The sequence below is a fragment of the Diadema setosum genome, chromosome 4, assembly GCF_964275005.1.
Source record: "Diadema setosum chromosome 4, eeDiaSeto1, whole genome shotgun sequence".
In the NCBI taxonomy this organism is placed as follows: Eukaryota; Metazoa; Echinodermata; class Echinoidea; order Diadematoida; family Diadematidae; genus Diadema; species Diadema setosum.
The window spans coordinates 5,280,796-5,402,691 of record NC_092688.1 but is presented as its reverse complement, the minus strand read 5'-3'; the positions used below and the strand labels follow the sequence as shown (position 1 = coordinate 5,402,691).

The window sequence follows — 121,896 nt, the reverse complement described above, 5'->3', positions numbered from 1 at the left end:
GACATGGTCTGTAGTGTATGTTTGGCAGTGACAATGCGATCGGATGCATAAACTTTGACCTCATCTTGCAAAACAAACACAACCCAGCAAACGACGCGTCAGATTCAGCAGAACAGGTCCTTTGGTAGACGATACGCACATGGCTTCCTACCTTGGTGTGGATTCTGATCTTGCACTTTCCCCCTTTCTGACTCCCCTCTCTCTACATATAACTGGAGGTGATGTCCACGCCTCCCTTAACCCGTTGAGGACGAGCCCCAAGCATGCTCTGACAAGCGTCTACGGGAAATGTGTGTTGCAGCAAAATTAAACCGTCCTCAACAGGTTAATATCAAGACTTTTTATTGCAGCTTGTTGCAAAAGAGAAAAAAAGCAAAAGACAACGCATGTAGTCTTTTATCGTATTACTTCTTCGCCAAAATACTCATGTGTGGAACACTACGCTAAAATGATGAGAGCTGTTGGTCCAATGTCTGTCCCTCTCTAGAAATGGATGACTTTGTCTGCCATCATGATGCATCTCCACCTGCTCACACCTGCCTCCACATATGACCCTTTGCCGCTGAACTGGAAATTGTAGACCATCCATCCTCACTCAACAATACCATAAGACTATTGCTGTGCCTGTCAAATCTGAATTTGAACTGGCTTTTACAAGCACATAACATACAACTTAATGATTTAAGTTTGTGTTCTACTTAAGAATTATTCCACTTAATACATGTCTGGCTGTTTCTTCTTCCATTCCTCCACTAATGTTTTGACCTTTTGTCCTTCAAAGAAAGAAAAAAAAAAAAGGTCAGATGACGCTGGGTTCAGAGCACACAAATCACATGACGTACAAATGAGACTGGTTTCCCTACGTAAGGCAAGAATGGTGTCAGAGAGAGTCTGAGAAAGTTCTCTCGAGTCTGTCCGCTATGGCTGGACGCTTCAAGACTGTCCGTATGTGGGAGAGCAGTGCCTTCTCTTTCACTCCGATGGACAAAAGCTGCAAAGAAAAGAGAGAAAGGAGGAAGAAGAATGACATGTAGCGATAAACTGAATACAGAGTGAAAAACACATGTTTTCATTTTCGCATTGCTTCACTGTTTAATCCTTCTGTTCTGGTACTGTTTTCATCGTAAGTACTTCCAAATCATTTGATCTGAATGATGGAATGCTTGAATTCTTGTGCATATCTGAACAACATGAACTAGCAGACATCAGTTCATTGCATTCAATAGTCTTGTAGGATGGCCCTTGCCCTTTTGTGCAAGCATGTTGGTTACATTGAGATGAGTAATGTGAGTGACATGACTGGCATTGTGCCGGTCAAACTCACCCGTCCACAGCGACTGACCCCCAGGATCCTCTTGCTGTCAGCGTCCGGCATACAGCTGAAGACAGTGAGGTGGGAGGCCCGTGAGCCACAGAGGAAGGTCCCAGTTTCCATGTCACAGACTTTGACCCTCCCCAGCTTGGTGAGAATGTACACCAGCCCCTGGGCGGAGCTCACCTGGTGGGCGTGGACAGAGGGGAGATACCGGTTTCAATTCAAACTTCACACTCTTGTATTTCACTCCAATCTCAAGGAAGAAATTCAAACTAAACACATTACATTTTTACATCCTCTCTAGAGCACTGTGAAAGGAATTCATGGACTAAATTCCCTCTTCTCATTCCTCCTGAAAATCATACATTGTAATAACCTTCACTGTGTTACGTAACCAATGTTAATGTTAATACGGAAGCTTCTAGAAACCAAAATCACAACATCTTCTTTATTCCCCCTCTTACTCCCTGGTAAAAGAAACAGGAGTAGAGGATGTAAAAGACCTATGTCACTTTTGTCATTCACTCTCAAAATCAGTCTTACTGTATTACAACTAATGGTAGACATGAATGAATATCTACTTAACATCTATACATATTATCCTCCCCTCTATTCAACTTTTTGTTTTGGGCTACCTGATGTATGCATCTGTCTAGATACCTTAAAGATCCATCCATTGATTAATCTATCTATCCACCCACCCAAACATCTAACATCAACCCTATAATTCTATTTTTCCCATTTGCGGCTCAAGGATGGGTGACGATCTGAAAATACCGAAGCGAGGGCTAGTGACTTGTTAGTGCCTCTAGTGGATTACCATTCCTTTGCCTTTTTACTCTGGTGACCCAATCAGGCCACTCAAATCATTGAATCTGAAATGTTGGTGGCATGAAAAAGAAGTGTAGTGGTGCTAAATAAAAGGAAACATAGCAATTAATCTATTTTGAATCTTAGCTGCCTGATTGGGCCACCAGAAGATATTCTTTTTGAAAGTTTGGTGGCCAGACATCAATTTTTGGTGGCAGGTCACAGCTAATGTTGAGCCCTATTTTATTATACCGAGGATTTTCTTTGAGAGAACAGAAATGGAAAGTGCCTCCCCACCTGCACATTGACAGGGAAATCGTATCTCTCCTCCTCGTCAAAGTTGACCTGCTCCGAGTGGTTTGTCAGGGCACAGTTCCCGTCTATGTGCGGTCCCAGCTCTATGATGTGGATCTGATAAGCCGTGACACAAAGAACATGAATCATGATTTCATCTAACTACCAAGGAAAGATCGTGATCATTACAACAACCTTCTCACCATGCATACACACATAAAGGGGGGAAAACTGTAAAATACTTGAAAGTGGAATTTTCTCTTTCACAAATGCAGGCACAAAGTAAAGTCAACCTTGATATATGTGGCTGTTCCCATACGATGTAGAGCTCTGCAAGTAGTGATTGAATTTTCTATTCAACCAGAGTCTTCACAAAGATTTGTGAGATCATACATTTGCATATACAACACACATAAGGGTTAAGCAAGAGTTTTTGAGGTATACTGTAAACGTCAATATTTTCGCGCGATTAATTTTTCGCGCTGAGCGGCTCGAAAACGTATTCGCGGGTTCTTAAATTCGCGCTCCGCAGCAGGTTACTTTTACTGTAGTACACATTCACTGCTTTCATCCAAAGCCTCTGCTACATAGCTTGCTATGCCAGCGTACGACAAGCGACGTAGCGAGCGGCTCGACTGCGAGTACAAGCACTCAAATACGTAGTACAGCTGTGACTGTAGTACCGTAGTTACGGGGGAATGTAGCATCGGTGCGTGCGGTGCGTGCGACAATACTGCTAGTGCTATGTTGCTACGCTACTTTATTGCTAGGCCGGTACGCATGGCCACAGAGCTAGAGAGCACATGTGTACTGCATGTACTCGTAGACGTTTACAAAAATAATGAATCTTGGCACGTTTCAGATTTTTAACTTACCGATACTAGTGTAGATGCTCCACTGCCTCCAGCTCATTTCCAAAGATTGGAGATGTAATATTTCCAAAGTTTATCCAAAAACATCCACACCGAACATTTTTACGGCAGCTGCTCAGAGTCAAAGCTAGGTAAATACATTGTATTCCATATTAATTGCTGCATTCCAAGCTCATCAAGCAGTTGAAGTTGATTCCAGGTTACAGTACAAACATGCTGAGTGAACACTAACAACAGCAGTAACGTTATTCAACATCTGATCTGGTTCGTAGTTGGAACGTAACTTTCCATTCTGAACATGTTGCAACGGCAATATCAATGGACAACTCTTAACAATCACGGGATGCGTCCTCAGAAAAAAAGAAAACAAGTAGGCCTACATCCGAAGTCAAAAACAACAGGCAAATTAGAACTGAAAGTCACGAAGAAGTTGGGGAGATGTCTACTCGTCATCCCATTCGCCTGTTTCGGCGTCACTGTCAGCACATGGAGGTACGGGACCTGCACGAGCATCGTACACCGCCTGCACGATTCCAGTTTTCCTGAACCCCTCCTTGATGATCTCTGCCTCGCTTGACACGATCGCTTGGGTGCGGATAAGCCACTGGGCGTGTACAGGCTTGATGGTGGCCGTGCGTAAATCCAATCGAGACGCGATGTCAGCCGCTCCAAGCCCTTGCTCTACCATTGCTGCCACTTTTTCGGCAAACCACATCTGGAATTGCGTGCGCATCACCTGTTTGTACTTGGCATTCACAGTAGCATCGAGAGGCTGCATTTCATCCGTGCATGTAGGTGGAACGAACACGCACAGACCACCTGCTTCCGTGATTGCTCTCCTGACGTCATCAGTACGATGGGCAGCAAACACATCGAAGATGAGAAGTGGAGGAGCGATGGTGTTCAGCCTCTCCTGAGTGCGCCGAACATATGGAACAATGATCCGCTCGATGTAGCGCACCATGGTGTCGCTTGTACTCCAGTGACTGACGCTATGCCAGATGTCCCAATCTCGAGGAAAGTTGATGTTTGGATGACATCTCTCAGTGGTCCCCTGATAGATAATCTGAGGAGGCAACAGCTCGCCACTCATGGTGCATGCAAGAAGGGCAGTGTACTGCCTCTTGTCATCCACTCCCTTGATCTCCACTTGCGTTTCCCCACGATGATTCATTGTCCAGCTCCCAGATGGAATTACTTCCACGGCAGTCTGATCCCAGTTCAAGATCAGTTCGTCTGGGATGTTGTACTTCCGGACACGCCTGCCAATCCGCCGCTGAAACTTCCCCCGCAAAGCCTCAAGGTCATCAGGGAGTTTCCGAGCTGCTTTTGTGCCTTTCCGCTTCGTGAAGTTCATGCGCTGTAGCAAAGAGCGTGCCCAAGTCTTCTCGATGACTAGGTGTCCCCCAAATTCTGACAGAATTGGAGGGGTCTCATTTTTCAACAGTCCCTTCGTTGCCGCTACCACCAGAGGGGTTGATACAGGTCCTCCACTCTCGCGCAAAGCCCTGATGAATTTTTGGACCTTCAAATCCATCTCCTTTCCAAGCATGAGAGGTCTGCCGCGGTGCTGACGGGCAAGTTCGTCGATCGGTCCAGGGATAGCTTCGTCCAGCTTTCCGAGGTAGGCCTTCTTCATCCCTCTCACCGTACTCTCGTTGACAGGGCGTCCGAGTTCCTTGGTGAAATTTCTTGCCGCCGCAACAACGCCATTTTCAGCTGCGTATCTGCCAATCTTCGCACGAAGCTGGCTGGAGTAGACTCCATACGGACCACGCTTGGGTTTCACTTTGCCGCCACTAGTAGAACTAGCGGCAGACAACGTAGACCCAAGCGTTTGGTCCGATGAATCTTCTTCCACTTTCTTCAAAATCTCCTCATTTGCTGATCGGATGGATGCTGGATCAAGTCCATCCTCTTGCAAGATCTTGTTGGCAGGCTTTGGAAAAAGCTGAAGATTATCTGTCTTCGATACTGGCTTAAAATAACGAAGCATTTTCGCTAAGATTGAATTGCCAACGGAAGGAAATCCCGGGAAAAATTCAAACACTCTTAGGAATCTAGTGCATGCGCGTTGCATACATAGACCGCATACCGTACCGCATACCGGTACGCCTAGCATGACACACAACGATTTCATCACATATACTTACCACATACACACGCATACAATCCAATCGGAATGCACGGTATGTAGGTACGCGCTCACTACAGTACGTCTTGAAATGCACGACGTCGTCCACATACCACAGCTTGGGGGGGGGGGGGCATGCAATGGGAGCAACATTTTTTTTTTTTTTGCGCCAATGGGATCGGAGGATCGCGGCCGGATATTCAGCAAGCATTACCGAGCGTCGCTCTCTACGCTACGCTACACACACGTACACGCACAATACTTACAACATGTTCGAGGACACACACCACACACACACACATGCATGCTACAGTACACATCAATCTATCGTCTCTTCGCACAGTAGCGTAAACATGCCTGTACATTGTACTACGCAGCAGTATCATCGATGAAGCGCACACAATCATCCCGTTCAAAATGTGCATAGAAAATTGTGAAGATATATTCGCGCGTTTTTGAATTCGCGCTAGCTGAACGTAGCGCGAAATCCGCGAAAATTAATGTACCGCGAAAATTTCCACGTTTACAGTAAGTATATTTTTGTGAAAAATTAATTCTTGGTATAAACACTGTATTTCAATAATTCAAATTCGTAAAGGAAAAAGGAGTGGGAAGAATTAATAGTTAGATAATCAAACAAATAATCACACATTCCAGAAGATTTCCTTTCCTCTTTACCTTATATACCATATTATTAGATTTTCCCTTCGTACTTTAAATTCTATTCCTTTAACAGGGCTTGGCAGGCCTAACTTCAAAAGATTGAGGACCTTGGGGTGCAGTTGCATGGCACAAAGTATCAGCTTTACATTTCAAAACATAGAAGTCCCTTGATGTGGAATTTAGTTTACAGACACAAATATATCTAGAAGAAATCAAAGCCAGTCACAAAAAGGACTCAGAGAATGAGGCATTTTCTTTTCTTTTCTGTTTTTTTTTTTAAGAGAGGCTTTAGACAGAATCTGACAACAATATAATGTCTCTAATTTCAGCATGCTCTTAAACATTCCTTCAGATAAAGAATGAGAGCTAGAAGTGAGAAAGACTCGAGCCCACATTCTTCTGGTGTTTGCCTCCACTCAAGCTGCACCTGCTCTCAGCTGGTGTCTGTCTACATACATTTTGGTAAAAGGAAAAATGGGAAAACAAGTGTGTGAGGTATGCACCAGGCATAGTACCCTTTCTCTACCATGTCAACACAGGTACTTTCACCCTCAAAATTCTCCTTATTACTCCCTCTGTCTCCTCTTCTGTCTCCTTTTTCTATCTCTTTTTTCTCTCTCTCATTTTTTTTTCACACTTTCTCCTCCCACTCATGCCCATGCCATCTCTCTCTTTGTTTTCTCCTACATTCACTCCTTCCCTCTCTCTCTTCTTCCGCTCTCTTCTTTCCTCTACCATTCTTTCATGCAATATATCTCTACATCTGTCTCTCTGTCTGTTTGTCTGTCTCTCTCTCTCACCCTTTCCTACTTTCTCTCCATCCTACCTTTCCCTGCTGGCCTGCCTGTCGATTGACAAGGATGAGGACGGAATTGTTGAGCTTGTTGTCGCTGCGCTGGTAGGAGGCGAAGCTGACAGCCTGCGCATCTATACACTGGCTGCGGTCGATGGTGGCTGAGTAGATCTGGACCACACCTGAAACCGATCTGGAATCTCCATCCTGTCGAGACATCCAAAAACAACATGAATGTAGGAAAGATCCACAGAAGGGCCACTCCCACTGGGAATTGTCATGACTTTAAAAACTGCATATATTTTGCGAGTCTAAATTTTCGCAAATCAGGAATTCCCGACGATTTCGCGAATGGATAAATTCGTGATCGTGGAGTCTTGTACTGAACAGAGAAATATACATGCGTACGTCACATCCACATCGGGATCAGAGTCAATATTTACGTGTGTCTTTAATTTCGCGAATAGCACCTGACTCGCGAAATTCGCAAAAATAAAAACCTCGCGAAACATTCGGCATATACAGTATTACCTTGTTTTCTCTTTTTATTTTATCACTAGCATGAACGTTGAATAAAAGCAAAATATTGCTATTTATATTGCTTGTTTTACTTAATACACATTTTATTGATTTAGATAAAAACAGCACATATTGCTCTCTCTTATAAGCAGGGAGGTAGGAAGAGATTCCCACCTCCCTGATATAAGTATACTTTTGCCCTTTTAAAAGTGATGAAACTTCTCTGATACAGGTCCCGTGTATGGGACAGGTGAAGTGAAAGTATATCTTTCAATCTTGGGTGAAGTGAACAGCCTCTTAGCTGACAAAAATTTATGAGGAAAGCCATCAGAGCTCAGGGTGGAACTTAAACCCTTATCTTTGAATATTTTACTAGCAGTAAATCACCAAGAGCAAAGACAGCCACGCTACACTTGAACAAGAGAGCAGTTCCATGGGATCTGACTACATGTGCACTACAGTGTATGAGCTGTGAATTCCTATTGATAAATGCTGAAACAGGCTTTCATATTGCATTACTTTAATACTGAGTATTCAAATCAAACAAAGGAAAAGAATTTGTATAAAACATGGAAGAAGGGCCCAGGACATTTAGAAACACAATAATGAATACTTACAAAAATAATGAGAAATTAGTTACATTACACACATCTTTTTAATGTGAACAGGGGTGTTTGACTGTATTGACCTTTTTGCACACTTCGACACTGTCCATTCATTGCTGATTTTTTCATCTTTTTTTTCTTTTTAATAACTGATGACTTTTGATTTATGTTTGCGTAGTTATTATAGGATGGCACAGTAGCAGCATGGCTCTTCAGAGAGGACACGGGAGATTTATTGCCTCATTTTGTTTGTTTTGGACAAAAAAACAAGCCTAAGGGAAGTAAAAGATCTGATGATGGATATCATGTGATCCCTGGAAATCCAGAGTCACCTATTAGAGCATTATATCTCCTGTGTGTACTTCCTAATGGCAAGAGATGAGAAGAATGCATGAACTTCGATCAGAACTGATGGAGCGTACTCAGGGATATTATGAATAAATTACAACACATACCTCTTTCACAACTCTCAATTTGGAGTCATTTTTCTAACCTTATCAATAGATCAATAGATGTATATGCATTGTAAATGTATATGATTTGCTTAATTAATCCTCCCCAGCCCCACGCCCCAAGCCCCCCCCCCCCCCCTCCACACACACAAAGAAAAGGGGGGGGGGTAAAGAAATTTTAGTCTATATCATAGGATTAAGCGATTCTTGAAATGAATTCTGGGGGGAGGGGGTGCATGCAAATCACTGCTTATTGCAAGCATACTGTGAATCTGTACAGGACAAATGGACAAATGACCCACTCTCATGCATTATGAACCACTCATTATTACACCATCTTATTTTGCAGGACAACATTGATTTGACACCATTGTTGTCAAGCTACTAATTAGCCACAGTCCCACAAGGTATAATCCATGTATGTTAACTGTTCATATAGCATCCTTCTTGAGCTACGGGATACAGAGAGGAAAGTTCTTTCTTGTGCTATCAACTTGGACGTGCACGAGGAAAATGGATGACCTCAAAGATGTTTTTTTTTTTTTTTTGGGGGGGGGGGGGGGGGTTTTGTCTTCCAAGCCAGGAAGCCAAACCTATCCCCTGGCATTGTTGTAACAGCTGGCCGTCATTCCGGGCACACCTGGTCGCCTAATGTAAAATCCTTCATTATCTTGTCATGCCATTTATTGCTGGATTGCCAGATAAAAACTAGGTAATTCTGCATACTTGCCATGACATACAGGGTTCATGGTCTGGTAATTTCTCATTTTGTCTGGTATTGATCCATAGTGTGATGATGCGGAAATATCTAATATTTTGGTATTCTTCACGATACAATAAACAAAGAGTTCATGAGCTGGTCTTCACTGCACCAGAACAGAAGACAGAATGACAGATGTATTTGGAAGGACCAGTGGTAAAGAAGGGTTCAAGACTGATTTGAAGGGATCACCTGCTAATAGTCTATTCTTTCTCTCTTTTCTTTCTTTCAGTAGGTCAATTAGTCATTTTTGACAGTGTCAAAGCAGACTGCATGCCCACTGACTTCTTTCAAACCGTCAAGGCTGTTCTGATGTACTGCATTTATGGAATAATCCCTGTTCATATTCACAGCAGTCCTTTAGCATGAATTACAGTGTGTCAGAGAAAAAACAAGTCCCCCAACCCCCCCCCCCCCCCATCACTGCACTTGCATACGTATTTGTAATGGGCGCGCAAATAACAGTAATTAGAGTCATCTGTGATAATGATCAAAATATGTCCTTTGCTGCCAATGTGAGCTCTGTGAATCCACTGAAAAAATATAGCTACAGCTATAGCTAATACCTCTAAGAACTCATCCATGAAGTATAACTACATGCCAATAGCTTGTTTAATACGACCATGTCCCTAAAATGTTGTAAACAAGATTGTGGATCTGTTAGGACACACAAGGTCATACCTCATTGGAAATTTGTCCATAGTGTCTTTTTCACTGCAAAAAATTTTAAAATCTGGGTCGCAAACAGGGTCGCCTCTTTTTGATTCAGCATTCAAACAGTAACAAAAAAAGAGTGAAACTTTTGGGTCATGACTATTTGCAAAGAGCTGACACCCCCTCCCCATGATTTGAATGGTATGCTTACAAGGCTATGTCTCAAGACCAATTCAATTGGTTCACCACAGCTTGGTAGAAATTGCAAGGAGCAACACACACAGAATATTGTGGGATATGAAATTTCAATTTCTTTTTTTGCTGTCAATGTTGTCTCTGCACAACTCTTCTTTTTTCAACAACAAAAAAAAAAATCAAAAGAATTTGTTTGATTTGGATCGCAACCCAAACCTCATTTAAAAATGCCTCATTTCTGTTCTCACTCTAACAATTTTGAAATTTGGGTCAAGATCAGAATCACGACCTGAAAACACATTATTCTGAGTGCAATGAGAATGGCACTAGGACCTATAACCTGAGTACTACAAATACAAACAAACAAACAAACAAAAAAACAAAGTAGAAAAAAGAATCACAAGACCAGCAAAGTGCAAAGTGATGTAGGGATGTCAGTGTATGGTCTTACTCACCTGTGCAGATAATTTGGTTGTTTGTTTGTTTTTTTAATGGAACTTTTGCACCATTCAATTAAAAAGTACAGGACAAGTACTGGGCCCTGTTTTATCAAAAGATAAAATCGATTTCAAATTTCCTTACCGCACAGGCTGCCATAGACTTCCAGTTGAAATCAACTTTATAATCAATTTCAACTCTTCATATAATAAGACCCTGATACATCAGTGCGAGCATTTATAACATATCATGATACACCAACATCTCAATGCTGATATTGCTCCAATCATCAATGCTTGCGGTGCTGGTATTCTTTTTTACCCAGTCTGAGAATATTTGTTTGTTTGTTTGTTTTTTCTATTTCAAAGATATTTGGTTGGAATATTACAGTTTTCAAGCTTTTCTCTAAAGGTTTTTTTCTTTCTTTTTTCAAGGCATGCCTACTTAATAGAAATCTTATTTCCTTTGTTTTTAAAGATGAAGAATGCAAACATATCATGTGAGCACCCATACTGAGACCTTACACCATCTAAGTACCTTTACTGACACCCAAACAGAGCTTTCTGACTAAGCTGAGACTAATGACAAAGAAGTCTTCTTTAATATTCATGAGAAATGCAGAATGATGAACAACTTCTACTCTTGAGGGAAAGAAGCCTTATCAGTATCACTGCACCCTACCCTCCTCCCCTTCCCTATCCTTACTGGCTGCCATTAAAAAAATAAAAAAAAAAAATGCAGAGATGAGACTATCGGGGTGCATTCATCCACCTCCACCACTCTTCCTGATGTTACAGCCAAGTATCACAAGTCTCGACATGCTGGAATAGTGCAAGTCCTTCAATTGTTAATTACATTTCCCCCAGCGACAATATCAAGTGCCCTCATTGATAATGCCTCATCCGTGAGACAATCAGTTTTGCCGTTTCAAAGTAAACATGGCATGGCCCATTCCTAGTAGGAGCTATCTATTTATAGGCATTTGCTGGTTGCTGAACTGCCTGTTTGTCCGAATCATTGTAAAGGGACAGCACACAGCAACCATTGCATGGGGACAATTTCAAGAGCTGGAATTATCTATTTGGAGTCCTGTAAAATTATGGCAGGGTATTAAAATGTGGTGAACCTAAAAGAAACAGCAATAACATGGGTAAGAGGGGACGGTAACTGTAATTGTGTTTAATGATATGCAGAATAATGTTGACCCAGGCAGAATCACACTACGCCACCAGTGGCTACATCTAATTTTAACAGTGACAGTACAAGGAGATAACACTGTCCCTACATTCATACCCACACCCACACATGACCACATTCACACTGTTATACACAAGTCTATTATCGCCAAGGCTCCCTTACATTCACTCCTACCAAGATTATCATGGTGGCACTAAGAGCAAATCCCAAACCACCCATGTACTTAGGGTAGGTTCCAATGCATAGCCAATCACCAAATTTTATTTAACCCGCTGAGGATGAACACTATGAAATGCCACTAGCACCCTATGTAGCAGTGTTAAAATGGTAGTAGATGAGATAATGCAGGTTGACTTTCACAACACCACTAACAAAAATGAGCCACAAGTAGCTGCACAATAATCACATAAAATCTGCATGTTCAGGCTCCTCTCTTTGGGCCTCATTTCACAGAGAATTTATAGCCATTGCAATTACCATGTCAACAACCAAAATGTTTCACAGCTGAGCGGTTTTAGCCTTGCTGTTGCCATGGTATTAGCAACTATTTCATGCTGTTATTGATGTGCGGGGGCTTATGAAACAGGGGCCTCATATAAGAAATCACATTAAAACTGGAAGAGTAAGTATTGTTTAAATTGTATCATAATGCAGCATTATATACCGCCAACGTTGTCAGTGGCAGAGGCATCATACTATAGACAGCTTGTGTGTGGGTATGGTTTGGGGAGGGGTGGGGCTAAGTTTGGGGTTGAATTCATGCTTCTACAATGAAGCATCTTACATTTTAACCTCAATGCCACGTTCTCAGAAGAAAACAGCACAAAAACAAATGAAACGAGGCACGATGAGGCATTGTTCCTATATCTTTAAGTCAAAAGGATGATTACGAGTATTTTGGGAGGGGTCATCCTGTCAAACACAAAAATAACCCGATAAGGAAAATCTGCTAACACCTTCATTAAATTTCTTTATAGAAAAAAAAAAAAATAACCACCTCTGCAATAACTAGTCTCTTACACTTACAAATGAATACATCTATGTTAGCGCTGTTGTGCACAAGTAGAGTTGATTCAATTGATGTTGTGTAGTCACTGCTACTTGTCATGATCCAGTAAACATGAGTGTTTATGAAATTTGAAGTCATTCCCTTTAACCCATTCTGGAATCTTGAATAAGTTCAGGTTCAAGAATACAAACCTCATAGTCGCGGTAGAGCCCCAGCACGGCAAACCAGCGGAAGGAGGGGTCAGCCTTGTAGCCCACAATTTGGCAGAAGTTCAGCCGGGCATGTCTGGGAACGCCTTCATGGGACAGGAGAAGCCTGCGAGACAAAAGGGCACGGAAGAAAAAATGACAAAAGATAGGCACAATTAGACAAAAAATTATGAAGTGAGGTTGAGAGCTTATTAGTTCTTTATCATTGTATGTGCAAGTAATATCGAACGTAGGTGGGTTCTGTATGTATAATACCTGCATGATTTTGTATGTGTGTGTCTATCTGTAATGCAGTTGCATCAAGTGAATTTGAATTTTAAGTGGTCGCATTGATGTTCTGAATGCCTGGACCCTTGGAACATCATATGCTTGCAGAAGTTGAGGAAATTGGTTCAATGCTGAAATCTAAAGCTGAAGCTGAAATCTTCTCTTTCACAGCATTCCCTACAAAGACCAGTAATCCCCTCCCTCCCCCTCCCTTATCCCCCCCCCCCCCATCCCGTTCCCAAGGCAAACACGAAGGTCATATCACATTTGCCAGCCATTATTACCAAGGTCAATTGATGCAGTATGGGCCAAGTTATATTCTCAGAAACCACCTTTCACTAAAATGCTGAATACAAGCAGACTGAAGAGCGAACATGATTTTTTTTTTTCTAAATCTACCCCCCCCCCCCCATTAATTTATGGCATTTCAGTCTCATCCACCTGACCTTGGCCTTGGCTGGTCTACATCACACTCCTCTCCCACAGGAGAGTATTCTCTGTTGCATATTGAATGCACTACCACTATGTTCTGAATAGCATGAGCAGGTGGTTGTACGTACAATACCATCATGGCTATGTAGCGGTGTTACACATTATCTGAATGTAACATAAACCAAGGCTTGCCGTGCCATGGTCATACCGACTGATTATACAGGGCAGTTCAGTTATGACCACAACCAAGGTCCAAATGAAAAAAACAACCAAATAAACTACAAAAAATAAAATATGCATTGATACAGTCAGGTCTACCTATAGCTGACCCCTGTCTATAGTGGCAACCTGCCATAGACGGCCACTAAAAAATCTTGGTCTGTTGTGGTTAAATAAAGAGATGATTAATTTTTGGCAGTAACATGGATCATAATCAAGATCTATAATTTTTTAAAGGATGCATACCATATTTCCATGTCATTGGTGAAGCCCTTTACCAGGCCTCAACAGAATTTCACACACTCCAAGCACATCTAGTGACAAATGAACAATTCCTTGAAGTTCAAAAAGTTACTTGTTTACATACGAAATAATAAGTCTACAAATGACATGATCCCAATATTGCCATGAAAATGACCAAAAAAAAAATCTGGGTTACAATGAGGAAAACAGATTCTACTTTCAAATAGAGCTACAAAACACACACTTTTGAACTAATGTTATTAGATGTCAATAATATCATTATCATTATTACTATCATCAATATTATCGTCATCATTACTTATATTATCACCACTACCATTATCTTCATCATTTTGACTGCTTAATCATTGGCTGATTAGCAACAAATCAGGCCAAAAAAAAAAAATTGTTGCATTGGCGTAACCCGCCCGACCCTAAAAATTCCGCCGACCCCATGTTTTTTATTATTTTTTTTTGCTATCGATATCAAATATCTTGTTGATTGCGATCGCGATCGCACAAACCCGGAAGTGGAAACGGCTCTGGGGATATCGGATGTACGAGGGAGAGATCTAGCGCCTCGCATAAGCCTTCCTTGATCAGTACGTCATCTGTTTCCAACACGGACACATACTCTAACAAGATTTATTCAGTGTATACGTAGCATTCAGACTGCGATGTATTGTGCACAGTTTTGCCATAGGTTTCTTGTGTGGAGAACTTACACGAATCTGTATATGTGGGACTGTAATAGAGATCGCCGTGTGCGATGAAAAGATCGTACATATGGGTCAATTTGCATCTATCTTATCTAAGTCAAAATAGTAAAATATGAAGTGAAAACATTCAGGATAGGGATTTCAACATCTTTAAATTCTGTGAAGGGGTATAATTTCAGTAATATCGGCCTCATAAATGATTTGTAGAATAGATGAACACAGCACATTCGGTGCAGCAGTTGTAACTGTTTACTGAGCTGAGCACGAGTTTTACACGTAAAATGCAGGTAGAAAAAAAAAAAAAAAAAAAAAATCCGCCCGACCGACCCCATTTGAAAATCTCATGTTACGCCAATGCAACAATTTTTTTTTTTTGGCCTCAGGTACTGCACTAAACATTTGATTCAAACATGTTCTGTAAATCTCTAAGGTCTAGGGAAATGCTATACGTCAAAGAGAAGAGACAGGGATTGGTTGAAAATGACCTATCATGTATGTACACTCTCGTCAACAAGTCTTCAAGTTCTGTAACAAACAATTTCCTTTGTAAATGATGCAGACGCATGAAGAGATATCCCGAAATAGAGCATAGTCCCACATTATTACGGCATTGCAAACACAGTTTCTGCTTAGTGCATACTCGCCAACTCTACCGCATTTGGCGGTAAGACTACCGCTTTTGAAAGATTTCATTAGCATTCAAGCTAGCGCTGCTCGCATAGGCATCCTGGATTCTACCACTTTCTCAAATGAAAATGTTGGTAAGTGTGTCAGTGTTATAGCTATCGCATTAGTCTCTCTTTCCATCGAGATCAAGCGGCTTCGGTTCAGCTGGGTCTTGAATAACCGACAAACATGATAACTTTGTGATGTATACAGCTGTGCCACTCCCACCTGGCATTATACAGAGTCCATTAAGTAATTAGCAAATTGCACTCACATTGTATACAACATGTAGAGGTACAATTGTATAAAGCAAATGATAATATTTAGTCTTTTCGAGTCTGTTTATGGTTATCGGAGGTGTGAGAAGAGGGAGGTGTATACTCACTAGTATGTGTATATACTGTACATATAGGCCTACTGCATACAAAATATCATGCACTGCATATGAATACATGGGATATTGTGTAAATTATGTATGAATTCATATACCGGTAAGTAGGCCTGCTTGCTAGATGCCATTCGCATGTTTACAAGTAAGTGTGCAAGCTTATTTAGATATTACAGTGTATATCATTATTCAATTTTCTATTTTTTCTTCTTTTACATGCTTTTTTTCTACATGTGAGCCTCTGCATGATCTAAAATAAACCCAGCTTCAATATCATTTAATGTCACTGAGACACTTGATCCTGAGCATGTATTGACTCAGCATACAGGATATGTGTGTCCATTTCCGATGATTTCACTTTCACTATACAATGATATCCCCATAAATATTGGTCTCAGGGAAGCAAGCAAAACATGAAATATTCTGGGCTGCCTTATATCTTGTTGTTATACTTCCTTTTTGCTGAAAGGACAGTTAATAACAACTCAGAATTCATATCATTCCATAAGATATTCCATTGATACTCAATTTGATACTACAGATGACCACACACAACTTAATCCCTGTAACTTGATAATGGCCTATCAACCATTTTAAGCTTGTTGAAAAAGTAACTCTTCAGTCCATAAACTGCCCCAAGCCACCATGTACACGTCATGCAAGTATGGATAATGTGTGAGTGTGTGTGTTTCACTGCCTGGATTATATCACTTCTATATATCACACCACTCTGCAATTTAATCTTCACTAAATATGGGATACATCTGGCTACACCCAAGCATAAAATTGTGTAATATTATTTCTCCCTTCTGTGACTAAACAGGTTGACACTGAAAGAAACCTTGAAGCGCTAGAAGGGTTTCAAGAAACCTTTGAGTGCTAAAAGGGCCTTTACGAGGCTCCCGAAGCAAATTAATGATGAATGAAAGCACTCCCTATCTTGCCTGGATATGCCCTAAACCAAGAGAACCAATTTCCCCCTGGAATGGATATGGCCGAATGGAAACAGGTACACTTGTCGATGCTTTCAACCTAGATGGAGCTTTAAATAAACAAGAAACTACCTGACTATCATTCATCCTTCTTGATTGGATGATACTTGAGTTGACACTTGATCTCTGACAGAAATTTCCAAACCTCATAGTCAAGTGTAAAACCTGTTTATTCATCGAAAGGTCTGTAATTACTGGAATAATTGCAAGTTGTGCCATAATAATGGCAGCAGCAAAGAAACAGCCAATCAGCTTTAAAAATTTAAGCTGTTACCTTGGTATTAGAATAGCAATGATAAACACCTTATAATAATTGCTATACGTACTTTTACAATGTAAAACACAAGCTCCACTAAAAATAATTGGTCAGACACTGCTTTGAAAACTTGTCGTGCCATTCCAATGCCCAAAGCAATCTTGAGTGGTTGAGGGGTTCTTGGCATGCGGAAAGAGAAATGATCACTCCGGACAGGACACCCCTGGGACGCGTGTTTACGACTGAATCTGGTTCACTGACCAAGCATGCAGGGAGAATGCCTGATATGACAGGGAAGCCAGTCTATTTAGCACACACAGACACATAGGCACACAAAGACAAAAAAAATGATTGTATATTCACATAAGCACAAAAATACACAGAAATACGCACACCGTTGAACATAAACACATACATACACCTACTCACACACACACACACACACACACACACACACACACACACACATGCCCATCAGAAATGACGGAGCATCTCCCATGCCTGTGCCTGACAAGTGTTTTTGTAAACACGCAATCTAAATCGATTTCAAAGAAATGCCAGACAACCAATGTCCTACTGCCATACGAGATATCACTCTCATTCCCTCCAGTTTTCATGTAACTTGCAACATTAAAGACACTTGAATGACTTAACAGTTCCGCTTTTAGAACAAGTATGCACACATGTGTGTAATGAGGGTACAAAGAGGTAGCAGATTAGTGAAGGGAGCTTCAAAGTGCAAATTTCAAGTTTAACAAGTAGAAGGATGGTGATCACAATTATGCAATCTGTTTTGTTTGTTTTTTTATCCAGCTAATTCAATCTCCTTGCTGAAATTCAGTCTGGGCAAAACTTGAAATTAGTTCTAAATGCATTAACAAACATGATATCTTCACATAAAATGGCCCCATACTTATCCCCTGCACAGAATTTAAACTTACTAACATTTTTTTTTTCTAAATTGGGCATTATTTCAACATATCTATGACATATATAAGGGCACAAATCCATTCACATCTTGAGGTCATGTGATGAACAAAGTGCTACCCACCTAGTGGTGAGAGATCCCAGTGGTAGATGAACTTTGACCCCACTATTCCGATGACATCATCATTCAGCCAGGTCCAGTATTGCACTTCATCTTTCATGTTGCAGCGGTAGAGCTGCTTCTCTGCCACAATGTTGAATATCTGGAAATGTCTGCCAGCTGTGCATGTGTGTGTGTGTAGGGAGAGCAAACGACAACAAAAATGGTTCATTATTGAGGGTTCAAACTCAATATGATACACCAGTTTACTAACATAAAATAAGCAAATTTATGCACATGCTGTACTAAATAATATAATGATTGTACCTGTCAATCAGAATCATACTGCAACCTTGCAGTCGTATACTGTAAAACGAGAAATGTTCGCGTGCATTTTAATTTCGCGAATTTCGCGAGCGCGAAGATTCGCGAAATTAAAATGCACGCGAAAGTTCTTTTCTACACTATATGCATTGAATACCAGTTCCAGTTCGCGAAAATTTCATGCCGCTAAAAAGGCCGTCGGCTCAAATTCGCGAAAAATTCATGCCGCGAATATATCATGTTTTACAGTAACTCAAAATGAAGCACTGTGGATATATTTCCAGGATACACAAGTGAAATTCACTTTCTTTTCATGTACATGAAGGAATGAGTATAAATCAGGTAAACAGCTTCCCTATTTTATTCAAAGGTTGTTCCCAGGGTGCAGGACTCTCTGAGCATCGGAAATTCTTTTTAACATTCCATTACCGTCTATTGAAATGCATTTAGAGTACCACCCCATCCGACCGGCAACTGCAGGCTTGCACAGAATTGATGATGAAAACCTCTGGGTCATTAGAATGCTACCTGTCACATTAGATTGAAGCAAAATGCTGCCAATGAAATTGGATTGGACTAGGCAAGGCGATCACTAAGGATGAAACTAAGGCTGCGTTCATGCGAAACTAGAATTACATTTCTAAACACGTTTAGTCGCTAAACATGTTTAGTTGCGTTGCGTTCATGCGATTTTTCCATTTAAACGCGTTTCAAAATGCTGATCTGAAACGCGGAAAAAAGGGTGTTTTGAATCATGATTCTGCCAGAATCACAATCGCAGAAACCGCATGAACGCAACCGTGATTTCAATCATGAATCACTGTGCACTGTGCACATGCGTGTCTCATGGGGTATCCCACAGCTTCTAGTTCTGTTCGCGCGCTTGTGTACGTCTTATGAATCGTGTGTTTTGGTACCATACTTGCACTAATTTTGTTTGTTTACATCAATGCCATACACCGATTCTATGCCAGTATCGAACGTTAACTGTTTGATATAATAATACATGTAATTACTCTCCGATTGAGTTGATAAAAGTAATGGCTGCAGTGCTGTGTCTACCAAGGGAAACAATTGGAGAGACGAAGAATTAGGATTATTCCTCGATCTGTTCCTCGATCTGTGGGCAGAGCCTGAATGCCACAGCTTATTGGAAAGTATTCACCAAAATAAAAATGTAAAGGCCTGTACAGTGGGAATAAGGAGGTCTGGCTCGAGTTGCAGAGACGTAGACAAGGTCAAACTGCGCACGCAGTGGCAAAGGATGAGCTGAGCCAGAATCAGCGTTGCGTGAGACCATGATTTGAAACGCCGGTTTGAATCGTGATTCATGTTTGTGATTCTGGCTACGAAATTCGCATGAACGCGGCCTTACTCCATGTATAGGCTGTATACTATCCCTCAACCCTTTCTTTTCTCTCCATATCTCCTGTATTGCAAAGTAGACAACACAGAAGTGAATTAAGTTATTCCTTCCTAATCCCAATCCTCAACCTCTCCCTGTCCCCCCCCCCCCCCAAAAAAAAAAAAAAAAAAAAAAATGACACACAAATTATAGTTGTCTAATGTCAAATGATCTTATGTTCTTCATCAAATAACATCCTATGTTCACCTTGGGCCTTGGAACTACAGAGTGGTAAAAAAAAAAAGTCTGTCCAAGAAGAAGAGAAGAAAATTGTTGCTACAAACAAAATCTCTTGTCAAAATTCAATTTAGAATACAGATTGAATGAAAAGAAAACAGTAAGAATGCATTCAAAACACGAACATTGGAGAAAAAAGGAGAGACGATGTGACCTAGAAACTCCACTGGCCTCCCGTGGGAGATGTACAGTCCTCTAGTCTGACTGGCTGGCTAGCTTTCCAGAGCAGAAAATAGGTCAGTCAGGAAAATGGTTGGCATACATGAAAGATTGGAAAAAGGTATGGAAAAATATCAAGGTATGGAGGAAGAGAGAGAGAGAGTGAGAGCAAATGCTAGATATACAAATACAATATAAAAGAAGAGATGGAAGAGGTGGAAATGAAGAAATAAGAAGAAAAAATGTCAAAAGTAGAAGACAGAGGGTAAAGAGGAGAACAGTAATGAACAAAATTGCAGAAGAAGAAACTGCATAAACGAGGAGGACAGGGCAAGAGATAACAAGAATCTGGAATAGGATTAGAGGGAAAAATAGGGAGAGGAACTGGTAACAAAATGAGAGAATATAAGAAGAAAAAGAAATGGTATGTAAAGCACAGACAAACATGTGAACAAAGTAGCCAAGGAGATGATACAAGATGATGAAGAATAAGAAACACATTAAGAAAAAAAAAACAGACGATAAAGAACTTAAAATGATAATAACAATAATGACAGCAATGATACTATCTAGAAATAATGAAATTATAATCATATCATGTCAAATCAAAACAAGCAGTTCAGGGAGAAGCAAGAGAAAGAGTAGATGAAGGAAAAAAAGACATGAACAAGAACAATCAGAAGAATAAATAGAAGATGAACAATATGAGAGAAGAGTAGTCAAAGTGGTAAAGAAACCACTTTCATTGAGCTGGGCAGCAAACACTTTAGAAACAGTGAGGCCAAGGCTAGTGTCAAGTTTCTCGCTGGGAAGTTCTCCCTCTTCAAATTCTCACAGGACTTTCGATTTTCGGCTCTCCTTTCACCAGCCGTCTATTCAAATCTCATTTTTCACTAAACTGCAGTTGTTCCCTCCAGTCATCCTGAATATTTTCTCCGTAAAACAGGGCTCTGTGTTATTTTCAAGACCCTGGGAATCCAAGCAAAGTTTAGGCATAGGCAGTAGTGCAGTCAAGTCATATTTTCTACCATGTAGCCTATACCATGTCTCCATTTCAAGAAAGACGATTTAATATTATTCTTTTTTTAGTGTTATCTTACACTGAACAATTCCATGTCTGACAGTTTTGTTTTGTTTTTGTTTTTTCATTAAAGACTTTCAGTACACACTAAATATGGCTTTAAAAACACATACACACACACACACACAAAAGATGGCAGCTTTGCAACAAAATAGGCCTATTTGAATTGACCAAGTATGCAGCTGCTAATAATACAAGAACTTTTAGCAACTGCTTAGCAAAAAAAAAAAAAAAGAAAGAAAAGAAAAAAATGAATATATGCAGATAATATCTTGAGTGTTCTAGGCCTACCATTTACTGCAGTAGACTTGATAGACTGAATTTTCAAACAACAGATGGTCATTGCAAGAATGACTTTCATAGATCCTTGGCTTACCTTAAGAAAATTTCAGAGCAAGTTTCATGAAGAATCATCTGTCCCCATTTCTATACAAAGAACTGTCCCTTCCTGGATTTAAAAACCAGTGATGTCTTTGGGACACATTCATGTGTACTGTGACTCAGATAGTTGCATAAAGCATGGAGTGAACTAGCAGAGACTATGCTCCCACATATAATACCAGCCCCAATTTCATTTTCCACCTCAATTCCCCTTCTTCTACCTGAAATAATAGCTTTGAACAAGTTCATCTCACAATGAACCTGACTCTATCTGTCCCTCTTTCCAAAGGGAAAACTTGATACCTGGAAATTTTTATCCAAAAGGGTTTTTTTTTCTGCAGCTCCTGAGATGTGTCCATAAAATTTTACTATCAAAGCTAACTTGACAGGAGTTATCATTTATGAGAGCCACAGTAGGCTTCCACTGTCAATAACAAAATAAAAAAGAAAAGTTGGGGAATGTTGTACTCTGACAGAGTCTACAAACATCCCATTCATCTACCCTCACAGCAGCTGGCAGTCACGGACGAAGAAGGCAGTTTCCTGGCGAGAAGGATGCCAGCATGTGCCAGGGAAATATTTTTAGTGGAAACAGTTGTCGTTCTGAAGCCAATAGATCCCCAAATAAAACTTTAATGATGACAGTCTCTCGTTAAAGGTAGGTCAGACACTCGGGGACCACTCAAACTTTATACCTGCCGCATTTGCTCATTTTTGTTCTTTCCCACTGGGACAAACCTGCCCTCATGTCATTTTGACACTATACAACAAAGGCGCTCCTTGAAATTTGCTATTTCATTTTCAATTCAATTCAAACTTGCTGCTGAAAATGTGCTACTGTATTTCACGACGAAGTTCTATTGCAATTTCACATGAAGATCTCAAAGAGAATGCTCGTAATAAAAGTCATGTTCAATTGAAGCAGCAGAAGAAAATAAACAACAACAGCACAATAAACTGCCCGCTGGAATATGAAACAACTATAACACATGATAAAGATATCTGAATGTCAATAACATGCAATCAACTCAGGAGTCCAAGCAAAAAACTTGCCTCCTTGCCAGTATCTACCCTTCTTACTGATATTTCGGTAAAAACACACACACACACACACACACACACACACACACATCCAGTTTAAGAAACCACATTCCAATAATTTGGTGCTGTATAGATTGCTAATCATAACTTTTACTATTCATTCAAATTCAAATAATTTTATCAATTTGCATATGAAGTTGACACAAAGTAATGTAATGCTCACAATATTGAGTACAGTATATCTTAAGGAATTTGGAATCACACATGCTTCAACAAAACATTGTATACAATTATACCAATATTGACTTTGTATTTCGATAAACAAACAAGTGAGCAAATACAATTTTATTTTTTGAACTGTGATATGGAAAAGAGGAATTCACAAGAGAAGCATAACTTGTAAATTTTGTGAATTACTCTGGGAGATAATGTTTCATTGGGCCAAGTACCAGGAAGTGTTACAATTTCTTCTCTATTTGAGCCTGTTGGTGTTCAAATACAGTTGTTTGTTTTGGCAAAAGTTTTAAAAGTCTCTTAATTGCTACATAAATTCATCACTTATCCTTAGAGTGGTAATACACTTCAGGAGATAACTTTCCACTTCTTTCACAAATCAGCAAAATTTTGAACATAGTCAGACATCTAATTTGTTTTGTGCATTATATTTGATAAATTCAACCAGTTCTATATTACATTTTTCCAATAAGATATGCAGCAAAATTCAAAGAGATAAATTCAATGCTTAAAGGCATTATTCACTATTTGCAGATGAAACAAAAACCCAGCTTCAGTGCTTCAAAATAGTTCTAAAACGTGAGTTAGGGACAGAAACAACCAATGTAAAGAGGTTAATCAGTATAATCAATGTAAGACTTGTTTAACTGTACAAAATGTGAACAATAGTTATAATAAAAATGTTTCTAGACTAAAGCTGTCTTCAGTTATGGTTATTGAGAAAAATAGTGATATATCCTTATATTTTAGGCTGTATCACAAAACTTTTGTATGGTAGGATGTTCTGTGATACAACTGACCTAATATGCATCAAATGTGATATTTTGAATATTCTTTAATCACTGCTCCAATGGTAAACAGTACCTTTAAAAGATGATTATCTTTGCAGCAATATATCCCCAGGATTTGGTGGCTTGTAAAAAAATTGACCAGCCTTCATTAGACCAATGGATTACACAACTGGTGTCTATACAGGGAAGAGCGGACACATGACTTTCTGCAATCACCCACAGTAGAGTTACAGAGGAAATGTTGCTCAAGCAAAACATGAAATTATGTTGGCTGTATACGTGCACTCCTAAAACGCTGTCCATGAGTTGAAACTGAGTAACTTCCTCCAAGGTTTCCTTTAAAGGTAGGAATCCCATTTGAATGCCTTAAATGAAGAGTTGCATAAATACAGTGGTATGTTGAAGAGAGTATCATTTTAGAAACTCCCATAAAGTATTGAAAGTGGAAGGTAACATTTAGTACATTTTTATTGACCGTTAGATTTTGAATTGAATTTTTTTCGGGGCTCACCGTAAATTCCAGTACATTACTAGGCTACCTTTGCAGACCCATGCACTGCATGTGTGTCCATCATGCATATTTTGTGAAGAAAATTCATCAAAACTTACAAACATTTCTATAATATACATTCTTGCCACACACTCTATATGTTATTACATGAGCTCTTATACTTTTAAATTTGTGTTTATAGATAAAAAATACAGAAGACTGCAACAAAAAGGCTTAAGTGTGGCTGACACACAGAACTACTGAGTAGTTGAGTTTTGTGCATTATTCAAATTGTAGATAACTGTTGACTTCCAAATTTCTCAGCAGTGGCCTAAACAAGTCCCCTGAGCTTCATATTTAATGTTTTGCTGCATTTTGGGAGGTCTGTAAAAGGTATCCCCTACCTTTAAAAGTTGCCCTTTGAGGTTACTAAACAGTGGTGTGGCTGTAAATGATTTTATAGTTTCAGTATCATTATTTTTTCATCTGTAATAAAACATTAACATTAAAATTGCTTTTACATCCTTTCTCTTCAATCAAACTTTCTCTTTGGGTTTTTGTCTCTTGCAAAAGAGTCTTCATCGCATTAGCAATGCTCTTGCTGGTATAGGTATAAAATTGTGTATCACTCTCATTTCTGTAAGTCATAAGCATAACAAACGCAATCTTTACTTTCCTGACACAATATCCTCTCTATTCTTTTTTTCTTTTAATTTGAAACTGTCAATCATCTCTTGCACCAAGACTGAGTAGGGTTTCCATCTAAAAGGAATTAGTTTCATGGCTGCCTTGCAGCAATATAACACAGGAAAAGGTCACAACATTACAAAAATTCTGTATCAATTCATTGATTAATGGAACATGTCTCATTAAACTTTCAATTGCACATTACATTGTAGGCCACTGGTACTGAGCAAGGAGGGGGGGGGGGATTGAAATGAATAAGAAATGAAGATTTCAGTCTTCCCACATCTTCCCAAAGTAGCTCCTTTGGGGAAACATGTTATGAGAAAAAAAAAACCTATGAAATACATAAGTTGTTGCTACTGTTTACACTCATTCAGACCCAAGATTGAGAGACTTTTCAATGCTCCAAATGACAAGCCTTCAAGCCTTTGTACAAGACTAGAGCAAACTCTGCCGCTGGCAACATTGACGTGCAACAACATTGTAGATTGATAGGTTTGTCTTGGTCTTTACCTCTCTCCTGAGAAAGGAGGTCCAGGAGACAAAGTATACTCCTGGGAAAAGTGCACTGGAAAACCTCCATCAAAAGGAGAAGAAAGAGAAAAAAGAAGTGTACTTCAGCAGTCAAAGAACTTTCACTGTGGTGGGATCTGAGTTTGTTTTCATGAGCTTCTCATGAGTTGGTTACACACATACACATTTCACCCAAAACGTAAGCCTTGCCTTCTGCGATACGACAACAACATCTGGATATATTTCTTCATCACAGGCACTAGGCTACATGTAGAATTTGCCTCAATAACACAGCAAACACCATGTGTGCTTTCTGTTTCTCAATCAAGTTTTGGTCATGATAATTTGTGAAATGTTGCCTCTCAGGAGAACTTACTCTCGATACCAAACGCATGTAGGCCTACACGAGGTTGCCGAAAGTACAGTCATAGGGCAAACCACACTCAAGAGCTATGTATAGTGGCATACACACAGCATAACCAAGCAACTGTACAGAGGTTTCGAACATCCAGTCAACATGGGACAATAAAAAAGAACAAATTACTGCTGGTATCATGGCACTGGCATACTTTCAAGACTAATTATTTTGTTCACTCCCATAACCACAATTTCCAAAACTTTCAAAACTGTCACTTCTGATCTATGTAATCCATCTGCCTACTTCGCTCTAGTGTGTTTAGAGACACTTGCACAGAGTACGATGTCATTGTGACATCAAGTGAGAATAGACGTAGTCACCACATCTGGTATATACGCCGTTTTCACACCGGTTCAAAAACGTAATCGCATTGCTGAATTACAACTACATGTACGATTAGCATTATCATCTTTACATCAACCGAGGAAGGGTTCATCGATTCTGCGATTCTGAATTTCAGAGCAATGAGAGGAGGTGTGGCTTCTTTCTGAGTTCCCATCAATCACTCTTGAGTAGTAAGCAGCACTCGCCTTGACTGCAGTGTGAGCATTTGGGAGTAGCTTTTCTGTGGAAGTGGTTGAAACATCACCATACAGTTAAGGTCTGTCCCCAAAGCACAATTTGCAGGTCAATCCATACACGTGACTGTTTCATTCAACAGTTCTGGAAGATTGTGATTGGAAAACAACTCCACACCAACATTTGAATCACGATTGGAATTATGATTCAAATCACCCTCTGCAATTCCAGTGTGAATACATATGACGAAAATATGACATTTGAATCATTACAGTGATCTATCATTGGAATCATTAAATTCAAATTATGCGCCATGTCAAAATAGTCTTAATGCCGTATTCCTGTCGAATCTTGTGTCACTTAAACATTACAGGGTGGCAAGTAGCCAACATCTAGATATCAACCTAGGAGAAAACATCTATCCCATTCCTTCTTCCAGATGAAAACAGCTTGAGATACAATAAAACCTGCCACCCACACCATCAATTTCAATATGCATTCTTCACTTGCACAAAGTAAGGAGGGAAAAGACATTAGACAAGATTTCAGACCTGGTAGAGAACCTGTTTGTAAATGTGTTTAGAAAGACACGTAACGCTAATACGCCTACTTTTGGAAGTTTGAAAGCAAAACTGAATCATATTTCCACTATACAAGGTTTGCTCCATTTTGAGTTTGTATCAGTGATGTGAATGGTTTAAGTCAATCTAGTCAACACAACTGATGAAGTAAAGCTTGTCATGATCCTATGATCACTTCACCAATGCAGCTGGCATACCTGTGTAATCTCAGGGACTGTATCAAGGGATGTTTATTTGATCAAAAAATATAACAGTTGACAAAACTGTAGTCTCACTGATGTATCTAAATACAGACACATAGAACAAACCTGTCACACAAACATGATTACAATAAGGATTACTTTGCAAGTCTGAAACCCCTGTCTTTCTTTCTTCATTTCATTTTCTTGTTTTGCTATTTCACCCACAAACCACTCCAGCTCTAAGTAATGCCCACTCTGGAGGGAGACTGGTAAAATTCACCTCCTCAAGACACCAGCATGTAAACAGCAATCTACTCCAATCTATCTTATCATGTTTGCTTGGTCTGGCCGGGGCAGGAACTCTGCAGATGGAATCAACACATATGGGGGAAAAAAAATACAGAAGAAGATGCACGAAGGAGACTTGATGAAGCACTGAAGAAAATGCTGAAGGGGGTAGGAAGGGGGTAGGAAGGGGGGGGGGTAGGGGCTGTATCCAGTATCCCTGTTCGCACCATCATCTCAGAAGCAGAAGGCAAATCAATGACAACACCATGGAAGGTATCTACGTACTGTCGTGCAGGTCAAAAAAAAATTCACTCTGTACCACATCATTGAGATCCTCTTGAAGGGACCAGATATGATATGATTACCAGTGATAGCGGACTATTAAATAGTAGGACCCTACCTGTTATCTCTTATACTTCTGAAACCTCCTGTACTATTTAAAACTTGCATTACAGCAGCAGCATGTTGTTGAAGAGATGAAGAGAAGAATATTAAAGAACATGACCTTTGTGAGGAATTTGCTTAGTATTTAATATACATGTGTTTGTAATTAAACTATAAAAAAAAAATAAGAACAAATAATGTGCTCTTACAAATAACTGGTAAAAATTAATAAGTGATATTTAGTTTGGCCAAAGAGTGCTCATGTTCACATCTGGTCACATTTTTATCAGATTCACCCCATTTCCTGACCATCAAATTTCTTAAAGTTGTATTCCTTCTTCTCTGGATGACTATGGCAAAGTGTGAACAGACCTAGTGTGCATGGCTCCTTCGTTCCTAGTGCCCTTGAGTCTAATCTCAAGTGCCTGTTCTATCTGCCTATACACATAATGGACAAACCAGTACAGGGGGATGCTACTGCCTATAGAAGACAAGCGATTGCTGAAAATTAAAGGCAGACTCTGTGTCAATGAGGGACTGTACCATGAGGAGCATTTACAGAGTCACACATTCCAATTTTTCATCAGAAATTGCAAAGGAATTACCAGTATGTGAGTGAAAAAAAAAATCCTTCTCAGAAATGGAGGGTTTGTTTTTTCAAAGAACATATATTCCAGCTTTTCTTGCACATGCATATTTCCTGCTAAAACATCTGAAAGTTTATAGTTTTCTGCAAGTGTAAATGATACATTAAAAAAAAATCAAGTTTTCTCTTTCTGTTTTTTTTTTTCTCTCTCTCTCTCCTTGCAATTTAAGTGTCCCTGTATTATCCCTTTAGATGACTATTTGTGAAGAGTCTACACAGGACAGGGCAGTGGCCAAGCAACAACAACAGGAAACCATGTGTACTAATACTGTACATAGTGTATATGTGATTCACACACAAAGGGTGATGTTTATGAAGACGTACAGTGTAGTGTCCCATCCAATAACAAATAAGGATACTGTTGATAAACTACGATCATAACAATTCATATCTCAACATTGATGGAAACATTAATCTTTTCCTCTCTTCTTTTCCTCTTTTCCAGGTTTTGAATGGGGGGGGGGGGGGGGGGAAATAAAGAATTTTGGGGGAAAAAGTCTGTGAGAGATTCTGTTTAATGGTGTATCAAACTGAATAAGTATCAACCTTTCTATTTAAACCTTGACCTGAAATAAGCTGTGTGTTCTGCATATTAAGATATTCTATCATTTTGATTTTAAATACTGTATAGTGCTATATATACACAGTTGTAACATTATGCCTGTCATCATATGACAATGACTTCCAATATACCAGTAGTTCACTGAAGTATTAACTCAAAATTCATTCTGTGCGCCACTTAAAGACAGTACTGCATCAACTGCGCCATTATGTAAATTCCATCCCAGCTTTCATTATCCAACAAACCAACATGAGGGCTGCTTCACCAATGCACACTGTATAACATGTGCCTTGCTTGCCAATCCATGTAGAGAATGCAGGCTTGTGTTTGATCAGCTGAGCCATCCAGCAAATTACTTCCACCACTCTCATAAGCTTGCCACTTTTTTTTTCTTTTTTCAAGCTGGAGTGTTGTCCTAGTCATCTATGGACTGAAGTAAACTTGATATAATGTACTGATCATTCATTCAATTTGGCGAGTGTGTATATGGTGTGTGTGGAGAGGGGAGGGAAAGGGTGTGTGGGGAGGGTTGTGTGTGGGGGGGGGGGAAGGGAGGGGTGCGTGTGTTGGGAGGGGGTGAGAGTTCCCAAGTGCCCCTTGACACTTCATCATAAGATGTGGACATACTAGTACTGTTTAGTGCTGCATTTGTGTGGTTGTTGAATGTGAGTGTGTGCTCCTGTTGTTGGTATTGTTGTTTGCATCTTCAATTTTAACTTTATGAGTATTAAAAGATTACACTGTTTATATTGTGTGACTCTCCTTGCAGATATGAGAACATACCGTAAACACAAAAGACGAATCCACTGATGTGATTGCAAACAGAGAGCAAAGCTCTTGCTTGGGAACTGTAGCATAAATACAGTACAAAGAATAATAAATTACCACTTGGTACTGAAGTCTCTTTGAACAAGAATATAAAACTGGACAGTCCTAATTAAAACAAAAGAAAAGAAAAGATATCAAGAGGGAATTCTTCCAACTTCTATGATTACCTTGCAGTCATTGGAAGGTTGCTCTATGCTACAAATGGACTGATAATCACTATTTGAATCATAATCATGATGCCATTTAGACACCTCCTCCTTCTCCAATTACCACCCCTATGAATTAAGTACTGGTAAGCCCTTTACACAATGTACACACTAATGTTTGCATAACCTATATGAGTACCACCTGCACCTATACGGCTTCAGAGCAGTGATTTCGTCTCACACCATCTCCAGTAAAGTCGTTGGTATTGTTTTTCCCAATTCAGTCAATCTTGTTGTCACACTATACGGGGTACACATGAAACTAATCTGCGATCCTGAAGGCATTTACAGCAAAATTTCCTGGACAGATTCCGATGCAGGAAGAATGTAAAGAAGGCAAATTTTTGATAATGGCCTTTAATACCATCTCCCACCCACTCAATTACTGCACACACAAGAGATCCTCAGCGGCATACAGTGCTGGATCAAAGTGTGGGGTTGGTTCCACAATCGGGGATCAGTTCCATAGTCACCATACACACACACACACACACACATATGACAGTAGCACTACATGCACAGATGAGTGCGGGTCAGAAGATGGGGGAACCACCAGTGAAAAGTGGGCTCATTCTGTCTCTTTCTGATACATTGCTCCACACTAATGCCCTGGAATTTGTAAGAGTACCGTAGAAGCCATCAGACTAATAGGACATGTGCCTGTAGGATTTGCGGCTGGGGGGGGGGGGGGGGTAGAATCTTTGATGTGTGAGTAATGAGTGCATTTTCACAAAACCTGTCATAAAATTGCTTAATTAAAATTCCATCTTCTTTGAAGGAGAAATTTACTCATTGTCTTGTACTCCTAGTCATGACAATTTATGCATATCAATGGCATATCAATATAAACATCAATTCTGTATTTTCTTTTTAAGAGGTATGATTTATCATATGTAGAGAAAAAAACAACATGTGTATGGGATTTGTTGTGCAGATAATGGAAACACTGTACATTTTTTCTCCACACCATTCCATGCACAATACATACTGTAAAACCCACAATTTTCATAAGCATAAAACTTTTGTGAATTTTGTGAGGAGCCACAATTCACATTAGTATTAAAATGCATGTGAAAAGTTTTGTCAGCACCATCCAGTACATGGAGCATGCTCATAATTTTTCTGATGGTTAGCAATTAGCAAAAGTTTCATGCAGTGGAAAGGCTCCAATTCACAATTTCAGTTTTAAGTCACAAATTTATGTTTTTGGTTTGACAACAAACACTTCGTGGTCTAATGTGGGTTGCTACTTGCATGCCCATGAAGTTGTTTGATAATACTCACAGATGGAATACTAATCTTCGCTCTGCTGCAAAAGACCATCTTCACGTTTTGTGCATGGCTACAAAATCACATGAATTGTCTGTGGGAGAGGAATTATCAAGTACATAAACAGACCTCCACTCATAGTCATACCAGTTAAAGCAGTTACTTTTCAACCACTCCTGCTCCCAGTCCAGCCTTTCCACCACAGGAATGAATCTAGACCAGATCTTAAAATGGGCCAGAACAGGGCATATGGTACAGACCAGGAACATAAACTTATATAAAAATGCTGCTAGACTAAATTGCAGATCTTCAGTAGGAAGATAACTACATTGAGTTTTGTAGCCTTCTGTTGTTAAATTACTGGAAGGTTGCCATGAGATGGAACAAAACTTGCAATAACAGCATTCCACACCATCTGTAAATCATGTTCACATATTCACACTATCATTGATGACAGGCAGAATAGTTCCACACTAAAATTTAAATTCACACAGTGTTATCATTCATTATCAATCGTAGCGTAGCTATGAGTTAAATTTGATGATAAATCTGGAAGTAACAGACAAGCTAAACGCCTGGCGACCAAGACTACACACCCCATGGCCAAGAGCAAAGGGTTGCCACGCACTTTTGAGAGACAAACTACCGCGAGGAAAGATTGGGTTTCGCTTCAATCACGGGACGCGGCCACTGGCAAATATCACCGTGCAATGACGCCCCTTCAGTGATGGGAGAAAGTGGATTGCAGATTGCTTAGTCGTCCACAAATCATGTTTATGCTCCGAGCTAAAATGCTTCCATGCAGGATATTAAGAAGGCTGATTTAGGAGCTTTCGTGTACAGCGAAGGAATTCCTGAAGCAGACATTTCATGTATAAGCAAGGGTCTGGTATCTAAATTAAAAAAGAAAGTCTTTCTAAGGTGTCATCATGCATATTATACTTCCATTTTGCATACATGCTTGCATTCAGTAGAATATGTCTGTATATTTCCATTTTCCTTTTTCCATTTTCCAGGCAAATTGTACTTGGAGGTTTATGTTTGTTTGTTTGTTTTTTTGGTGCATTCTGCCTAAGCTCAATGCTACTGTGTATGTGGATTATTAAATGTGTATTTAAAGTGAGGTTCACACCTACATGTAGATCTCTTTACCTTAAGGTTTTTTAAAAACTTGAAGTTTGTAAACTACGAGGCACTAAACTCTAAGTAAGTGTAGATGTAGACGCACATAGTTTTGAAAACTACGACAAACCTTAAGGCGAAGACACCACGACAACACCATAAGACTTCTTAGGGTTTTGTCGTAGTTTCGTCGTGGTTTTGGGAATGCCCCCACAGAGCGCTAAAACTATGACAAATGTGAACGGAGTTTTGTTAGCCACGACGCTCAATTTTCCCACAATAGCCCGCGACTGTATGTGCGAACTAGGCGCCCTTTATTTTCTATCGTAGTTAGCATTACCTTGAGGTTTTGCCAACTGCATGTAGGTGTGAACGGCATCAAAGTTTTGTCGTGGTTAGGGGAAGGAATTTTTACGCTCGTAGTTAGTATAACTTGAAGTTTTGGGATAGGTGTAGACATGACTTAAATTGTATTGAAGTGTCCATTTGTTTATCATGCTGCTACAGAAAAAACAACAAACAAATCAAAATATGCTACGTACATTAATACCTTAAATGACTAAACACTGACAAGGGAGGATATTACATGGTTTCATGTGACTTGCCAACAGTTGTTAAAACCTCCATACATCCTTCTTTTCTTATCTTTAAATTGCCAACTGTCCAGCGGACAAGCCAGCTGTTTGTCTGCTACCGTGAGGAAGCCGCAATTACCGTGCACCCGTCAAATTGATTTGTGCGTCATTTTTCACCCACGCCCATCACAAAAGCCAGCAGCTGTGGACGTAAACATGTTCCACTGATTAGGAGAAAAAAAAAAGGACGAAGACAAGGAGAATGAAGAAAATGCCATTGGTCATCTCAGCATGATGAAGGCGTGAAACGAAGTAACTAGCAGGGAATGAGTTTCACCTCGGTGCTTGATTGTGGAGACCTCTGTCTACTGATGATGTTGTCTTGACCACTCCAACAAACTTGCAAACTGACCATCTGGATTGTCCTTTGATGTTTGATCAAAACACTTGCCCGATAAGCCCCTGCCAAAGAGTAGCCTAACCAACTCATGAAGCATGCATGCTTATCACAAGAGCAACTTGCTATATTTGTCGTTACTGCTGTTAGCAGCCACGCAACAGCCAGTAAGCTCTGAGCATTTAAAGTGTTGCCATGGTAATATCATTAAATATTCAATTTTTGGTGAAAACTTTTTATGTGCTGATAAAGCACTTCTGTAGGTCCTTTTAACCCGTTGAGGATGAGTCCCAAGTAAACTCAGGCAGGGGTCTATGGGAAATGCGTATTATATTAGCAAAATCAGTCCGTCCTCAACGGGTTAAGAGTTGTATAGTATCCCTAAAACTACAGTGTATTTTTGAATATGAATGATTTCCAGGATGGAAAAAAAGATCAATATAGAAACTATGTCATAAAGAACAGGGAGATAAAAAAGAAAAAGTTCCTAATTATGATATATCTGTTTACAAAACCAGCATATAGTCCAGAATTTATTCCAGACAGGTGCAGCAGCAAAAATTACGGCACTTCCCCCCCCCCCCTTCCAAATCACCTCCTTTCTCATTTGTATTCATGGAGTACACATTGCAGACGGTTAACATGACAAGTACAGATTTCCAACTGACAGGGGACCATAAGGAGACATAGCTCCAGGGAATCGAGCAGCATCTCTCACATCTTGTTACATCTTGTAGAGAAATCTGCTCTTCTTCTTCTGCTTCCTCCTTCTCCGCCTCGTCTTACACAATCACATACAGGCATGATTTATGCAGTTGTGGCACAAGTGTACGAGGCCAACAGTTAAAAAACAACAATCAAGGGAGATTTTTATGACCCTATCCAAACATGCACTTGGACAGACAGACAGACAGACAGACAGATAGACAGACAAATATATACACACATACATGTTGTACAAATCAGAAGCATTCATGGCATGAAACTTTTGTGGACTGGAGCCAGGGCTGCCAACTCTCACTCATTAAGAGTGAGACTCACTCATTTTGGTCCTTTCTCACTCTAAAACTTTATTTCATTTGCATGCACTTGTATTGATCTCACTCATTTTGACTCCTAAATTATAGTATTGGCCTATGGGAGTCTCACTCTCAACTAGTTTCCAATGTTGGCAGCCCTGCTGGAGCCTACGGCTCTTTAAGCAGCATGAAACTTTTGCAAATCACTGCTTGCACTCAATACACTGTGTAGACAAATAATTTTGCGTGCACACGTTTTTATTTGCGTGAATCTTGGTGCCTCAAGTAATTTGCGAAAGTTTCATGCATGCACAAATGTCTGGTTTTACATGAATACATACTGACTAAAAAATAAAAAAATAAAAAAGACAACCAGACAAGCAGACAAGCACACACAAGACATACACACACACATACTGTACACCAACATATACAGCTGTACCTACACACACACACACACACACACACACACACACACACACACACACACACACACACACACACACACACACACACACACACACACACAGAATATAGCATGAAGATGGTCTGATTGTTAATTATGCCAATCAGGTCTCACATGCAGGAGGTCCAATTTTGGGGGAAAGATAACCTGTATCATGCAGCAGCTCATAAATATTCACACTGTCAAGTGTTTAGTAGCTGTGTTAATACTTCACTATGATTTTCTTGCCTCACTGACTACCATGTGCACAGTATACATGATAACACAAAAGGGTGTTGCATTAATTAGGCCTACAGTTGTACATCATATCAACAGTCTCACAAGGAGTTATGATTTAAAAGACATTGCCCAGTGATCCTGACCAAAGTTCCACATATTCCCCATAACTCTTATATTCAAGCTAATTCAATGCTAATCATGAAAATGTGCACCTCCAACAGATTAAGTTTTACATATTGTACATACACTGTACCCACACAGTCCATTAATGAAATATGAGACATGAATCAAATACTGCCTGCGCTCTTGTCAAAACGTTAGTCTTGACCTGATCTTTTTGACATTTACTTTACACACACATACAGTATACTCATTGAACAATATGCTTCTCATATCTCACTGTGCCTACCCTGCAATGTTCTAAAAACATTCTTAGTTGCTGTTGTTGTTTTGTGTGTGTCTGAAGAAACCAGAATGATACAAGTTTACATTTATTTACTTAAATAATTGTATACCTCCAGATATCACACACTACATGTAATTCAGTAAAAAATGCATTAAAAAGGAAGAAGCTGCAAAAACTGCATAGGCCTATAACTGGCCACATTCCATTGCTATGCGTATGGTGATATAAACTGCAATGTGTGCATTGCTGTTCTCCATAAGTACTGTATGACCAAAAAAAACTTGATGCCATCAAAACATGTTGTGAAGTTTCTTTAAAATAAAGAAAGTTCAGTATCACTAAGATTCTGGTGATCAGAATGAGAGAGACAGATACAACCTGTAGATAAAAACAGAAAGAGAGAGAAGTATTTGTGACAGTCTCCTTATTTTGCTGAAGGAAAAAACAGTGCTGGGATAGTGCAATGAGGATATATGAAAATTAGAACTTGCATTAATACAGACCAGAACATAGCAGCTACAAATAGAAGGATAAAACAAAAATAGCATAAAGACTTACAAGCCTGCAGCACCAGGCTTTATGTGATCACTAATATCCTGACAATCTAAATGCGGTTGCCTTTTACCCCTGTTCTTGCTCTGGACGTGATTGGTAATTGTAATCTATCCAGAATGCATGTGTCTGATGAGAAGTGCCCCCTCTCTTCATTTGCATGAGAGGCTTAGACCCCGTTTACAGTGCGAGGCTCGGCCGCGGCTCGGCCGCGGCCGAGTCCAGCCCCGCTTCAGTGTAAACGCGCAAAAGGCCAAATGCGAGGCCCAAATTGGCCTCGCATTTGGCCTCGCTCTGGAGGTGGTCTCGGCCGCGGCCGAGCCGCGGCCGAGCCCGGCCTTTTCTTGGTGTAAACGCAAACTGGGCCAAATGCGCGGCCAATTGCGCGGCCAGTTTTAGTCTGGCTTCCAAACCCTCTGCCTGTGTCTTTCGCTGTTCAGGATATTAACCCCCTCAACGTCGAAAACTAGTATAGTTTAAGGTGGTTTTGTCCAGCAAAGGATTTTTTCCTACGGCAAAGGCCTTTGCCCGAACGGCGACTTCGTCGCCACGGAATTCATTTGGCAAAGGGTCTGAAAACCAGACAATACCAAATTGCGTTAGTTTACAAGCAGAGCGCCACTACGACCAAATAATGAAAGGTTTGAATCGAAAGCGCGGCCGAGCACAGCAGTGTAAACGGACAAAATTGCGAGGCTCGGCCGCGCAATTGAGGCCGGGCTCGGCCGCGGCCGAGCCGCGGCCGAGCCCGGCCCCGCACTGTAAACGGGGTCTTAGAGTATTCAGACCCTAAATTTAGCACACACACCAAAAAAAAAATCAAATCAAAATAGCTCAGGAAATAAGGCCATATTATTCAATAAACCTCTTCAGTGAACCATTTATACAGTTTGTAAATTATCTGACTACTACATGTACAATTCACAGAAATGAATTGAAGAGAGCACTAGGGCCTAGTACATTGTATGTAGACACACACACATGCAAATATACGTACACTGTAATTATGACAGTAGTTGTGTCAAATTACAAACTATGTTAACTGGATAAAAGAAATGTGAAGCAGGGAGGATATTTAACACTGCAACCTATAATGCACTGAGGCAAATTAAATCATTCCATTTTAAATATTTGCAAATAACACTAAATTGCTGTTGGCTTATGTACAGAGTGCACAGGAAATACAGTATATAAATAGCGAGATATAATTTTTCAGGAATTCAGACTCTCCGATAGTTTCAGGAGTGGTAAAATTTGTGATCTTGGAGTACAGTACTGAACGGATGTATGCATTGCGGGATCAGACTTAACATTTTTGTGTATAGTTAAATTTGTAATTAGTACAGTAATAAAAACCCTGCAAATCATATGGTATACACAGCATATCGTACAAGGACAGTTCAAGCCAAAAATGGTGACAGCAGGAGATATGGGTGTATGTACATTGTATAGTGGTTGAAAAATGAGATACTATTCTCGCTGTCCTAATGCTGAAGATCTTTTACCAAACCAGACACTTTTTCACCCCACACAGCCCCAATAATACAATGTAGGTGAATTCCCCCCCCCCCCCAAAAAAAAAAAAAAAATGCAAAGGTCTAAAATTGAAGACTAGGCATAAGGGGATGGGGGAAGTCCAGGATATGAGTCAAAGAGGTAATCTACAGCCAGGCTGGTGTCACTAATGATTTCTACCCATCTAGGGGCAATTACCTGGCGAAATGAGGCCTTTCATGACACATGGCCATGATGAATGGATTCCAGCATGCACTCTGACTGCACATGATAATCAGAATATCTCCGTAAAATCGGATTTGGGAGTCATGGTCAGAGCCCCCAAAACAAGAGACATCCTACAATGTATTTCCTGACACTTACATGCAAATTTGATTTTTGTGGGGACTCACTGTTTAATATGTTCATGTATTCATAGTGTAGGTGTGCTTAGATGAACCCATCAAAAATACCCAAGACACCATTTATACTATGATGTATTAGACTGGCAAGTGTAAAATTGCTGTTTCATCATGGTACAGCTCACTGTTCCAGATTCAATACTTGCTGTTAACATATAGTGTAGCTACTTTGGCCAATGGCAATAACAAAAATAAGTATTAAAAGACCCCCAAATATGGCATTTAAAGTTATATTCAAGAGTGATGATATCACCTACTTTGCATCCATGATTTGAAGTTTGTGGTATTAAAAAAAAAAAAAATAAATGTTTTATGTCCTATCTTACGATGAACACTGAAGTAGATCAAATTATGTTCTTTTCTATGTTTTTTTTGTTTGTAGTTTGTACATGTTTTATGTATGTATGAATCAATCATGATTCATGTTATGGTATGGGCAGGTTTTGCAAGTATTTGCTACATGTTGTTTTATTTCATTTATTTATTTATTTGTTTTTTCTTAATTTTTATTTTATTTTTTTTTTTGGGGGGGGGGGGGGTCTGACTCGTTATTCACAGCACCAAAAGTGTGGAAGACACAAGCCTGTAATAACAAGTGTGTTGTACCGTCTTTGAAGAACAGGTGCCCCACATCAACACATACAAAAACTTTTTAACTAGAAAAAAAGCACTGATAAAATGTCACGTGAATACATTTATATACACGTACATGTTGTACTTCAGACAACATTGCCAGCTGACACAAAACAAAAAAGACCTTTATTAAACACTGATATATTACTCCTGCAACTGGAAATTCTATGGAAGCTGATGTCACAACTCTGCTCAAGAACAATGGCGATAACTTGTATAACCATGAAAATATCGTTGTTTTAAAAAAAAAAAAAAAGTGAAATGAACAGGCACCCTTAAAAGACTGCCCATGGGCCATGAGCTGGGTCTATTTTCAGCCTGCCCTGTTGTTGCTCACCACCATTGTCTATAGGGACAAATATAAAACAAGCTATTCTAAAAAGGGAAAGTTGACAAGAGTGACACAATTCATGACATCACATCAGTCGGGGTAAATACCCTCAGATTTGAATGCTCTTTGACACAGCTCGCAGTAAGGCTTGAAGTTTTATATTTTGTAAATTGATAAACTGCTCTGTGTCACTTTCTGTACATATACATACAATGTACACCTCTTGCTACTGGTACTTTACGGACAAGGGCTGCCATACTGTATAAATTCAAACAGCTCTTCATACAACAATACACAGAAAAATATAAGAATATTGTTGTGTGCCATTGACCCAAGTTGAGAAACAATGACATGAGTGAAGACACACTCATACAATGAGAAACACTAAAATAAAGATCATAGAACACTCCTGATATAATCAACTGAGCAGTTGGTTGCATTTAACCCATTGAGGACGAGTCCCGAGTATCCTCCGGCAGGTGTCTCTGGGAATTGCGTGTTGTAGCAAAATCAACCTTCCTCAACGGGTTAATGAGACATGTCTGTTTACAATTGTACATGGGTCATTTCCCAGAAGATGAGTAAAATGTGATCTCTATGTATGAAACACACAAAGGTTCATCATCCCCTAATCAACCCTGTGGTCACTCTGACAAGATTAATCGTTGACCACTGACGCACAGGAACACCTCAGGGTCACTCATTGATCAAACATTCCCCTAAATGCCAACCTCCCCCACATGAGTACACAACAGTTAACCCTGTCAGCCCCATAATGTCAGAATACTACTGAAATTGTGCATGAGCCTGTCACTGTTAGTACTGACAGACTTTTATAATCAACCCCTCAAATCCTTGAATATTTGTGTGGCTTCACAACATGATAAAGGTCAGTAAATGTTTATTTCATCAGATTAGAGTTCAACACTGCATACAAATGCAATTTGGGCTGTGATCATAAACTTAGTGGCAAGACCTCTGAGTGCATACTGTACAGTTGTAGTTGAGGTGCATAAAGTATAACATTATCTCTGAAAAACTGTTAAAGTGAGATGAATGTGTGAGTCAAAATGCATTTCACAAAGCTCTACAAATTAATACCATAATTTCCAAGGGGGCATCAAAATCATACTGGGAATATCGTATTCAAATTATACATGCTGACAAAATTCATGTACAAAATATCAGTTTTACTAAAATCAATACATGTAGAATTGTATAACCAAAGCAGTTTAGTGATAAGTGAAAATGATTCTTCATATCACTGTACAAAACTGTATGACTATGCATTTAATGTACATTTTAACTCACATAAGCTGCTTTTACCATGTCCCAGACACTTGCCTGAGTTACTTGGAACTAGCCTTCCATGGCTTCTATGTACAACAACCTTGGTGTTCTGGTACTCCACTGATCATTGTGCCCCATTATTGTGCCCCACATTATGCCTTCTTTCTGTCTCTGATCACACATCCACATCCCACACATACCCACACCAAGTCCCACACCAAGTCCCATATGTGAACCTTTAATACTCTCCTCTGACGAACGCTGGGAAAGTAAATCTTTTCCTTCATTTCCTTCTCCACTCTGTGATCAAACCTTACAAGAATCTGCAGTGATTACCCCCTTGTTCATCTCTTCTTTATTGAATTAGGAAGAGAAAGAATGGAAAGAAACTCTTCCACGGTGAGACGAGGAGGCTGGCTAATCTATCACCAGGTAACCTGTCACATCCTCTTCCATCTCAGAAATCCCCGCGAGACTTTCTCCGCTCCAGCTTTCTCCATCGATGTTGCCCCTACTCCTGCTGTCCTCCGATATTCTCCTCCAGAACCCCCCCCCCCCCCCCACACACACCCCCAAGTCACATGAAAATGACTGCACGGAAATAAGGCCAATGTAGCATACTGTAGCATGACAAATTACCCTAACACTTCACTTCGCCTAGGCCATATACACTGATCCAGATGTGCTCTTGCTGTGTTCTTTAGGTTTTGTAATAAAGCCAAGATTCCCAACACTACATACAGTATCCCATGGATGCTTTACATTAATGCAATAAAGTTGTAACTGTCAGCACAGATACAAATGTAGAAACAACCCAAACAACAGCCAGACAGATAGATGGGCAGACTATCATAACTGACAGATGGATGAACAGAAGAAAACCTTTCCTAACATAACATCACAAATGTGCTTCACACAGGCAACTTGCCATACATTTAACCTCACAAGTCACTTCAACAGTGCAGGTTTCGGTGCTCATTTAAGCACAAGTTCTCATTTGACAGTTTTGAAAGTAAAACTTCATAATTATATACTACAGATGTACACATACAATGTACATTGTTTTTATACTTCCCATTTCCCAGGTATACCCTGTGAGAGAGAAAGGGGACAGCAGAAAAGACAACTGTAGATCATAGTGTATTTATGTTTCCAAGAAAGCAGAGGTCTGTGTGTGTGGGGGGGGGGGGGGGGAATGCACAATAATGTTTCCAAGAAGGCAGAGGTTTGTGCCTTTCTAGATGCCTCATTTTCTCGAAAATGGCATTACACTAGGGGCCCATCATGGTCTAGCATTCATTATAATTCTCTTGGTATGATGTTATTGCCAATGAAGCATGTGGTCATTTATCAGAGGGACTGAAGGTAGGATTTCATGAGCCTCTTTTAATCACTCCAAGTCATATTTTATAATCAGATCAAACATTGACCTCCTTTACTCAGAATATCTGCAGCAATTTCTCATTATTAAAGCTTGCCTAAGACTTGCATGACCTGGCAGCAATTACTGAACATATCAATAATTCTTAAAATACCCAAAGCATAAATTCCACCCATTGACATATATGAGCACTGTGCTCTAAGCAGTACAATGTTAGCAGAAATTGTACATCATTAGGAGTGACATCAAAGGTTAAATTATCCATGAATTTTTAAGCATTCCTGAATGAACTGGTATTATATTGAATACTACAGAGTATATTGATTGCATCCTGTTTTCTTTCCAGACGTCTTCTCATTACAGGATGTTTTGGTGAGTGTCCACAAGGTGGAAAATTATAACTTGTTTTGGCTATAGATCTGGCAGTCATAAAGATGTATGCAAAGTGCACACACACACACACACACATACAGCTGTACATTGTACATGGTTTTTTGAAAAGTTATTAACTACTGAATGCTGACTTTCAACTGTATCTAGGAAACAAACTAGTCTGCTGAAACATAATGACATGTCATGATCTAATAGAATAATTTAGCATGGTAAACATGAGTTATCATTTGATAACTGATGAAGGTATTATTTGCCCTAGGCCCCCCTCCTTAAAAAAGAAAAAAAAAAGAATAAACACACATAAAAATATATGTACAAACAAACAACAAATTACAAAGTTCTACACATTTTATGGACAGGGCCAGCTACTGCTGTACCTTACAAAAAGTAGAGACATCTCATGAGCAGATTCCCCCAAATCACACTGTAGGAGGAAAACAATTTCCTCAGATTGAAAGTTGACAGCAAGGAGCAGCATGACCTCCTCTTCCTTCATCTACTGTACCCTCCAACCATCCTCATATGCACTCATCAGATATTCAGCCCGATTTTCCCCGGGAGTCCTGTAAGCCTGATTACACCGGAGCAAGATGAGGAAAACATCGCTTGAACCGAGGCATCCTCTTTAAAAAGAAAGAAAAAAAAAATAGCCGGGAGATTTGCACTATTGAAGATGGAGCAACACATACTGATAAAGTCTTGACATAGCATCAAGCTTCCTAGTAAGATTACATAGGCTGTGAAAGGGACTCTGCAAGTCAACAGTCAAGGGGTTGCCTGCTTTAAAATAAGCATTCATAAGTACCACATAAAACAAATCATATCACATGATATTGTGAATTCATCCTTTTTTTGAAGAATGAACATTAAAAACAAAGAGACCACCTTGTGGACTGAAGCTGTAGTGTCTGGGTCTGCATTTTATTACAGGGATCATACTGTAACACAAATAAGTGATAAAAATAGGACTCAAGCACATGACAGGCAGGTAATGAATGCAGAATAGAAATTGCTTTATAAATGCAGCTTTAATGGTCTGTCACTGAGTGCCGGACTAAGCAAGTCGTACACAACATGGGATCAACTAATGAAGCGATCAATAGCCTACACATCAGCCCATCAGCAAACTGAAAGTGGATTGGGAATACATGTCACTTCTCTTCTCCACTGATAACTATGAAAAGTGGAAGATGAGAACTAACATGCACTTTTCAACGAGGAAAAGCAGAGTTCAACAGAATGTCTCATCTCATTTTCACACCGAGTGTGAAATCTTGTTCCAATGCATGAATAGAAAACATTCACCATTTGTTTTATACAATCCCAGATAGAATCAGCAAATGGTGTGCAGTCAACCAATCAGGTACCGGTAGCAAGAGTTTACAACTGTACACTGTACACTTGTACACAGTGTAACTCATATTGTGGCACTGAGAGGGTTAGGGGAGGGGCTAAGGCTGCGTTCATGCGAAACTAGAATTGCGTTTCTTAATGCGTTTATTCGCTAAACTTGTTTAGTTGCGTTGCGTTCATGCGATTTTTCCATTTAAACGCGTTTCAAAACGCCGATCTGAAATGCGGAAAAAGGGGCATTTTGAATCATGATTCTGCCAGAATCACAATCGCAGAAACTGTATGAACGCAACCGTGATTTCAATCATGATTCTATGACGTCATTGTGCGCTGTGCGCACCGCTGTGCGCATGCGTGTCTCACGGGGTATCCCAGCACAGCTTCTGGTTCTGTTCGCGCGCTTGTGTACGTCTTGTGAATCATGTGTTTCGGTACCATACCTGCACTAGTTTGTTTACATCAACGCCATACACCGATTCTATGCTATAGTATCTAGCTAGCTATTTATTGTAATAATACATAATAATACATGTAATTACTCTCCGACTGAGTCAATAATAGTAATGGAAATGGCTGCAGGCTCTGTGTCTACCACTTGAGGAAAACAACGAAGAATTAAGGTTTTTCCTCGATCTGTGGGCAGAGCCTGAATGCCACAGCTTATTGGAATTCAGGTATTCACCGAAATAAAATGGAAAGGCATACAATAAACTGACTGATCAGTTGGCAGAAGGATTTACATGTAACAGGAGGTCAGGCTCGAGTTGCAGAAGAGACAAGGTCAAACTGCGTTGTGCGCTGCGCAATGGCAATGGATGAGCTGAGCCAGAATCAGCGTTGCGAAAGCCCGCATGAACGCTCTTCCGCGGAGATCGTGATTTGAAACGCCGTTTTGAATCATGATTCATGTTTGTGATTCTGGCTATGAAATTCGCATGAACGCGCCCTAACTTTACTGGGCAAACCTTCCTCAGTCCCCTTATTTGCACAGAGTATGGCACACTCTTTCCAATTTGTACTGAATATTGGTCTGACAGACAAATCTAAATGATATACAAACACTGCGTGCTGCTCTATGGAAGAGACATCCTCTTCACTCCATAGCAACCACTCATCTTTCTTGGCAACCACTGATGTTCAAATCTTGGAGAAGATGCTCACAAAATTAACCCAGTCCTCCAGAGATTTAAGGAGACAATACAACAGTACAGTACATCACAGCATCATCTTTTACCCGAAGGTTTTCATACATCTAGATCTTTCTTGAAAGTGGGATCCACTTGTACTGCTATGATTGAATTATTTACTGTCCAATATTTAATCAGATGTCTACCATTACGTTTGCTGACTTATTCTGAATTATCATTAAACTGTTGGTTAAAGAGCATGAGATCATCATTTACACTTTAGATACTGGTACTGTACACAAAACACTAATCTCTCATCCAGATTCTAAAACATATTGTCAGACTGAGCAAAGAACAAGGCATTGTCTCTTGCATAAAACACTGCTGCATATAATGATATGCAACACAAAGTCTACATCCAAGTATACAGTAGCGAGTTGACTTTCAGTGTAAGGCTGTCATCAATGCAAGACTTTCATAAATCATCACTTTCATAATGCAAGGCTTTCATAATGGTGTCGTCAAATATGTCGACAGCAATACGAGAGCTGGCCCAGCAGTAGTATGCCGTGTACAAGGTACTTTCCTCGCTCTCAACTGAAAGTCTGAGCATCGCCGGCTAAAGCCACCCCGGGTATGAATGGTTTCACATCATGCATACTTTCAACGCCAGCTGCTGGCACCAACGATTGTGCAATACAGCCACTGTCATCCTCCATGGCCTGTAGACAAGGAGTATTTCAGAGGAAAGGAGCAGTAAATCTGCCCGTAGTTGAGGGGACTGCCATTTTGAGCACCTAACTCACACTGCCGTGCCATTACGGGAGGCTTTCTACACCCCTCATCTATCACCATCTGTCATGGCTGCCAAACATCACGTATACAATCTCATTCTGGATTTATGTACAATGTACTTCTTGGCTTCCTTTAACTTTCAAGGAAATTACTGTCCTGTCACTTAACAGATAAGGTGAAGATTAATCTGTGTACACCTTTAACACATTTATTGAATTATTATATTCTTGGGGAAGTCATGGATCATTTCTTCAATGATAAGCAGTAGGCCTATTTAGCGTACAATGTACTTCATTTCGAAAGTACTTTAGCAGGTCCTGATGTAATCTATCGATCATGACAATTATGCGTTGTGCTCTCTTTCTAATTTATGGGACAATTTGTACTCTCATGGCAGTAAAGCTGTTAAAGTCAAATTCCTTACATATGTTTAATGTACAGCAGTAGTAGTAGTAGCAGTAGTAGTATTAGAAGTAGTACCGGTAGTAGTAGTAGTAGTAGTAGTAGTAGTAGTAGTAGTAGTAGTAGTAGTAGTAGTAGTAGTAGTAGTAGTAGTAGTAATAGTTGTAGCAGCAGCAGCAGCAGCAGTAGTAGTAGTAATAGTAGTAGTCTCCCTGCAAGGCTGACACAAGTTTTGTGTACAATTTTTATACTGAGATAAATCTTCTCACAAAAATTTGAAATATACCATAACAGCTTCCAGAGGGTAGTTGTTGGGTAGAAGAATTGCCTTTAAAAAGACATGTTTGTATATTGGCCATGAATTAGCTATAATAGGTGGCATCACAATGCAATTTGTGTATCACTCAGGTGTCCACTGTATAAAGTAAATTACAAGCATACAGTAGGTATTGTAGGTTGTTGAATCGTTCTTGATTCATTCCATTAATTTCACCTAAAGGTATTCTGTGCATCAGCTGATTGGAAAGTAATTTGTGTATGGAGGTTGGGGGGGGGGGGAGGGGGGGGGGGGTGGTAGGAAAAATACTCCCAGGAGGATTCATCACTTTCAGCCACTACAAAAGATACACACCACCCATGGGAGTCATTAACACTACTGGCTGAGACAAGCAACAGTAGTTACGTTCAGACGGGAGCCCTTAACCTCGAGGTTAGGAAACTTCGAGGTTAGAGCTTGTAGTTAAGGACCGTGAAGACACACTCGTAGTTGGCAAACCTCGAGGTTTGCTCGATGTTTCGAGCCACAAGAAATCTTATGGTTAGCGCTCTAACCACGAGCCGCGGGGGGTCCCCACTCGTAGTTAAGCACCGTGTGAACACAAAAAACAATGAACTCGAAGTTAAGAGTGACCTCGCCGTGAACTCCAGCCCCCACAATTTCCCTCTGCTTCCGGGTCAACCTCCCAAACGTACACCACAAAATATACTACACGTATGCCCAAGGTGAAAAACCTATGACGCACATCACAACAACATCATCTTTTCTTCCCATGCACTCGATCTCTTGAAACTGAACACGTCAAACTCGCTACTGTATTCTATATTCTTCTCCGATGCTAAAAAATTGTTTTTGACGAATATCTTCATAAAGGCATAAAGTCATCAGTGCAGTGCTATCTCTGCATACCATAACAGAGGAAGCTGGTGCCACCGGTGGGAAAAAGAGTACGTTGGACTAAAGAAGAAATAGACGCCTTGTTAGCTGTTTGGGCTGAAACTTCCTGTTTTGTGGTTTTAACACCGAGTGGGACCCACTCGTAGTTATGGGGGGCAGAAGCTTAACCTCAAGGTTTCGTAACCTCGAGGTTAAGATTCGTCGTGTGGACACACGTCGTAGTTAGGGGGCAAGAGCTAAACCTCGAGGCTTCCTAACCTCGAGGTTAGGGCCTGCCATCTGAATGTAACTATAGACATTCTGTGCCACACTCTTCCCTTGATTGATAGCCCGACTAATGGACTTCTTTGCTCCTCTGAAAAGCTTAATTTCTATTCTACGTGCCTCTATTCGTAGTTTGACACTTGAGCCGAGTCCATATTTTCCAATCACACATGACAGCAACCCAACACGGTTATCAGACCCCGTTCTGATCCCCTCCTGCCCTTGTCTTTGCAATAGATTCTGTCATCAACCTGGGATCGTCTATCTATAGCAACTCACTCAGCTGTTTGCTGTCTAATAGCTGAAAATAACCACAACAATATGACTTCACACACCAGGATACTGATCTTTAGCACTGGCATGAAGAATCTACACTTGTAAAACACAGCATTGTATCAAGCCCGTACACAAGCATATTTTACGTGCCTCATAATATCCACATTCAAACATACAATGTACGTCAAGATTTCATGGTTCAAGGGAGCATGCACAAGTGTGTCCACATCCGTGCAAAATTGTCTGTCTGTTGCACCAAGCTAAACAAGACCTCTTTACATTGTATTTCATTATGTACTGCGTACAATAGCCATACACTTCATTGTACATTGAATGCAGGTTTTTTATTCGCACCCTCTTTAATTTTTTATTTTCAAAGAAACCAACATTGTAGATGCCCACCTTTATGGAATTCCTGGATCCGCCCCTGCTCTTTATTAAAGCGTACTATACTGTACCCATGCCAGAGGAGTGCTCGAACGCTCCCAAGGCATACTGTACCATGCTGTACTACTGTAAAACATGATATATTCGCAGCATGAACATTTTGCAAATTGGAGCCGACGGCCTTTCTCGCAGCATGAAATTTTCGCGACTTGCCACTGGCATCCAATGCATATTGTGTAGACAAGAACTTTCGCGTGCATTTTAATTTTGCGAACATTGCTTGTTTTACAGTATACCATGCTGTACTGTACTGTTTCAAGTCCTTCTGACAGTGTTAGCAGCCAACCACCTGAGTGCATACAGTGTTCAATAAAAAATATCTTAATTTACAGGTTTGGAAATGTCACTAGTAGTCAGCATGAAGGTCCAATATCTTATGCAATGCATTTACTTGGCGACAAAAAAAAAAAAAAAAAAATTGAAACATGCCTGTTTAAAGGGATGATACAGTATTGGTGGAGATGAGAATTTGGCTTTTGACTTTTTGCGACATACCAAGAAAACACTTAAGAAATAGTACAGAGCATACCATTTTAAGAGGAATTCAAAGTTTATTTGATGAAAATCAGATTTGGAATGACTGAAACATCCAAAATCAAAGTAAAACAAAGCGATAATAATAAAGTGTGGGTCCCACACTTATTAAAGTGCGGGTCCCACACAGCAAAAAGACAGCAAAAAGGAACAAGCAAACAACAACAAAATGAATTGCGACTCCTGAAATTCATACAAGCACTTCCAGAGAAGATAATCAGTGAAAAATTGAGCATTTCAGACAAACCTTTGAGAGCCAACCACGGCTTGCGAGGGTTCATCATAGCAGAGTCCGCCGAGCACGGCCAAGTGATTGCCCGCGGCGTGCGACGCGTGAGGTTGATAGCTGTCACGCAGTTGTCACGCTTCTTCTTCTTGCTGTTGTGCCGGCAACAGATCCAACGGTGGGACGACATCGTGACCCGTGGAAAGGTCACCTGTTCTGACTTGACCCCATACGAGGACAGCTGAAAGGAAAGGGGGGCAAAGGTTGAGGGAGAAATTAGTGCAAATAGGTATATGTTACTAGACTAAAATTCAAGGTTTAGCAATACAATGCAGTGTATGTGCGTGCTAGTTAGGCAATGCTGCAAAACAAATGTACTATTTCCAAAGTGTTTCATGATATGTGATAACTACCTGTACCACTTTATTATACATTGTCAATGCATGCTAATGTTATGTTTTAAAGTACAGCTGTACATTTAATATCGTGTATTCTTTCCTGATCAGGACTTCACGACAATCTGTACAAAACTTGACCAAATGCTGGGCTACACACTAATTCATTTTTCTACTGGTCGGACCGGTCTGTTGGACCAGTAGGTACCCATTTTTGTCCATTTCTTACTGGTCCATTCCTGTAAAAGTTACTGGTCTAACAGTGATTTTTACTGGTCAGGGACTGTCAGTCCAGTGCAAGTGTGCAGTGTTGCCAAATGAAAGAACAACAAAATAATGACTTCATCTACACACAAAGTTAGAACTCTTCAAGTTAAATCCATGACAAAATCACACTTAGCCCTTTTAGCTCCAATATCACAAAATCAACTTGGTTTTGCTTTTTGTTTAGTTTAAGTTTGACCAGAATGTGGGTTTTAAAGCAACAAAGGCATCATGAATGCCTTGCAATGTATACTACATACATTGTATGTTTAAATATAGGCCCTATATGATGTATTGTACCTCCACCAGCACCCCAAGATATCATGTAAGAATACCCCTACTTACAAATGATATGTTCACATGGCATCCCTAAAACTTGAATAAAGATTAGATTGAAGTTTCAATCCTTAAAGATTTGCTGGTAGTTCATAGCCTAATGTGGATACAATCGAAAGTTAGCAAGATCTTAAAGATTTATAGACAATGATTAGAACCACAAGACATCTTTGGGTTAAATACTCTATCCATGAGAAGGGGGGGGGGGGGAGGGGCGTGGTTCCCCACTTGTACACCTGTAGTTTAGCATCATATACAGTAGACATGATAATCAAGAAACTCGAAAGTTAGTGCATGACCTCTCTGTGAACCCTATTCCCCCTCAGCTTCCGGGTTAAAGGGGAAGGCTAGTAACCGATCAGTGGGAATCAGTGGAAATGCTGTGAGATGATTGTTCCAATCCTTATGGGATTCATTCAAGAGTTCATTGTATATCTATTGTTGTGTGAAAATTATTTGCTTCAGAATGGTCTCATATTCAAGTAATGTGCAGTTTAATGCTTTCAGGTTAGCGTCCCTGGTCAGTGACGGAGCATTAATCTGCACATTACTTGAATATGAGACCGTTCTGAAGCAAATCATTTTCACACAACAATAGATATACAATGAACTCTTGAATGAATCCCATAAGGATTAGAACAATCATCTCCCAGCATTTCCACTGATTCCCACTGATCAGTTACTAGCCTTCCCCTTTAACCTCCAGTGCATGTTGTGCGCTACTGTATTATCACACATTACCAGGTTTATCGCTAGCACTGCATGTATTTCTTCCTGTTCAGGGGTTAAATCATCTCATGAGTAGCACTCTCACTTTAAAATTCAATCTTTAACTTAGATCAGGTGTCACGTAGGCACACTTCACGGTTTAAAATTACATCGTAGGCAACAAGCTATTATGTATAACTAACTTCAAAATTACGAAGATTGCAAAATTTGCAATCTTCGTAAATGATATGTGAATGTAACTATTCACACATCTAATGATGTCCACATCTTGGCATGGAATATGACATTTGATATCATAATATAATATCTGAGGTGAGATCAGGCTCTTAACTGGCCATTGAAACTGAGGTATAAGTACCATCTCTTCAATGCCCTGTCAATTCACAGAATTCCTTCCTTGTTCCCAACAGCATCAGCACATTTAACACACTTTCCACCATAAAGACCTAAACATTGAGGTACACACTGTATTATACTTAACTGAAACTACAGTTGTACATTGTATCCATCACAAATGAATGGTTTGTTCCAAAGTTCAATTGTTGTTCCAAGTTCATCATGGTAAAGTCTCTTAGGTGTTCTTAACTACACACTGTGTAGCCTTAGCTCAGTAGGTATGATGTAAGCAGTACAAGACATTTTCATGTACCGGTACAATACAGTACATGGAGTACATTGTAGGTTTAACAGGCTCAAAGCCGTGTCTTTTTATTGTTACCGGTACTGCTCCTTACTTGATTATCACACACACCCATCAATGTGATCTTACCCAAATATAAATGTTCAATTCACACAATGTCTCCTTCTGACTAGTATAAAACCTTACACAGTTTCTGTATTACAACGAGGGACATGTACAATAAAGATAATATCACAAGTGGTTGAATTCACTATTGAAAACCAATGAACAATTATTCCGGAATACCAGTAAGTATGAAAACTGTATTATCACCTTTCAGGAGAAAGCTGAACTGAAGGCCCGTTCGTGCGATTTAAAAATCGATTTTCTTATCGCCATCAAAATTTCGAAATTTTTTCCAGTGTGGACAGAAAAATCTCGCTAATTACCGCGATCCTTATCGCGATCCAACTCGCACTATTAGTGCGATTTTTCAGAATAATCGCGATTATTTTGCCAAGCGTCGTGTGTGTGAGCGCGATCGAGATTCGGAAATCGGTATTTTTAATCCCATCGTTTGTAGCGCGTGCGAAACTCTATTGGGACTGCGGGGTCAGTCTTCGGTCATGCAAGATTCGCGCATGCGCAGTTTGGCCACTGATCGTTCTTTCCTTGCTGCGAAGTGCGATTTTTCCCTGTGTATGAACGGTCGAAAAAAAAATAGAAATTTGGATCGCGATTGAAATTTCGATTTTCGTTGTTTGTGAACGGGCCTTGAGTTCCCACTTTGGAATCCAAAAAGTATCAGACACAACGCATACTCTTACAGGAGACAATGTTTTCACAAGCTATTAATTTTACAATTATCAGATTAGATCATGTCATAATAATAACAGTGCATTATTTGCCTTGGTGCCCTTGGAGAGTAACAAGAAACTAGAGCAAGCTACTGTTATAATGTACAAAGTTAAAGGGTGTGTACAGTTCTGGTTGAGGTAAGGATTTACAGTTAACTTTTAACGTTTTGTGAGATATTCAGAAACCACTCTATGAGATGTCAAAGAGCATGCAATTCTAAGGGGTATCAAAAGTTTATTTGATGAAAATCTGTTCGGAAATGGCTGAGATATCCAAAAACAAGGTGAAACAAAGAGATCCTAATAAAAGACGTGGCCTGTCGCCCTTTACTATCACTTTTTTGGATATATCGGCCATTTGAAAACAAATTTTCATTAAATAAATGTTGAATCCTTCTTAAAATTACATGCTCTTTCATTTTTCATAAGAAGTTTCTCATTATCCCACTTAGGAATGTTCACAACATGAATCCCCACCTCAACCAGTACTATACAGTCCCTTTAAAGGTACTAGCACACATTTGCAAACCCACGAAAATCAAAACTGCATAAAACAGGTCCAATACGACTTCAAGTACAAGTTATAACAGTAACATACCTCATCTGTTGCTCTTTGTCTATACCATTCGATAAAAGAGAGAAAATCATCGTTTTAAAATCAATTTTCAAACCGGGTCAACCCGACCCAAAATCAAATTACGAGCGCGGGCTAGCTACGCACATTAACTTACACATGTATCGCATGCATGTAGTACGTGCGTGGACCGGAGCTAGCGAGCGTTTTTATACGCATGCATACGGTGCATTTTCATTTAGTTTTATGAAAGTAATGGACTAATTGGAATGAAATTTTGCACAGGTGTTACTGCAATCATACCCAAACTCCATGCTAACTATGAGACCAATTGCTGCAGGTTTACAAATGTGGGCTAATACCTTTAAAGCAAAGTTCCTGAACAATATGAATAATCTGGATTATACCTGGACATTATGATGCACACATGTACGGTAAAGGTTACACGTGCACCACCGACCAAAGGAAATGAAACCAGGGAGAAGTATGTCTTGTGATTTATTCCATGATCTGTCCTGAACATTGTATGCTGTATATTTAGGTGATACGCTATCAGCGTATCACCTATTGTGATTGTCAAAATCTCTCTTTATTTTTTTTTATTCTTCTTTCTTTCTGGACAATTTTGTGTCGTCAATATCTCAAGAATGACATTACGAAATAACATGACATTTTCAGTCAACATGTCTCATGACAAAATCTAGCCACAATAAGGTTTTCATGACAGTTACATATCTATGACGTCATCTAGGCGCCATTTTGTGATTTTCGGACCTTGTCACATGATCGATCATAACTTCATAACTAGATGTCATTTCTGTATCATTTTCGGTGGACATGAAGTTCAGGTCACGCTCTATCTTACTTTTTAACGCTAGTTACACAGGTCATCATTACGCGCGCGTAAGCGCGCGTCAAAATTTTAAAAGGCTCAAAACGACTTCCCAATGGGAAATCTCGAAGTTTCAGACAATTTTAAGCGTTTCAAACATTTTCTCGCGTGCGCGTCCGTCCGCGCAATTTCGCGCGCAGAGCACGTAAGCAACATGAAAATGCAATTTTTTTGACTGATTTGGATTCCTGATACTTTGAGTAATAATATCCATTGATTTCCGATCGATTACGACCTATAACAAAGGAATGCACTGGCGTCAAAGTTGAAATTCCGCGTGCGCGTCTTTCTGCAAATATAGTGAAAAAACATGTCTTTGTTTATTTCGCCATAGCTCTTTAAATCGTCCGTTGACCCTATATTTCTATTGCATATTACAAAAGTATATGAATTGTAAGTAACATTCCAAGTATTAGTATTGCCAGGAATACGCGATGACGTCATCATATCGTCATTTTAAATCAAAAAAGTGGAATTAATTTTTTTGAGGTACTGTTTCTGACATTCATTTGCTCGTATCTCTGTTGTTTAAGCTCAATATTACCCCAAATTCAGATATGTTGCACTTTGAACATTTGCCTTTCAAGGCCATGTGATGGTTTTGAAATATGATGACGTCATCATACTAGAAATTGTGATTAAAGGTAAAGACTCAAAATCAGACAAGTTTACGTGTTATGTCTATGGGAGGTGATTTTTTTTTAAACCATGCATTGACTTGACAACGTTTAAGCACCTTTACCTCATCTGATTTTACTCCATTTCCTCTGAAACATAAATATGTTGTAGCTGAGACAACAAGCTTTAGTAATCATGCATTTTATGTTTTCAAATCTCCTCATCAGGTTGACAATTTTGCAATTTAAAACTGAAAATGAGAATGCAATCTGTACGGAACGATTCCCAATTTTTCTTTGCAACTGTATATTGATCGAATCCACGCTGCCACTTGTGGGAAGTTGAATAGCGCCATCACAAGTCAACACTGTCACGATAGTATTTAGATTTAAGTTTCGCACTCGATCTTCAGGACAGCCATGTGGCATAATCGGTTAGCGCGCTGGTTGTTCATAACGCCATACCAGAAGGCGAGAGGTTCGACTCCCGCAGGACTTTTATCCGTTCTTTCTTTTTTTTCTCTTTTTTTTTTCGGCAGTTCAGCTTTACTCCGATGTCATTTATCGTATTACTTTATCAAGTGTACGTAACCCGTGAACACGGCTGCTCTATTTCCCTTGTTTTGTATTGGAGTTTGGAGATTGGGTTTGCTTCATTAATTTTGTCACACTTAATGTTGTAAATTGCCCCTTGTTACAGTGTCCCGCTTGCCACCTTTCGTTTGCTCTTTCCTTTTCTCTTCATTGGTTATTGTTATACTGTAACAGGATAGGTAGGAACATGTATGTTTAAATAACTTGCAGGAATGGGAGCTGAATTGATTAACTCTAGTCCAGGTGTATGGCGTCTCGCTCATCTCTTTGAAATTCCAGGTTGTTATTGTTTGACCCAATAACGAAGTTGTAGACAGGTTATATGTTGTTATAGAGGTATCTTGTGCCACATGAATGGAAAGCATCACTGTTTAGTAGTAGTAATGAACTTTTTCATGTTGTATATGGTATAAATATTAAAGATAAATATATATATATATATATATATATATAAATAAAAAAAGATTAAAGATAAATTTCACATCCAATCTTCGGTACAGCCGTGTGGCTTTATAGTCACTTAGCGCGCTGCATGGTCATTATGCACTACCTTAGGACGAGATGTTCGAGACCCGCAGGACGCTATCATTTTTTTCTCTCTCTTTCTTTGTGTTTCTTTTGGCAGTTCAGCTTTATTCCGATCGATGTCATTTATCGTATTATCTTATCAATTATACTACCCCACGACACACAGTCGCTCAAGTTCCTCTTTTTTTTTTTGTCGGAGGCTCTAGGTTGGATTTGCTTCATTTATCATACGTATTGTATAAATTGCCCTTGGTACAGTGCCCCGCTTGCCACCTTTCCTTTTCCCTTTCCTTTTCTCTACGTTTGTTCCTGTTATATTGTCACAAGACAGGTCGGAAAATAATTTGCATAACTCAACTGGAGCAGGAATGGCAACTGAATGAATTAACTCTAGGCCAGGTGTATGGCGTCTCGCTCATCTCTTTGAAATTCCAGGATGTTATTGTTTGACGCAATAACGGAGTTGTAGACAGGTTTTATGTTGCTATAGAGGTATCTTGTGCCACATGAGTAGAAGGCATCACTGTTCAGTAGTAGTAATGAACTTTTTCATGTCCCTCCATGTCAATTATAGTGTGGTTTAAAGGGGTTGTGTGTCTATCTGCCAAAGAAAAGGAATAACTTATTTTCGTCATGGCTGTTTCTCTATACGTAGCCGTAGGTAATGAGTGTTGTTGGTATCTGAGCAGTGAAGAACAGAGCATCAGGCTAAAATCCCCCTTAATTATACGCGCTAAGCGTTCAATTTGATATATCTTTCTTTATGAAGTCAATCCCTGCTAATGGAGTTACAGAATTATGTTATGACACGTTTCACTGAAAGTTTGTAAAGCAAAGTTTATGGACAAGGCAAGCAATTGTACATGAATATACCTACCATTGATTTCAGAGGGAAATTATGGTATGCATAAATGTAAGGGTATCATTGCTTTGGAATTGCTGAGACAATATGCTTGGCACGAGGGCTTCCACTTCTAATAACTGATCCCTTTGAAGATGTGTCGGTCACGGGTGATCGTCATGATTCATCTTTCACGTAGAAGCTTGCGTTCCACACTCTTGGTTCAAGAAGACTTACCATCATACTTCAAATTGTTATTAAAGGTAAAGACTCAAAATCAGACAAGTTTACGTGTTATCTCTATGGGAGGTGATTTTTTTTTTTATGTGCATTAACTTGACAACGTTTAAGCACCTTTATCTCAGATGATTTTGCTCCATTTCCTCTGTAACTTAAGTGTGTGGTAACTGAGACAATAAGCTGCAGTAATCATGCATGTTATTCTTTGAAATCTCCTTATTAGTTTGACAATTTTGCAGTTTAAAACTGAAAATGAGAATGGAATGTGGACAAAACGATTCCTGATTCATCTTTCACATACATAAGTTTACGTTCCTCTTTTTTTTCTCGTCGAGACGTATGGCCGAGTGGTTAAAGGCGACGTCTCAGAGACGTGAGGTTGCACACGTGCGGGTTCGAACCCCACAAGATCACGAAACAAATTACTTAGCTATTTTACTTCTTTTTTTTTCTTCAATTTTGTATTACATATATCGTCCATGTAGAAATCACATTCGTATATAAACGCACCTATACACACACACAGACACACACACACACCATATCCCTCTTTTTTGTGTTGGAGACCATATTGCTTCGACTGCTGCAAAATTTTGCAGGCTGACTTTGTCAAACTGATCATAATATGTAATGACGACGACGAAGGTGTTGTACTTTGAACAATTGTCTTTCAAGACCACATCATTGTTTTGTACTTTGATGACGTCATCACACTGAAAATTGTGATTAAAGGCAAGGTATCAAAACCAGCCGATTATAGGTTTTATGTTTACGGCACGTATTTTTCCCAAGTTGCCAGAAATGGCATAGCGACATCAGTAGTTACAAGGCCGCATTTCCGTCTAGCAATGCAATACATGTTCACGCGGCCACGTTGGTTGAGTGGGCATTGGCTTTTCTCCCTGTAATATCTATACATTTCTTTTTTGCCTTACCATTTCCGTGGATGTCCCGTGGCCGAGAGGTTAGGGAAACGGTTTTGCATGCAAACTCAATTATAACTTCAAGGTGTCTATATCACATTCTTTTCTTTGTCGATCACAGATGACCGACATCTGATAACCCCAAGCGTATCACCTAACTCGTCAGTCTGACGAGTTTCATATCTCGTTACTGTATTACCTCTCTCAAGATCTAGGAGCAATTCACTGAGTAACTGTGATAAATGGGGAAACGAAAGCTTCTTCTGCTGGTAACCTCTTTGGTTGCGTCTATGATCATTTCCTGTGTTGAATGTATCATTTCCTTTTAGAGTCTTTATAATGACTTTATTTTTCTACAAGGTGTATACATAAACACACCTTTGTTCAACCATTGCACTGCACTTATGATAAGGGACTCAAACAAAATGCTGCACAAAGAAAATATGTCTCACACAATAACAACACATGCCTTAATATGTACTAAAACTTGTCAGATTTCCCTGGCGAGAACATGAGGGCACTGTGCCTCTAACAAAGAACAAAGGATCTTCAGGACTTTGATACTTTGTGTGTGTATACATGCCAGTTACACATTCATGGTATCTACGTATTTGTTTGAAAACCTTTGCACAAGGAAATTACCACTATTTGAGTGTAAATATTTGGTCACATGCTTCATTACAATTGGTGTAATTGAGTGTGGTGATATTTCTTCCCGACTGCACTGTTTACATAGTCATCTGTGGTTCATGGACGACAAGATATTCAAATTGTTTACCTGCACACGTCACATCCTGTGTAGTTTGTGTGTTTGAGGTGTTTTTCAAGTTCACATTGATTTATGATTAATGGGAAGTTTATCACAAACATGAATGTGGATTCAGTCATCATACGGCAAAAAAATTATATATATATTAGGAAAACAATTACAGTAAGTGTGAGGAAAACTACACAATCTGTTTAAAAGTTCACATTCAAGAATATATTACGAGAATTCCACATAATGTTCATATATATTTTACACAAAAGAAGTACACATTCTCTACAATTGTTACTGATGATGAATTAAACATACTACCTATACAGCTGTGAAGTACAAAGTTTGTATGTTATATACATGTACTATTCCTCCTGCCTCCTGAAGAAGGAAGAGTCCTTTCACTATGTTAGGAAAATGAAAATGTGGAATTCTCTTTTCTTTGTACATTTACTGTTCACTCCCTGGGATGTCATTGAACTGTTGTCTTCTCTGCAGAAGACACATTGCTTGACTTCTATCGAAACATTGTGCATGTATGTATAGAATTCAAACTGTTTGAATGGATTGTCTCATTTTTCTGAAACTGCACTGATATGTTCAACTACTAAGACTAGAAATGCATGCAGTAAAGCCACATGCTGTACAGGTGTACACAGTAACAAACCAGTATGTATGCCCCCGAGGGAGAATGTAGGTTTAACAGCTGTTCACTTCAGGGCAAATTTGAATATTGAAAAGTTTATAGTACAGAGTATGTTTCATTTTACGTAGAGTAAATAATACCATATTATGCATAGAATGTAAGAAAATGTTTCATGTAGAGAAGAGTTTATAACCTGTACCGGAATAGAATTTGCAACTACAACTACAATAGCTACAATGTGCTTGAAACTGACCATGATGGTTGCCTCATGGTCAATGGTGAGGTTATGAATTAACCATTGTTGACCACGAACAGATGGACATACAGCTTCAATATTGATCACACAAATGGGGGTCTGACATGTAATTAAAGAGCCAATCATGGCCACAGAAGCAACGTCAAGCCTCCATCACATGTCAGATTGTACCCCATGGAGCATGACACTCGTCCCATGCTAAAAATACATACGTACATAATGTAAAGTGGAGATCAATATTTCTTAGATAACATCAAACATATCACTCAGTCTGCTCACAATACTGTGAGTATGTGTACACTACGGTATACTGAACACACATAATTCAACACCATTTCTTTGGTGCATAAGGCGCACCTTGTCTCGGATATTTTGCGCAAATTTTGAATAAAGAGAAACAAGTTTTTCTCTGACATCTTCTGACAAAACACAATATCTATTTACAATTATTTTTCCGTCCCTTAATATTTTCTGATACTTGTAAATTTTATATACTAATACTAGAAATGTCGCTATGGCGACTGGTATGCCTCCGCCATAATGCATGATTCTCCTAATAGGTCTAGATAGTACATGTGGACAATGTGTGATTACATTTTCACAAAATTGGCAAAATATTAACATGACAAGTTTGTCACAAATGTGTTGAATACTCACCTTCCTTGACCTACGTTTAATCGGATGAATAGGAGAGCATGTATTGGGGATTAAAGACTTTAACTTGACTTTGACCCATTCACACATTTATGCATTGAGTAATTTTCAAGGTATGGAGAAAAAGTGCAATTTCTGTACTGAATAGTAAATTGTTACCATTTTCATCTGGCCTTTGACCCTAAAATTCATACATGTAAGATAATCACTGTCAGGCAGAACATGCATAAATATGTAGTAAGTTTCGAGATAACTTGAGCCACTTCCCAGATATGGAGGAAAAAGTTAGTTCAGCACTTTCACTTGATCTTTGACCTTTTGACCTTTGAGGCAAAAGAAAAAAAAAACTTTCCAGAGAATCTCTATTAGGTTATATTATGCATTTACACCAAGTGTAAAAAAAAAATAATAATAATCCTGCTGGCATTGCATTTTTTAAACATGAGGGAAATAGTAAAATTTTGAAGTGTTGCCCTTGACCTTTGACCCCATGAACCCTAAATTGTCTAGATAATCACTGCCAGTCAGTACATGTAGGTTCCATGAAGATACCTTGAACAATTTCCCAGGTAAGGAGAAAAAAGTGAAGTTTTAATATTTTTACTTGACCTTTTGACCTTTGACCTTTGACCTCATGACCCCAAACTTTCACCAGAGAATCTTAATTGGGTAATACATGTATACACTAAGTTTCAAGAAAATATCTCCAGGCATTGCATAGATATGGTGGAAATAGTGACATTTTACTTATTTGACCTTGACCTTTTGACCTTTGACCTTGAGCATGTGCACCCAAAAGTTGATAGGCACAACTTCATCCCCTAATACACATTCACATGCCAAGTTTCATTAGGATACCTCAAAAGGTTTTTTAGTTACGCTGTCCACAAAATTCATTACGGACGGACGGACAACCCGAAAACATAATGCCTCCGGCACCACTTCATGGTGGAGGCATAATTATCATGTAAATTTGAGTCATATGAAATAGGAATGTGTCAATATTGGCTCTTACAATGTATAATTCTCCATCATCACCCAGTGCATTGAGAGGTTCTGGATTGTTGATGTACAGTACATCAGTATAATTTCTCAAATATTAGCATACAGTAAAAATCAACTTTGTGTTTTCATAAGGGACACTTCCTATAGTCTGAAATTCACATTCCTGTGAGTGATTGTTCACAAGTTGGAAAACAGTTGTGCAGTTTTTACCAGTTTGGATCAGTGAAACTCAAAATATCAACTTGGATATGAAACTGTATCATCAATGAACGTGTATATAACATGGTTAACTGTATCAAATTGGGATCATAATGAAATTTTTGACACGATAGTAAATAACTTATGTTTAGCAAAGAAAGTTCCGAAATATGTTTACTCAATTATGTCAGAGGACTGTGCTCCAGCAAAACAAATTTGTTTTTGGAAAGACCTGTCGTTAAATCCAGATTCAGAATTGTGGGATAACATCCATCTGAGAAATTTTAAAAGTTCTATTGACGCTCGAGTTCGTTCCTTTTATTTCAAGCTATATCATAGAGTTATAGCATTAAATGATTTTTTGCACAAAATCAAAAGGAAGGACTCCCCCAACTGCACATTCTGTCAGAGATTACCAGAAACTGTTATTCACATATTTATTGAGTGTCAGCACGTAAAAAAAGTTTGGGATGACATAATTAATGTAATAAATCAAAACACTAAGAAAAATTATAACCCCTCCGTTTTTGAAAAATTTTTCGGGTTTAAAGATGATAAATTTATAACTTATATTTTCCTTATCTTGAAATATTATATTTATTTGTGTAAATTCAGAGGTAACCAACCCTCATTTCAAGGATTTAAGGTGTATTTAAAAACATGTAAAGATCTTGAGTATCGCATTGCTAATAAGAATGGAAAACTTGTACTTCATTTCCGTAAATGGAGATTTGACATATGATGTAAAGGTATGTTATTGCGGTGAACACTCTGAACTTAACATATTGAAGCGATATTATTGTTTATGACTGTACCATTGCATATGTACAACATTCTTATTGACTTTATTCTATGCTGCTTTGCTTTGATTCTCTTCATTTTTTTGACTTAATTTTTTATTATTATTTATTATTAGTAATATTTTTATCATTTCGAATTTTGTTGTGATATCTTTGTAATCTTGTTAATTTGATCAATAAAAACTCAATGAAAAAAAAAATGAACGTGTATATCAACTTGAGTTTAATAATTAAGCTAGTCTGCTTCTCGGGGCATCTGAATGGAGCTGTACCCCCGCTTTACGATTCTTGCTGAAGGGCTTGTTTGGTTCTCATCGAGCTGGATGATGTGCCAATTTTGAATTGAGTCTCACCCCCACCCCCCACACATGCCCTTGTGACAGTAACTGCCTTTTCACATGCTTTATACCTGATGAAAAGTGTAAAGGCGGTGATTTGATAGATATGCCCTCTTTAAAGTTTGGTAGAAGTTGAATATTTGCTGTTAATTTTTACATTTGTACACTGCCAGCTAGTGAGCTCGCAGAGTGATTTGGAAGCAATTTAATTCAGTGAAATTTGAGATCAATCAGTTATATCTAGTTACATGTACAAAAGTACATTTACAAAATTAAAATGCATGCAAACGCATGGGCAGATCCAGGAATTCTCTAGAGGGGGCGCCTTTACAAACTCAAGGGGGGTGCAAACACCCCCTCCATTTTTTCTTTTTATTTCTTTTGTTTTAACAATATTAAAAGGGGGGCACGTGCCCAGTGCGCCCCCACCTGGATCTGCCATTGGATTGCAAAAGTTCTCGTCTTGAATGCCAGTGGCAATTCACAAAAGTTTCATGCCACAAATATTCTCGCTTTACACTAAATTACAATACTTTAAAGAGAACAATCTTTCTGTGAAATTGTATATTAATTAGCATCCACATGTGGTACAATCAATTGTCCAGTATATTATGAATCTATAGTAAATCTAACAAGAGGACAGGGTTTTACTTGTAAGGCTTGGTACAGGGAGACATCTAGTCGAGTTCACATTATTTAATACATAGTTAAATAGTTCTAACTTTAATATACACAGCCCTGTCACTGTGTCAAGTGTCAGTGCTTCCCCACAGCGTCTGGTCAGGTTGTTCTCAGTGAAAGATATCAGTCTGTATCTTGTTGTCAGGGATGTATGTTCCGCAGAGACTACACCTGGCTTCACGTAATCCCCTCAGAGGAGAGTCGTAAAACTTTAAAAACAAAAACAATGATAAAAGACTCTTCCAGGCAGATAGGTTTTTCTGTCTACCACGTACATGTAGTTCTAACTATACCAGTACTAGAGTCTAGAGATACACCGGCACAACCCTGTCAATCCATACAGATGTTGCGGCGTCTGGTCAGGTTAAAATAACACAAATAGCCTACAGGTCATTGTGACCAGGTGACATAATCTAAGAAAGTATCTACATGTAACTGAGAACTACATTGCACTAGGCCTCCTACATACACTACACTGTATACAGGAACTCCATCTTCAGTTACTGGTCTTAGAATTTCAGATAGTGCCTCGCTCTAGAGTTTAGTGAATTCAGGAATCAACTACTAACAAGCTACCACGATGCACAATAACACACACAGTGTAAATTTCTCTAGATAGGCCTACCTCTAAAATGTTCAAACACTTTTAAAACAGATTAAAAGGTATTGTAATTTGTATTAGTATTACTCTTTCAGCAGCTTTTTTTGCTACACTTAGTATTTAAATACTGTAAGTCTTACTTAGGTCATCACTCTGACCGAGACATCAGTCTTGTTGGGGATAGACCCTAGTATTTACAATTAGATCTCTCTAAGGCTGCATTTATCATCTTTCCTCTGTTTAAACGGCTTTCAAAAGCCGTTTCCAAAGCCCTTTCCAAAGCCCTTTAGAAACAGCTTCCAAAATAGTTACGTTTATCAACTCTTCGCGAACACGATAACTGGCCTGTCACTGCACAGCTGCATTGCGCAATTCGACCCGAGGAGAAGAGGTCATAAGGCGTGCATAGTTCTTAACTGCAGTACAAAGCCGTTTCAAAACAGCTTTGCGTTTACAATTGTATCTCGCTTCAAAAGGCTTCCAGAAACAGGTAGGTCTAGTTAGAAAACCTGTTTCAGAAAGCACAAATTTGCAGCTTTCGAAAAGGCTTTCCAAAAAGGCTTTCAAAACAGCTTTGCGTTTATCATCTCGTAAAAATTCCCTGAAAGCCGTTTGGAAAACCTGTTTCTGCCGAGAAAAAGAGTTGATAAACGCACCCTAACGTTAGGCTATGTTTCATGGAGACTAAGCACCTTAGACTATGTCTGGCTTCACGGAATCCCCTTAACTCCATTTAGTATTTAAAAAGTAAAATTAAAACAATGATATTATTATTTTTAAAGAAAAGAAAAAAAAAAAACTCCTCCGGACAGACGGTTTGATAAATTCTGTCTAACGTTAGTTGTCGCTACGGGATGTGCTTGAGAGCGTGGAACGGGCCCTTCACTATCTACCAGCCCCGACTTTGCCCGTGACATGCCCTTCATTTGACGCTCTATCTCGCAGAGATAACCATGCGAGCACAAAAGCCAGAATGACACAAACAAAGCAGCGTTTGCAAACCCTTTCAAGGACGATTACTAACGTTAGTATCTTTGCAAGGCCAGCGGACAAATGTAAAATACTCACTTGGAAGACTTGCTGAACATGAACAAGTGGACATTCTCCAACTTTGTCCATCTTTGCTAGAGGATATTCCTTACGTTATCATCCTGCGGAAAAAGAGAATTAATGTAGCCGTGAATGATTCACCCTGCCTGAGAATGAAAACTTGTCTAGGTGGAAATTTGAGAGCCGGTTAATTGTAGGGCCAGGACATCAAGGGGTGAATCGTAGCCGTATCGTATCGGATCCCTGATACGGCGGAACCCACTAGCACTGTACGTCGGTGCTCCAGTCTCGGTAGCCAGCTAGCCGAGCCGTGTGTTCACAACGAGTGACAAGGCAACGATTAGGGCTGGCTATCTAGCTAGCGCATTGAGCTTCCATGGTGTGTGTACAGGTGCCTACTGACTGTACCCGGACGTGAATATACGTACACGTACACACAGGATAGACATCGCCAGGGTCCATACAATCAATCAACCCTTGGTTCGCTAGTGCGCCATCCCCGTTGTAATACCATACAGTTTACGATTTCATTGTACAATCACGTCATTGATAAAGGTGTATAAAGTAGTACACATTATGTATTTTGTCCCGCTGGGAATACAAGACAACCGTTAGTATTGCTAACATTTGAGGAGGTATGAAGTGCGGTACACTTTTATACAGTACTTGGAGTATTCAGCATAACACGTGGTATCCGTATCATGATAACAATGCAGGGACCGCATTTTTTTTATATTTTTCATTTTCTTTTAGAATGTCTCTATTTCATTTTTTTAAGTGTCCCTCCAGATGGGTGTTTGCAAAGAGTATCGTGCCCTTGAATACTATAGTAGGTGTGTGAATATGTGAGGGGGGGGGGGTCTACATGCAATGCTGCCTGTTTACTGTAAAAGTGGAAATTTTCGCGGTGTTGAAATTTTCGCGCATTTCGCGCAACCAGGGGCCCGTTGCATAAAACTCCAACCGGACTTTTTTCCGGTTGAAATCACAAAATTCCGGTTGGAAGCTCCCAACCAGAGTTTTTATGCAACGGATTTTACATTCTTAGGTTAGCAACCTTAAAAATTCAGGTTGGGTAAATCCCAACCTGAATTTTCTAAGGTTGCTAAAAAAGTTTTATGCAACGGGACCCAGAAACTAGCGCGAAAATAAAATCCCGCGAATATTTTTGCTTGTCATATGTTCCTGTGCGTGATGTCTAGATTCCGCGGAATTAAAAACACGCGAAACTCTTCTGACCCGGCCAAGCGCGAAAAATTAGTCGCGCGAAAATATCCACTTTTACAGTACCACAACGAGTATTTAATTGGTCCTCCCGAGCCCCTATTCCTCCCATCAACCCCATTTTGTTGGTCCCCTTTTACCGGTAATGTTTCATTTTTGGATGGGAAATAAAGAGTGGCATACTATCGCTGGAAACATCCTCCGCTCGGATTATCAAAGCCGAATCTCTGTTGATTTCTTCACATTTTTGTGAGCTTACCGTAGATTTAACCTGCTGTGATTGGAATAGATAAAATCATACTCTTGGAGAAATATCGCCTCTGAGTGTTCAAATAAGAAACCATGTAAATTATTTACCGGATGATAATGGAATAGTTGAATATTCGTGTGGGGGAGATGCAGGAGAGTTGAGCCACTTTTTCGATTTTGGGAAATATTTCCCAATACTGTAATTCGTTGCTTACAATTTTGTATGACAAGTGTTTGATACCGAATTGAAGTACAGCCATAAAGCTGTCTTATACCTATGAAATTTTTATTCTAGATCACTGCCTAGTTAAAAAAAAAACAGAAAAACAAACTTTTCTTTGAAAAAAAAAACAATGTCAAGTGGCTCAACACTCACGCAGTGTGAGGAGAGTTGAGTCATGTCTTCAGGAGAGTTGAGTCATGTCTTCAGGAGAGTTGAGGCAGCTTTTGGAGACTCGTGCCACATGTTGGAGAGTTGAACCATGGTGTAAACAGATAAAAGATTATATTTAAAAATAAGCTTACAAGTAGCCAGAAATATACGTTTGCAGCTAACAACATTGGTTTTATCTTACATTCAAGTTTGGGAACCTATACTAACCATGGTGTAAACAGATAAAAGATGATATTCAAAAATAAGCTTACAAGTAGCCAGAAATGTACCTTTGCAACTAACAGCATTGGTTTTATCTTACACATTCAAGTTTGGGAACCGACTCATTATACGCACTTTGTCAACGCCCCTTATAAGAATCACTCGTATTACAGTGAGGTTTTGCTTAATGATAATTTGCAATGGGACTTCATTACGTTTAGGCCCTACTCATCGCTGTGTCTTAGATATTAGGATAGTCCTTTGCATATGAAGCAAAGTAAAAACAGCAAAGTGCAACCTGACTTTTAGAAAGTAACGAGGCACCATTGTTATTGAAACATGCTAAGTCATATTTTTGTAATATATATTATAGCAAACACATATTTTCCTTTTCAGAGTCTTTGTGCTTTGTATCAACCTCTGTCTACTTGATATGCATGACGCGTGAATATAAACTTATTCAGACAAGTAAGGTAAGATATAACAGCTAACAAAAATCATGAACTTTGTGAGAATAAAATCTATCTTTCTGGCTGGTAAAATACATTTCTGGTGCCATTGCAGCAGAAAAGTAGTCATTTATTTTCTCAACTGATGTTTTTCCTCTGAGGGGCCCACAATCTACAAGCTTTGTCTTAGTAGTGGGTCCCTCCATTTTCGAATTTTGCATACTGTATAATTACTTCTTATCACTTGAGTTATTATGATAGTGTATAATTATTATAAGGTGGTACAATCATTGTATATACATTCTTTCATGTTATACTTTACGCACCTTAATTTCTGTTATCAAAAAAGTGATGTTCATATCTTTTTTGTCGAAAAATGAAATAAAACATTGAATTGAATTGTGTGTATACCGCTTATGTGCATGCAGAGGAAAGATTATTAGGCCTATATAGGTATAGTAAACAATGATTCATGCCATCAGGGATTTGCTGATGTTTATTTACATTTTATAATTAGTCTAGGACGTCAGGCTTCCCCTGATGTGCTTCCCTATGCTGTTTTTTAGTATGGCTCTTGGGCCTTTCCAACCAACTTAGGGAAACACATCTATGAATATCTACAACAGATTGAGGTAGGACACCAAAGGAATTGTTGTACATAAAAACTAGAACTGTCTCTATAGCGACTGGTATGCCTCCGTCAACTCGCACTATGACATCATATTTTAACAAGTCTCAGAACATCCCACCATAGACCAATGCGAGACGATGATTTCACAGGATTAACATAATTCATTATAGTAAGGTGTATACATTTTCATGACAATACTTTGAGCCGTTATACTAAAAATGCTATCAATCTTATCCATGTGACATTGGTTGTTTCTTTAGATTTAAATCACCTGTGATGTATAGAGTATAAGTGATATGCAAAAGTGATGACGACTCAGAAAGGATCATTTTTATAAGGTGTGAGACTGATCTACAAAGGGGGAGAGTACTGTATAGAAAAATGGCTGGGAGTGACAGTTATTCGCAAGTTAATGCTCATCACGACAGAAAAGGTATAGCGCCATCTTTGTCTTACAGGCTTGCACGTTCCTGCGAGTGGAACGTGGTCTAGGATGTTGGTGTAGAGTTTGAGGTGTGTGTGTGTGTGTGTGGGGGGGGGGGGGGGTGGGGGGTGGGGGGGGGGGGGCAACGGCTTAACTTTGAATACATCAAAATCATTAACGTTGCTCTGAGCATTAAGCTCAATTTTGAGACCTATGCTTTAAAGAAGGCTCGACATTAGCGGTGGCCGGTGGCCCGGGGCCCCCAGAATTCGAATTCGGGCCACCATTTTTTTTTTTAGAATAATGTTTTTGTGGACCAACATTGGTGTTCCAAATAAAGCATGAAATTAGTATTATTGATATTCAGCATTTAAGTCAGTCAGATATAAATTACAGTCAGATATGAACTTTGTCGCTGAAAAGGCTGCTCGAACGCTCACCACAAGTAATAAATGCTGACACTAGAAAGAATTGCTTGCTGTTGATCAATCTCCTTCTGGATGTCTTGTGAGTTTTTTTCGCCGTACAGCTATGTTGAGACGTCTTCAGCTTCTCCAAAGCTTTCTCCTCGTCTTCCTCGTCTAAAGGGACCCACAATTTCACCATGATACGATTTGGAACACATTTCCCAGAGTGAATTGTCGAAACAAATTTGAAGTAAAAACATATGCCAGGTCGATCGTCAGCAACTTCTAAGTTTTTTTTTTTTATTTATTTATTTGTTATGTCTTATAAAGGAAATATTTAGAGGAAACGACTTGCACGTTTTGACTTGAGCTCTGCGCATCAGTAAATTCTCTTCTCCCTACTATCAGACAAAATTAATAACATTAAGGTCTATAAAGAGAACCTACTTCGAGCCAATCGGGCTGCAGGCCTGGGTTACATGGCCTACTTTATGTGTTGTCTGTTGGTTGAAGACAAAGGATGATAAAAAAGGGTTCACCTTTACCCAATCACAGTAGGACTATGGCCTATATAGTTACTTTGTAGATATTTCATGGGAGCAACTGTTGCAGGAGCAAATGTCATGGGACCTCAACCGATATCACTGGTAGTAAACCCTAAATAGCGGCTGCCTCCGCCTCTTGGAAAACTACATTAGCCAACTAGGCACGGTGATGTCCTGTCAACTGAAAATGAGATAAGGAACTAAAGCCTATAATATGCGCTTAGATTTTTTTATGTAAATTGGTGCTGGCTTGGTGCTGGCTTAGCATTTACACTGGGTTTTATTATAACGGGTAAATTCACACCAGAACTAAATTTCGTGTGAGACATGCACACATGTTTCAGAGGGCGTGGAAACTTAGTCAAAACATTTAAAACACAATGATCTGTTACATTATAGCGTTATGAGATACAACATGAAATAATGACGAGCGAATTGAAAGGGTACAACCATTTGACTGCTTTGAAAAGAGAGATGGGAAGAGAGACTGTGGGGGGGGGGGTAATGACTAAGAGTGCGGGGGGGGGGGGCGAGGGAGACAAGACAAAGACACAGATAAATATCACTGCAAACACCTCATCAAGGTTGCATTTCTAGAGAGTCGTGAGGCCTTATTTAATTTGTCCCTTTGTCACCTATACTCGCTGATGCATGAGAGTCACATTAAAACGGGCAGAGATGTATAGCGCCTCTCCGGGCATGGTAGATCACAGGAGTTGCTATAGTGGAGGTCATATTTCTCATTTGACTTTTAAACATCATAAATGTGTTTTTGATGATATTTGCACCTACATCATATGGGAAATTACACATTCAAGGGTTATAAAGCTTCTCAAAGGGACATTTTTGAAACTCATGCCCTTTGAGGTTTTTGAAAATATAAAAATGTAGTGTTGATCAGTTCTTCATAAGATGAATACCTAGATGCAGGCAGTAATCTTTGATTATGGGGGTGTCATCATCACATTATTGCCTACAAAATACTTGAAAAGACTTTGTTTTGTCAAACAGACTAACTTTATGAATTTTGACCTGTTTCAGTGGTAGCCAAACAAAGAAATACATTAAAATAACACAGTCATTCAAAGTTGTGTGATACTGATGACTGCTATGTACAAAGATCTATCTATACCACAACAACATAATAAGAAAACAAATTGTAGCCAAACAGAGTGGGGGTGGGGGGGGGGGGGGGGTAGAGGAGAGAGGTGGGGGTAGGAAGGGGAAGGGGGGAGGGAGGAAGAGATCTGACACAATAGATCAACATAAACCAGCAGAGTTTGTATGGGATGAATACTTCCCATAGACTTGTGTGCATTGCATGCATCCTCTATAGTGGAGGTCATATTTCTCATTTGACTTTTAAACATCATAAATGTGTTTTTGATGATATTTGCACCTACATCATATGGGAAATTACACATTCAAGGGTTATAAAGCTTCTCAAAGGGACATTTTTGAAACTCATGTCCTTTGAGGTTTTTGAAAAAATAAGAATGTAGTGTTGACCAGTTCTTCATAAGATGAATACCTAGATGCAGGCAATAATCTTTGATTATGGGGGTGTCATCATCACATTATTGCCTACAAAATATTTGAAAAGACTTTGTTTTGTCAAACAGACTAACTTTATGAATTTTGACCTGTTTCAGTGGTAGCCAAACAAAGAAATACATTAAAATAACACAGTCATTCAAAGTTGTGTGATACTGATGACTGCTATGTACAAAGATCTATCTATACCACAACAACATAATAAGAAAACAAATTGTAGCCAAACAGAGTGGGGGTGGGGGGGGGGGTAGACTGAGAGAGGTGGGGGGGGGGGGTAGGAAGGGGAAGGGGGGAGGGAGGAAGAGATCTGACACAATAGATCAACATAAACCAGCAGAGTTTGTATGGGATGAATACTTCCCATAGACTCGTGTGCATTGCATGCATCCTCTATAGTGGACGTCATATATCTCATTTGACTTTTAAACATCATAAATGTGTTTTTGATGATATTTGCACCTACATCATATGGGAAATTACACATTCAAGGGTTATAAAGCTTCTCAAAGGGACATTTTTGAAGTTCATGCCCTTTGAGGTTTTTGAAAAAATAAAAATGTAGTGTTGATCAGTTCTTCATAAGATGAATATCTAGATGCAGGCAGTAATCTTTGATTATGGGGGTGTCATCATCACATTATTGCCTACAAAATATTTGAAAAGACTTTGTTTTGTCAAACAGACTAACTTTATGAATTTTGACCTGTTTCAGTGGTAGCCAAACAAAGAAATACATTAAAATAACACAGTCATTCAAAGTTGTGTGATACATGATGACTGCTGTGTTCAAAGATCTATCTATACCAGGCACAACAACATAATAAGAAAACAAATTGTAGCCAAACAGAGTGGGGGTGGGGGGGGGGGGTAGAGGAGAGAGGTGGGGGTAGGAAGGGGAAGGGGGAGGGAGGAAGAGATCTGACACAATAGATCAACATAAACCAGCAGAGTTTGTATGGGATGAATACTTCCCATAGACTTGTGTGCATTGCATGCATCCTCTATAGGGCTCACACCCATAAATATTTCCCCATAGGGAAGTGTGTTAAATATCAAATTTAAAAAAATTCTGTAAAATAGCTGGGAGAAATTAGGTGTTTCAGCTTCACTAACCTGGATAAGTTAGATATACCCTTTCATCCATCAAATTTTCAGGGTGGATTCTAAAGTTCAAATTCTGTCCAGGGGTCCGCAAAGTCAGACTACGAGTTCTTGTCACTCAAAAAATCACCCATTTTCCGTACACGTACCCAATGAAATATAGTCCCCTCAAATTCCACCAGAAAAGCTTTCATCTTCCAACCAAAATGCAATTTGTATATATATATATATATATATATATATATATATATATATATATATATATATATATGTATATAATATGTAATATGTATACAATCTGTATATACATAATTCTATAAAGAGAGAACGATATACATATATATATATATATATATATATATATATATATATATATATATATATATATATATATATATATATATATGTATATATATATATATATGTATACATATATATATATAATGAAGAGTTTGTTTCCAAAAACCGTAAGTCCATATTTGCCCTTAAAGGTCAAGAAAAATAAAGAGAATAATAAGAAAATTTTTGCTTCTTTTGATCATAACTTCAAAAATGTACCTTTTATGTAGTGACCAATATATCATTTAAAAGGTATTATTTTGTACTTTATGACAGAGACCGTACTTCAAAATCTTCAAAAATGGACTTATCGGTTTTTGCAAACAAACTCTTCATATATATATATATATATATATATATATATATATATATATATATATATATATGTATAAAATTATATATTATATATTATATATATGCACGTGTGTGGACAGAAATATAGTTATGAAAAGAAACGGAGAGACAGAGAGAGAGAGAGACGAAACATAAACAAACAAAATGAATAAACGAGTAAAACGAGCAAGACAAAGAAAAATGGAGGAAAATTATGTGTTCACCTTATAGTATATATATGGAAACCTTTATTCAAATGTACGGCATATTGTATTTGATAAACAGCAAATAATGATGACATATTTTGAACCAGCAACATTTGACTCTGATATATTAATTCTGAAGTTAAATAGTGAACAAACTTAAAACGATACATCTTAGAAGTGCATTAGAGTCATGATGCACAATCTGTAGAAAGAACTGAGTTTTGCAATAACCATGATAACCTTTTCTTCCCCGAGCAATAGCTCCAACTAAAAACAATTAAAATTTGCGGAAATGACGCCTGTAAGTTTTATTTTAACATTGATATTTAAACTGACGCTAATATTGAAGCTTAAGGAAGAAATAGTAAACGTTCTCTTAAATGCGCACATTAAAATATAAAGACTTCGAAATCAGTCAAAAAAATAGTATAATTGTGACAACAGTCAAAAAAATAGTATAATTGTGACAACTTCTGACAAACGTACGGACCGTTGGTATGTCGGCAGATCATGGTTTGATTGTGATTGTTGTTGATTCTTGTTCTATCGTAATAATTGTCTTCATCATGTAAAACCGTGTTTGCGTCAGCACAAATGAACTGATCTGTCGAATCTATTTGAGGAAAACAAAATTCTTTCAGACAGCAGTAAAGTGTCTCAGGCACACGTCATGACGAAAGTGTTGCCATTATGAAAAAATACTGGTATTCCAAGGGATCCCAGCTTCTTTGGATATGTTTCAGATATCGCTCAAGTAGTCCACTATACGTTACTTTTGTTAAATCTATTCCTCACATAACACAAACTAACAAAACTATGTCCGTAAGATTAAGCTTTAAGAAAAAAAAAATCTATGCTATCTGCCACAAGACGCATTTGATGGCGTCTGCGCTCATTTGACGCACACATTAACAACAACAACAACAACAACAACAACAACAAAAACACCCAACAACAATGGTATTTTCTGTTGTTTGAATTCTGAACAGAGAATTCCTTGTGTATGCAGGATTGCAGGTCGTATATAAATAGATTCTTAGTTCATAAATTTGCATTTTTTTTTTGTTGGCTTGTTATTGTTATTGTCATGTCATACATTATGTTCTGCAAAGGTATGGCTTGATACAGTATTTTCATAAAACTACAAGAAAGACGGGTTTTCAACAATGATTCTTATATAGAAATAGGTGTAAACTCTGCGTGCACCATATTGTGTTCGACTATATAGTGCGAAGTCTATTATTGTGGGATATAAGCGGAATACGAAACGAAACAGACCCCGACATGATTTCAGTAGCTATGATTGTCTCTAGAACTGCGCGCAGTGCAGCGCACAACATCCTATATATCCTTCTGACGAGGCCTCTAGGCTTGGGTTTAATAAATGAAGAGCTTTCAACGAAAAAGCGCTGAATCCATCGATAAATGATGGATTTAGCGCCTTTTACAAGTAAGCTCTTCAAATATTCCACAAAACGCGTCTGTTCAAGACTAGCTTGTCACGGTGCAGAACAACAACAAGCAAACAAGACTTTGAGTGGCGCCACTCACGTGCTTCGCTGTTCCTCACGACATTTTAGTCTCGTCGCTGCACCTTGTAGAGTCCGATAGAAATCTTACCCTGAAGGCCCTGCCACAAGGTTATATCGTATTCACATAATACGCATCTTACTTAGTACTTGATATACCTCCTTTTTTGTCATACATTGATATACCGTCATGTCAGCCTGCGAGTCATAATGAGATGTGTTCGGATTTCAGAGGCTGGAAACTCTTCGCAGCAGTAATCCGGACAGTAATCACGGAAGAAATCAAACGAAAAAAAAAATACTATTCAAAAAGAGACGATAGTTTCCTTAACAGACCAATTTCAGTTTTTCTTCTTGCATCTTTAAAACTACTTGCATAGACATGGGTTATATGCATTATCAATATCACTACTATATTCGTGAACCTCAAAAAACAAGAAGTTGACAACACAAAATCGGTACTTCTATATAGGCCTATTCCTGACGATATATGAATACTTTTGATACACGGTTACTAGAATATTACACCGGTTTACCGATTTTCTTCCGGACATCAAGAAAGCTCGCCTGCGTCCAGCCTGACATAGCAACAATACTAATGCATAAAATATGGATTCTAAGTACAGTATTCAATTTGAGCTGAATACTTTGTTAGGTCCTCTAAGGAGCATGATGATTCATAAGTTTGAATACAGTTTACAAACCGCGGCCTTATAGATATAATACAATCTGTAAAATCAAGCAAGTTCAAGTATTTCGCCATGTGATATTTAACTATAATGATGGTATAAATGGCACAATAAACACAAGAAAAGCCGTACGCACGATTTTTTTTTTTTTTGGGGGGGAGGGTACTTCTTACTGCAAAGTGTTTTACTTAAAGTATATTACTTCTCATTTAGTACAATAGTTTGAATCGAGTTTATTTCATATCAAAACATGCATAGTCTTTGTATCATGGGAATTCATATACATACACTTTCGAAAAGGGGTGCTGTCTGCGTACGACCCTGTATATCAAGCATCCTATACAATCGTAATAAGCAATTATATGGGTACTCTTTAACATCAAATTGACGTCAAGATATCATACATATCGTTTAATGAATTGACGACCAATTATCATACATTACCCATTATGCACACTACCATTATGTGCATATCTACAATTGAATAAATTCATCGAAATATAAATTCATGCTTACGCTATTTTTGTTTGCAATATTGTTGCAGAGAATCTAGAATCTGCTCGTTATATTAGGGGTAAACATGCAAGTTTTAATAACACAAAGAACTGAACTATTACACTAGAATTAACGCTCTTCGACTATTCGTCCATGTTTGGTGAACAGCAATAACAATTGTTGTTACTCTCAATGCGTACTATGGCAAAATCAGCTTCAGCATACTACCTTCCATCGGGTGTAGTTGCTTCGTATCACCCTATTGAGGGAGCAGATCGCCCCAAAATGGATAAAGCTTTCATTTATCAGACTCCTCAGTAGGCAACCGATAGTAATGATATCAATGTCATGGCGTAAGACACAATCTTTCATATAGGGGGAAAAACTTGGTGTACACGTATACAAGTTAGTGGTTTTCTTTCTTTTTTTTGGGGGGGGGGGTGAAAGGCATTTGTATTTGCGGGTGTGAGAATTACTACACGCACATTGTATGCTGTTTGGGCGTGAAAAAAGGTCGGTGTTCGTGTTAAAGGGACTGTAGAGTAGTGGTTGAGGGAAGGGATTCATGTTTTGAACATTCCTGAGTGAGATAATGAAAATCCTCTTATGAAATATGAAAGAGCATGTAATTTTAAGAAGGATTCAATGTTTATTTGATGAAAATTGGTTTTCAAATGGCTGAGATATCCCAAAAAGTGCTAATGATAAAAGGCGACATGCCCCAACTTTATTAGTATCTCTTTGTTTCACCTTGTTTTTGGATATCTCAGCCATTTCAAAACTGATTTTCATCAAATAAACTTTTGATACCCCTTAGAAGTGCATGCTCTTTCACATCTCATAGAGTGGTTTCTGAATATCTCACAAAACGTTTAAAGCTAAATCTTCACCTCGACCAGAACTGTACACACCCTTTAAAGTTCATTGTAGATTTCCTTTAGCAGTCCGCATTTTAGAAAGTCCATCGCTGAGAATCAAATGAAATCCCTGGACAGCTCCTAGCCGTCATTCTCAGCTGTCCATGCTCGAGAACTCCTTTTACACCATGGCAAAGATGTGTGTAAGTAGAAAGGGCACAGCTTCTTCTTCTTCTTTTATCTTATAATACAACTTTAACTGTTGAGCACAAGATCCGACAGGGAAAACCAGACACTGATCTTTTCACTTTCTTTTCTTTTTCCCCCACAAAGTCTGTTAAAGTCGGATTGATAGAGGCCAATGTTCTATCACATGGCGAAATATCCGTAGAATTTTAGGCGATTGAATGAGTATTTGATACATTTCTCTGTGCCTGTAAATAAACACAGAGTCAAGTTGCATGTAGGCCTACTTCAGCAATCCACGTTCATGTCAAGCCATAACCGAACGATGCGAATAAAAGAACTGCGTCCATGCCATGTTACCATCACTCCAGTTCTCATCGATATTAGTCGTTATCATCAAGTTCTTAAATTTTCCACGATGGCTGAATATAGTATCGTCATTTATGAACGACATCTCGCACTTAGCCCATATAGACATGCACATAAATGACAACGTAAGGAAAGTTACACATATTTGAATTCATTATACCAGTAATGATTTAAGATGGTGAAAAGAGCACTCATAGCATAACTGCTAAGTTTCCATCGTCGCACCAGTGTGCGTCCCGTGGAGAGGCAGCGTTTGGAGTACAGTGAACGTTGACGGCACATTCACTCCAGTTAGACCATACATTGACGCAAAGGATGAAGTTTTACAGACAAGTTGTGCGTTTCTCGGCTTCTTAAAGTCTCTCGATGATGAAACCGCCCAACGATAAAGCAAGGGGTACGGTAGGAAGATGTTGGGCAGCTTAGAAATATGATGCGATGTTCTTCGAAGGCGACGTCGACCACTGCTATGCCACGCTGTCGGGTTCAACGCTCGAGTAACCGTCGACCTTGGTTGACTGTTCCTCGCCCTCTTCCTGACGGGTGACGACGCCGTCCTTGTCCAGCCGATAGTATAATTTCCTGCAAGAAAATTACGACATCAGTTAAAGTGAGACTTATAAATCAATTGAAATGTGATTCTTCACAACAGTGACAACAAAAACTATATCATATGGATCTGAGATCACCTTCCTCTCTTCATTTCTCCTCATCTGATTGTTCTAGCGATATTCTTCATCATGAATGGGTTCTTGGAAGCGAAGATGCGTTAGATTATCATTGATGTGCTGCTTTTTATATTTTAGTGAAAGCAGAAATTTACCCGTGACAATGTTCATGTCTAATGTTCAGCCATCTCCATTAGACACTAATTGGCAGACTGAAGGATTTGGAATTAAATTTATGATAACGTTGCGACTTCCAAAGCACTGACGAAGCTCGAACCTCGCAATAAAAATGCAACACGGAATCATGCTCCGTATATAAAAGTGGCTTGTTTCGTGTTGAATTACATCAAAGTTATTCCAGTATTAAACAGGAGAGTAAACGTAATTGTTTGGCGTCCACTAGGGAAATTTACATGAAGGTTTTTTTTTTTTTTTTTTTATACCCCTGTCGGCGAATCTAACTGGGTTTTGAATGTGAATGGCCTGTGAACTTGAACGAATGTTTGAATAAACAGCAAAGGGAGGTAATGGTGTTGTTTGTTTTTTTCTGTAAACAGAAAGTGGGTTAAAAGTTCACTTTTCTGTCGATAAAAATTCTGTCAGGAGTTGACGTTGAATCAATATCTATATCGATATCATAGTTTTGGTGACAGGAAAAAAATAAACGCTTGGCGTGAAATGCAGTTATTAATGCTATAATAGCCACTCAGCCGGTCTGTGCAATGCAATGGAAATAAAGGACCTGCATGAAATGGCATCTGATTTGTCTGTCCCAGTGGGTGGCCTGGAGGTACTAAAAAGGGTAAATTATATATTCATTTCAAGAAAAAAGTGTGGTCTGCCTCAATCCTTTCTAATACCCACCATAAAACATTATGTCTTAACGTCATTTCAAATTGCTGACGTGGTCATTAGTGAAAAATGGAGAACTTTGATGAGTGTTCAATTTCTCTTTATTAAGATAACATTTGTGGTGCCTTCTAGTGGCCATAAACTGCACGGGTGCCACGATGGATGTGTTGTGACTCTTCAACCACATTGTTTCCTCTGTATTATTTCCTAATATGGGATAATGCTGTAGGCACACTGTAGGAAGAAAGAGAACAAGGATGCGGAGGAGCGGGAGGAAGTGAAGATGAAGACGATTACTGAAAAATACAAAAAGTATTCACGTAATTATCTTCGCCCTATTCACACGAAGGAGGCCACACGTACAACCTTGTCGAGACACCATGGACAAATTAACCACATTGTGCACGGGATCATATCGTCACACGTAGTGCATGGTTAGGCGTGAATAAGGCGGCAAACAGAGCATGCATTTTCTGGCAAACACCAAACATCACGATCCTACATTAAATACAGAGTAGCTAGCAGGCTCCCTACATATATACTTGCTAACTGGAGCTCCATATCTATTTTGAGAGTGTGTGTATGGTTGTATGTGCGTGTGTGTGTGTTGCTATAATGAAGCAGAGAACAATATGTCTAGTAGGAGATTGGCAGGGTCATAGACGATATTTTCACCGTCAGTCTGGCATTGCTCTACCACTTTACCACTTTGCAGGTGATTGTACACTCGAGCATATATATTTATCAATACGACAATATTGTACGTGGTAGGGGTTCCATGTCGACCATGTACCTACTGTATTTTGGCTCCAATGCAGCTGAATATGGTTTTCTACGTGCATTACATGTACACATTGATGTTAATGCTATTACATTATTCAACTTCACATCTTACTAGTTACCGTGTTAATGGTATACTGTACTATCCTTTATAAAAAGTTACACTTTTGTAACTCAGAGACAATCTGAAGAATACCAAACATAATTATGAAGCCAGTAACTGGATGTCTTCAGGTGTATCAAGAAAGGTCCAAAAATATTGGGGGAAAACACACATTCTTTTTCACGTTTTCTATTGGTACTATGATTTTACCTAGAGAGCAGTGCTAATTTATGTCCTCAGATGGGGGAAACTACACATAGACACGCACGTACGCACGCGAGCGCGCACACATCCCCCCCACACACACCCACACACACACCCAGCCACACACAAACAAACATTACATACAAACGCACATACAGACACACTGATGGACACAGGTTTAGTTAGGTGAAAATAAATAGGAAAAAAAAACCTCGCAAAAGACTGTATCTATATCGTTTGCAGCTGATTTTGTTTAACGAGTATTGGAATACCTCTCTGAAAAAAAAAAAACCCTCAAATTTGGTGATTTAGCTTTGCGTTGTAGATTTATGTGAATTCATTCTCATAGGAAGAGACCTTGGACGCGTAAAGAGTTGTTGAGCAAATCCCAATTGTAAATAGCAAAGATACAAAATCCCACCCTTCCCGAACTCGGTAAATATCTCGACATTTTGTTCCACCTTTTCTTTGCAAAAATAAACATTTACGATAGAAAAAGAAACTCGAGTGATCTGTACAATGATGTCGGCAAATATAATAATTCTCGTTTACTCTGAGCGCCGTGGGCAAACCGTTATGTCGTCACTTGGATGAAGCAATAGTAAACCGACATGTGGATCACAGTTCATTCATGGTACGCAGCTATCGAGGAACTGTCGTATGATTAAGAACATGTTCTTGCATAAGACCCCTTGAAGAGCACGCACTGACATGTTGCCGTATACATATATAAGGCAAAGCAATGAAGAACATGTTCTTGATCTTGTTGCATAAGACTCCTTAAAGAGCATGCAGCAGTGACACGCTGCCGCATTAGACAAAGTAATTAAGAACACTAGTGTTCTTGTAACATAAGATCCCTTGAAGAGCACGCACTGACACGCTGCCGTATACCATACGACAAGGTATATTAGAACAAGTTCTTGTAGCATAAGTCCTCATGACGAACATCATTCTGTTTCATGTGTACATTAATTCCAACACCTTATTTCCATTTCGTTAAAAAAAATGAGAAAGACATATTTTGTGGTTCAGAAGGACCACGATCTCGAGTTCATGCTCACACTCGAAAGTCTGTATTAGGTCCTATTCACTGAAATACTTTTTATCGCGTAAATTGGTCTTATCGGTAACAATGTGATTAAATTGAATTTATAGCCACTTCATGCGGTAATAAATTCAAGTCAATTCAATCAATGTGGAGATATATATTGTCATCAAATTTGACGTGATTTGTCATTATTGTCACTCATCGGCCGCGCCCTGCAATTAATTGTACAATGTCCAGGAGTTCTGCTTGCGCGCTGAACAGTATTACATATAGAACAGATAGTACGGACTTTGGCATATACCATAATCACATACATCTCCACCCAGTATACTCCAGTAAACGTCATTTTTTTTTTTTAATGATTGGAGCTGACATTTCTCACGAAGATGACGTTCTTCCGCAGGAACCGTTTAAAAACTGGAGAAGTATTAAAAGGGGAAAAAAAAGAGAAAATTGACTGCAATAAAATGCATTTATCTATCACCCCCCCCCTCCACCCCGAGTTATGACGTCTGTTTGAAAGGCGTTGACTGCCGCACCCGTATATTTGCATTCCATTCACGGAGAAGGGGACAAAAGGAAGAGCAATTGTGAATTTCGGAAGGGCATTGTCCATGCACGGGAACACATTATTATTGCCATAAAGACAGTATATACACTGGAATATACACTGAAATGATATAGTCTATTAAAGTGTATTCTTTTATGCTGCTGCTGTTGTTTTTTATCCCGATAATACTCGTCAACACTGAACTAGAAACTAGGGTTCTCGGGTACTTAAGTACTGTATACAGGGGCGTATAGACCTTTGAAAGATGAGGGAAGTATCATAAGGCCCACGATTGATGATCACTACTATCAGTCAAAACAAAAAGGCTCAATTTTATAAGAACGGGGTAGATGAAAAGAACAGGAAAGCCATTAGATATTTGATGTTATAATCCGTAAAGTCATAGATATTATCTTTGGAGTTACAAGAAACTCCTGTGAAAAGTGCTGGAACGATAATTTTGAATGCGGGACTATAACAACCATGATCATTACCAAAAATGCGAAAATATGGGAATTTAGAATTGTTTTAGAAAATGCTACCAAAATTATGCATGCATTTTCTATCACTATCCCCTGTCTGACTATCTCTCCATTGGAGATATAAGAAACTGATGTAAGAAGTGTCAAGCTACTTCCATTGAAAACCTCTTTCACTGATGTTACTCAGCAAGCATGATTCTATAGGACACAATTTGAAGAAGAATGAAACCCAATATTATGTTGGTGGATTGAATGAATGGAGCAATATTCATGGAGCGCATCAGTGAAAATTTGAGGAAAATCGGACTATCCGTTAAAAAAAAAAACAATTGTGATTTTTTTTTTTTGTTGTTCTGGTGCAGGCATTGCTCGATGAGAAGAATACATGTACAACATTTCGTGACGTCACGAATGGAACAACGATATGAAGAAACTACAAAGAGAATTAGATGTATATTTTCATTTTCCTAGCATAATGGAAAAGCACTTAAATAACCTTTTATAAACAGGGGGAATTATAGTACCCAGCATCAAGATGAGGGAATTTGTACTTTTCATTAAAAAGAAATAGATTCTGTAAAACAGAATGTGGGATAGTAAGTGTAATACATACACATTAAAGGACGACTCACAGCAAAAAAAAAAAAGCAAAAAAAAAGTATCAATATGTAGAATTATCTAGGAATTCTACGCATACAATTCTGTAAGGAAAGTGCAATCTTACAAGGGAATTAAAGGTTTAACACTATCATTACCATTAAATGGTGGATTATTGTACAGTGGGTATCGCGTGGGAGTCGACGCAGAGGACTATTGTCCTACCGCCAAAGTTCCGGGGTACTTTGTTCGAGTTAGTTTTTCTCATACACCATAAGAGCTTTTACGTCACAAGAAGATTAGAAGGAAAAAAAATGAATTGAATGAATTGAAGTTGCGACAGGATACAAAATGAAGGAAAAGGAATGTTATCATGGTGATGACGTGGTATCGAAATAAATATGATTTGGCTTGCAAAGAAAGAACCCAAAGAAACCCATGGAATACACTGGCCTTCAAATTTAAGAGCGAGATCCCATATCCCATAATAACCGTATATGTGACATCGGATTGTGGAAGAGAATATGGGGTCCAGATAGGACTCTAACTCGGGCACTTTGTAGTGGTCAAAAGATAGCCAAAGATCGCAATGGGTGGAAACCCCTCTGCTGATGATACCAGGTTTGGTAGGAGGCCTGGAACACTGGTCAGATAGGACATAATTATGATGAAAGCTTGAGCAACCTAACTTGTTTGCTGAGTGTCTTCAATCCATAGCTGACACTGGTCATAATAGCTGTGTGTCGGTGTATGTGTGTGTGTGTACGTGTGTGTGTACGTGTGTGTGTGTGGGTGTGTGTGTGTGTGTGTGTTGAGAAAGAGAGGGGGATAGGGAGAGAGGGGGAGAGAGGGTAGAGGAGTATACTGAAGCAGAAACGGCGCAGAACAATAATACATGATTCACGATATCATTTCACACATTATTACTACTTAGTGTTTAAAGCTTGTCTTCCCCTTGCTTAAGCTATTGGTAGGGCCTATTTTCACAGTGGAAGCCCGTGTGATGTGATTACTTTTTACATGGTTCCTCCGGGACAGACACACTGTGTTATTTTCTTGTTGGTGTTATAATTGGTCTATCTCTGAGAGTGTCATAAGAACTAGCGAAATCGAAACCGATTTAACTTGAGTCGATGGCATTTCATCCGGCGATTTGTAAAATCTCTTCAAGATTGTGTTCCTGTGGTCCTTTCACTTTCATTTTTTGTTGTTTTTGGAATTTCAGCCTATGATATGATCCTAAGGGCCAGGAACAAAACTTTGTTTCGTTTAGTCCTTTTTTGTTCGTTTCTGCTTTTACCCTTTTTTTTTTTTTTTTAATTGGAACTGGTTATAATTGATTGCTGTAGACAGGAGTCGTTTTTCATGGTACAACGCTTTCCTTTTGTGTTTTTTTTTTTTCAAGAAAGCCATGGGAACGTGAAGGGAAAAAATATGTCCAGCATGCTGCCGGTAAATTGGTATGATGGTAGAAAATAATAAAAAGAGATTCAAGGTGACAGGCTGTCTGGTAAACTATAGGATGTTTGGTTTTGCCTCGTTATACATATGTGAATGAAATGAGATGCACAGATAAAAAGCTACTCACAAAGGCAGACACAATGGCACACATTATACATAATTTATAATATGTATCATGATCAAACATACCCACGCATTCACCCACAGGAAAACAAATAAATAATCAAACTTTAAAAAAAGAAGAAGAAACAATGCATTCGCACAAAAACAGTCATCTACAATGTATATCTTTCATTTAAATGTCTCACTGAAATCGTAACTAGCAAAACCTTCACCGAGATTGAAATGTGTTACTAATTGTACTTTGACATCTTATCTTGATCATTAATAAAAACCACATCTAAGTTTGTTAGTGTGTTTGTTTTTGTAAACATTTAGCGGGTACATCGAAACATAACATACAAAACGATGTCACAAATGGACGCCATCATCTGTTGTTTCTGTAGTTCCGTAACGAAAAATGGATAAAATCCCATTGTGTTTTTTTTTTTTTTGTGCGCTTGTTGTAGTTTCATACTGAATGGATAAATTAAGACATGTAAAATGCTTTTTTATCCATATCCATATAGCAGCCCGCAGGCTAAATTGCAGACATTTTGCATGTTACAGTATGAGACCATTGAAATATATACAAGAAATAAAAGATGCATAGAGTTAAAAAGAAAAAAAAAAATCAATTCCAAAAACTGCACAATTAAAGTGACCCTTTTCATAGCATTGTTAAGAAGATAGCTCACAGTTAACAGGATTGATGAAAATCTTGTTTCGCTCCTATTTTGACTGACTGTAGAACTAAACATAAGGGAGTCTAACTTTGAGCGATTAACTGTTACAACAAGCTTCTGGTCGTCTGGTTGGAGGATTGGACGATCAGGTCGCCTAAGGAGGGGACCAACCCGTCCATGAGCAGGGAGGAAAAGCAGATTATAGTTTTGATTTATTTTCGTTTTATTGCACACTCGCCAATTTGTGATCACTGCACGCGAGATAAGAGACGCGTATATTATATTTTGGTATTCCTGTGACGTTTTTATACTTATCTGGCCAAAAATTGGCTTTAACCTAGCTATACTCCAGTAATCAAAAACCATCATTGGACAGATAGAAGATAAAAAAACGCATTGTTCGGCTCCTGAAGTCCACAGTAGCAGATAAAAACTAGCCAGTCAAATTTGTAGGTTGGTTGAAGCTTAATTTTTGTCGTGATGTATTTGGGCTCAACAGATAAAAGTTGTCTGTCTTATAGGTAGAATCAATTTCGAAGAAACAAAATTACTAACATGATGCCTGAAGGAATGGAAATACTTGCCTCTTGTCTGCAATGAGCAAATGAAGGGATAATTCAACCATAGCGTGACATCAGACAGAATAATAGGCAAGAACAAGTACGTAGAACTCTTTCCAACTGTTATGTTCACATGTTTGTTTTTCCTTTTCTTTTTAAACTCTCTATCCAGTGTTTGAAATACCAATACATCTTTCTGCGATTGAAAAAAGGGAGTCATTTGTGGTTAAACTTTAAGTATAAAGTTAGACATCGTGTCCATTAATAGGTAAAATAAAAAAAGAAAGAAAAATAAACACGCCTGCTATTAAATGATAGCCAATCCCCATGCATTGTCATAAACTTCATGGTACATTGTTGCAGACATGCATTGTGATCATAGACGTCATGGTATTGTCCCTCGTGTATTGTGTATATTGCTGGGAATTTAACCGAGCACCAAAATGCACCTCTTTATTTCTGTCTCGAGGCCAATTCCACACACAATGTACTTGTCACTGAAGTTTTATGCAATGCATTTCCCACACACATAAGGCTCATCAAGGAGTGTCTGGTAACTCTTTGGGCTCATCAAGTTGATATAATATGTCCCACAGTATCAGGCTAGTGACTTGTTTTGAACAGATTGCAGAATCAAAATGGTTGATGATTATTACAACAGTATCACAAAGTGCTAAGTCTACTCTTTGAGTCGTAGGAAACGCAAATGCATAGAATAAGAGGGAACAGTAGGCTAGTTTACCTGACAATAAATGCTGCTGTTGCACTGTTTGTGAACTGAGGTCTATAATGATTGATGTCCTTTAAGATTTTTGACCTTTTGGAGAGTGGCAATACGATTTATCACGAGAGCACATGGGAAATGGGTCTATACTACCATGACTACCCTCGCTTCAAGAAAACCTACGTACGATCTCTCTTTTACTTATAAGTATCATTTTCCACAAAAATGGGGTTTATATTATATATAGGCCCTAGATTATGTAGTGTACATAAGTGCGTGTTTGTTTGTGTCTGTTTGTGTGTGTGTGTGTGTGTGTGTGTGTGTATTGCACGTACAATGCTCATCAGATCGTCTGATTTGATATCCGCAATAAGTTAAGGCCTCCCATGGAAAGAATGCATTTTATTGTCTGTCTGCTAATTGTCGGATATGCAAATAAACCACTTCTGCGTTAGATATTCACACACAACATCTATATCCAATCATGACGACTCCCAACCACCCTCCGCCCGCACACATATACTCTTAAAGAAAGCATTTTTTTTTTTCGTGCATCAGCTGATGTGAATGATGGTATAAGCATAAATCAAACTACAAGAATGGTAAATAAAACAAAACAAAATAAAATATAACCCATTTTTCCTCTTCTATATCGACGGTCAATCGTTAGATCCCCCAAATATGACTTGTCATTCTGTGCATGATGTTTTGCTCTTACAATCGAAGGAGATGAGAATGGTAAAGGTAACAAAGTACGGTAACACAAAATAACAAAGTTACACTTATTTTCTTTTTTTTTTCTGGTTGTTTTCCTCAGGTCTGTAATTCTGGGCTAATTCCTACTTTTTTAAGCAGACCATTAAAATGTTAGGATTTGTATTTTTGGAATTACGTATTAGTGCTTTCACTCCAGCATTAGTATTAAAAGTAGAACAGAGAATATCTCTTACGGAATAGCTTGATACATGTAATTAGATAACTGTCACAAGTTGTTTGGATAAAAACATCATCAGACAAAAACAAAACATAATTATATCATTATATTATCTAGTATGTAGGATTATTACTTGATCCGACAACCTCCACATATATCCCAGAAAATCAATGCACTCACATCTAAACGACGAAATTCCCCCTGCCCCCCCCCCCCAAATTCATGAAGAACGATTTTGAAACCAAGAAGTAAATTCTTACCTGGACAAAGTAGGGTATTCATTGATCATTAGGTTCTTGAGTTTCTCGGCATCCATGTCCACTAGACTCTGTAGCTCGTTGATCCTACTCTCGAAAGTCATTGTTGACTCGCTGGATTTTCGAGGTCTTATTCCCGGAATCGACGAGCTCTGATCCTGTGCTGACATTGACGATGACGAGAACGACGACGACGATGGGGCTGGGGGCGGTGACGTCGGTCCCGGGAAAAACGTGGCCGGGAATTCGTCGTCGCCTTCTCCAAAGGCAGAGTCCCTCGAGTCGGCACTGCCCTTGGCAGATCGTCTGCTTGCGACGTCGGAAACGTCGACGGTCATAGGATCAAATGCCGGTGGTGGTCCTCGAAGTTCGGCGGGGGGACCTCGTTTTGGTGGCCAGACATCCGCGCTTAATTTTCCTGGAGTAGGTCGCTGTGACACATTAACAACCATCTCTGAAGCCTGGCTGTCATTCGTAGAAGATTCTGACGATTTTCTCGAGGCGATAGGGGTCGTCCGTTTCGACGACGAGGAGGAAGATGAAGAGGATGTCGTTGAGGTCACTGAGTTAGTTCTCTTGGGCTTAACGGAGGACGATTTTGATTTTGATTTTGACGATTTCGAATGGGAGGACTTTGAGTTTGTGGGTGGAGGTGGCTCCAGAGGTGGTGGCCCTGAGACAGGTGATACCACCCGATCTTCACCTCTTGCTCCACCACTGGCACCCTCTCCACCTGCAGAAGAACCAGGTGGACCCCCCTCCGCGCCACCCTTCCCCATAGCTTGTTTCCTTCTCATCTTCAGCATTCGCTTCCGTTTCAAATCCTCGAAAGCCTCGATATATGCCTGAAGCTGCCAATACGTCAGTGCCTGTGCCTCCTCCGGTTTATCACAAAGAAACGCGTGCAGTACCAGGACCTGGTTTGCTGGGGAAGGGTCGTCAGTCATTTTAGTTATTATGGCGAAGACTTGTGGATGTGTGAGTGATCCTACCCCATACGTGATGTGATGCAATGGTATAAAAAATGTCAAACCTTCCTTCTTAGGCTTTAAGAAAGGGCCCGAGACCTCTCGACACATCATCCCGTCGACGTTGAATGCGAGCAGCGTCTTAGGCAGTTTCTGCTTCTCTCGAAGTTTGCATAGCTGGTGCACCGGTTCCTCGACGGCTTCGCGCCCGTATTCCGCATCGGCCGGCATCCTGCCCAAATAGTGGACAATGAAGACAGGGTACTCGTTGGGACTTGTCATCACCATGCCGGACATGTCCTTAAACTTTCGTCTCTCCCTCTCTTTGAGCTGTGCCTCCCGTTTCTGTCGGTCTTTGTCGTCGATGTTCGAGTCATCTTTGCTCCTCGGTTCCTCCTCCACAGAGTTTTCGGGCAAGTCGCGGGTGGCGCTCACCTGGACGCTGTGTCGTTTCGATCTCTTCAGCTCTTTTGCCTTTTCCTTCTCCTCTTTCTTCTTGGCTTCCTCCTCCAAATCGACGCTCTTCTGTCTTCCGAACTTCTTGATGAACGACATCTCTGCGACTCTATCCGATACCACCACCTTTCCACCTCGAACCGATTGTCATGTAGAACACACCTATAACTCGATAGTGAAACCTACTCGAGCAACAAATAAGTTAGGCTTATTCGCAATGCCGTCAGAATCGTCTGCGAAAGAAGAGTATCAGATCAGATCCTTCACGTTGTTCTGTCAAACTGGCGCGTTCCCACGACCTTGGCCGTGGGGCACCTCTCAACAAAAGCAAATTTCGACAAGTATCCGATGAGTTCTGCACACTACTGCCTATGGATTGCCCTCGTGTACCCGTCTCCACAAGCTGCACAGCGTGCGATTTGAGTTTTCCACTGAGAGTACACAAAAGGGATCGTCCCTCGCCTACGCAAAGTCAACAAAAGAGCGCCATACAATCTACTGCATAGAAAAAGTAGAAAACACCATTGCAATCCAGACACAATCGACTTCGGATGCCTGACACGACTTCCACGGCGTTGTAAGCCCGCCGACCCGTTTAACCGTTTCACGCCACAGTCAGTCCCCCTTCTGGCTTTGAATTACGATGTTCTGTTGTTGTCATACGATACTAAAATTCACATGACTCCCACATAACTTTAATCTGTTGATTGCCAAACTCCATTCCCATTGAATTTCCCCGTTGTTCCGAAGGCTAGAGCACAGGGCGCGAACAGTGGCGATCACACAAAATCGATGCTGTGCACTGCAATACGCTCAGCGCTACAGAAAAAAAAAAGCAAAAACAAAAAACGTGTTCGCCAGTCGCCGGTTCGCACCCCTTGCCCACATTCACCTCCAGAAGAAATGTACAGTGCACCGGTGGGACGTTATACATGCAGCGCACCCAGTCAGGCGTGGCGTGCTTGAAGCCATTGTTATCTGAAGAAGAAAGCTAACGGATGAAAGGAAGCAAAATGAAGGTGCATGACGAATCAGTTCGCCCCTTTTGAGATGCAAAGGAGGATTTTGGAATTCCGTTGGGCGATTGCACCCGGTAAGAAATACAATCTTATTGAGGCAGCTACTCGAGGGTGAAATCTCTCTGGTCTGTGAATATATAGACATCCAGTCATAGCCGATCTTCCTTCTTCTCGCAAAATTACCCGCAGTAAAATTGTCGCCTTAGCCAGCAACTTGAGTGGATGGGTGAGACCAACAGACTCTATTTTGAGCATGGGTTCTGTGAGGGAGGTCGAGGTTATGCTTTCTGTTTTTGCGTAGGTCTTTTCTGTTACATCGTATGAAAAGGTTATTTTCTATTATTTTTCGAATATATCATCATTCATCATTCAATCTCATGATCCGGAAGTCGAGGGGGAGTCGGGAGAAGTGATATGGAGATCGCTTGTCGCCTACCGGCTCTGTCACATCCTAATGTCCCTTGCATAATTGTCGTGGATATATATGTATAATATATATATATATATATATATATATATATATATATATATATATAATCATCACACACACTTACATATATATATATATATATATATATATATATATTCCCGGTAACCATCAATAGGCTCCAAAGGTCGATGGATGTCGGTCGCAGGCCACCACCGCTAAACAAGTAAGTTGTGAGATTTTTGGTTTGAATTTTCTTTCCATCATATGTGTGTGTATGTGTGTGTGTTATGTTTTTTTGTTTGTTTTGTTTTTTTGTAATCGCCAAATATATTCCGAAACTTCATCGTTGAAATTTCAATCTATAATCTAGTTCATTCCATAGCTTACTTTTTCATGTTATTTTCAATATTTCTAGTCCACCCATCTCGGTTTGTGGATATCACTTATTACACCATTTTTGTCAACAGACAACAAAGCTGAAGAAATGTCGAAAGCTCCAACTAATCCATCTGGTATCTGGCGACATTCCTTGTCATTACTATGATTTGTCATATGTATGTGTATATAGCGTGTGTGTGCTATATACATACACATCACATAGATGCCTACGTCACATTTATATTTCCTTAAGTATCTTTTGATTGATGTTGAATTCTGCAAATTTTCCGTCAGCTTTACACGAGTGACTGCTTTACAGCCATGACCGAAATTCGTCATCAGTATCTTGCAGATCATGTCGCCGGTAAACACGAAATCAGGACGAGGCAGTGATCCTTCACGTGTTTACCCAGACCCGTCGCCAACTTACATGATGTATTGCGATGAAAACACACATACATACACACACATACACACACACACACACACACACACATATATACATACAAACAAAAAACAAACAGATCCATTTATATGTTTATATAATTACTTGTATATGCATGTATACAAACATATGTTACTTATATACATCATATATAAATAAAATATATGCATATTTATTATTTATAATAAACAAAACATACATATTTAAGATATACCTCTAATGATATATATTTAATATATATATATATATATATATATATATATATATATATATATATATATATATATATATATATATATATATATATATCTGTGTGTGTGTGTGTTAGACAATGATGCCACGTGCAGGATGTCAGAGAAAGCTAGACTTTTTTTTTAAAGCTCTCGACATGATTTTATGCCTTCATCGGCTCTATTTGTCTTTAAAACTAATATGAATGATAAAGAAATAAACAAATAGGGCCCCATTTTTCTCTCTCTCTTCTTTCTTTAAAACACAACAACAAATAAACAAAGGAGTATGGGATATAAGCATGGAACAAAAAAAAAATAAAATACGTAGGAAGGGAATATCATAGAATAAATAGAATGAGTATAACTGAAATGGACTTACTGTATTTTTAATTTTGATATGTTTTGTATTTGTATACCAACATTCATACATACACTATCTCATTTGGACTCTGATAACCATTACGTTACGTATTCGTCAAGTTAGTACTCTTCAAATGCTTTGTCTAAGTCTGTTTTATTCTATATCATGTTATTATTCCTCCTATTTGTACAGAAATAAAGCTAATAAAGACGTGAATGTCGAAATTTTCAAAAACTCTTGCCTGCTGCGACATCCTTAACTTGTAATCATTAATTCTACTACACCTGTTATACGCTGCAAAGATGGAAAATGCCAATATTATATCAGCATATTTCAATTGGACATAATTATTACTTTACATTAGATACATCCTACACAAACTATAATTGGGTCTGTGTCATATTGCTTTCATGCAACCATGTTGATAATGTTAAAGTGTTAATATTTAATATCATATAAGTAGAAGTGCAAATGATTGCGCCGTAGAACAGGAATTTTGCGTTTTTGCCTTATGCTAAAGTAAACGTTCTAGGCTTGCAGCCCCTTTCCCTTTCCTTGGAAATTTCTCTCTCTTGAATCTGTAAAATTCGGAAAGAGATCTATGATCAATCGACAATATTCTTTGTCAAAAAACAAACAAACCCACAAAAACTCACACACACAAGAGAATTAGAGACAATGATTTAGAGTTATGTTACCATGTGTGCTCATTCCTTTCACTTTACCATTTCCTTTCCCAGGACGGCATTTCTGGACTCTATAGACACAAGATGATCGTGTTGTCTCGTCTGTTTCGAAATTTTTGTGAAGTTTTCACTTCCCATCGTTGAACCCCTAAAAGCTAATGATCTAACAACAACAACAACAACAACAACAACAACAACAACAACAACAACAACAACAACAACAACAACATCAACAACAACATCAACAACAACATCAACAACAACAACGAATCATTCGAAATGTAGACCACTCATACAACCTGGAGAGGCTGGGTAACCCACTTCTACTTTGTAATTCACAACGAATCTGGTTCAAGGTGAGCGTTTGAAAACTGAGGAAATTATTGAGGTCCACGCTTGATCCCCATGAATACATAGATAAGTTCACGCTACGGAAGTCACAAATAATAGATATTATTCCTCTTTATGAACAACAACAACAATAACAAAACAACCTTGGTTATTATTGTTTATCGCGATATCTCGCCGACCCACTGTTGTTCAGCTAGGCGACGGAAGTGCCACAACGGTCGCGGTTATCTCTCAAGCAATTAAAGGTGTTGACAACGATATCTACTAGTGCTCATACGTCTGGAACAAACAAGTTGGCGTCAAGTTTTCAGGTTCAAGGGTGAAAATGTATCTATGTATTACTCCTCTTAGCATATTTATACATTTTCCTCTTCAGTCCTTTCTTTAGTATAAAAGTGGAATTGGGTCACTTGCTGACTTTGTTATATAAAAACGACAAAACACTCATTCAAATTGTACACATGAGCACTAATTAAAAAGGTTACCATATCACTCAGATTTCACGCGCACGAGCACTCATAACAGAACACACAAACCAAACCTATACAGAATTTACCTCATTTTCCTGTACCCACATTAACACATTTAACACCATGACAGTTTCAAAGCTACAAAACGACAATAACAACACCCACCTTTAGGACCATCGTCTCAAGCAGGCCCGTAACTAAAATTTCTATGGGGGGTTCAGAATTAGAAAAAGTGGACCACTTCCGGGTTTAATCAGCTCACCAGTAAAACAAAGAAGAAAAAACAAAACAACAAAGAAAAAAAAAACTAGTGCATTTTTTTTTTTCATTTCTCATGCCACTTTCGGGTTTCATCGCCTGACAAGCAAAAAAGCAAAATCAAAGCCTTTTGTACCGTCTTTCAATGCCCACGGAGCCTTGCAATAAAATGGATCTGGGGAACACTCGTTGAGGTGTTTGGTGTTTGTGTCTGGTGTTTATGTCTGGTGTCCGTGTCTGGGTTCCCGATTCTCTACCGATGGTGATTAAAGCCGAATTTCAATCTACAGTATTCAACTGATTTCATGTTCACTTTCTCTTGGTACCAGAGTGCCTAAGAAACTACATCGTGCAAACAGTTGTGTACCACACAGTGGCACATGCATACTACATTGCAGTTGTCACTGAAAGCTGTTATAATGCCATCTCCCGTACTCGTATCAATTGAACAATAATGACCAAGTGCAAACTGTTAAAGGTACAGTTTACCATTGGAAGTAGTGATTTTTTACTGTTCGAGTTATCACATTTGAGGCTTATGTGTAAGTCAGTTGTATCACAAAATACCCTACCAGATAAACATTTTGAAATAAACCTAAAATATAAGGAGATACTGTATCACAATTTTTCTCACTAAACCATAACTGAAGACAGTTTATTCTAAAAATATTTTTATTATGACTATTGTTCACATTTTGTATATTAACAACACTTAACATTGATTATCCGGACTAAAATGTTTACATTTGTTGTTTCTTTTCTTGACATTTTAGAGCTATTTTGAGGCACGAAACTGGGTTTTTGTTTCATCCGCAAATGGTAAATAATGCCTTTAAAGACTTCAAAGATAATGAACTTGCATTTACAGGAAGCAAAAAACAACAACAAAAAACAAGTGCCAGTAATTACCAAACTACCTTTTACCTCTTCACTTTAATCTATTTACCATTTTTTTTCTTATAAATGGGGGGGGGGTGGGGGGTTAGCTTGCAAAAAGAAAAAAAAAACAAGGAAAAGTAGAAATTACGCGGTGCGTAATATATGTCCCCGCCGGAAGTAGCATTTTTTAGCAAAATGTACAATATACAAATTTGTAGGTCAAAAATCAAGGTCAAAGGTCAAAGAAGTCAAAGGTCAAAATTCTGTGTAGAAGTTTTGAAGCGCTCACCTAGTGCCATCACATAAAGCAAACGGAATCAAAATCGGGTAAGAAATGGCGAAGGAGTAGCATTTTGTAGCAAAATGTACAAAAAATGTAGGTCAAAAATTAAGGTCAAAGGTCAAAGAAGTCAAAGGTCAAAATTCTGTGTATAGTTTTGAAGCCCTCACCTAGTGCCATCACATAAAGCAAACAGAATCGAAATCGGGTAAGAAATGGCGAAGGAGTAGCATTTTGTAGCAAAATGTACAAAACAGGTCAAAAATCAAGGTCAAAGGTCAAAGAAGTCAAAGGTCAAAATTCTGTGTAGAAGTTTTGAAGCCCTCACCTAGTGCCATCACATAAAGCAAACGGAATCGAAATCGGGTAAGAAATGGCGAAGGAGTAGCATTTTGTAGCAAAATGTACAATACAGGTCAAAAATCAAGGTCAAAGGTCAAAGAAGTCAAAGGTCAAAATTCTGTGTAGAAGTTTTGAAGCCCTCACCTAGTGCCATCACATAAAGCAAACGGAATCGAAATCGGGTTAGAAATGGCGAAGGAGTAGCATTTTGTAGCAAAATGTACAATATAGGTCAAAGGTCAAGGTCAAAGGTCACGACTGAAATTCTGTGTAGAAGTTTCAGAGCTCCCATGTAGTTCTATCATATAAAGCAAACAGAATCAAAATTGGCTCATAAATGACAGAGAAGTAGCAAAGTGAAGATTTTGATCACACACGGACGCACACACGGACGGACACACGGACGCAAGGACGGACGGACGGACACACGGACACACACACATACGGAGCCCGTTTCATAGTCCCCTGCTCGAACTCGTTCGGCGGGGACAAAAAAAAAGGTTTTTATATAGCTAAGTACGCAATCATAGTACCTGACCTATACGTACATCTAACTTGGCTCTGATGTGAAATGACATACTTTGTCCACATAGGACTTTGGTTAGTGTGACGAGATAAATTTTCAGATTCTGCAAGATGTAGTTGCTTACATCACTGAAGTCAAAAATCAAACACTGTACAGTATGCCCCCCTCCCCCCCCCCCAAAAAAAAAAAAAAAAAAAAATCAATCGAATTTCCGCATTTATAACTTTCAGTATGATTGAATTGTCTGAATAATATTTCAGGGTCTTAAGATTTAACGTCATCTTGCCTATATTCTGCAGAAAACCATATCATATCCCTGCATGTTAATATGTACGAGACACAATGGACAGAACTTGGAGGGGAGGAATTCCTGACATGCTTTACAAAGATCCTCATTCATCTTTGATAACTGAGGAAGATCCTCATTCATCTTTGATAACTGAGGAAGATCCTCATTCATCTTTGATAACTGAAGCAAATCGGATGGGGTTTTCTGTAAGATGCGGCAATATGTTATAGTTTCATAACCAGAAATTGTATTTGGATCAAGTCATTATTTTCAAAGTTATCGTTGCCGAAGGAACGGTAGTATATTTTATTTCGTTTATTTATTTTTTATTTATTTTATTTTATTATTATTATTATTATTATTATTATTATTATTATTATTATTATTATTATTATTATTATTATTACTATCATCATCATTTATTTATTACTACTTTTTTTTTTTTTTTGGGGGGGGGGGGGGGGGGGACATACAATATACGAAGAAGCAAATGCACCTCTGATCTCAACAAATGATGCCACTGTGTTTACCAGCAACCTAAACTGAATGAATGCTTTGAATGGATAATGCCTGACAGTCGATTTTCACTGGTCAATTTTCTGAACATTTGAATTTATTTTCAGATTACAAAATGCAACTTTGGGTGCTTGCATAAAGTCAAACATAATACAGTATTGCAACAAAATACTAACAAAGTTACATCAAGAAATAAACAGAAAGGAAGTTAGTACCTTAATCACACATATATAAATCATTATGAATGTGAGCATACAGGAAATGTCTTTTTGTTCGGGGCAAAAATTCCATGTACCTTGTGCAGTTCACAAGAAAATTCATAAAGATTCACATTCCTTCACAAAATGGAGGGAAGCATTATTTTCTTCAGGTCAATAACAACCACACACACATTAAAAAAAAAAAGAGAGAAAAAGAGAACTGTGGGTCTTGGGCTCATTTGAGCTCTCACGGCACTCCATCTGATGATTAGAAAAAAACAAAACCAGGATTTTTTTTTTTTTTTTTTTTTGGGGGGGGGGGGAGGGCACCACCGTCATTTGCACAAACAATAATCTTTTTTAATCATTGATGATTACTGTCAAGTTTGGACGAAAAAATAAAACCATCAATTTTAAATAAGATGAACATGGGGAAATACTTTATGTCTGACACATGCCGGATGATGAAAGCTTAAGCCACTTAGCTCAGGTGCATTAACAAAGATAAAAGAATCAGCATAAAGAATCTGAATGGAGTAGAAGCCTTTATCTTTGTGGGATGGTTTCAGATATCTTGTGTAGATGACATATCACACAAAACAAACAATCAAGGTCCTTGGAGAAAAAAAAAAAAGGAGTATACAGTGATTTTAATCAGATTTGGATGAAATAAAGATTCACATCAATTAGCTACACATTCAATACACCACCTAACCTGATAAAAAAAAAAAATAAAAAAAAAATAAATTGGTCATGAAAAATGAAGAAGGTACCAATCTCAGTGGGCTTGGCAGAAGGATGAAACAAAAACTGACATCAACCCAAACTTTGCCAGCAAAGTTTGAATGCACACCTGTTAAGAAATACCTTGCATAAAATGTACACTGTATTGTCGCTTAACAAAATATCCATTTGATCTGTGCAATATTCATGCTTATTCTTCAAATAAAACATCATAACCTTTGACACACTCCTGTACAAGAATGTTTATCAGTTATCAGTTGGGACATTAAACACTACAATTGTGACAAGCAACAGAAAAATAAATAAAATCAAAACTACAGTACAGTGTGTATATATATATATATATATATATCTGCTGGGTATATTTATTCTTTCATTTCAATCTACAAAATATACTTACTTTGCCAGATCCAATGTGGTTTCCTTGCATCATCACTTTTTTTTTTTTTTTTTTCATTCGACTGGGGGTAGAAGTCCTATATGTCAGAGCATTCCCTATTGGTCCCTAACCTTGCATGTCTTATCACATAACCCTGCCATGGCAAAAGGAAGTAATGAAATATTTGAAATCACACCACTGACCTCTTATTAACAAGCAAATGAATGTTTTCCTTACTTTTTTTTTTCTTCCAAGGCCAGTATGAAGCACCGCAGTGGATTAAAATTCTACACGGTAAATCCCAAATGTCAGAGGTTAAACGATATTGGAGGTCAATGTTAAGGAGACAAAAAGGCCCAAATTCATGAAGGTGGTACAATCTTTGTCCATGGTTTAAACCATGGACAAAGATTGTACCACCTTCGTGATTTTGGGCCTAGATGTCAGTTGCTGAAAGTCAGAGGAATCTAAACAGTTATATTTCAGTCAAAATATTGCATCTAATATCACTACCAAGTTTTGGAAAATTTCAAATCTCTATCTCTGATATTTTTACTTCTGATATTTTCACCTCTCGCATTATTAGCTCTGATATTTTCACCTCTGACATTTTTACATCTCACATTATTACCTCTGATATTTTCACCTCCGACATTTTTACATCTGGTGTTTTAGCTAGAGCATTTTTACCTCTTAATAGTTTTACTTCGAAAGTTTTTAACCCTGACAGTTTAACCTCTAATTTTTGTTTTAAATCTTTAGCATATCTGTTTCTGACACTTTCACACAAAGCCAAAGAACCGGTAAGCACCTCAGCAAAGCAGTGTCACAAATATTATGATGTTTTGAAAGTTTGCAGTTCCAACACAGATAATCTTGGTACATTATGCAACATGGCTGGTAACATCATTTCTGCCTGGTTTTATTACAGATTGTGCTGAGTAATCACCATCTTCTTGCAAAATCACATGCCAGCAACATCTTTTTAATTTTTAGTTCAATTTAGTAATGTGGTTGAAACATCACAACACATTATGTATGCGAAACCACTGTTGGCTAATGCTAGAAAAACAATGAAATCATCCACATGTGCATCATGACAAATACATAGAATGTTTGGAAATACTGTAGTAGCATGTGCCACACTGCTCCATAAAAAGACACCTCAATCTTGTCTTTTTATTCATCTATTTCTCTGTTTTTCTTTTTTTTTTTTTGAGTGATAACAAAATTCTGAATGTCCTTGGAGAAACTAGTTTGTGAACTCTTTCACTCTTTCGGTATACTTTTCTTTGGTCATCTGTGTGTGCATGTGACAGCATCTCAATGCTTGAACAGCAGTCTATGACACTAATGAACTGATTATTAATACCCACATGGTTTAATATGAAAGTGTTGCCATACTGTACCTCTAATGAATGGTGCTAGACATGGTCATTTCAATTGTGACAAATCCCTGCTGTTTTTAGCGTTAAGAGACATACTCTGAGAACAGAAAACATATTTTCATGCCCTGTAGAAGTGGCATGCATAGGTCTTTGGAGGTCTGTGCCATAGTCCGTAACACAGCTGACTCACATGGTGTGTATCTTTGTTTAGCCTTGTGACGAAATACATTGTACTGACATCTATCAGCATAGGTTGGTCATCGATCTTGTTGGACACCCAAAGTGGCACAAAATTCACATACTGAAAAAATTTGCCCCCTTTCTTGTATCAGCACCAAGTCTGACGTCCATTCCATATCAATTCAACACATCACAACTAGTCACTTAGTAGTGTTATACATGTATATACACTTTTGTATATATATTTGTGTGTGAGTATTTGCATCGTAATTTGTTGTACATTACTGCTATGGAAGGAATACATGGTTGTAAGCAAGCACTTACGGGACCAACAGCTCTAAGACCCCTTTGACAGGTTAGGCAACGAGGGTAAACCACCTTGCCTAGGGGCATTAATGATGTCGCCAGGGGACTTGAGCCATGGGCATCACATTGACAATCCATCATCTGATCCAATGTATCTTGCTGCCCTCTATTCACCCTCTAGATGCTGACGTAAGAAGGTCTGCATTTCATTGGAGGTCAAAGGTCATAATGACCAGGATGATGTATGGCATAATGTCATATTCCTTCTACACCAGACAGATCAATGCACTTTGCTCCACCTGAGATTGTCCATATGACGAACAGACAGAAACCAGTATGGAGCCGACTTACGATGTACTTCATACATTGCATCAGAATCTAGATCCAATGACAAGCTTCATGGGCAGAAGACTTCGACAGCAACATTTAGGCACATGCACTTGATAGCCAGTGACTGCCATTACTGCAAAAGTGGTTATTTCAGCGCGAGTAATTTTCACACTCGATGGGGTAAGATGAATTTTGCATGATCTTAATTCTGTGGAATCAAGACATCTTACTAGCGGAACATATGATGTGTAAAAATATTAACGTTTTCATTTTCGCTGTGGTTTCTGGTCACACTAAATGCGTGAAAATTTCCACACCATGAAAATTTCCACTTTCATAGTAATATATCTGAGCAACAAACCAGTCTGGAGTCCATCAAAGCTGCCATATGATCCAATCTCAGAAAAAGTCTGTTGCTTTTTTCCTCGAAGGACCTGAAGACGTCCTCTTTGGTAGGTCTAGTAGATTGTCTGTCAAGCTGGCAGGCTCGGACTGGCTTCTCGTTGAGGCGGGGCTAGCCCCAACCAGTTGCTGCCCTCGCTTGGTGGCTGGTGACTTCCCTGGAGTTAGCCCCGGAGTCCTGTTCGGTGTTCCGCCTACAGAGGGAGTCCTGCTGCCCATGGAGCGGGATGGGGATGGTGTGTAGCTGGCACGTAGCGCCTTGTCCGCATGACCCACACTCCGCTGGACAAGTTTCTGGGCAGCAGAGGACAGTGTTCGTATTCTTTCCATGGAGTTTACAGAGCCAAACCTCTTGGGAGATGGGCTGTGTGATAAAGTGTGAGTGACATCGTGATATCTGCCATAAATACAGCCCCAATATGAAAAGCATCACTTTGACACAGAACATGAGGTATAATACGAAAAATCTATCCTAATAACTTTGTCATACGTACCGGTAAATATTCCTTTCTGTATCCAGTTTTATTCAATAGCAGGTCAAAATAACATTTTGCTTGCTATCTTTTATCTAAAACCACAACTGCAAATAATTTACAAAGGTACATAAACAACAGTATACAGGTATATCAAAACATGATTTGATTTGATTTTGAATCATGATTTTTTTTTTCATATGGTTGTTGAGAAAGCACAGAATTTCTGAAAGCAAACAAAATGGGACCGACAGCTTCAAGTCCATTTAGAAAGACTACGTAGTGAGGTTCAAGTGTCTTTCCTAGCAATACAACCACTGCTACCTGGGAAATGGAACCAGGATGCTAATGAATTGATGAACCATGGTCTTATCTGCTGAGAAACTACAGCTGTTAAAGCAGAACAAAACAAGCAGGTCTCACGAAAAGCAAAACTGTCCAACCCCCTTTTTCTCTATACCTGACAAGATTCTGGGTGACCCTCTTGAGGGCCTCCTCTTTCTTGGCACGGTTCTTCTTGGTCACTTTGTCGACCAGCGACAGACCAAGCCTCTCCTTCCTCGGAACTCCCGGCATCTACCACAAACAGGAAATATGTACATACATGAAACGCCTTCGTCCAGCTCAGAGTCTAGTTCGGTTGCACCCAACTTCCACTTTCCCTTTGTTTAATAATTATCTGCATCCAAGTTTTCATTTCCTTTTTTGTTTTTGTTTTTTAATGGGGGGGGGGGGGAGGGCTAATTCTCTTGAAAAGCAAAATAATGTCACAAATATACAGACACTGAGGGATGCGAGTCTGTTAGTGTTTAAATAATCATTAAAAAAAAACAAAACAACATGATTTGGTGTAATTTTGTCATCAGTAGTCCTATGGTGATGTCATTTAGAATTCAAGCATTCAAGATTCAAATGATAGTCACAACTACTTTTGATGCTCATCACTGCAATCTTTGCAAACAATCTGCTCCACTGATTCCATTCATTCTGCTAATAGCTTCTTATCCAATAGATCTACTTCCCAACACTGACATATTTCAAATCTTAGGTGTCATATGCAACATAAAACGGCTTTGTTTGAACTCACAGAACTTGCAATACATAAATATGTATATACATATACAGGTACATGTATGTTCATTCTGTATGCATATAAAATTCATATACTCTAAATGAAAAAAAAAAACAAACAAACAAACCCAGATGATTTATCATCAACGACTACAGAAGGCATGAAAGTCAAGAGTGAACCACTGCTGGTCACCTGTGCAGACATAGTTTTCAATTCATAAGCAGGACAGACAGTCAGAAGATTAAAGAGCAGTGTCACAACCATACTAAGTGAGCACTGGGAGGTACCTTGAACTGCGGACCTCTGACCACAGACACGGGTGTGTCACCCCCGTCCAGCCTGAAAGGGGTGCCCTCGATCTCCCCCCATGTCATCATGGGTGAATCATTCACACCTGCAGGTCAGATCACAGGAGTTTCAGAGTAGGTGAACATGCAATGAGACGACAATGAATAAACACATTGCTTTCAAGTAGAAAACAGACATAAAGGACAAGTCCACCTTCATATACATGTGGATTGAGTAAATGCAGCAATATGAGTTTAATAGTAGAACAATTCAGTGAAAGGTTGGGGGAAATTGGACAATCTGTTCAAAAGTTATGAATTTTTGAAGTTTCTACGCAGTCACTGCTGGATTAGAAGACTACATACAGCGCATGATGTCACATGCTTAGAATGATATAAGGAAAATATAAAGAGAATTTCACAAAATTCTATTTTTTGAAAAAAAAAAAGTGCACATTTCCTTGACTTGTCACTGATGTATGTCAAGGGCAATATTATTCCCCCTATCTTCTGAAAGAGGCAAGTCAAGTGTTTTTTCATTATGCGAGAAAAGGGAAAATATGTTGAATTTTCTATATATTTTCTTTACAACGTTCTACACATGTGATACCACAAGCTGTAATAGTCTTCTCATTCAGCAGTGACTGAGCAAAAACTTCAAAAATTCCTAACATTTGAACAGATTGTCCGATTTTCCTCAAACTCTCACTGATGTTTTCTACTAATATTGCTGTATTCACTCAATCTGCATGTCTATTACCGTGAACTTGTACTATAGGAAAGGCAAAAATCAACAAACATAGCATGCAACCTCACAACAAAAAAACAAACAAACAAACAAACAAAGAAAAAGAATGTATATCACTGGTTCAATTTGCAAATTGTAGTCACTTTTATGTATACCTCTCATCACAACTTGTGAATGAGCATTACCGCATAATGTCTTTAATACAGAGCAGCATAGCTCGTCTAATGAGTGTCAAAAGGGCATTACATTCATGAACTTACTGTAATATCAGCCACCTTCTGGCTCTACTCTGGTATCACACTTGCTGTGACCTATTTCTGCCTACTGATTGTATATCCAGGAACAATATTCATGTACATACACACACAAACCTCACACATACACGTACATGCAAAAAATATACACACGTCATACATTTTTTTCTCTGTTAGTATGTAATTAAGTAGAGTAAAACTGTCCCATTCAGTCAAGCAAAGCCTGTATGGAAATTTGCCAGATAGGAATGCCACAAAGTAAACCTTCTTTCATATTTTCAAGCTTAATCACATAACTCCTCTATTCCATCAATGCCACATCTTAAAAGACTGGAGTAACAGTGCTTTATTGAGAAAAAGGTTTATATCAGCCATCAGGCTTTGTTGCACTCATGACGGTAAAACACCTGTAAGAATTAAATCTATATTATGCATGAATGTCTCACTGAACCCAACAAATCCTGCAGACAAAGAGTGAACACCAACTAACCCGGTGCTGGAGATGGTGTGGCCACGAACCCATACCCATTGACCATTGGCCCTTCCGCTGGGTTGGTCTCCTTCCCATCGGGTCCCACCTTCCCGTCCCCCTTTGTGGTCCTGGCGAATGTTGAAGTCTCGCTCGTATTGGGTCTGGCGAAGGGGTCGTGGGTCAGTCTGGTGTTGGAGTGGGAGATTTCTCTCTCCTTGGGCTTCAGCATGACTTTCTCTGCAACACTGAGATCAACACCTGAAAGAGCAAGTGTAAAGTGTAGCCTCATGGTGTCACTAACTCAGCATCCACTCCATTCTAAGGGACTAAGTCTCTATGGCTTTGGTACTAAAGGAATATACAGTTGCCACTGTTTGATAGGGACTCTACTAAATGGGATCATCACTGTAATGGGACATTGTATTTCTTTTGCAAACACGAAAACTTCAAACGGGATGAGATGGCAGTTAAACGGGATGAAAGTTGCATGAAATATTCGTACAAAATGGAAACTTTGCACAAGATTTCTCTTTCTGAAGATGGCAAATTCAAAGTATTTACACGAAAATGTAGCCATTGGTGTAGACAATCTTGTAGTAGTCATGAAAACTATGTACATGAAAAAATTCAGATTCATAGCTGGATGTACAGCACACCACAGAGTCCATCAAGCACGCTAAACCCAGCATGACCCCTAAATGAAATATGCTTTCATGTAGTATTTCTGTGAATAGATATGTACGGTCAAAAGTGATGTAAAAAACTAGTAGTGAATGCATATAATTACTTACACAATCTGAGTTTGTTGGTAATAATTGTGTTTGTAGTTACAGTGTGATAGTAAAGCCTGTACAATGAACTTTGAACACTACAGATGACATAATTCTGACTTCTACAAATCAGGACAGTTCCTTAATCAGGACAAGGGGTCTTACCGTATATGCCAAATATTTGCGAGGTTTTAATTTTCGCAAATTTCTCAAGTCGGGTGCTATTCGCGAATTTAAAAGCACGCGAAAATATTAACTCTGCTCCCAACATGAATGTAACATGCACACATACATTTCTCTGTTCAGTACTGTACTCCACAATCTCAAATTTAACCACTCGTGAAATTGTTGGGAAATCCTGATTCGCGAAAAATTAGACTCGCTAAATATATGGCATATACAATACTCCTGACTCATGTTCATAAAACCATGGTTATCAGTTTCAGTCAAAATAGCAGCTCTCTGACGACTTTTACTCTATGTTAGGGCCTGGCCCACTGGCGTTTAGGAAAATTTGGGTATGAATTGCACACAAAATTGTTTTACATTCGCCAAACATCCGCAACCAAAATTTTGTGCAGCTCAAAAATCCTGGCGATGGAAAATCGTGCCTCTGCAGATTACTGCGGATGTGTGCAGACGTAGGCCGACTCACGTTTCACAAATATTGCGGATGTTTAGCAAATATAAAACAATTTTGTATGCAATTCATATGCAAATCTTCCTAAACGCCTGTGGGACTGAGCCCCAAGTTCCTACTATGTGTAATAGCATACATGTATAGTATTACAGGTTTGCCTTGATTACATTGGAGAAGTACATTTCGTTATGTTGCTGGATTTTATTGTCCAAATTGCTGACACCCTTTGATCCTGGCATACCTTCAGGAACATACATGAGGGCGTTCTTCGCCTGGTAGCGCCATCCGTCCACTGAGTTGCTGCGGGACTCGATGGCCAGCTGTTCGCTGCTCTTCAGCTGCAGCATGCTGGCGGCCTGCTCCTCGTGGTTCTGCTCAGCCTCGTAGAGCCAGGCGTGCTTCTGCTGATGTTTCTCTGCTGACTTGGCCATGATCTCACTAAAGGACACATTGTCTTCACTAGTGTGCTTTGCCAGGTACTTGTCCAGGGAAAGAGATGTGTCACTCTTGGCTGCACAACATCGGGTAGAGAGAGAGAGAGAGAAAAAAAAAAAGACAAAAAATTATAACCACCCTGATGCATGAACAAAGATTTGGTTTTGAAAGAAATGGTGGTGATTGGGCTCAGGCTGTAGTACATCTGCCTCCAGATCTAAAGGACCCAGGTTCGATTCCCGAGTCTAATTGAGCAATGTTGTGTATAATCATACCATCCCCTCTAGTAAGAGGCCAAACACTCTGCTCCTTGGGTAGGTTATACGAGACCTTCTTTGTTCACGTGTTGCACAAATTTGAGACCAAATTTACAGCATTCGCGCATACTTTTACGAAACCATGCCCATTTTTGTAACTACCTGTCACCCCAAAATGGGCACAATTGTGTGATTTTGTGTATATTTCCTACAGAAAACAGTGCTCTGTCATGAAACTGAAAAAAAAAAACCCCTGATTATTTTTACTTTTAATCACTTTGATTGCCAAGCAGATCATCTATTTCCACCACTGATCTTGTTCTTCTACAGAGATCAGTAATTTTCACCCATACATATGTGTGCTGAAAATCCCCCGATTTCCCAATCTGGTATAAACCTTTTGTTGTCTCATCAACTTCCAGCTGTGCGGCCTGCCTCGCCCTACCAGAAACTAGAGCAATGCACTTTAGTGCGTGTATGCAAACCTCAAAAATGCGCTGCTTGAACTCCCAAGTTTATTGGCCCTACCTGCCAAAATCTGGAAAATCCTTCATATTAATCCTTAAAGGCAACGCAAACCCAAAGAGTAATGTGGATTGAGTGAAAGCAGCAACATTAGTAGAACACATCAGTGAAAGTTTAAAGAAAATCGGACAATCGATGCAACAGTTATGAATTTTTAAAGTTTTGGTGTTGGAACCGCTGGATGAGGAGACTACTAGAGGTTATGACGTATGAGTGGACAACAATACAAAGAAACTATAAAGAAAATTCAACAAAAATTCACTTTTCTAGCATTATGAAAGCTGCTTTCAGAAAGCAGGGGAAATAATGGCTACCCTTAACATATGTCAGTATCAAGTTGATGGAATTTGTAATTTTCATGAAAAATGAATTTTTGTGGAATTTTCTTAATATTTTCTTTATATTGTTGTCCACTCATACGTCATAAGCTCTAGTAGTCTCTTCATCCAGCGGTTCCAACACCAAAACTTTAAAAATTCATAACTTTTGCATCAATTGTCCGATTTTCTTCAAACTTTCACTGATGTGTTCTACTAATGTTGCTGCTTACACTCAATCCACATTGCTCTTAGGGTTTGCGTTCCCTTTAAAAATTCCCAGATCACTACTAAAATGTAATCACTGGTTTCTTGTATCATTCTCAACCTTTCCTGTTAGTTTCATCCAAATCCGTTCACAACTTTTAGAGTTATCTTGCACACAGACAAACAGACAAACAGACAAACAAACAAACAAACAAACAAACAAACATTGCAACTGATTGACAAATTGCCCTACATCGACGTAAATAACAAACAAACGCTAATGAAAATGTAATCTCCTTCCTTGGCGGAGGTAATAAGTGCCTGTGAGTGGTCTGGAATGGGCTGAGAGAAGTCTTACATTTTTCTCCCTGCTGAGTCAAATCTTCTTCCTCCTCCTCCAGTGGCCTGTCCTCATTCTTGTAGTCTGTAGTGGTGCTCCGCGGTGTATTGCTGGGAAACTGACCGGGAATGGGAGTCTCAAAGGTCGACGGGGTCTGGTCCCGCTCTGTGTAAGGGGCAAAGATTTAAAGTTGGAGCAGATTTCAAAGAATAAGATTTACTATTGGAATGGTAAGTGATCAATTATTCAGGTTCTACCCTAACACGTCATGGCATGATGCACATAAACCAGTATATTGGTATGATACAGGTCATTACACCATACAAAACTTTCTGCTTAAAGAGGGGCTGACTGCATAGCATGTTCAATTAATGTCACATGGGGTAGCACACAGGATATACAGGGTATACAGACAACAATGGGTATACATGGTAATATACAAGGTAGTGCATGTATGAATATTAAACTTCATAGAAGGAAAAATTCAAGTGCCAAACACTACTTATTCCTCACAATTTGACACCACAATTCCTGAAATGAGGTCTCAATGATTCCATTAATTTTTGCAGGTGGTGACTTTTGTCGATGAAAATACACAGAATGTTTAAACTCCGGATGGAACAATCATAATGAAGAGATTATCAGTTCCTTGACATCGTGTCAAGACTTATATTAAAAGTTAAGTAACCTCCCTCAATGGCATTTCAAACCCTTCAGATGGATTTCTTGGCATGCAACTCCTTCAGCAGTCATCATCTACTTTATATGCCATATATTTCGCGAGCCTAAATTTTTGCGAATCGGGAATTCCCGACGATTTCGTGAGTGGTTAAATTTGAGATCGTGGAGTCCTGTACTGAACGGAGAAGAGTACACGCGTACGTCACATTCACATCAGGATCAGTGTCAGTCAATAATTTCGCACATCTTTACTTTTGAGAATAGCACCTGACTCACGAAATCTGCGAGTATAAAAACCTCGCGAAATATTTGGCGTATACAGTATATGATGCTCTCTAAAGCATTGCTTGAATTGGTACTCTGATTTCTACAAAGAGATAAAAATTGTAATTTTGATGTATTGATTTGACATTTAATGGTTTGGATTTGCACAAATCTTTTTAAAGTTAAGTTCATAGGGCTATGTTTAGGTCTTGAGAATGATATCTACAGCTTTAGCAGGAAAATGACTAATGTATACAGTAGTACAAAATCACTATTTTCTGGCACTTAATTAAGCATTTGCTCATAACGAATGCTACAAACGCTGTATGTGCCACACATGCATGGCATGAATGACATGCTTCATATATGTAATATTTCTCACATAGAATATTTTGCAAATTTGGACTGGTAAGATAATTTCAAGAGTGGTTCACTTTAAAATTGAGAACTACATTGACAGAATAAAAATAAATACTGTATTATCCCTTTCAGGGAAAGACATAATGTAGTGATTTCCAACCTTGGAGACTATATAACGTGCTAACAGTGAACATGCTACAATAGACAATTCAACACTCTATCATCGTCTTGAAAAATTCATGCACAACCATCCAGGCTAATTTTTCTGACCTGGGAGTGGTGTAATGCCAGAGGTGCCAGGCCTGGAGGTGCGGTCAGTCGAGGCGTACTTAATGGCCAATTCTCTCATCCTGACCAGGTCATTCCTCTCCATGGCCTCCATGTACTCCTTTTGTGCCTTCAGCTTCTTGAGGTCAGGGAAGAAATCCCGCTGGATGATCTTCTCTAGATCCTACAACAAATTTTCATAATCATTGAGAAATACAGTGCACTCCCGTTATAACACAGTTATAATGAAATTCCAGTTACAACGAAGTAAAAATTCATGTGGCAACATCATCCACTCTACGTATTTTTTATTGTTTATTAGTTCGGTTATAACAAAATTTTGATATACGAAAGAAAACTGCCTGTGCTGAGCACTTTGTTATAACGCGAGTCCACTGTATTGCTCATATCCATATGAAACCTTGCATTACATTCTGCGGTGTTATGCTGTGATACTCAACTGGTGCATACATATATGACTTTGCATATAAGATGTTTATTCAAACAAATGTGAATCCATTTGTACAATCCAAAAACAAGAGACAAATGCAGGACTTTAAGTGTGTCACAAACTATAGCAGTAGAATCTGTTGAGCAGAAATCAGGATGTAGATGTATCAATGAATTGTAACTCACAGGAGAAACTTTGACAAGGTCTGATAATTGTTGAAGCAACATATTTGTATTGAAAGCACCAAATATGAATACACATGATGTATTTCCAAATGGCACGATTCACTTGTGCAATGCTAGACTAACTGCATTGTGAAGGACAAGATTTGTATATCCACTTCATTCTGTCATGTGGGCAATGTTTAAAAGCAGTGCCCAGTAGCAAGGTCAGTTAGTTATTGTCAGAATTTGGGGTCTTATTTTACTTCATATGTAATTTCTCTGGAAGCAGTTGTGCATATTCTCAGCTCTCAAGTGTTAACTATTATGATACACCTACATGACTAGATAAGTTTCAAATTTGAAGTGACAATTATGTCAGGGCTGCACACTAACCTGTCTGTAGGACCAGTAGGTACCCAGTTATTCTATTTGTTACTGGTCCATTCCTGAAAAGTTGCTGGTCCGACAGTGATTATTACTCACTAAACTGGTCAGGGATCATCCGACCAGTGCCAGTGTGCACCATTGATTATGAATTTCTCTGTTTCATCAATAAGGAGGTGTGTGAAATTTGGAGTATTTGCAAGGCACTGAGAAATCTTTCACTTGATAAGCTTCGTAGATGACAACATAACTAACACATATATTATTAAGTATGAATTTTGATGATAATGATGATGATGATGATGGTGATGATGTAGATTCTATGGTTTTTAAAACAATAGAGGGTCTACTTGTGAAGTCTCATGGTACTCACGCTGACAAAATCCTCCTCATCCAACACCTTCCTCTTAGGTGGTTTCTTCTTTGTGGTCACGACATCCAGCTCAGATGAGGCTGCAACGGCCAGGGCCTTTTCACCAGCCTTCACAAGGGCCATGTTATTCTGCTAGCTGAATAATTAATGTATTTGATAACCCTATGTGGCGTCACTTCACATTTACAGCACAGCAAAGGCATCGAGCATATTACAGTGCACTCCCGTTATGACGAACACGGTTATAACGAAATTCCGGTTACAACGAAATAAAATTTAGGGCCGCAACATTATCAACTCTATGTATTTTTATTCTTTATTCATTCGGTTATAACGAAATTTCGTTATAACGAAAGAAAACTGCCGGTCCCGAGGACTTCGTTATAACGGGAGTCCACTGTATCTTCAACTTCATGCAAATGACACCGACTCCGTTTAAGCATACATTGAAGAAAATGTTTAACAAATTATGACATATTAATTTCCATCTAAGGTACAGAAAACATAAATATCAGGCTGTAAATACATGAATAATATACAACTAGGCCTATATATCATGAAATGAAATTCTGTGAGGAATCCATAGTTCCTTAGATGAAAATCGGTTAAGAAGTGGATCAGATATCCAAACACAAAGTAGGCCCCCTAAATCAAAGTGATCCGAATAAAACAAAAATGTGGGTCCCACATGGACACATTTTAATGATTGCTTTGTTTTGGAAATCTCAGCCATTTTAAAACCAAGTTTCATCAAATAAACTTTGAATTCCTCTTAATGTGCTCTTTCATACTATACTAACTATACACAGCCCAGTCGCTGTACGTAGTGACACAGCGTACTAACAGCGTTTGGTCAGGTTAATACTATATAAGTGGTTTCTCATTTACAGTAGATATCTCTCTAGGTCCTAATATCAAAAAATTAATGTTGGAAACCTGAAGCGTCTAGAATCTTCAAGTTTGAAGGAGGCCAACTGAACCAGAAGAAGAAGAAGATATCAACTAAAGCTGAATGTAGCTGCACTCTATCCCTTTTTTTTAAACTAAGGTTGCACAAACATTCAGTCAAGATTTAATTTATAAATTAAGAACCGGCTATATTCATTTTTTCCCTTTCAAGAAAATTAAGAAAGTGTTGTCATGGTTGTGAAATTGATACCTTCCCAGAGATCTACTACCACGTGTGACTACATTTCTGCTGACGGGACTCTCAGGAAGGTTCCCCCAGAATAACATAAACAGAAAAAAATCACGGGAGTTCGATGTCGACATCTCCTTGTAAAGATTTTCATAGCTGCCATAGCCCATTAATGTGTTGGCCATGCCATCATGATCATGGCTCTTTTACCCACACAGAATCAAAGCAAAGGGACCGTTAAACGTTGCTTCACCGCCTTCTCTATGATCTTCGTCTGGTCACAGCAACACAGGGAATGCAAACAGTGAGAAACATTCAGTCACACAGACCCTATAAATAAAGAGGAAGAATACATACATACCGTCTAAAGACGTATACTTCATATAATCACTCGTATTATCTTCGTTTTCATCAACGTTACGTAGATCGTAGCGGCCAACAGACAGCGAAGGGAATGAAGAGCAGTGTGTTTACATGATTCATTCAGATTCAGGTAGGCACTTTTGAGGCGAGAATGCTCTGCGGGAAGTAGTTTCACCAAAGGTCACAGATATTAATTATTCATGAGCTGGCGCGCTGACTGCCGAAGCCTTATTGAATATGTATGAGATGGGAAATTCCCTGTTCCCCTGCGTTATAAACGTACACCACCGAGTGTACGTCATGTAAACACATTTTGCTTGCACAGTTGCAACAGTATGTGTATGTGTGTGTGTGTGTTTGTGTGTGTGTGTGTGTGTGTGTGTGTGTTGTGTGTGTGTGTGTGTATTTGTCCGTCTGTCTGTCACTCACTCGAGGGATGTCCATCGACGACTCACCCTTGCCGACATCCCGAAGATTCTGTACAAACATGGTTAGACGATGAGTTTGATCGTCATTGTGGTAAGTGCGTTTGAAGGGGGGTAAGAAGATTCTTCAAATCAATACTTTCAGTAGGGCCTAGTTGTTATTTTTTTATTTTTTTGTTCGGGGGGGGGGTAAAATGGGCTGGGTCAGAAAACACAGAAAAGTACACTTAATGAAATCAGTCATTCTCTTAAGTTCTAACTGAATCGAAGTTCATCTCAATCAACCGTTAAAAATGACAACGTCTATAGTAATACATGCTCTTCTAATGCCTATGCGTTTTACACATGAAACGAGGCGACAGTAGAGTGTGGTGAGGCGACAGTAGAGTGCGGTTTGGTCATATTGGTGAATTTACCGATGAACTTCAATTTTTAACACTAATTATTTTTAGTAGAGTGACAAATAAAGCCCCTGGAGCCGAAACTCATGTCTTTTGAAGCGATTCGACCGTTAAAAGTGACAACATCTTAGTATCAAATGCTCTTCTAATGCCTATGCGTTATACACATAAAACGAGGCGACAGTAGAGTGTGGTGAGGCGACAGTAGAGTGCGGTTTGGTCATATTGGTGAATTTACCGATGAACTTCAATTTTTCATTTAAATTATTTTTAGTAGAGTGACAAACAGAGCCCCTGGAGCCGAAACTCATGTCTTTTGATGCGATTCGACCGTTAAAAATGACAACATCTATAGTATTACAGTCATGCTCTTCTAATGCCTATGCGTTATACACATAAAACGAGGCGACAGTAGAGTGTGGTGAGGCGACAGTAGAGTGCGGTTTGGTCATATTGGTGAATTTACCGATGAACTTGCATTTTTAACACTGATTATTTTTAGTAGAGTGACAATAAAGCCCCTGGAGCCGAATCTCATGTCTTTTGAAGCGAATCGACCGTTAAAAGTGACAACATCTTAGTATCAAATGCTCTTCTAATGCCTATGCGTTATACACATAAAACGAGGCGACAGTAGAGTGTGGTGAGGCGACAGTAGAGTGCGGTTTGGTCATATTGGTGAATTTACCGATGAACTTGAATTTTTCACTTAAATTATTTTTAGTAGAGTGACAAACAGAGCTCCTGGAGCCGAAACTCATGTCTTTTGATGCGATTCGACCGTTAAATGTGACAACATCTTAGTATCAAATGCTCTTCTAATGCCTATGCGTTATACACATAAAACGAGGCGACAGTAGAGTGTGGTGAGGCGACAGTAGAGTGCGGTTTGGTCATATTGGTGAATTTACAGATGAACTTCCATTTTTAACAGTGATTATTTTTAGTAGAGTGACAAATAAAGCCCCTTTAGCCGAAACTCATGTCTTTTGAAGCGATTCGACCGTTAAAAGTGACAACATCTTAGTATCAAATGCTCTTCTAATACCTATGCGTTATACACATAAAACGAGGCGACAGTAGAGTGTGGTGAGGCGACAGTAGAGTGCGGTTTGGTCATATTGGTGAATTTATCGATGAACTTGCATTTCTAACAGTGATTATTTTTAGTAGAGTGACAAATAAAGCCCCTGGAGCCGAAACTCATGTCTTTTGAAGCGATTCGACCGTTGAAAATGACAACATCTATAGTATTACGTGCTCTTCTAATGCCTATGCGTTATACACATAAAACGAGGCGACAGTAGAGTGTGGTGAGGCGACAGTAGAGTGCGGTTTGGTCATATTGGTGAATTTACCGATGAACTTGAATTTTTCACTTAAATTATTTTTAGTAGAGTGACAAACAGAGCTCCTGGAGCCGAAACCCATGTCTTTTGATGCGATTCGACCGTTAAATGTGACAACATCTTAGTATTAAATGCTCTTCTAATGCCTATGCGTTATACACATAAAACGAGGCGACAGTAGAGTGCTGTTTGGTCATATTGGTGAATTTACCGATGAACTTCAATTTCTAACTTAAATTATTTTTTAGTAGAGTGACAAACAAAGCCCCTGGAGCCGAAAACCATGTCTTTTGATGCGATTCGACCGTTAAAAATGACAACATCTATAGTATTACGTGCTCTTCTAATGACTATGCGTTATACACATAAAACGAGGCGACAGTATAGAGTGTGGTGAGGCGACAGTATAGAGTTCGGTTTGGTCATATTGGTGAATTTACTGATGAACTTGAATTTTTAACATTAGTTATTTTTAGTAGAGTGACAAACAAAACCCTTGGAGCCGAAACTCATGTCTTTTGATGTGATTCGACGCTTGAAAATGACAACATCTTAGTATTAATTGCTCTTCTAATGACTATGCGTTGTTAAGCAGATAACTAAAGATAATGTGATAAAGTTGAAAAATATTAAGAAATTCAGGTCCTTGTGCGTTTTTGCTATCATTTTCCTTACACAGCCATTATAATATTATGTGGACGCAAGCATGGAGAACTCCACATGCTTGTTTGTTTGTTTTATTGTTTTACTCAGTTGATGTAACCATATGCAGACAAAGAAAGTGCTAATCGAGGAAGAAGAATAAATATAAGGAAATGGAAGTTTTGGCATTAGTCTGATGGTCCTCGAAAGGAAAAACAAATCTTGATATTGTAGATTGCATGTGTTGTTGTTGCAGTGGTTAGTAACGGGCGTGTTGTAAACTATGGAGATGTACATTGAGTATAGGCCCTCCCGTAAAAAATTCTTTGTTTCTCCTTTTGTAACATCAGATTTGGTAATCAAATATCAATATCTGAATGGTGCAAGTGATAAATACTTCTTTGATAATACTTTCGTGGCCTTGTATTTTGTAACAAAAAAAAAATGTATTTTATAATGACAAGTTTAGATCTAATTTAGATTTTAACAGAGATACTCAGATTGTTCTAGTTGTTAGACTTGGTATTATCGTCATTGCCCTCATAACTTCACATACTATAAAGCAACACTAGGGGCGGGGGTATTAATCACATTCAGTGATAATTCTAGTTTGTGCTTATCATGAATTCTTCTTCCATTTTTACCCAAGAGAAACCTCTGCGCAAGAGTGCACCCCCGGAAATACCAAGACAGAGACCTACACAAGGTTTGTTATTGTTGTTGTTGGTGCAAGTGGTGGCGTTGTTGCTGTTTGTTGTTGTTGTTGCTGCTGCTGCTGAAAGTCTTGTTGTTTGTCTTTCAGTGTGGGAAATAGAAGATGCAATTGTCTACCTGAACATATTTAGGATATTTCAGGCCAACACTTGGATTGCAAGTCTGCCACTGCATGAAAATCAACTTGTGGGTCCCACACTTTATTGTGGGTCCCACACTTTATTAGAATCGCTCTGTTTTGGATGTCTCGGGCGTTTCGGGGCCGTTTTTCTTCGGATAGACGTTGAATTTCTCATGGAATTACATGCTTTTTCATATTTCATAGGAGGTTTCTCATTATCTCACCAAAAAATGTTGGAAACCTGAAATTGGGTCTCAACCAGAACTATATAATCCCTTTAAGAGTTAGTTTCAGTTTGCTTTGCTGATATGCAGTGACATTGAACAGAGAATTGTTCGTGTTTACCAAGGGTGATGTTTTTTGACATGCATGAACGTGCAAATGAATAGGCAGATATTCCACATGTTTTCCTTTTGAATATGGGGCTATGTTTTTGCATGGCGGAAAGGGATAGGTTGGTTTTCAACACCTGTGAATGCTCACACAGGTTGGTTTATTCATGACTGGGTTGCAAAAGTGTATATCATACATGTATGTGCATGTGTGTGTATGGATATGGATGTGTGATTATACATTATATGTCTATACATACATGTATGCATAATATATACATGTTTATGGCATTATATGGTAGTTTTGTTTGAAGTATTTTCAGGGTTCCCTCGACCCGAGATACATGACAGACACGAATACGTTGGTACGAGGCATACGCGGGCTACAGGGGTGTACTAGTATTTGAAAGCAGTGTGTACATGCTAATTTTAATTGTTTCACGCAGAGGTGCCACCATTTCGTGGCATCTCGGTTTGCAAACATTTTTTCTAAGTACTCTGGGGTAGGTGTTCCCATGGAGCTTCTTTTGGGGTTTTGGGTTTATTTTATCTTTAATTGTTGTTGAGGGGTCGCTTGAGACTCTTCGGGTAAGCAACCGAGTTTTGGTTAGCACGCCCTCTCCCGTGTGTGTTTTGCTATTTGTCTTTTGTAGTCTATTGTGTGTAATTCATTTGAAAACTACTTCCACAGGTTGTCCTTTTGCACGTTTTCTGAAAGTATATTTACCTAATGCAGGATAATGTAACATTTATTTCGATGAATTGTCGTGGCCTAGCGAATAGCCAAAAAAGGCAAGATGTTTTGTCTTATCTGAAGTCAAAAAAGTATGATGTTTGTTGTATTCAAGACACTCATTTTATACCGAGCACTGAGGCAGAAATCCGTAAGGAATGGAAAGGTGAATGTTTTCTTTCATGTAATACCTCAAATTCAAGAGGTGTCGCCATATTATTTAAAGACACAATCCCAGTAAAAGTTAATAGAGTTATGATAGATAAAACAGGAAACTTTGTGATATTAGATTTGAAATTATATGAATATAATCTGACATTTATATCTTTATATGGTCCGAATACTGATAAACCTGATTTTTTTGTTGACCTTCAAAAGATTATATTAGAATTCGAAAACCCACATACTATCCTTTGTGGTGATTGGAACTTAGTTCAGGATACAACCCTCGATACATATAATTATGTACATGTAAATAACCCTAGGGCCAAAAAACAATTAGACACAATGAAAAATGATTTAAGTTTATGTGATCCATGGAGAATATGTAATCCGGATGAAAGATGTTATACGTGGCGGCAACAAAATCCCTTTAAACAAAGTAGATTAGACTTCTTTTTGATATCCTCCGAATTGCTCTCTTTAGTTTGTAACACTGATATTTCTTCAGGTTACCGTACTGACCATGCTAAAGTTTCTGTTAGTTTAAATCTTAATGAGTTTAAACGGGGACCAGGGTTTTGGAAATTTAATAATATTTTATTGAAAGATGAAATATATGTTCAGAAAATTAAACAAATTATAAAAGATACAATTATATTTTATGCAAAGGAAAATGTCCAGTTTGATCACAGTGACAACGTAATTGGTGAATGTCAGCTGACTGTTAATGATCAGTTATTTTTTGAAATTTTAATGATGATAATACGTGGGGAAACTATTTCTTACGCTTCTTATATTAAAAAGCAAAATATTGATAGAGAAAAGGAATTGGAGAAAAATATAAAAAATTTAGAAGAAAAATTATTACTGTGTAATGATAAAAGCGAAATATTAGATGAAATAAATAAACAGAAAGAAGAATTTGAAATATTACGCTCAAAAGAAAATGAAAGAATCGCAATGAGAAGCAGGATTAAGTGGATGGAATTAGGAGAGAAGCCCTCAAAGTATTTCTTAACCTTGGAAAAACAGAATAATGTTAATAGACAAATTCGTCAGCTCTTTTGTAACAATGATATTATTATGAATCAGTGCGATATACAGAAAGAAGTGTTTAAGTTTTATTCCAGTTTGTATGAAGAAAAAGAAACCACAGATGTAGATTTAGACTTATTATTGTCATCTTCTGACATACCAAAACTATCACAACAAATGTCGTTATCATTAGAAGGTCCCTTAAATGAAGAAGAGGTATACTCTGTGTTAAAAAATATGAAATGTAATAAATCTCCCGGATTAGACGGTTTTACCGTGGAGTTTTATCGTGTTTTTTGGAAGGAAATAAAATCTTTTTTGTTAAATTCCTTAAATTATGCTTATTTTTCAGGACAAATGTCGGGAGCACAAAAAATGGGAGTAATCACATTAATTCCAAAAGTAAATCAACCCCGACAGTTTCTAAAGAATTGGCGTCCAATTTCTTTATTGAATGTAATATATAAACTGGCATCTGGTTGTATAGCAAACAGATTTAAGAAATTTTTATCATATTTGATACATGGAAATCAAACCGGATTTTTGGAAGGTCGATACATTGGTGAAAATATTCGTTTACTGTATGATATACTTTTATATACAGAGTTACATGATATACCAGGTTTGTTACTTTTAATTGACTTCGAAAAGGCTTTTGATTCTGTGTCTCATAAGTTTCTTTTTAAAGTTTTAGATTTTTTTAACTTTGGCCAATCTATGAAAAAATGGGTTCAGTTGTTTTACAACAATGCTACTTCCAGTGTTTTAGTGAACGGTTATTTTACAGATAGATTCAAAATAGAACAGGGCTGTCGACAAGGAGATCCCTTGTCACCCTACCTTTTTCTGTTGGTCAGTGAAATTCTTGGAATTATGATTAGGCACACAAATTCTGTGGTTGGGTTGCAAATTAATGAAAAAAATTTTAAAGTATTACAATACGCAGATGATACACTTTTAACACTTAACGGATCAGATCAAGATCTAAAAGATGCTTTTGAGATTTTTGATACTTTTGCTAATATATCGAATTTAAGAATTAACCCCAGAAAGACTAAAATAATATGGATAGGAAAGAATCGGAATTGTAGAATTAAATTATTGGAAGATTGTAATTTTGACTGGATTTTTCAGGGTAGGTACTTTAGGTACCTGGGGATAGAATTTTCAGTTAAATTATATGAAATGGTTGAACAAAATTATTGTGAAAAAATGAAAGATATTACAAACACAATGACCTCCTGGTCTAAACGATCACTTACTGTTTTAGGAAGAATTACTGTAGTTAAATCATTATTGATGTCAAAATTAAATTATTTGTTGTTATCACTTCCTGAACCAAATTTTAAAACATTGACAGATATAAATCGTTGTTTTTATTCGTTTATATGGGAAAATAAACCCGATAAAATAAATAGAAATCAAATGTGCCAGCTATATTGTCATGGTGGTACTAAAATGATTGATATTTTCATGCATGCTAAATCTCTTAAAATATCCTGGATCAGAAGGTTTATTAGTGATCCGCAGACTGAAAATTATACGTTCCACATGTTCCGTTCTTTCTTGCCCCAACCAGTATCGTTTCATTTATTTATGGGGTCACTGTACTACAAAAAACTTGCCAATGTAATGTCTAATGATTTTTGGAAAGAGGTACTTCTGGCTTTTTCAGAATTTCTACAAATCAATACAAATGATAATTGGGCAAGCCAGCCTCTTTGGAATAATCCTTTGATTAAAATGAATAATAACACTGTATATTTTAAGTCTTGGTGTGAAAAAGGTGTACGATTTATAAATGACTTGTTAGATAATGATGGAAAATTTCTTTCATATTTTGAATTTCAGAGGAAGTTTGATATACAAACTAACTTTCTTCAGCACGGTGGACTGTGTAATTCTATCCAATCATTTGCAAAAAACCGCATGTCGAAAATAGCAGACCCTTTTATTCCTCATGGTTTAAATGTAATACTGAAATATAAGAAAGGTTGTTCTGATATTTATCAAACGTTGTTAAGACACACGTCAAAACATTGTAACAGTTTTGTTAAGTGGAGTAGCATGTTGGATCTTGATGATGAAACATGGTCTTTATACTGTTTAATTCCTTTTGAATCAACTATTGATATTAATATGAGGTGGTTTCAATTTAAGATTCTCAATAGAATATTATATATGAAAGATGCTCTTTTAAAATTTGGTTTTGTAACAGATAAAAAGTGTACGTTTTGTAATGACAGTGAGGAAACCATAATGCATATATTCTGTTCATGTCCTTATTCAAATAATATATGGAATAAGTTTGAGCGATGGTTACTTTTGAAGATAGATAAACAAATTGTATTTACAAACCAACACAAGTTATTCGGATTTTATGGTCTCAACAACAGTGCATTAAACTGTATGATGATTGTTATAAGAAGAGAAATTTTTTCAGCGAAATTAAAAAAGACCGTTCCGTCATTCGAACATATAATATCTGAGATAAAATGTTATTTTGAGATGGAAAAATGTATAAGTCAAATGAATAGTAGAGAAAAAACTTTTGTGAAAAAATGGGCTTTATTTATTAAGTGCTTTTGAATATTAAAATTGCATGATATTCATAGTGTTTTCAGGGTTATTTCTGCCAATAAAATAAAAAAAAATGATATAAGTTATATGTTATATGTACAAGTGCAGTAGGCCACTCTTTGTCGATGTTTTGTATTTAAAAAATTATTTGTAAATGTGACTTTCTGAATATGTGTATGAATAAAACACCCTGTGGAAGGGAAAAAAAAAAAAAAAAAAAAAAAAAACTTGTGACACCTGTATGGGCCCCATTTAATAAAAGATGTTAGGATGGCAACTATTGCTGGAATGGCAACTTCCCATAGCAACAACCAATCATGAACCTGGGTTTTTGTTAAAGGTTATGCAAGACACCAATGCGTTAATATAAGAAAAATGCGTTGCCATGGTAACCACTCATTTTTGTATCAAATTGAACCATTTAATCTATGAAGGTGAAATTTGGTGTGTATGATGGTCTTTAAGTGTAGTTATGCAAAATGTCCCTTGCGTTTGTATCAGATAATGCATTGCCATGGTAACCTTACTTTTTACCCAAACCTTGTGGAACTCATTGTCAACTCTAAAATTGTACAGTAAACTAAAATTATTCTGTTTCCAATTCGACAAGTGCACAAACTTGGTATTAACGTCAATGCCCTCATGACATCACATACTATAAAGCAACACTAGTAGTCCGGGAGCCAGCGGGGGTCAGCCTAGCTGAAAAGGTTACCAATTTTCATGTATATAGCAATTTAGTACATATGCCCCTAAGTATGGAAATGCACGTCTGGCTGGTCATCGGTGGTGGGTGTGGCCAGGAGGGCCAAAAAAAGGACCCCTCAAAATTAGGCTAGCCTAGCTGGAAAAGTAACCCCATGAAAACCACTGGAACTTGTTCGTTACACTTACAGGATAAATGAATGACCATTGCCAGACGTTTTAAGTGGTGGGGGGTAGCCGCCAGACGCTCTTAAAGGCCCAACTCCAGCTAGGCTAGCCTAGCTGAAAAAGTAACCTCATGAAAACCACTGGAACTTGTTCGTTACACTTACAGGATAAATGAATGACCATTGCCAGACGTTTTAAGTGGTGGGGGGTAGCCGCCAGACGCCCTTAAAGACCCAAATTTTTCCAGCTAGGCTAGCCTAGCTGAAAAAGTAACCTAATGAAACCCACTGGAACTTGTTCGTTACACTTACAGGATAAATGAATGACCATTGCCAGACGTTTTAAGTGGTGGGGGGTAGCCGCCAGACGCCCTTAAAGACCCAAATTTTTCCAGCTAGGCTAGCCTAGCTGAAAAAGTAACCTAATGAAACCCACTGGAACTTGTTCGTTACACTCACAGGATAAATGCATGACCATTGCCAGACGTTTTAAGTGGTGGGGGGTAGCCGCCAGACGCCCTTAAAGACCAAACTTTTTCCAGCTATATAGGCTAGCCTATAGCTGAAAATATAACCTAATGAAACCCACTGGAACGTGTTATTTACACTTACAGGATATATGCATGGCCGTTGCAAGACGTTTTAAGAAGTGGGGGGGGGGGGGGGGAGTGTAGCCGCCATGATGCCCTCAAAGACCCAATTTTACCAGCTAGACTATAACCCTGGCTGGAAAAGTAACCTCCTTGACCTGAAACCCACTGGAACTTGTTCTATGTTTGTATCTCACCTGATAAACACTGTCGACATAGTATTCTGGTGTTCTTTCAATAACTTTCCACACTTTTGAGCTATATGATCACCAAATTCACTCCTCAGATCATCTAATGATTGCTGTCAAGTGTTAATATTGGTGAAGTCCGACTACGTCAACAGTCAAAAAGTCAATGAACTAGGCCTATGCCATTTGAAAATCTCTGTAATCACAAAGTCGATATGTGGACGAGACATCACTTCGCTTTTGCCTTGTTAAATGGTGAATATTAAATTGATTTGCAAGCTTCCGTTTCTAATTCATACAGCACCAGCATATATGTCATGTCTGAGAATAGCGGTAAAGAAGATTAGAGTCTTTGGCAACAAGTGCAAAATTAAATTCTGTGCCTTATTTGCTAAACAAACATGGTAGGAGGACAACGACCTGTTAGGCAATGTGGCGGACCAATAGCTCTATACATTAGTGTTATAGAATAAATGACAATGATGTAGTTCTGAAGCATACTTTTCATTAGATGCTTTTGCAATGACTCAATGTATACTTTTAATCGAACTAAGTATATATCCATGACTTGCTCATGAATTACGGCAGAACGATTCCGTGAGGAAAGTTTTCTGTCATGTCATTACGGAAGAAGTGAACGTGTCAATATTTTGATATTTGTTCCATAATTATTTCTGAAGTGGTTAAATGTATTTTCCTAAAACATTTTTTTTTCTTTTATATAATACCTACGTTGCATCCAAATGCCTATTCGTTGAAAAAATGCGGGCCATGTATTCAAAGGTCAAAGATCATAGGTTAATGGAAATAGGGCATACATTGTACAACATTTCACTAAGTTGTTGTATTTTTTTTTTTTTTTTTTTGGGGGGGGGGGGGATGATTCAAAGTGTCCTAAAACCTTGTATTTTAATACATGTATTTAGTTTTGTAGTCACGACTCTTGCTATGTATGATGCCAAACTCTTCCCTCTCATACAAATGCAGCCGTTTCAGGGAAATAATTATGATAATGATTGGTAATGCTGAAGTGGTTCATAACATTCCATTGATACTATGTATAGAACAGAAAGTGAATTTGACAATGGTATATGATATCCGCAATTTACTCTTTGACAGGTTCTATCATCCGATTAATAATGTATAAATTGAATATACAGTAGTTCCCTATTCAGTAACTACAAGTTAGTTAGATAAGCTGCATTCATTTTTCACGCGACCATGGCGTTATAGCCAAAGATGATTGAATTCTGTAAATCTCTGTGTGCCTGCACAGGACTGGAAAACGAAACAACTTTCTGTGTATATAGAACAACGAAACAGAAACTGGTGCATGCATTATCTCAGTCACTTTGTTATGCATCATGATGGTTTGCTCATTGCAGTTCCGGAATCTCAGCTCGAGGGACTCGAATTGATCCTAAATCAGTCGGCATGCGTGTATCACCCAAAACAAT

General features: G+C 38.7%; 2 protein-coding genes and 1 pseudogene across 2 annotated transcripts; all 3 read right to left on the bottom strand.

The window, feature by feature from the left end:
• Positions 1-418: 418 nt before the first annotated feature.
• LOC140226782 (clathrin heavy chain-like) lies at positions 419-64,228 on the bottom strand (annotated as a pseudogene).
• Positions 64,229-86,236: 22,008 nt separating this feature from the next.
• Positions 86,237-87,760, bottom strand: LOC140226781 (uncharacterized). Its single transcript, XM_072307208.1, has one exon. It carries the CDS (start codon positions 87,758-87,760, stop codon positions 86,237-86,239), a length of 1,524 nt encoding a protein of 507 aa, XP_072163309.1.
• Positions 87,761-98,758: 10,998 nt separating this feature from the next.
• Positions 98,759-110,365, bottom strand: LOC140226780 (splicing factor ESS-2 homolog). Its single transcript, XM_072307207.1, has 9 exons — positions 110,294-110,365; positions 108,795-108,930; positions 107,426-107,606; positions 105,869-106,015; positions 104,011-104,280; positions 102,378-102,617; positions 100,886-100,992; positions 99,987-100,102; positions 98,759-99,417 (listed from the first exon to the last, which is right to left on the bottom strand). The coding sequence occupies exons 2-9, from the start codon at positions 108,915-108,917 to the stop codon at positions 99,051-99,053; spliced, it is 1,551 nt and encodes a 516-aa protein (XP_072163308.1). The 5' UTR covers positions 108,918-108,930; positions 110,294-110,365; the 3' UTR covers positions 98,759-99,050.
• Between the last annotated feature and the right edge of the window lie 11,531 nt (positions 110,366-121,896).

Excerpts from the sequence above, each read along its gene's own strand:
- LOC140226781 (XM_072307208.1), bottom strand. The coding sequence starts at position 87,760 with ATGTCGTTCATCAAGAAGTTCGGAAGACAGAAGAGCGTCGATTTGGAG.
- LOC140226780 (XM_072307207.1), bottom strand. The coding sequence starts at position 108,917 with ATGGCCCTTGTGAAGGCTGGTGAAAAGGCCCTGGCCGTTGCAGCCTCA. Across the intron at positions 107,607-108,794 it reads ATGAGGAGGATTTTGTCAGC|GATCTAGAGAAGATCATCCA; the intron begins GTGAGTACCATG and ends AATTTGTTGTAG. Across the intron at positions 104,281-105,868 it reads GACTCAGCAGGGAGAAAAAT|CCAAGAGTGACACATCTCTT; the intron begins GTAAGACTTCTC and ends GATGTTGTGCAG.